Below are 144179 nucleotides of genomic sequence, written 5' to 3' on the forward strand. Positions count from 1 at the left end.
AAGCTCTGGGGCCTTACCCAGACCTAGAGAATCAGAAACCCTGGGGACGGGGCTCAGCACTCTCTGCTTTCAGGAATCCTGGTACCGCTCATTCAAGTTTAAGAACCATGGCTCTACTGTGACTAGAATGGGAAATACTAAGTCCCTCGTGGTTATTTACATAAAAAGTGCCTATCTCATAGTTCATGCTCAGTAAATAAGAACGATTATTATTACTGTCATTAGCATTAACATCACAATGCTTTCACGTACAGGGCTTGGGAGGATAAGTCAGGGATACCTCTTTGCAGGATCCTTGGCGTTATTTGTGAAAAAGCAATGATTCTTTGACGTGGCAAGTAGCCTCATAGGCATTGATTAAACGCTTTACATAAAATCATACATTTGTATGTACTACTCGGCATATTTATTTCTTAAAGAGCACCGCAGGAAGGGTTTGTTTGTTTTTTTTTGCCATGCCGAGTGCCATGCAGGATCTTTGTTGCCTGACCAGAGATTGAAGCCGAGCCCTCTGCACTAGAAGCGCAGAGTCCTAACCACTGGACCACCATGGAAGTCCAGGACGGCTTCTTAAACTACAGGTAGGCATGATGCCCAAAGAGTTGCATCATTACAAATAAAGCCACATGATTCAGATCTTCAGAACATCAGGACTAACTGTCCTCAGGTCTAACTGGAGTGGAGCTGATATGGTTTCATGTTTGTGACATAAGATGACATGTCATCTAGTTCACAGTAACTGGGGCCTCCCTCTCCCTCTCCTGTCCTCCCCTTGACCTTCAGGACAGGTAGACCCAGGTACAAATATGTGATCAGGAGATGGCCCAGCTTGAAGCTTAGAGGTTTTTCAGGTCATCAGGTCCTGTCCTCATCAAAACACCATCAACCCATCTCCTGAACCTACAGTACGCAATGGAGCACTAAATCCTGGGGAGGTGTGAAATCTAGAACCACTGAGGAGATTCCCAGAATGGTGCACAAATGCAAGAACAGTTAAGACACACATTCACAATCAATTCTGCCTGTATTCAACTGGCCATGTCTCATTCACATGGTCCCAAAGTTAACTGTAAAGAAAGCGGAAAAAAAAAAAAAAAGAAAGCGGAGACACGCTGTCCTCCCAGGCATCCAGAAAGAGAAAATTGGGGTTGTTAATCATCTAGTCAGTTTATGTCACAATCCATCAACCTGGTCACCAGATACATATTATTTCTCCTATGCATTCTACACTGTCATCCTTTTATTATTCCAACAACTCAAAACCCCATCTAATGACTAAGCCCATCTCACCGTTACAATTTCTAGGGTGTGTTGTTCTTTGTATCAGGTTCAAGTACTGTTCCTTAACACCAGGAAACTATCAACACAAAATAAATCGTCTCCACTCACACCTAACATATAGTGGGGTCAGGGACATAATGGAAGGACATGTGAAGGTGCTGAAGAAATAACCGCCAACACAGATTTCTATACTCAACAAAAGTGTTTTTCAAAACAGAGCACGAAATATGAGAATCATAATAGAAAACTAACCCACACAAAATGAATCCTAAGGTTAAATTTAAGGCCAGAGGAAAGTGATCCCAGGTGAAAAGTCTGCAGTGACAGAAGGAATGAAGATCCAAGAGAAGGATGCACGTGTGAATCAATACAATTGATTCATTATCTGTGTAAAACATGAAAAACATCTCCTTGTTGAGAACAATAAAACTACCATGCAGGGGCTTCCCTGGTGGTGCAGTGGTTGAGAGTCCGCCTGCCGATGCAGGGGACACGGGTTCGTGCCCCTGTCCAGGAAGATCCCTATATGCCGCGGAGCGGCTGGCCCCGTGAGCCATGGCCGCTAAGCCTGTGTGTCCAGAGCCTGTGCTCCACAACGGGAGAGGCCACAACAGAGAGAGGCCCGCGTACCGCAAAAAAACAAAACAAAACAAAAAAACCTACCATGCAATCCTCAATAATATCCCTTACATCGTGCAAAAGGAGGGTAATGGTATTAACTCTATACTTTTTTGTGTTAAAGACATTATAATTTTTAGCTTAAGCAATAATAAAATAGGAGTATATACATTCCCAACTAAAAGCGAAGTTTAGAATGTAAATAATCTACACAAAATTTTAAAAGAATGTATATAAGACACAGAACTGAAGTAAAGATAAGCACACAACAGGAAGATGCATCACACAGGAAATGTATATGGAATAAATGTTTGAATTAGTAGTCAGTAGTTTTCAGTGGGTTGAAAAATATACAGCAATATTCAGTTTATAAGTCACAGTTCGAAGATATGTTACAGAAATGAAGCAAATAAAAATTTGGAAAATATATACAATTATTAAACAAAAACATAAAAATGTGTATTTGTATCTGAAAAATAGATACAAGGAAGAAAATAGCAGGAAGACATTATACTTTAAAATTTGTACACAATTTTAAACATCAATTCAATTTACAGAAAACAATTTTACTATAAGAATAAAGAGTTAAATCTATAAACAAATTAGAATATTTTAATGTTATCTCAGTAATTAATTTTTATAAGGCAGGAATAACGTTGGTTATGTTCTGTTAGGTTCATACATCAAAATGCATAAATCTGACCTAACAGATACATATAGAACTGCATACACCAACTGCAGGATGTTTGCTTTTTAGCACAAACTGAATATAGGTAAAACTGACAATATATAGGACCATAAAAAAAAAATCTCTAACTTGCATAGAATGTAATAAAACAGACTGTAATAAAACAGAGACTGAAATAAAACAGGACAGAGAATAGAAACAGAAGATGTGATTGAAAACATTTAAAGATATAGGACCACAAAAAAATTCTTTAACTTGCATAGAATGAAACAAAACGGAGAATGAAATAAAACAGGACAGACGTTAGTAACAGAAGGTGTGAATGAAAACATTTAAAGATGTGCTTGGAAATTAAGTTATGAAATACGAAATAATCCATGCCTGAAGGAAGCAAAGATAATCAAAACTGGAGAACATGTTTTTTGAAAATAATGACATCCCCAATGCCAATTTGATGGGCTTTTTGGGGTTGTTTTCTTTGTTTGTTTGTTTTTGCGGTACACGGGCCTCTCACTGCTGTGACCTCTCCCGTTCCGGAGTGCTCTGGACGCGCAGGCCCAGCAGCCATGGCTCACGGGCGCAGCCGCTCCGCGGCATGTGGGATCTTCCCAGACTGGGGCACGAACCCGTGTCCCCTGCATCAGCAGGCGGACTCTCAACCACTGCGCCACCAGGGAAGACCTGATAGGGTTTTTATAAGCAGTATAATGGACAGCAGTCCAGTAAGTTAGGAGAAATAGATGGGATCTGCCTTTGTCTGGAGAATATGGGCTTGGGCTGGTCACCTGGCTTCTCTGCACCTCAGTTTTCTAATCATTAAATTGAAGGGGTCTCTATGGTCCTTTAAAGTGTTCAAGCCCTATTATTCAAAGCATAATCTTGTTTTTAAATTATTATAGGATATTCAACTTGAGACTTCACTTTACAATGTTTGAGAACTAATGACATCCCTATATATTCTCATGAGATGCAATTAATAAATTACATTAAAAGGAATCTCCAGGCCCAAATGGTTTCACCAGAGAATTCTACCAAACATTTAGAGAAGAAATAAAACCAATTCCTCAAAATCTCATCCAGGTTGGGGGGGACGGGGTGGGGGTGGGGGAACACTTCTTAGTTCATTTTGGGAGGCCAATATTACTCAGATACCAATAACAGTATAAAAATAAATAAATAAAATATAGACCAATATGCTCATGATTTTACACATAAAATTTCTCAACAAAACACTGGCAAAAGGAATGTGTGTATATATACACACACACATACATATCATTATGTTCCATGTTCCATGACTGCAGGTATTACTGCAGAAATGCAAAGCTGGTTCAACATTCAAATCCAGTCAATCCATCATATCAACAGGCTACAGAAGAAAAGACATATGATCACATCAACTGAAGGAGAAAAGGCATCTGACAAAATTCAACACCTATTCATAATGAAAGCTCTTAGCAAATGAAGGAAACCTTCCAAACTAAAAAACATCTATATAAAAACCCACACTATCATCTTATTTAATGGTCAAGCAACACTGAATGCTTTCCCCTTAAAATTAAGAACATGACAAGTGGGCTTCGCTGGTGGCACACTAGTTGAGAATCTTCCTGCTAATGCAGGAGACATGGGTTTGAGCCCTGGTCTGGGAAGATCCCACATGCCACAGAGCAACTAAGCCCATGTGCCACAACAACTGAGCCCGCCTGCCACAGCTACTGAAACCTGCATGCCTAGAGCCCATGCTCCACAACAAGAGAAGCCACTACAATGAGAACCCCGTGTACTGCAACGAAGAATAGCCCCCACTCGCCAGAACTAGGAAGAAGTCTGCATGCAGCAATGAAGACCCAATGCAGCCAAAAATAAATAAATTTATTTTAAAAAAAAAGAATAAGACAAGTGTGTGCTCTTTCACCATTTCTATTCAACATTGGACAGGAAATTCTAGCTAGTAGAATAAAGACAGGAAAAGGAAATAAAACTGATACACATAAGGAAGAAGTAAGATGTTCACTATTCACTGATAACATTATTGCTTATGAAGAAAATCCTGATGAATCTACCAAAAAAAAAAAAAACCCTGCTAGAACTAATAACTGAGTCCAGCAAGGGCACAGGATACAAGGTCAACATATAAAAATTAATATTTCCCTATAACAGTAATGATAATGAGCAAACTGAAATTAAAATCTCAATACCACATATAAAGACTCCAAGAAAAGGTGTATGGATGAAGATCTAACAAAATATGTTCAGAATCTGTAAGGTGAAAATTATAAAACACTAATGAAATAAATCAGAGAATCTAAATAAATGGAGAGACATACCACGTTCATGGAATGGAAGACTCAACATAATAAAGATGCCAAATCTCACCAAAATGATCCACAATGTATCATCTATAAAAAATCCCACAAGATGTTTTTAAAATATAGACAAACACATGATAAAATTTATATAGAAAACCAAAGGAAAAATTGACATGGAAAGCTAAATCAATTTTTAAAAACAATAAAGAAGATGGAATCACTTTACCCAATTTTAAGATTTAATGATAGCTACAGTATTCAAGATAATGTGGTATTAGCAGAGGTTTAAATACCCAGATCAATGGGATAATATAAAGAACTCAGAAATAGACCAAAATGAATATGCCCAACTTATTTTTTACTAAGTTCACTTCAATAGAGGCAGGGCAGTCTTTTCCACGAATGGTACCAGAACAACTGAACATCCTGAGGCAAAAAACACAACCTAAACTTCACATGGTAATAGAAAAATTAATTCAACATGGACTAGAGATTTAAATATAAAAGGTAAGGGCTTCCCTGGTGGCGCAGTGGTTGAGAGTCCGCCTGCCGATGCAGGAGACACAGGTTCGTGCCCCGGTCCGGGAAGATCCCACATGCCACGGAGCAGCTGGGCCTGTGAGCCACGGCCGCTGAGCCTGCGCATCTGGAGCCTGTGCCCCGCAATGGGAGAGGCCACAACAGTGAGAGGCCCGCGTACCAAAAAAAAAAAAAAAAAAAAAAAAAAAAAAAAAAAATATATATATATATATATATATATATATATATATATATATATATAAGGTAAAACTATAAGACTTTTAGGAGAAAATATTCAGGACCTAGAGCTTGCTGAAGACTTCTTAGACAAGACATGAAAAGCATGAAGAAGGGGCCTTCACAATAATGCCATGGATTAACATAACAAAAATGACTTGGCCTTCAATGGGAATACAAAACTAGACATGCAGTCATTTGAAAGGCCCTGAGGAGGGTTCAGAGTGAATGCATGATTATTTTTATGTCTTTCTGTACAGTATATTTCTTAACATGAAGGAATACTATCACGTTGCTCAAAAAAAAAAAAAACCAAAAAACAAAACAAAAACAAAAAAAAACAAAACTCCAAAGAAGTAATTTCAAAATACCCTGACAAAAGATACTAGTCATTTAGTCATTATACTGGGACTAAGCCAATGGCAACAACTGTGGAACACACATGTACCTGCACCCACACATGCTCATATCATCTGTTAAAATTCTAGTCACTTTCCTTGACAGTGACTCTTCACACAATCTTTTGTAAGATTAAAAATGAGACTACCTCTCTGCATGTATCATTATCCTTTAGCTTAATTTAGCTATGTGTTTTATTTTGTTCTGGCTCTAATTCGACCTCTAGAAAGTCACTGAGGTGGACCTGAAGAAACCTCTATAAGGAGGAATCAGAGGGAAGAACTGGGATTCATCTGGAAAGGTCGCACAGCTACACTGTCATTGTCACCCCACAGAAAAAAAAAGAATGAACAAGTAGATTAAGTATGAGTGTTGGGTGGTTAAAGACACATGACAGAGTATGTTCTCAAAAAATCAGTCTTAAATATGCAGTAAAATGGGCCCACTCATACATACATCTTTATCTCCTTAAATATGAAAGTATTTCATAAGTCAAGCCTTCATATTTCTCATAAAGACATATGCTACTCAAGGATAAAGACGATGTTGTAGAACAAAGTTGGCTTGCAGTAAATATTTTCAGACATATTCTCAACTAACTCTCCTGACACTGGACAGCAGGTGCATGTATATTCAAGACAAATAAAAGGAACAAGGCCCTCTGATCTCTGCAACAACACTCCCCTTGCCTCAACTAAACTAAGGAAGGGATGACAAATTGCCACAGGCTCATCACTGAAATCTGAAAACTGTTTGCATTTTTCTCTTTTCTCGTCTCCTCCTCTTTTGTTTACAAATATCCCTGAGATAATTTTGTAGCGTAAGCTAAGGAGAAAGATGTGGCTGAGGGTTTTGCTAAGTGCACAATAAAGATTGGATTACTCTCCTGTGTGAATTTTCAGATACAGAATAAGTTTCTAGGCTGAGGCCATTTCTAAGATGACTCTTTAGATGACAACTGATATCCTGCAATAGCTTTTCTCATGGGGAAGAAAAATGAGAGGTTTCTCTTTGGTATGAATGATCAGATTCTGAGTAAGATGCTACCTCTGGCAAAAGATTTTCCTCAGTCGTTACATGCAAAAAGTCTTTCCCCAGTAGGAGTTCTTGAAGACTGACTGAGGACTGCCCACTTGTGAAGGTTCTTCCCACATCTGTCACACTGACAGGGTTTCTCCCAGTATGAACCCTCTGATGCTGAGTGAGGGATGAGTTGCGACTGAAGGCCTTTCCACACTCACTGCACTCATAGGGCTTCTCTCCTGTGTGGATGACGGAGTGTCGAATGAGGTTTGTGCTCCAGCAGAAGGTTTTCCCACACTCGAGGCATTCATAGGGCTTCTCTCCACTGTGAATCCGCTGGTGCCTGGTGAGGCCTGACCTGCGGTTAAAGGCCTTCCCGCACTCCATGCACTCATAGGGCTTCTCTCCAGCATGGATGCTAATGTGTCGAATGAGGTCTTTCCTAGTGCTAAAAGCTTTCCCACATTCTTTGCACTCAAAAGGTTTTTCTCCAATATGGGCCCTTTTATGCAAGATAAAAGTATAGCAGTAGGTAAAGGCCTTTCCGCATTCAGTGCACACATAGGGCTTCTCTCCAGTGTGGATGATGGCATGTCGAATGAGGTTTGCCCTTTGGCAAAAGGCTTTGCCACATTCCATGCATTCATAGGGCTTCTCTCCACTGTGAATCCGCTGGTGTCTGGTGAGGTATGACCTACGGTTAAAGGCTTTCCCACACTCCATGCACTCATAAGGCTTCTCTTCAGTGTGGATGCTGAAGTGTCGAATGAGGTCTGACCGATTACTAAAGGCTTTCCCACATTCTTTGCATTCATAGGGTTTTTCTCCAGTGTGGGCTCTTTTATGTAAGATAAAAGTGGAACAGTGGGTAAAGGCCTTTCCACATTCACCGCACACATAGGGCTTCTCCCCGGTATGACTCCGCTGGTGCTGCTTGAGGTGTGACCTGCGGTAGAAGGCCTTCCCGCACTCAAGGCACTTGTATGGCTTCTCTCCAGTGTGGATGACATAGTGTTGGATGAGGTCTGTGCTGTCACAAAAGCCTTTCCCACATTCGTTGCATTCAAAGGGTCTCACTCCACTATGAATCTGCTGGTGCCAGGTGAGATGTGATCTGCGGTTGAAGGATTTCCCACACTCCACACACTCAAAGGGCTTCTCTCCAGTGTGGATGATGTAGTGTCGAAGGAAACCTGTCTTATCTCGAAAGGCTTTCCCACATTCTTTGCACACAAAGGGTTTTTCACCAGTGTGGCTTCTGTTATGTAAGACTAAATTGGAGCGGTGGGTGAAGGTCTTTCCACACTCACTGCACTTGTAAGGCTTCTCTCCAGTGTGAATCCGCTGGTGCCTCGTGAGGTGTGACCTGCGGTTGAAGGCCTTCCCGCACTCTGTGCACTCATAGGGCCTCTCCCTGGTGTGGATCATGTAGTGCTGGAGGAGGTGTGTGCTCTTAATAAAGGTTTTCCCACACTCTGTGCATTCATAGGGCTTCACGCCAGAGTGAATCTGCTCGTGTCGAACAAGGAAGCAATTCTTGTTAAAAACTTTCCCACATTCCTCACACTTATAGAGGTGTTTCCCTTCATGTATCAAGGGTCCTTTCACTGGTCCACGTGAGTCACATTCATAAAGAATATCTCCTGGAAAGACTCGCTGCTGAACAATCCTTGAGTGAAGACCATCATGTGTCCCTAAACCACCATGTTCAGGGCTCATTTTCCCAGAGAGCTTCTCCCTCTGGGGGTCCATCCCTGGTCTCAAGTGGACTTCATGCATTTCCAGTGGCCCATCCTGATCCTTGGTTTGTCCCAACAGGGAGTCCCCTGAGGCTCGCTGAGTCAGTTGTTCCTGGGGTGAGACTTCCTCAGACAACGCCCGGTGAGAAGGGGTAGGCTCTGTGGTATCAGCTTTTGTGTTGCCACCTGAAGGGAATACAATACACAAAAGGCATATAAGTGATGGCAACACAGAAGAAACTAAATCACCATGTCAGTGAGAAGATGAAAATAGTGGCTCTGTACCTGCTGCGTTTTCAAATCTCTGAAACCCAGGTGTGCAATTTCTTTCTTTTTGGTTCTTAGATTCTTGAAAATTTTAGAGGGAAAACCCAAAGGGACAGCATGGGCAGGGGACAGAATGTCTGGAGATGAGGGGCAGGTAGACAGAGGAATGAAGACACTGTGTGTGGTGAGTGCTCGAAGCCAGAACATCTCAAGGTGCTACAGGAAGCCAGCAAAGGGGCACCTAGTGCAATAGGTGGGAGACAGGAAGAGGTCATGCAGGCTTCCCAGATGCAGCCAGACCTTCTGACGTATAGAGAAAATGGGAAGGCCCTTTCAGCCTTTGGAAATACAACGAACAAAGGCACAGAATCTTCCAGAATCAGGGAACTGCCATGCATGAGAGGATAAGCTCCCAAGATGGGATTGGTGTCCTTACCAGAAAAGATACTAAGGAGCTTGCTTCTTTTCTCTGCCATGTGAGGACAGAATGAGAAGCCTGTCATCTGCACACCAAGGAGCAGGCCCTCATCAGATGCCAGATCTGCCAGCCCCTTGATCCTGGATTTCCCAGACTCCCGAACTGCGAGAAATAAACGTTTGTTACTTGAGCTGCCCACTCCGTGGCATTCTTGTTACAGCAGCCAGACTAAGACAGGACGGTATGAGTAATGTTCTCATTCTGGAGTTTGGTGATGTTAAGAATATTATTTTCAAAAAGAAACAAAGGAGCAAATAATTTAATTAATACATCAATTAATCAAGGTCATTGATTAATCAGTGATGACAATGTCCCCATAAAACCAAGGTTTATGATTAACTGAAACCCGTACCTGAGGTCCACTAAACAAAAGTTAGAGGTCACATGAGTATTATGGTTAAGAACATGGTCTCTGACCACAAAAACCCTAGGCCCAAATTCCAAAAGAACACAATATTAGCTTTGTAGCATCTGGTAAGGCACTCAAATTCCATAGGCCTTCATTTTCCTCTTCTGAAAAATAAAGCTAAAAATAGAGCCCACCTTGTAGTACTGCTATGAGGATGAAGTGAAACACTACATATACCATGTTCTGGAGGGTGCCAGACACAGGGCAAAAAAGTCAATCAATTAGCTTTAATTTTTTATTATGCGTTAGTCCAATAATGTACACCTGGGACCTAACTAGGCAGCATGTAAATTGGAGGTGTGAGAATGAGAATGTGTGGATTAACCTTGGAGAGCATTTAAGAGTAAAGAGAATGAGCCATGAGATGCCCGATGAGCCAACATTCAAGTGATGACCAGAGAAGGAGAATGAAGGTCCAGTGAGAAGAGGGGCAAAGAATCCAAGAGGGTCAAATGCTCAAACACGACACAGTCTGGAAAGTCTGTCTTGCGTCCTGAGCTCATTTGGCGTGGCGGTCAAGAGTGCTCGCTCTGGAGCAGAACAACTCGACTCAAATTCTGCCTGTACCCAGCCAGCTAATGTTGGACAAATTCTTAGCTGTTTCCTGTCTAAGCTTCCTTCTCTGAAAAACTGAGAGGCTCTCAGTTTCTGCCTCATAGGCTGTTGTGAAAGCTAAATGAGAAAATGTCTGTAAAGCACTGGGCACAGTTCCAGGTGTGTTCAGTAAATTGTGGTCCATTACTCATGATCGTTTATGGTTGTGCTGTATTTGAAGATTAGGAGCAAAGCAGTGACCGTGTAAGGAAGAGTTTCAGTGCTGTGGTGCAGAGGAACCTCCCCCAGACCTCAAAGAGCAAAGAGAACATTACCAAGAGCTGCCAAGGATAGGGACAGATGGAGTCTTTCATAGATGAATGGTGGGGATGTTAAAGGGGGCAGACACTCTGCAGAACTGTCTGGCAGTTTCTATCAAAGCTGAGCATACAGCTACTCCATGACCTGACCTGCACACATACCAGAATGTATTCCTAACGGAAATCAGTGCTTACATGCACCAAAAAACATAACATGAATATTCTCAGCAGCATTAAGTTGAAAACAACAGGAGTGCCCATCAGGAGGTGAATGGATCAATGAAGGGCAATTTTTCAAGCAATGAGCTATTACACCGTATTAAGAGTAAACAAATTCCAACCCCAGGTAACCACATGAAAAGAATCTCAGACATGATGATCAAAAGAAGACACATATGACAGACAGCATGCTATGGGGTTCAACAGTCAAAACGAATCGGTGCCGACAGTCTAAATAGGGGTTACCAAGCACAAGGGGCTATCGAGGGCGTGAGATCCCAATGAGATGCTGGAAATATTCTACATATTGAGGTGGTGCTTACATGGGTTAAACATACCCAAGCATTCATGAAGTTAACCTCTTAAGATTTTTACACAACACAGGGTGTGAGTTACACCTCATTTAAAACATGCAAGAAAATTTTAGTAAATGTGATGGACAGGACTCAAGTGTAGACATCTCTTGCAAGAATGAGACAGCTTCTCCAAGAAGATGGATTTTATAGGGAAAGTAGAGTCAATGTCAGTGTGAAGCCATTAGAGAGGCAGAAGCATTTTCTATTTACTTTCCCCGAATGTGAGGCAACTGAGCATATCTTTGTTACAAAAGAGGCAGAAAAGGTGAGAAGCAGCAGTTCCCTGAAAAGGTTTGGCCTAGACTCTGGTACATGAATTGGCCTTGGTCAGGGGTGAGATCTCCTCTAGGGAGGTGAGGAGGTAAGCTACACATACGAGAGATTTAGATGAATGTAGAAGGGTTTAAGGATCAAGCAACACTAGGATACAGGCTCTATTTTCTTTTTAAGATTTTTTTGATGTGGACCATTTTTTAAATCTTCATTGAATGTGTTACAATATCGCTTCTGCTTTATGTTTTGGTGTTTTGGCTGCGAGACATGCAGGATCTTATCTCCTCGACCAGGTATCGAACCTGCACCCTCTGCATTGGTAGACAAAGTCCCAACCACTGGACCGCCAGGGAAGTCCCACAAGCTCTACCTTCGACATGAAAACGTGCTGAGGGCTCTGTGGCTGGGGGAGTGCTGAAGGTTGGGAACAAGATCTTGGTGGCTGCAGGGGCCACCGTGGGAGACAGGGCTGACTAGAGGCACAGAGGAGGTGTGGGGAGACCAGCCAGGAGTGTGCTGGCATCACCCAGGCAAAAGCTGAAAACCTGGACCGAGGTTGAGGGGGGGACATCTTCTCCTGGTGGTGGAGGTGACAGACTCAGGAGGCGTGCATGCAAAACGGACAGCATTTGGAGGGTTTGGTGGAGACGGGGGTGTTGAGGAGTTATCTGAGGCTGAACCCAGCCTTCTAACATGCACAGGAGGTGGGAGGAACGGGCAAGGTCAAAAGCCCCCTCTTAGGCATGTTGAGCATGAGGTGCCTTGAGGTTTAAGCAAACAGGAGGGATAGGAAGACTAGGGCGGAGGAGTGCTTCTGGGTGTCTGACTGACGCTCAGAGTGTGGGTGGATGGAGAAGGTGGGAAAGGGTAAGATAGAGAGCATAGTTGGAAAGGCCCTGTTTACTTGCAGTTCAGAAGGAAATATGAGATACTATCATTACTCACTAGCACTAATCCCACGATGTTAATAATACTAATAGCTTACTTTTGCTGAGCCACTCACTATGGGTCAGACCAAGTGAGAAGCAGTTTCATACGTAATCTATTGCATCCTCCAACCACCCAATGAGACAGAAACGATTATGACTACAATTTCTCAGGAACAGACTGAGTGTAACAGACCACACTAATCAAACAATTTCATTCCTTTCCTTGAAAACACTCAGCCTCCTATCCCAGCCCCAGGCACCAAATGACAAAGTCGAGTATCTTATCAGTGGAATGTGAGTGGAAACAATGTGTTGGAAGTGGGTGTGACATTTTCCCTTCTCTGTTTTCCCTCTGCCAGATGGAGGATGCCAGGAACCCTGAAGGTCCCACGCTGATGACAGAAGGTAGCTGAGTCCCTGAATAACTGTGTGATCAGAGCTTCCTACTGATCCGCATCACCCTTGGTTCAAGAAAAACACTTTTCGTGTGCTGAGCCATGGAGATTTTGGAATACACCTGTTAGAACAGCTAGGTTTACCTTGGCCAAACTTATATACAAAGGCACAACAGGATCATGGAACTTCCCCAGGGCCACAAGGCTGTGTGGTGTGTCACACCTAGTTTTTAAGCCCAAGTACATGGAGCCGAGAGCCTGAACTTACCTGATACGCCCCACACCTCCCCAGGAGCAGTGGAGAGTGTTATGGGGTAGAAGGACCACAGGTTAAAAGGTTCCACAGATCCCATGCCTCCAGAGAGGCCATGACAAGAAAATTCTCACAAATTTTATAGGCAATGGTTCTCCTGCTGTCTGCAACCTGCTGTGATGCCCGCTTGGCCAGCTGTTGGCACTTACCTGGGCAGGAGCTTGGGGAGAGGCCTCTCTTCCACGTCTGTAACTCTGGGCTGTGCTCCAGTGGGTGGATCAGCTCTGGCTTGGGCAAAGGACATCCTGTTCACAGAGAAAAAAAGAGAACATGAGGATTTTGGTGAGAAGAAAGAAACCTCTCAACCCAGATTGAGACTGCAGGATTTGGGAGAGACCTCGGAATGCAGCTGCTCCCATCTAGGCAAACAAAATGCTGCAACTAGGAAACAAACTGTAAAAACACCATCCTTTGTCCCTGAAGACTGTAGACATTAGTGCTGGCTGCACAGACAGCACCAACTCCCTTTGATCTCCATCCCACAGAACCCAGCACCGTTCAGACGTACCTCCTGAAGACGTTTTCTAATTCATTCAAGTCAGGGACCTCAACCTCCTGTGCATCAGCAACACCTGGGGTGCCCAGCTACCACCACACAGCAGTTTAAACAAAATCTCTGGGAAGGGCCTGGGCATCAGATTTTAAATGCTCCCCAGGTGATAGTAGCCAACCTGGCAGGCTAAGAAGCCCTGGTCTCCATCATCCCACAAACGGCATCATCCGTATCTAAGGTAGGCAGGTGACCTACGACAGCTGCTCTGAGTAAAAAGAAAGCTTTATTTCAGGAAGGGCTGAGTGAGGCCCCTGCAGCTCCTGCCATCCAGAAGCATCTTGCGACTCCTGTGAGGGAACCAGCCTGAGCATCAGAACCAAGGAAGCAAAGAAACAGATACCTGGGTTGGCACCCCCAACCTGGAAGCCAGCATCACCTCTGAGCTGCTTCTTTCAGGGTGTAGACTGTTTGAGCTGGTCTGTCATGTGTACCCAAACATATATCAACCGATGTGGGGGTAAAGACTGTAGATAAATCAATGGCAAAGGTACCAGGACCCGCACAGAAAGCGCATCTGCTGATCCTGAACCAAAGCTCAGGATTCGTTTGTCATCACTAAGCAAATGTTCACTCCTGTCTGCTACATGCTCAGCACGGGGCTCAGGGACAGGGCAGTGGAAAGCGAAGGAGTCTTTCTTCAGCTGTCAGGAGTCATGCTCCCTGCAACCACAGGGCCTTTGCACGTGCTGTCCCTTCTAACTGGAAGGCTGTTTTTTTCCCTACTTTGCTCGTTCTAGATTACTCTAATTCTTTGGGTCTCAGCTCAAATGTCACTTTCTGAGATTTCACTGAACTGTGGCTCCTGAGCCCAGGTGCTTCATCAATCTGCCATGTTGCCATGGAATTTTTAAATCCTAACAGTTAAGTCAAAACTAATATTTAGTCGACTTCTTGTTTCCAGTTCTGCCTGTAAGGAGATTCCAGGTCGCCACTCCATCCTAACAACAAGTGGCAAAATGAACAGACTGAAAAGTCAACAAGTCTTCTTGGATCAATAACAGAGGGGAGGAAACAAGGTAAACTGCTATCCCCAGGACTGGAGACACCGGGAATACAGTGAGTCACACCTTACAAGAGCAGAGACTCATGAGCAGAAACTGCCACAGGAACCAGCGCCAGGATAGAAAACCTGAACGATAATGAATGGATTGGTGGAGGTTCAGTGCAGACAACCCTGACAGTAAAAAAACACCTCCAGGGATACAGTCACTATGAAATTTCTCTCCAGAAGCTCAACCAAGTTCCCACAAAAAATAGAAGAGAAAAATCCCCTTGGGCTTCTGGCAGGGGGGAAGGAAAAAGAACCAATTATGAAATATACCAGAGCACTGTCTTTAACCAGGCCTGTCCTCAGAAGAAACTAGTTAACCAGATCCTAAACTGCTGGGGTTTTATCAGAGCCTAAATGTCCTGGAAGAAGGGAAATACCCAACTCCAGTCAACTTTGGCCATCCTGTCCTACCTTAGTGGAGGAGATAAACACTTGTGACATTCACAGTCCAGAGGGATAGGCCCACTAAAAGACTGAGACCAAATCATAGAACTATAAGAACACTCTTTCCCTCCTGCCCTGCCACTACATTTTTTTTTTAATTTATTTTATTTTTGGCTGTGTTGGGTCTTTGTTGCTGCACGTGGGCTTTCTCTAGTTGTGGTGAGCGGGGGCTACTCTTCACGGCAGTGCACGGGCTTCTCATTGCGGTGGCTTCTCTTGTTGTGGAGCATGGGTTCTAGGTGCACAGGCTTCAGTAGTTGTGGCTTGTGGGTTCTAGAACACAGGCTCAGTAGTGGTGGCACACGGGCTCAGTAGTTGTGGCGCATGGGCTTAGTTGCTCCACGGCATGTGGGCTCTTCCCAGATCAGGGCTCAAACCCATGTCCCCTGCATTGGTAGGCAGATTCTTAACCACTGCACCACCAGGGGTGTCCCGCCCACCACATTCCTAAAGGCCTATTTACAGCAGTTACTTTTGCCTAATACATCATGGCCTATTTACAGCAGTTACTTTTGCACAGTATATCATGTGCAGCTATCAAAAAAAATTATGAGTCATGCTAAAAGTCAAAGAACACAATTTGAAGAGACAGAGCAAGCATCAGAACCTGACATGTCAGGGATGCTGGAATTATCAGATCAGGGATTTTAAATGACACTGATTAATATGCTAAGGGCTTAATGAACAAAGTAGACAGCATGCAAAAACAGAGGGGGAATGTAAGCACATCGAAGGAAATCCTAATTAAGAACCAAAAAAAAATTGCTACAGATCAAATAACACTGAAGAATGCCTCTGGTGGACTTATCAGTAGACTGGACACAGCTAAAGAAAGAATCTCTGAGTTTGAGAATATATCAATAGTAACCTTCAAAACTGAAAGCAAAGAGGACAAAGACTGAAAAAAACAGAATATCCAAGGACCATAGAACTATAAAAGGTGTAATATAAAGTAATGCGAATTTAAAAAGGAGAAAAAATGAGAAAAAGAAACAGAAGAAATACAGGAAACAATAATGACTGGGAATTTCCCAAAATTAATGTCAAACACCAAACCACAGATCCAGAAAGCCAAGAGAACACCAAGCATGATAAATGCCCACTACCCCCACCCCTGTCCCCCAACAAAAAAACCAAACAACCACACCTAGGCATACCATTTTAAAACTACAGAAAATTGAAGATAAAGAAAAAATCCAGAAAGAAGACGAAGGTCAAAACAAAACAAAACATCTTACCTATACAGGAACAAAGACAAGAATTACATATGATTTCTCCTCAGAAATCACATAAGAGAGTTGAAAGATTTAAAGTGTTCAGAGAAAAACCTCATCAATCTTAAATTCCACACCCTGTGAAATTATCCTTCAAAACTGAAAGAGAAATAAAGAATTTCTCAAAGAAACAAAAATTGAGGGAATCTGTTGCCAGTAGACCTATCTTATAAGAAATGTTAAAATAACTTCTGTAGAGAGAAGGAAAATGATATAGGTCAGAAACTCAGATCTAAATATAGAAAGGAGGAATACTGCAGGAGGAATAAAAGAAGGTAAAGTTAAAACTTTTAGTTGTCTAACCAATCTAACAGGTAACATTGTGTTCAGAATAATAATAGTAATAATGTATTCAATTATGCTTATGTACATAGCTTACACACACTTATACATATACATACATACATATAAATGCTTATTTTTATATATGTATAAAATATATATTCCCATTATATATGCACTTACATAGTGAAACAAATGGCAGCAATAATATGAAGGATGGGAGGACAGAATTAAGATTATTTTGTTATAAGGTCTCATGTTACCAGTGAAGTGATATAGTGTTATTTGAAAGCAGACTTAGATTAGTTGCCCTTTGGCACATTATCATTTACATTAGCACTCCTACAAAATGAAATACTTAGGTATAAATCTAAGAAAATATGTACAAGATTTTTTTTTTTTGTGGTACACGGGCCTCTCACTGTTGTGGCCTCTCCCGTTGCGGATCACAGGCTCCGGACGTGCAGGCTCAGCGGCCATGGCTCACGGGCCTAGCCGCTCCGCGCCATGTGGGATCTTCCCGGACCGCGGCACGAACCTGTGTCCCCTGCATCGGCAGGCGGACTCTCAACCACTGCGCCACCAGGGAAGCCCATATGTACAAGATTTATATGAGGAACTCCACAAAGCTCTGATGAATGAAATCAAAGAACAAAATAAATGGAGAGAGATTTTATGTTCATGGATAAGAAAACTCAGTACTGTCAAGATGTCAGTTCTTCCCAATTTGATCTATAGATTCAATGCAATACCAATCAAAATCTCAGCAAATCATTTTGTGGATATCCAAAACTGATTAAGTTTATATGGAGAGGCAAAAGACCCAGAAGAGCCAACACAATATTGAAGAAGAACAAAGTGGGAGGACTGACGCTAACCCAACCTCAAGACTTACAATAAAGTTATAGTAATGAAGACAGTGTGATGTTTGTGAAAGATCAATGGAACAGAATTGAAAGCCCAGAAATAGACCCACATAATACAGTCAACTGATCTTTGACAAAGGTACAAAAGCAATACAATAGCTAGCAAAGCTAGTTTTTTTAACAAACGGTGCTAGAACAACAGGATATCCACATATTAAAAAAAATTACCTAGACAGACCTTATACCCTTCACAAAAATTTACTCAAAATGGATCACAGATCTAAATGTAAAACACAAAACCATAAAATTCCTAGAAGATATTATAGGAGAAAACCTAGATGAGTATGGGTATGTGATAACTTTCTAGATACAACACCAAAGGCGTAATCCATGAAAGAAATGATTGATAAGCTGGACTTCATAAAAATTAAAAACTTCTGCTCTGCCAAAGGATGAGAAGACAAGCCACACAGTAGGAGAAAATATTTGCAAAAGACGTATCTGATAAAGGACAGTTATCCAAAATACACAAATATCTCTTAAAATTAGAAAGTAAGAAAACAAAAACGACCCAATTTTAAAATGAGCCAAATACCTTAACAGACACCTCACCAAAGACCTTAAAACACATCTCACCAAAGACAATATACACACAGCAAACAGGCATATGAAAAGATGCTCCACAGAATATATCATCAGAGAAATGCAAATTAAAACAAGATACTACTACATACCTATTAGAATGGTCAAAGGACTTCCCTGGTGGTGCAATGGTGAAGAATCCACCTGCCAATGCAGGGGACACAGGTTCGAGCCCTGGTCTGGGAAGATCCCACATGCCGCAGAGCAACTAAGCCCGTGAGCCACAACTACTGAGCCTGCACTCTAGAGCCCACATGCCACAACTACTGAGCCTGAGTGTCACAGCGACTGAAGCCTGCGGGCCTAGAGCCCATGCTCCGCAACAGGAGAAGCCACCACAACGAGAAGGCAGCACACCACAACAAGAGTAATCCACGCACCGCAACAAAGAGTAGCCCTTGCTCGCTGCAACTAGAGAAATCCCACACGCAGCAATGAAGATGCAAAGCAGTCATAAATAAATAAATATAAATGAAAGAAAAGAAGGGAGGGAGGGAGGGAGGGAGGAAGGAAGGTCAAAACGTGGAACACTGACAACACCAAATGCTAGCAAGGATGCGGAGCAGCAGGAACTCTCATTTAATGCTGGTGGGGATGCAAAATGATACCACCATTTTGAAGACAGTTTGGTGGGTTCTTAAAAAACTAAATATACCTTCACCATAGGATCCATCAATCACAGTTCTCGCTATTTACCCAAAGGTGCTGAACACTTATGTCCACATAAAAACCTGCACACGGATGTTTACAGCAGCTTTATTCATAATTGCCAAAACTTGGAAGCAACCAAGATGTTCTTCAGTAGGTAAATGGATAAACGATGGTAAATCTAGACAGTAAAATATTATTCAGCAGTAAAAAGAAACATGCTATCAAGCCATGAAATGAGAAACAAATGCATATTACTAAGTGAAAGAAGCCAATCAAAAAGGTTACATACTCTATGATTCCAGCTATATGACATTCTGGAAAACACAAATGGAGACTGTAAAAAAGATCAGTGGTTGGTGAGGGGGCAAGGATGAATAGAGAGGACTCTTAGGGCAACAAAAAAATTCTGTATGATACTATGATGGATACATGTCATTATACATTTGTCCAAACCCATGGAGTGTACAACACCAAGAGTGAACCCTAATGTCAATTATGGACTTTGGGTGATCATGATGTGTCAGTGTAGATGAATTAACTGTAACAAATGTACCATTCTGGTGAGAATATTGAGAATGAGGGAGGGTATGCTCGTGTGGGGGGAGAGGGTATATGGGAAATCTCTATACTTACCTCTCAATTTTGCTGTGAACCTAAAACTGCTGAAAAAAAAACAAGTCTTAAAAAAATAATAACTATTTATAGGTATAACCATATTCCAGGGACTGTGCCGAGCAATTTAAATGCATAAAAAAAACTGAATTAAGTTTATGAACTAATTTAGAAATGAAATGACATACATATTTAAAATATTGAGAGTCTTTTCATTTAGGAACAAGGTAAATGTCTTCATGGATCTAAGTCTTTTTTAGGTTCTAAGCAAAGCGTTATATTGACCTTCCTGTGGGCCTTGCATGAAAAATTCTATTTTAGGATTTCCTTATAGCACCCACATGAAGTACATATTGCAATAAGCACCATTTTATAGATGAAGAAACAGAGGCTCAGGCAGATAAAATGATTTGCTGAAACCATGGACACGATGAATGGCTGAGCCAAGATGAAAACCAAAGTCTAGTCATCTCTGGCATCTGGCATCTGTATTTAACTACAAAGCTACACAACACTGTTCCAGAAAATGCTGAGTCCAAGTGTAGGGTGATGACCATGACAACAAGGACGACGATGATATCACTAACAGTAGTGACAGCAGCAGGAGTCACAATTGCTAACCCTGCACACAGCCAGGCATCACCACGCACTATTCTGAGCCATTCATCCTCACGCCAGACGTGTGAAGCAGGTACTATATTACTTCATGAGATACTACCTATGAGATAACTGACATACAGAAGCGTTCAGTAACCTGCCCAGGAACACACAGCTCATAAGCAGCAGAGCAGGGATTAGACACCAGGGGTCTAGCACCAGACCCTGGACTCCCAAGTGCTACACGAAGAAGGAAACAGCAAACACTTCCCTGTGGGAGTCAGCAGCCTCAGACCAAGTGGGCTGTGGTGGTGAGAGGGGGACATGAGCAGAGGAGTCAATCCTCAGGAAACAGGGCCAGAGGAAGGAGCAGACGTGGAGATGCCAGAATTCAGCATTTCATGAACTACTAAAAATAAAAACTTGGGTTTGGAATCCCACACAGTGATTTGGTCAAATAGAGACATTTGCACGAACATCATATATCATTTATTCTAATCAACATTTCACAAAAGGATGGATAAAAAATGCAAAGCAGAGCTGTTGACAACCAAGTTGTGCCTTTTAAGTTGAATGGATTAAGCTTTAGGAAGGACTCACAACAATGGCCCTATTTCCCTTACTTGTTGAGTACAGTGTGCTGGGAGAATTAACTGAGTACAGCATGAACAGAGAAACAAGATAAACATACAGCAAGAAACAGAGATGAGGAGTGAGTGGGCCTCAGAGAGCAAGGACTTAGTGACTACCTCCTTCTGCAAAATAGCTGCAGCAGAAAAAACCACTGTGAAAACAAAGTGACATGAGCAGGCCCACGAGAGAAGGCAGAACAAGAGACCCAGAAGCCAGGGCATAATCATGCTTCTCTAAGTCGCTATATCAGTCTCTCAAGGAGTTCAGCAGAAATTCCTACCTTTGGGTTCTGTGAGACACCTCCATTTCCTCCCAACACATCCTTCTCCTTTGGCTGTGACCAAAGGCAAACTATGTTTCTTGTCCAACCCTCCCTAAGTGAGATACAAGGAGACCAGGCAGCAAGAGGTGAGTCCAGAAAATAACTGAAGCTGTGCAGAGGAGGGTAGATGGGCTACAGAGGGCTTCTCAACCACCAGGCCTGGAGCCAGAGGGTGGAATGAAGCAAGTGACAGGTCCCACATGGATTGGGAAGGCCTTACCCAGAGAGACCAGGAGCCCGCAGGTCTCCAGCATCACCTCCTGGTACAGGGTCCTCTGGGCAGGGTCCAGCTGCCCCCACTCCTCCTGGGTAAAAGTCACGGCCACGTCCTCATAAGTAACAATCATCTGGAAAGTCAAGCAGACGCAGTTGTGTTGGTCTTGGGGCTATTGATCGAATCAGAGCCGATCTCTCTCCATGGCAAAGATGCAGAGACCAAACAGCCCCTGAAGGCCGAGCTCTGTGCTGGATTCCAGGAGGCAGACACTGCTCTAGACTGATCACAGCAGTGTAGCCGACAGAAGCCTCCTAGGCAGGAGGCGACGGAGAATGACACGAGGTCGGAACCCTCCCACATGGACTGTGAGGCACAGAATGGTAAGGGTGCTAAGGTGTCAGACAAATCGGAAAGAATAATGACAACAAAACAATACCAATAATAATTACAGCAACAGTACCCCAGACCCACTGGTCCTCATTGTGTGCCTGCCTCGTGCTGAGGTATTTACATGTCTTGTTAAAGTGTCTGAAAGTTCCCAGCTCTTAAGTCCCACCCACTCTTGAGGCTTGAATCCTAAGTCCTAAAGTCAGCACTTGCCTGCTGTGTGAACTTGGGGGCCTCGCTTAATTTCTCTGAACGTTGATTTCTGAATCAATACAATGATTCTCACTGAGCAATAATAGTTTTGAGAATTAAAGAAAAAAGAAACACTGGGTGACTGGCCACAGCCGGTGAGGTCAATGTCATTATCATCTTCATGTCAGTCAGGAGACCTGAGGTCCAGGGAGCTCTACCAGTTCACCCAAAGTTTACATGGGTTGTGATCAGAGGCAGGATTTAAAAGCAGGTTCCTCTGGTCTGAGGTCTAACAGCATAACCATGACCCACTGGCAAAGTAAAACCACAGTTAATGAAGATGTGAAGCATTTAAAATAAATTTCCCAGTTATATTCATTTCAGCCACTGCTGAAAATAATTCTGCAGACGTCGGCAGAGGAGAAGATTCATCATCACCCACCTCACAGGAGAGTCACCTGAGGTGGTGGTACCTGCTTGGGAAGTGGCAGGGCCTGGACCAGCTCCTGCTGCCATGTGAACCCTGGAGACTCCCAGGGAGAATCCACAATGAGCCATCACTTCTTTTTTCTACCTGAGACCTGACAGCATGTATCCCGGAGGAAAGAATACTTCAGGGACCAGGGAATAGGAATTGCTGAGGACACTGGAGGCTGTAGCCAGGAGAACAACAGCCTTTGATTGGCCATGATGTCTGTCCTGGCTGAGCAGGATGGAACATTCAGCCAACGGCCACAACGTCTGGCCCTCCCAGGACACGTCTCAGCAGATGGGGGAGTAGGGAGGATTCTGGCAATCGCAAAGACCCTCTGGGGGTTCCTTAAACAACCAATATACCTTTTATTTGGTCCACACTCTTCCGCATGCTGAAATGCCATGTCCTTGGTTCATGCCAAGACTGCCTACCGGAAGGAAGCCTGCTTGGCTTGCAAAGTTTACTTTAGGTGTCACCTCCAGGCAACCCTCTCCACTGTTCGTAGAGAAGAGGGTAAAAATACAGGCTGTGGTGGCAACATACAGGTTGTTAGTTTCTGCTACTAAAGAACTGCAGTGAACTTGGGCAGGAAACTGAACTTCACTGAGTCTCAAGTTGTTCTTGTACAAAACAGTGATAATAAGAGAACTTAACTCTGAAAAGGTGAGGATTACATGAGGTGATATATTATGCCTGTCGACCTGCTAACAGCAAGGACTCAATCGAGGCCGGCCGGCTATTACGGTTCTTTTCTCATTGTTTTCTCTTTGCTCCCACAGCATCCTGGACAAATTCAACCAGGAATTTTGCCAGGTTCCCTACACAAAAATGCCAGAACACAGGCAACAGGAAGGGGCCATTTTAAGCTAACTGCTAGAAAAGTCCTCTCCAAATAGGAGACATCTGCGCAGAGGCCAGAAGGATGTGAGAGGGAAGTCCTGCAAAGATACAGGAACAGTGGGACTTCCCTGGCGGTCCAATGGTTGGGGCTCCATGCTTCCACTGCAGGGGGCGCAGGTTCGATTCCTGGTTGAAGAACTAAGATCCCCCAAGCCCTGCAGCATGGTCAAAAAAAAAAAAGATACAGGAACAGTACTCCAGGCAAAGGCCAGTGCAAATATAAAGATTGGGGGCGGGGCGGGGCGCGGGGATAGAGAACTTATGGTCAGGTTGGTGTGTCTGCAGAACAGTGAGCCAGGGAAGAACGGAAGGTCAGAGGAGGTCGGCCGGGAGGATGGGGAAGCTGGAATTCTAGAATTTTAAGTGTGACGGGAAGGAAGGAAGCATCATTCATCCTTCACGCACTGATGAAACACCTGTCGGAGACCCGAAACTGTGGTAAGACCGCGGATAAAATAACGAGTCAGCGCCACTTGTTGTAAGTAAACGACGAGGACAAAGAGAAACCCAATGGCTTACTTAGCCTCCAGCCTGCCCAGGAGCCCTCTCCGAACCAGCGGAGAAGCAGCAATGCCAGCAATATGGCCCACTCACCCGTGCCGGGTCCAACCACCCCGCCGCCATCACGGGACCGTGAGGAGAGAGCGGGGCCAGAGAGGTGGCTCCAGGATTCAGCCGCCCGCCTCCTGCCCAGAGCAGAGGGGTGAGGGGGTTGGGGTTGGGAGGGGTCACCTCGGCCGACGGTCGCACTCTGAGCCTCAGTTTCCCAGGCGCAAAATGCGCACGAGGCCCAGGCCGTCGCGTCAGACCTCCCGGGACGGGGTCGGGGCCCCGGCAGGCGCTCACGGGACACTCCAGTTACGGAGGACCCGGGGCGAGTGTTGGGCTAGTACACCGACACGGAGGTAAGACACACCCTCCTCACTGGCCTGCCCAGCTCGGGGCTGGGAAACGCACCCGGCCCATCGCCACAGGACCCACAGCCCCGGAGGACCCAGCCGGCACAGATAGATGACGCAGCTCTCCAAATGGTCGGAGGTCCCGCCCCCGCCGGCGCGGGCCGCAGGAAACCACCCCCGTCCTGAGCCATCACTGGCCCAGCATCGGCGCAAACACGCGGCGCTCAGCCTTCTGGGTAACGTAGTATTTTTTTCCCCTGCAAACCACCAGGTGTGTGGAGCAACTTGCCTCAGAGCATCAGTGAAAGCAGTATTTCTGCACTCTCTCCTCAAACACCATGAATGGTCTCTATCGGTGGAAAAAGACTCCCAGACTTCCAGATTTTTTCTAGCAAGGAATGTGAAAATGTGTCCTGACCCTGGAATTCTGTCACCTGCTCCTTCCTGTTCATCCCTAGTATCACTTTAAAGCTCCCTGTGTAGAGCCCTGTAGGCCACTGTAAAGAAGTCATAATATGTTCCCTGTGTGTTCTAGAATATACCCAGGAATTAATTTGATATGTTAATATACACAGAAATGGGAATGATTGTCATGAAGGAAGTAGTTTATGCTCACACATTCCTAGAAACAGGAGACAGGGCACATAACAAAGGGCCACGAGGGGAAGACCAGGATGGGTCAGGTCAGGAGGTAAGAGAGGTGAAAAAAGCATGGTCCACAGCTTTTATTGTGTTTTCAACAGGAAAGATAAGACAGGGTAGGATAAACAGTTTGGTATTGGCTAGTTTGAATACTGTCAACAGGCTTTGGAACATACGGGCTGACTTATTTGCCCGGCACAGGCCCTTAGATGATGAGAAATATAGTCTCCTATCTCCTAAGTGTAAGAGTCAGAAAGAGGAGGGTTTCCGACTAGGGGCTTTGGGTTGCTTAATTTACACATGAAAGAAACAGCCCCTAAGAGTAGTTTGTTACCTCTAAGAATTGGCTAGTCCTGAAAGGGGCATTCTTGGGAATTTCCTGGCAGTCCAGTGGTTAGGACTTCATGATCTCACTGCTGAGGGCCCAGGTTCAATTCCTGGTTGGGAAACTAAGAGCCCACAAGCCACGCTGTGTATTTGGGGACCTCAATTATTTGTCTTTCGCCATTTTCAGAGGTGTGGGTCTATGAGAAGGGCATGTGGAACAATCTCTCTAAAATACCAATCCCACGGGAGATAACTGGGATCTTACTAACACCATCATCCCTTGAATACCTGCTTTCTACTTGCTCACCTGGACAGCCCCTCCTTGGAATTGCTCCTTACTCTGTCCATGACTCTCTACCTTGTTGCAAGTCAAAGATCACATCTGGCTTGACGCACTGACACCCTGTTCTTTGGAAGTGACATAAAAATGGCCAATTTGGGGCTTCCCTGATGGCATAGTGGTTAAGAATCCACCTGCCAATGCAGGGGACACGAGTTCGAGCCCTGGTCTGGGAAGACCCAACATGTCGCAGAGCAACTAAGCTTGCACTGTAGAGCCCGCCACAACTACTGAGCTTGCACTGTAGAGCCCGCGTGCCGCAACTACTGAGCCCGAGTGCCACAACTACTGAAGCCCGTGTGCCTAGAGCCCGTGCTCTGCAACAGAGAAGCCACCGCAATGAGAAGCCCGTGCACCTCAACAAAGAGTAGCCCCCGCTCGCCGCAACTAGAGAAAGCCCACGTGCAGCAACGAGGACCCAAAGCAGCCATAAATAAATAAATGTATATTTTTAAAAAAAGACTAAAAAGGGGGGTGGGGCACAACAACAAAAAATATATGCTTAATACACGGATCTCCAAATTAAAAATCACAGCAGAGAGAAATTTCCTTCAAGTCATCCAGCTGGTTAGAACAAGGCCAGGAAGTGTAACCAGGTGGTCTGACTAGAGGGTCCATGCTCTTGACACTGCTCCAAGGAAGGGAAAATAGTGCCCATTTACAATTTAGCTTAGACCACTCAATTGTCAGGTGTGTAACATACCTGTGAACAGATCACAAATCTTTAACCCTCAAAACTCAAGGATGACGTCTTTGAGCATTCCAGAGGCACCTCAGCATCCGATAACTAAGACAGGAAAGGCAGTCTGCGGGCCAGAGTATGAGTACAAAGGGGAGAGGCAAATACTCCCCGAGACCAGATTCCTACAGATCTCCAGCATCACGTCTCTGTAGAGGGCCCTCCCAGCTGGACCAAATGCTCCCATACCATCTCAGTAAAACTCACAGACAGGTCCATGAACTTGACCAAGCCTGTAACAAACCCTTTAATCTCGTTATGCACATTTAATGATGTAGGAATTATTATGACCCCATGTTCTTTAATTTTTTTTGTTGAAGTCAAAGGCTACAAGTTTCAACAGTGGGAACCAACAGTAAATGAGAAACTGTTGACACATGTGCAATGGAAATATACAGCATTGACCTGGTCGTTACATCTTTGTACAAATAAAAACAAATAAAGGGATATTTGCAAGTCAAACCACTGACGACATACCTAAATAGACACAGATTTATTGAGAGGCAAGATTCTTTCTCACAAGACAGTCTCTATATTTTGTCATCACTAAATTAAGTCTTGACCACTATGTAAGAATTTCCACTCTGACATAACTGATTGTTTTCGTTACAGTGATTTACATGTATATAAGCCTTCACCTCAAAGCTATGACTTATTTCTCGTTGTAGCAAACTGTATTTGTTAAAGAAATTTGAACTTCCTCAACATTTAGGTATCATTTAAGTCACTGTGAAGAAGAGTTAATATGGCATGCTATCATTTGAGCTTCAAAGTTTGCCCTTGGCTAAAGTTTGAGGCCTTAGATTTCGGGAGGCTTCCTATCATTCCCAGAAATGATGAATGGCTCAGTGCACCTATTGTTTGTGTAAACAAGGTGGCTTATGCTGCTAACCTGTTATGCTTCTGGAGGTCTAGAATTCTGTTATGCTCTAGACAGAGTGCCCAATAAAAATCATAGGCACTGAGGTTCTAATAAGTTTCCCTAGTAGACATTTCACACATGCAGTCATAATTCATTGACAGAACTTAAATTAAGCACTCAGGATTCCTAAAGCTTGTCCCTGGTTTCCTCTGGACTCCAGTCCTTGTATCTTTTCCCTTGACTGAGATTGCTTTGTATTCTTGTGCTGTCATAAACCTTCGATGTTCAGTATAATATGCTGAGTCCTTTGATGCTTCCTAGTAAGTCATAACCCTGGGTAGTCTTGAGGACTTTCAACACAGTCATTCCTTATGACTTTTAAAGTCTTATAGATCTGTCCATAAAAGCCCATATAGTTTCTCTTTGTGGTCAACATAAGTCATATACTGTGCCAACTATACACACAGCTTTGTGTAAACTCTGTGAGGGAGGCAAACATAAAAATACACTACTGTGTGGCCATTCACTAACACACATATATTGAGTGTCTACTGAGGAAAATAAAAACGTAAAGTGAACAGAATCAGACAGTGGCTGGATGTGAGAATGATAAAAGAAAAATGGCTGTGAGGTGTCTGGCTTTGTCAACAAGACAGAAGATAGTGGAATTCACTGAGATTGTTTTTTCAGGCACCTCAAACACAATGTCTAAAACCAAATGCCAACCTTAGCCCTTTTCTACCTCCCTGCTTCCTCAGAGATTATCTATATTTCCTACAAAGTTACAAGAGATGATGCAACCATTGAAGACTGAGTTTGGTTTCTCACTCAAACTGAAAGGATGGCCAAGATGTACTATAAAATGAGAAAGGGGGTTACAGATCAAATGAGTATTATTTGATCCGTTTTAGTAAAAATGAATAGTGATCAGGAAAACAAAGATTCATACTACAAGAAGGAATCTAGGAAAGTGATAAGGGTATGGACTCCGCAGCCAGCCTAAATGGCCTCCAATCCCTAATCTCATACGTTGTAATGACTGTACAATTTTGGGCAAACTCCTTAATCTTTCTGTTCCTCAGTTTCCTGATTTGTAAAATGATGATAATGTTACCTATCACATAGACTTGTTGCAAAGGTTAAGAGTTGATGTATTTAAACATTCAAAACAATGGCTGATATACAGTAATACCACGTTTGCTTGCTCTTAGAATTATTATGGGTGCATCCTTATGGTGATGGTCTTGGCCAAATGACACATGCATAAACTCAGTGTATATGAATACACAGAAGGTGTGGAAGTATGAACAGAGGGTAACAGACATGAGAAATATTCAACCTGGAGACACAGATTTGGGGGAACTCTGTAGATCACTGAGTATAAAATGCATTGAGTGGGAATTAACTCACTCATGGAACACATCACAAGTGAGAAAGCAATGGCCTTGGATGGACCCTGGGAAGCACATTGTTTAATACATGGGCTAAAGACACAGACTCTCTGAAGAAGGGTAAGAATTCACAGAAACCAGGAAAGGACCTTCAAGTCAGAGAGGTGGGCAGCAGTCCAACAGTGATGGGAGGGCGGGAGGAGGAGAGAGGACAAAAGGGAACTTTGTGAGACCTGCTTAAGCCAGGCAACCATGGTGGAGGTCATTCTTTAGTTGTCAGTGGAGCGAAAGGGACATGATGGGGTGAGGACAGGCAGTGGACAGAACAGTCACGCAGGGTGTATCTGTGAGAGAAAAGAGAAGGGCAGAGCTCAATACACATGTAGGGCAGAAAGTGCTTGGGGGTGAGGAACACAGGTATAGATTGTGAGGACAGAAGGGGATTCAGAGGGAGAATTTAAAGACCAAGAAGTAGAGGCACAAAAGAAAGACAGTGGCCCTATACAAGTTAGGGAATATGGGAGAATGTGTTCAACAACAATGAGGAAGACTGAACCTGGAAGACGAGTAGCCCATTCTCCTTTGAGGCTATAACAAGCCTTAGAGAGCTCAGAAATTTTACACACAAATCTTCCCTGGAGAACACAACTCTGAACAATCTGCAGGTTGCCCAGTTTTATTTTCTTGAGAAATATTTCTGGATAACAACACAGAAGATGGCAGGTCTTCCATTCCTCCAGATACTTCAGGATTTCTATTCCAGTATCAAGATAAACCACCAGAGAACCACTGACTTTGGACTACACAGTTTTGCTTGTTTTCTCAGAGTCCTTCTTTGGCATCATAAACTAGGCAAAGAAATAGAAGATGTGTAAAAGAACCAAACGGAAATCAGACAATTGAAAAATTCAAAAATCAAAACGAAAATTCACTGGATAAGCTCAATAGTAGATTATATATGAGAGAGAAGGAATCAGTGAGCTCAAAGAGAAATCAATGGAAATTAATCAATGTGAGCAACAGAGAAAAGCAGACTGGGGGAAACAAAAAGATGGGAGCCTGAGAATCCTATGGAACAAGAACAAGAGAACAAAGGGCTGAAAAAACTATTTGAAGAATAACTAAAAAGTTCCCAAATTTGCCAAGTGGCATACACCACAAAATGTGAAAAGCTGAGCAAACACCAAACAGGAAAAGCCCTCCAAATTTTATGGCAGGTTATGTCATAATCAAACTTCTGAACTCTATATACAAGGAAAAAACACTTTCAAAGCACTTGACATAAAGGATACATTACAGATAGGGAAATAATGAGTCAAATGGCAGCAGATTTCTCAACTGAAACAGATCAGATTTCCCATCTGGAAGACAGAAGGAAATTACTTACTTGCCTTTCAAGTACTAAAAGAAAAGAACTGCTGACCCTGAATCTTATATCCCACAAAAATATCCTTTGGGAATGAAGGAGACATAAAGACATTTTTAGATGAAGGAAAACAAAAACATTTTTTACCAGAAAATCTGCAACAAAAGACAGGCTATAGATTTTCATGGGGCAAAAAATTTAAAAAGAAACTGTTAATGGAAGAAACTTGAGATTTCAAGAAGGAAGAAAGAACAATGTAATGAGTAAAAGTAGAAGTAAACAGACTGTGCTTCTTCTGAGTTTTGTAAAAATTGTTTGACAGTTGAAGCAAAAAGAACATCATCCAATATGGTGTTCAGTATATGAAAAGGAAATACTTAAGACAATTATATTAAAAGAATGGGGAATGTAAAGGTACCCAATGGAAGTACGGTTTCTACGTGTCAAAGTGCTAAAGTGTTGATACCGTAGGCTGTGATAAGTTATGTATGTACAATACAATACCTAGAGTAACCACTAAAATACAAGAGATATACTCAAAAACATCATAGATATATCAAGTGGAGTTCCTAACATTAAAGTAACCCACAAGAAGGCAAAACAAACAACAAAAAGTACCCCCTCAAAACCAAACAACAGAGCAACAAAAACATCATAAAATGGTAGTTGTAAGCCCTAAAAATATCAATAATTATTTTAAACTTAAATGGCCTAAATATACCAATTTTAAAACAGAAATCAGTAAGATGGATATAAGAAAATGAGCCAAGTATATGCTATTCACAATATTCACATATTACATTACTTCAAATGTAACAATATAGATAAGGTTGAAAATAAAATTATGGAAAAATATAAACCATGCAAACATTAACCAAAAAACTCAATAGTAGCTATATTAATATCAGATAAAGTATACTTCAAAGCAAAAAATTTTAGAGGAGCAAAAAGAAAGCATAATGATAAAAGGGTTATTACACCAAGATGACACAGCAATCCTAAATGTGTATGCACCAAACAACAGAGCTTTGAAATACATGAAGTGAACACTGACAGAACTTAAAGGAGGAAGAGACAATTCTAGAATTAAACTGCAGGACTTCAACACCCCTTTCTCAGCTGTTGATAAAAATACGAGGCAGGAAATCAGCAGATATAGAAAATCTGAAAAACACCCTCAATGAACAGTATCTGGTACATACATATACAAACTCCACTCAATGACAGTAGGATACACACTCTTTTCAAGCAGCCTTACTGAACATTCATCAAATATCCTGGGTCATAAAACAAACCTCAAAAAATTTAAATAGCCAAATCAAACGTAAAAGAAATCAGAAGAAAGCACAAAATACTCCAAACACTGGGAAATTAAACAACATCCTTCTAAATAATCCATGGGTTAGACAGTCTCGAATAAAGAAATATTTAGAACTGAATGAAATGTAATTAGAACATAAGACAAAAAGCTAAAACAGTACTGTGAGGGAAATTTATAGAACTTAATGCTTACATTAGTAAAGTGAAAAAAAAACCCTCAAATCAATAACCTAAGCACCCACCTCAAGAAACTGCAAAGGAAACTACTATCAAAGCAAGTAGAAGAAAGGATATAATAAAGACCAGAAAAAAATAATAATTCAGTGAAATTAGGAAAAGATAGAGGAAAAAATGATATAAAGTGCTGGTTCCTTGAAATAAAAAAATTGATAAATGTCTAAGAAGATTGACAAAGATAAAAGAGAGTTAACACATTTCCAATAATAGGAATAAAACAGGGACTATAAGTACAGATTCTGCTGCCATCAAAAGGATGATATAGGAATACTTTAAACAAATAAGAAAATTTAGATGAAATGGGACAATTCCTAGAAAAAGATAAACTATAAAAACTTATCCAATATGAAATAGATACTCTGAATAGTTCTATACATATTAAATAAAATAAATACATAATTAAAAAGCATCCAAAAGAAAAATCTCCAGGACTAAATGGTTCACTGGAGAATGCTACCAAACATTAAAAGAACAAATAAAACCAATTCTATACAACACACTGTCTTGTGAATAATACAACACCTGTTAACACATGTTAGGAGGCCAGAATCACCTAGACACCAAAACCAAACAATGACAATTGAAAAAAATATATAGAAAGAAAACTACATATCACTGTCACTCATGAAATTAGAGGAAAACTTCCTCAACAAAATACTAGCATATTTAATACTGTAATATAATATATAAAAATAATTATACTCCATGACCAAGTGGGGCTTATTCCAAGGATACAAGGCTGGTTCGACATTCAAATCTCGAACGTAATACATCATATCAACAGGCTACAGAAGAAAAAACACAGGATTCTATCAATTGATTACAAAAAAAACATTTGACAAAGTTCAACACTCATTCACAACAACAAAAAAACACAGTAAATTAGGAACATGGGAAACTTTCTAAACTTGATAAAGAAAACTCTATGAAGAAAACCTTACAACTAACACCATAGTTAATGATGAAAATCGGAATGTTTTTCCCCTAATATCAAGACCCAGGCAAGAACATGTTTTCTCACTACTAGTATTTAACATCATATTGGAAATCTTAGCTAGTGCAGTAGGACAAGAAAAGGAAATAACAGGTATACAGATGGGAAGAAGTAAAACTGTCTCTAATTGCAGATGATACTTCTATGTAGAAAATCCCAAGCATTCTATCAAAAGAAACAGCAAGGTTGCAGGATAACAAAATAATATGAAAAATATACACATTTCTGTATACTACCAAAGACTGTGTGGAAATTCAAAGTTTAAAAATCAATGCCATTTATAATTACTCAAAAAACAAAAACACCTGTATATAAATCTTAAAAACATTGTACAGGACCTATTACTGAAACTTATAAAATAGTAATGAAGTAAATCAAGCCATATCAAATAAATGTACAGACATAATGTTTTCATGAATTGCAAGACTCAAAACAACAAAGATGCCAACTCTCAACAAATAAATCTACCAATTTAACTTAATTTCTATCAAAATTCAATACAGCTTTTTTTTCTGGTAAAAACAGACAAGCTTATCCAAAATTTTACATGGAAATTCAAAGTAACGAGGAATGTTAATCAGTTTTAAATAAGAAGACTGAAGACAGAGGACTCACTTTACCCGATTAAAAGATTTACCACATAACTAGAGCAATTAGTAAACCAATAATAGTACAGGACCAAGAAAAAGTCTGAGTATTAGGTCTTTAAAACCACATGAAGAAAAGGTTTGTTTTTAAAGAATCAAAGCCTAAATAGTCTAAAATGGTTCAACAGAACGTGCCCATTCATATGTGTATTCTTATCTCCTTAAATATAAAGGCATTTGATGGCTCAAACCAAAAAAATAAGGTCCTTAAGAATAGAGACAATGTTTTAGAACAAAGGAGATGTTCAATGAAAGTTTTCAGACCTGTCTAACTCTCTTTAAACTGGATAGCAATGAATGTATATACAAGACACATAGAGTCTAGGTTCTTTACCATGGAAACAAAACTATCCTCCTGCCAATTAACTAAGGAATCAATGACAAAGTGCCATAGCTTGGCAAGGAAGTCTGAAAGAAACATTTTGTAGTTCATTTTCTATTTTAAGTCTCTCCCTTCTTTTTTAAAAAAATTCCTGAGATAACACTGAAGTGTAAACTAAGAAGAAAGATGTAGCTGAAGGTTTTCCTAAGTGCATAATAACCACTGGGTCTCTCTCTTTGATGAATTCTCAGATGTAGAGTAAGGCTCTAGGTTGGGTCAATTTCCAATATGACTCTTTAGATGACAACTGATATCCTGCAATAGGTATTTTCACAGGGAAGAAAATTGTGGTGTTTCTCTTTGGTATGAATGATCAGATTCTGAGTAAGATGTTTCCTCTGGCAAAAGATTTTCCTCAGTGGTTACATGCAAAAAGTCTTTCCCCAATAGGAGTTCTTGAAGATTGACTGAGGATTGCCCACTTGTGAAGGTTCTTCCCACATCTGTCACACTGACAGGGTTTCTCCCAGTATGAACCCTCTGATGCTGAGTGAGGGATGAGCTGCGACTGAAGGCCTTTCCACACTCACTGCACTCATAGGGCTTCTCTCCAGTGTGGATGATGGAGTGTCGAATGAGGTTTGTGCTCCAGCAGAAGGTTTTCCCACACTCGAGGCATTCATAGGGCTTCTCTCCACTGTGAATCCGCTGGTGCCTGGTGAGGCCTGACCTGCGGTTAAAGGCCTTCCCACACTCCATGCACTCGTAGGGCTTCTCTCCAGTGTGGATGCTGAAGTGCCGAATGAGGTCTGCCCGATTGCTAAAGGCTTTCCCACATTCTTTGCACTCAAAAGGTTTCTCTCCAGTGTGGGCCCGTTTATGCAAGATAAAAGTGGAGCAGTGGGTGAAGGCCTTTCCACATTCAGTGCACACATAGGGCTTCTCCCCAGTGTGAATCCGCTGGTGCCTCTTGAGGTATGACCTGTGGTTGAAGGCCTTCCCACACTCGAGGCACTCAAAGGGCTTCTCCCCAGTGTGGATGACATAGTGGTGAATGAGGGCTGCGCTCTCACAGAAGGCTTTCCCACATTCACTGCATTCGTAGGGCTTCTCCCCAGTGTGAATCTGCTGGTGCCACATGAGGTATGACCTGTGTTTAAAGACCTTGCCACATTCAAAGCACTCATACGGATTCTCACCACTGTGGATAATGTAGTGTCGAATGAAACCTGGCCTATCTCGGAAGGCTTTTCCACATTCTTTGCACACAAAGGGTTTTTCTCCAGTGTGGCTCCTGTTATGCAAAACAAAAGTGGAGCGGTGGGTGAAGGCCTTTCCACATTCATTGCATTTATAAGGCTTTTCTCCACTGTGAATCCGCTGGTGTTGTGTAAGGTGTGACTTGCGGTTGAAGGCCTTGCCACACTCCATGCACTTATAGGGCTTCTCCCCGGTGTGGACCATGTGGTGTTGAAGGAGATAAGTGCTCTTACTAAAGGTTTTCCCACACTCTGTGCATTCATAGGGCTTCACTCCAGAGTGAATCCTCTCATGTCGAGCAAGGAGGCGTTTCTTATTAAAAATTTTCCCACATTCGTTGCATTTAAAAATACTTTCCTCTTCCTGAATCATGAGATCATTACCAGATCCACATGAGTCATGGTCATGGACAGCACTTCCTGGAGGGACTGGCTCCTCTACAATCTTTGAACACACACCACCAGGTGTCCCTAAGCTGCCATATTCAGAGCTTGGTTTCCCAGGGAGCTTGCCCTTCTGGGGTTCTATCTCTGGTCTCAAGTGTCCTTCTTGCATTTCCAGTGATCCTTCCTGATCATTGATTTGGCCCAACTGGGAGTCCTCTGAAACTCTTTGTATTAGTTGTTGCTGGAATAAGACTCCCTCAGACAGGGCTGGCTCACAAGTGGTAGGTTCTGTGGTCTTGGGCTTTCCTTTGTCACCTGAAAGAAATTCAATACACAAAAAGATCTGTTAATAATGCCAACATGGAAGAAAGAAAATCAGTATTTCAGTGAAAAAAATGAAGATGGAAATAGTGTCTCTGTGTCTGCCACGTTTCCCGACCTCTGAATCCCAGGATAACAATTTCTTTCTTTCCTGATCCTCGGACTGTTGACACCTTGAAAGGGAGACCCAGAGAACTAGCTGGGTGAGAGGACGGGGGCTGGAAAAAGACATGGTCAATTCCAGACTGGATAGTTACGCAAATAAGTAACTCATCTGGGCTCACAGAGAGTTCATGGTGAAGAGATGACTCAGTGCAAAGCCTGAAAGCCCAACTATGTGATCAGAAGGTTGGGGTTTTAAGCCATAAGATAACAACTAGACCTCCAGAAACAGAAGGAGGGCAGGAGACTGAGTCATACAGGCACTGATTTAATCAGTTGTGCTTATGTAATGAGACTTGGTGAAATTCTTAGGTTGGCAATATTTCATGCATATATTGCCATACATCAATGCCAGGAGGCTAACAAGTCTGAGGACATAGTAGCTTATGTTTGGAACCTCTCCAAAATCTGTTCCTAAAAAACATCTGATGCAAACCTATTGGACAAAGAATTTACAACAACCATCTTAAAAAAGCTCAAGGAGCTAAAGGAAGATACAGAGAAAGTCAAGAAAACTAGGTAAAAACAAAATGGAACCATCAATACAAAAAAAGAAAACCTAAAAAGAAATGAAAAAGAGGGAATTCCCTGGTGGTCCAGTGGTTAGGAGTCCATGCTCTCACTGTAGGGGGCCCAGGTTCGATCCCTGGTCAGGGAACTAAGATCCCGCAAGCCATGTGGCGCGGCAAACAAAAAAAGAGAAAAGAAATGAAAAAGAAATTCAGGAGCAACAAGTTCAGTAACTAAAATGAAAAACTCATTAGAGGGATTCAAAGAAAAATTTGAGCAGGAAGAAGAAATAATCTGCAAATTTGAAGACAGGACAATGGAAAATATTGAGTCTAAGAAACAGAAAAAAAGAAAAGACTGAAAAATAGTGAGTAGAGCCTAAGGAACCTGTGATACACCCAATGAATCAACATACTCATTAGGGAAGTCCCAGAAAGAGGAGAGAGAAAGGGTCAGAGAGAATATTTGAAGAAATAGCAGAAAACTTCCCAAATTTGATGAAACATCCAAGAAGCTCAATGAATTCCAAGAAAAATAAAGAGACTCACACTGAGAAAATTACAATCAAACTTTTGAAAGCCCAAGATAGAGTATAGCAAGCATGAAGCAACTTGTTACATACAAGGGGCACTCAATAAGATTATCAGCAGACTTCTCATCAGAAACTTGGGAGGCCAGAAAGCAGTGGTTGAATATATTCAAGTGTAAAACGAACAAAAAGTGTCAAGTAAGAATCCTGTATCTAGCAAAGCTGTCCTTCAAGAGGGGGGAAGAGGGACTTCCCTGGTGGTCGAGTGGTTAAGACTCCATGCTTCCAGGGCAGGGGGTGCGGGTTTGTCAGGGAATTAAAATCTCACATGCAGCTCAGCACGGCCAAAAAAAAAAAGTGAGGAAGAAATTAAGACATTCCCATATATGAAGGCTAAAGGAGTTTGTTACCACTAGATCTGCTCTGTAAGAAATTCTTAAGGGAAAATTCTTCCAGGGTGAAATGTAAGGACACTAGACAGTAATTCAAAGCTATACCAAGAAATAGAGATCCTGATAAAGGTAAATACATGGGCAATTATAAAAGCTAGTATTACTTTGTAACTCCACTTTTTAAAAAAAAAAAAAAAATATATATGTGTGTGTATATATATATATATTTATTTATTTATGGCTGTGTTGGGTCTTTGTTGCACACGGGCTTTCTCTAGTGACAAGGGGGGGCTACTCTTTGTTGCGGTGCATGGGCTTCTCATTTTAGTGGCTCCTCTTGTTGTGGAGCAGGGGCTCTAGGCACGCAGGCTTCAGTAGTTGTGGCACGCGGGCTCAGTAGCTGTGGCACACGGGCTTAATGGCTCCGCAGCATGTGGGATCCTCCCGGATCAGGGCTCGAACCCTTGTCCCCTGCATTGGCAGGTGGATTCTTAACCACTGTGCCACCAGGGAAGTCCCGTGTAACTCCACTTTTTGTTTTTAAATGATTTAGAAGACTTTTTAAAATTGTTAATCTAAAGGCTACTATTATTGTAACTTTAGTTTATAACTCCATGTGTAGTTTCCTACATAATTTAAGAGACTAATGCATTCAAAAGAATTAGTAGTTTAAGTTTCTAGGCATACAATATATAAAGATGTAACTTTGTGACACGAACAATTGAAAGGGGAGATGACAAGAGTTGTAAAGGATTTTTGTTTGTTACTGAAGTTAAGCTGGTATAAAATCAAATTAGTGTTAAAACTTTAATATGTTAGATGTCATTCCCATGGTAACCACAAATAGCTATAGAATTTAAAGTAATTCCAAAAAGGAATTTAAATGTTTCACTACAAAATATCAACTAAACACAAGACTATAACACAGGAAATGAGAAAGAAAAAAGCTATAATGCATATAGAAATCAAATATCAAAATGACAGAAGTCTCTCCATATCAGCAATTACTTTAAATGTAAATGGATTAAACTCTTCAATTAAAAGACAGAGATTATCAGAATTGATAAAAACACATGATCCAGAGACTTCCTTGGTGATCCAGTGGTTAAGAATCTGCCTTCCAATGTAGGCAACACGGGTTCGATCCTTGGTCTAAGGAACTAAGATCCCACATGCCTTGGGGCAACTAAGCCCTGGCACCGCAACTACTGAGCCTGCACACCAGAACTAGAGAGCCCACATGTCGCAACTACACAGCCCATGCACTCTACTACAGAGCCCATGTGCTACAACTACTGAGCCCGCGAGCTCTGGAACCCACGTACCACAACTAGAGAGAAGCCCACACATTGCAACAAAGAGCCCACGTGCTACAGCAAAAGATCCCATGTGCCACAACTAAGACCCCACGTAGCCATAAATAAATAAATAAGTATTAATTTCTTACAAAAACCCACATGATCCAACTATATGCTTTCCAAAAGAGACTCACTTTAGATCCAAAGACACAAACAGATTGAAAGTCAGAGGATGGAAAAAGATATTCCATGCAAATACTAACCAAAAGAGAGCAGAGGTTTCTATATTAAAATCAGACAAGATAGGCTTTAAATCAAAAAAGATTACAAGTGACAATGAAGGACATTATATAACTAAAAGGTATAATACAGCAAGAAGATATTACAATTGTAAACATTTACATAATGACAGAAGATCAAAATACATGAAGCAAAGAATGACAGAATGGAAGGGAGAAAGAGCACTACAACAACAGATGGAAACTTCAACGTCCCATTCTCAATAATGGAGAGAACAACCAGACAAAAGATAAGTAAAGAAATAGATGACTTAAATAACATAATAAACCAACTAGATCTAACAGATACATACAGAACATTTTACCCAACAACAATAGCATACACATTCTTCTCAAGTGTACATGGGACATTTTCCAGGGCAGACCATAGGTTAGGCCACAAATTAAGTCTCAACAGATTTAAAAAGATATCATACAGGGCTTCCCTGGTGGCGCAGTGGTTGAGAGTCCACCTGCCGATGCAGGGGACACGGGTTCGTGTCCTGGTCCAGGACGATCCCACATGCCGCAGAGCGGCTGGGCCCGTGGGCCATGACCACTGGGCCTGTGCGTCTGGAGCCTGTGCTCTGCAGCGGGAGAGGCCACAACAGTGAGAGGCCCGCATACCACAAAAAAAAAAAAAAAAGATATCATACAAAGTATGATTTGTGTCTAATGAAAACAAAAACTTAACATACCAAAACTTACAGGATGCAGAGAAAGCAGTGTTAAGAGGGAGAGTTGTAGCTATAGATGCTTCCAGTAAAAAAAAAAAGACCTCAAATCAACAACCTAACAACATAATTAAGTAGGAAAAGAAAAGCAAACTAAACCCATACCTAGCAGTAGGGAATATGAAAGATTAAAGATAAATAATACAGGGGACTTCCCTGGCAGTCCAGTGGTTAAGACTCTGCGCCCCCAATGCAGGGGGCACGGGTTTGATCCCTGGTCGGGGAACTAAGATCTTGCATTCTGTGGCCAGTTTAATAAACAAACAAATATTTTTAAAAAGGTAAATAGTGCAGAGAAAATAGAGAAAAATCAGTGAAACAAAAAGTTAGTTATTTGAAAAGATCAACAAAATTGACAAACCTTTAGCTAGATGGACCAAGAAAAAGAAAAGATTCAAAATACTAAAATCCGAGATGAAAGTGGGGATATTACTTTTGATTCTATAGATATCAAAACAGAGTATAAGAGAATACTGTGAAGAACTATACACCAACAAATTGGAAAACCTAGATAAAATGAACATATTCCTAGAAACACAAAACCTGTGAAGACTAAATCATGGAGAAATAGAAAATCTGAATAGACCTATAACTAAAAAGGGATTGAATTAATAATCAAATTCTCCCAACAAAGAAAAATCTTGGACTTGATGGCTTCACTGGTGAGTTCTAACCAAACATTTTTTAAGAAGAACTAAGACCAATCCTCAAACTCTTCCAGAAAACTAAAGTGGACAAAACACTTTTAAACTCATTCTGAGACAAGCATTACCCTAATAGCAAAGCCAAGTACACTACAAGAAAACTACAGAGCAATATCCTTTATGAACACTGATGCAAAAATCTTGAACAAAATATGAGCAAAACGAATTCAGCAACATATCGAAAGGAATATACACCATGACCAAATGCAGTTTATTCCTGTAACGTAAGGACAGTTCAACATATGAAAATTGATCAGCGTTAACACATCACATTAACAGAATGAAGGAAAAAGTCCACATGATAATCTCAAATGATGCAGTAAAAGTCTTTGACAAAATTCATGATAAAAAAAAAATCAATGATGAAAGTCTGAAAGCTTTTCCTCTAAGATCTGAAACAAGTTAAGGACATCTATTTTCACCACTTCTATTCAACATAATACTGGAAGTTCTAGACAGAGCAATTGGCAAGAAAGAGAAATCAAAAGCATCCAAACTGGAAAGGAAGCGGTAAAATTATCTTTGCTTGCAGATGGTAGTTTATTACATGTAAAAACCACAAAAACGTCACAAAATAACTGCTGAATAAATGAGTTCAGCAAAGTAGCAGGATACAAAGTCAACACACAAAAATCAGTTGCATTTATATACATGAATAATGAACAATCTGAAAATGAAATTACAAAACAGTTCTATTTACAATAGCATGAGAAAGAATACTTAGGAATTAATCAACGAAGTGAAACACTTGCACAATGAAAACTACAAAACATTGCTAAAAGAGTTAAAGATGATGTAAATAAACAGAAACACATACCATGTTCCCAATTTGTAAACCTAATATTGTTAAGATATCAATACTACCCAAAGTGATCTACAGATTCAATGCAATCCCTATCAAAATCCCAGCAACATTTTTTTTTTAATCTTTTGGCTGTGCTGCATGGCATGGGGGATCTTAGTTCCCCGATGACCGGGGATCAAACCTGCACCCCCTGCATTGGAAGCCCAGAGACTTAACCACTGGACTGCCAGGGAAGTCCTCCAGCAAATTTTTTTGCAGAAATAAAAAAAAATCCCCCCTAAAATCTATAGTGCATCTGAAGAGACCCTGAATAGCCAAAACACTCTTGAAAAAGAAGAACAAAGTTGAAGAACAGAAAATTCCCGATTTCAAAACTTACTACAAAACTACAATGATCAAATACAGTGTGCTACTGGCATAAAATCAAATAGACCAAGGGAACAGAATCGACAGCCCAGAAATAAACCCTCACATACATCATGAAATGATTTTTGACAAGGGTGCCAAAACCATTAAACGGGGGAAAAGACAGTGTTCACAACAAATGGTGCCGGGAAAACTGAATACCTACATGCAAAAGAATGAAATTGGACCCTTATCTAACATCATATACAAAACTTAACGCAAAATGGAGAGAAGGGACTTCCCTGGTGGTGCAGTGGTTGGGAGTCCGCCTGCCAGTGCAGGGGACATGGGTTCGAGCCCTGGTCCGGGAGGATCCAACATGCCGCGGAGCGGCTGGGCCCCCATGCGCCACAACTGCTGAGCCTGCGCTCTAGAGCCCGTGAGACACAACTACTGAGCCGGCATGCCTAGAGCCCGTGCTCCGCAACGAGGAGTAGCCCCCGCTCACCGCAACTAGAGAAAAGCCCATGAACAGTAACAAAGACCCAACGCAGCCAAAAATAAAATAAATAAATTTATTTTTTAAAAAAATGGAGAGAAGAAAACATAGGGCAAATGTGGCATGGCACTGGATTTGGCAAACATTTCTCAGATATGACACCAAAGGCACAGGCAACACAAGAAAAAATAGAAAAATTGTAGTTCATGAAAATTAGGAAAATTTGTGATCAAGACACTACCAACGGAGTAAAAAGATAATCCAAAGAATGTGACAAAATATTTGCAAATCATGTATCTGAAAAGGGATTAATAATCAGAATATACAGAGAACTCAAACTTAACAAAACAAAAAAACAGCCTGATACAAAAATGGGCAAAGGACTTGAATAGACATTTCTTCAAAGATATACAAATGGCTAACAAGCACAAGAAAAGATGTTCAACATCACTAATCATTAGGGAAATGAAAATCAAAACTATAATGAGATACCATCTCACAACCATTAGGACAGCTATTATCGGAAAAAACAGAATAACAAATGTTGGTGAAGATGTGGAGAAACTGAAACTCTTGTGCACTGTTGGTAGGAATGCAAATTGGCACAGACTGTGGAAAACAGTATGGCAGTTCCTCAAAAAATTAAAAATGGAAATATTTATACTACATGATTCAGTAATTCCATTTCTTGTTATATGAATTCTTTCAATTCAAAAGAATTGAAATCAGGGTCTCAAAGACATTTGTACACCCATGTTCACAGCAGCATCATTCACAATAGCTAAAACATAGAAGCAACCCAAGTTTCCACCAAGGGATGAATGGATAAGTAAAATGTGAGACTGAGACACACACACACACACACACACACAAAAGAATATTACTGAGCCTTAAAAGGGAATGACATTTTAACACATGCTACAACATGGATAAACCTTGAGGACGTTATGTTGAGTGAAATAAGCCAGTCACACACACAAAATAGTGTGTGACTCCATTTACATGAGGTACGTAGAGTAGTCAAAAATCACGGACACAGAAAGATTGTGGTTGCCAGGGGCAGGGCATGGTAGGGACATAGGGGGATTACTGTATAATGGGCACAGAGTTTCAAATGATGAAGAGTTATGGAGAAGGCTGGTGGTGATAGCTGCACGACATTATGACTCTATTTAATACCATTCAATGTATACTTAAAAATGGCTAAGATGATATATTTTACACTATCTGCATTTTACCATACCCACAAAAAAAGATAACATGAGTAATGCACAAAGAATCCCTACAAATCAGAAAGAAAATGCAGGGCTTCCCTGGTGGCACAGTCTGCCTGCCAATGCAGGGGACACGGGTTCAAGCCCTGGTCTGGGAAGATCCCACATGCCACGTAGCCACTAAGCCTGTGTGCCACAACTATTGAGCCTGTACTCTAGAGGCCACAAGCCATAACTACTGAGCCTGCGTGCCTCAACTACTGAAGCCCACACACCTAGAACTTGTGCTCCACAACAAGAGAAGCCACCGCAATCAGAAGGCCACACACCACAACGAAGAGTAGCCCCCGCTCGCCGCAACTAGAGAAAGCCTGCACACAGCAACAAAGACCCAACGCAGCCAAAAATAAATAAATAAATTTGTTAAAACACAAGAAAATGCAAACAAGTCAATAGAATAAAATAGACGTTTATCATGAAATGACATTTCAAAGAAGAAAACTTAATTCATAGATTGACTCACAATCATACGATAAGGTGCTAAAGTTCCTTATGAACGAAGGAAAAGCAAATCAAAACCATGTGGGATACAATTCTGTATTCACTTGATTGTCAAAAATTGAGGAGCCTTATAATACCAGGTATTGGTCAAGGTATGGGTTGAAGAAACCTCCATTCTTTCCTGGTGGAAGTGTAATTGGTTTAGCCCCTTTAGAACATAACAGGAATTATCTTGTAAACTTGAGAATTTGCACAGCCTATAATCCAACAATTTCACTCTAAGAAACATTAAAAGACAGCCTAAACATGAGCAAGATGACCAATATATACAAATGTTCTTGGCAGCACTGTGAGAGTGAAAAAATGTGAACAATTAAATGCTGCAGACAATGGATGAATACAATGTGAGACAGGAATATTTTTAATTTATTTTCTTCACTGTAAGGAACTTCAGCATATTTTTACTTTGAGCAGAGAAAAGGATAAAGTTATAAAACAAGCAGAATATAAGTGATGAAGGCACTTTCATGAAAAGCTATTTTCCAGATTCTGATGTCGGAACTGGCCATGCCCAGGGGCAAGACCTCTTCAACTAGGTGAAAAGAGAAGCTACAGATAGGAGAGTCCAAATGAGTGTGGAAGGGCTGAAGATCAAGCAATATGAGGCAGACTTTACTTTCCACATGAAAACTTGCTGACACATTAGTGGTCACATGCTGAGGCATCTATGGCTACACCTGGGGTAGCTCATGCAGGACAGAGAGCTGACCAGAGGCATAAAGCAGATGTAGAGACCAGTTAGGGGAACTACTAGCATCCCGCAAGGAAAAGATGATGAGAGCTTGGACTCAGAATGTGGGGACAGATCTGATGGGAGGTGGTAGAAGTGACAGATTCAGGAGATGTACATGATGTAAAATGGACGGGATGTGGGAGGTAGCCGGATATAGGGGCCGATAGAGGTGGAGGGGTGAGGATACAGTCTCTGGGGCTGTATCTAGTCTCCAACCTGCCTAGATGGCAGGACCATGCGCTCTAACTTGCGAGAGGAAGGAGTGAGCATCGTAACGGGTTCCTTGCCAGGCATGTTGACTGGGTGCCTCTGAGATATTCAGGTGGAGAAGGGCAGAGAGCAGAGGGCAGAGGCTCGGAACTGCCTCTCTGAGGGGCTGTCGACGGGCTGCACACAGACACTCGCAGGCTGGTGGGGCCGCCCGAGGGACTAGGAGGGAAAGAGCACGACTCTGCAGGGGCCCCATCACCACACACGGCGGCCCCAGTGCCCTCAGCAGCCCAGATGTGGGGCACAGCAGGACAAATGTCACCGTCAGGTTTTACCAAACAGGAGGAGTAGGGAGACATGCAACAAGGGAAGGCTTCTTGAGTATCTGGACAGGGTGGGAAAGGGGAGGCAGAAGAGAGCTGGAGAGGAGCTGGGAGAGGAAGGAAGGCCCTTTTCCTCAGAGGTCAGAGGGAAAAGTGAGATGCATTACTCATTACAATACAGGGACAAGAATGACACCAACGGCTTACTTCCCACGAGCCACTGACTGCGGTGCAGACGCTGTGCTAAGCAGTTTTATGCTTTAATGCGTTATATGACCACGTCCCCAACAACCCGGGGACGGAGCAACTATCAGGAACAGACTGAGCGCAGCAGACCACACTCGCCAAACCATCTGCTCCTCCACTTGGACACATGGCTCAGCCCCATCTCCCAGCCCCGTCCCCCGAGTGTGGCCAAGTGCCTAGTGCCTATCAGTGGAAGCGGGGGGGGGGGGGCTGGTGTTTGTGCGAGTCTTCCTTGCCCTCTCACTCTCCTCTGCCTGCTGCAGGAGGTCAGGACAACCTTCAAGCCACATGCTGATGGCAGAGTGGACCCGGGTTCCTGAACAGCTGTGTGATGCACAGTCACACGGACCGGGTGTGCCTCAGAAAAAGTGCTTCCAGGGACATCCCTGGTGGTCCAGTGGTTAAGACTCCAAACTTCCACTGCAGGGGTCACGGGTTCGATCCCTGGTCGGGGAACTAAGATCCTGCACGCTGCGAGTCGTGGCAAAAGAAAGAAAGAAATACAAAAAAAGAACAAGTGCTTCCATATGCTGAGCACCAAGATGCTGGAGTCTGTCTGACATGGCAGCTAAGATTTAACTTAGTCAAACTTATATATACAAAGACACAAGGAGATCCCGAAGTTCACCAGGGCCACAAAGCTGGTGATCGGTGAAGCCCAGGCAGCTGGAGCCCAAGACACATCTCAGCTCATGCACCTCTATCCTCCAGGACAGAGGGACCTGGGGTCAAAGGGCTCCGTGGCCTCCAGACCACCAGAGGCCCGAACAAGACACTTCCCCAAGGAACCAGGGCCAGCGACCTTCCCCTGCAGGGTCTCCCAGCTGCCCAAACCTTGGCTCCTACCTGGACAGGTGCTTCGGGAGAGGTCTTTCTTCACTGTCCACAACTCCTGCCCCTGCTCCAGTTGGTAGATCAGCTCAGATCTGGGAACAGGACACCCTGTTCATGGAGAAAGGAAGAAGACACTAGGATTTCTGTGAAAACAAAGAAAACCTCTCGATCTAGTGTGGGACTTCAGGATGTGGACAAGACCTCAGAATGAAGCTGCTCCCATGCATATACAAAATGCTGTACTGTGAACTGGAAACCAAAGACATGCCACGCTGCCATGGAGTTTTTATTCCTAAGTCAAAAACTAACATATAGTGTATAATCGTAGTAAAAGGACTGTGTTCAAGCAACTTAAATGCATTACATCATTTCAAAATTGAAATAAATTTATGGAGTAATTTAAACAACTAACATATTTAAAATATTGACTCTTGGGAATTCCCTGGCGGTCCAGTGATTAGGACTCTGTGCTTCCACTGCAGGGGACAATGGGTTCAATCCCTGCTGGGGAACTAAGATCCCGCAAGCTGCATCGTGCAGCCAAAAAAAAAAGAAAATTGACTCTTTTCATTCAAAACAAGTTATGTTTCTTCATTGATCCAGTTCTTTTTTTAGAACCCAAGAAAAGTTTTGTATTGTTCTTCCTATAGGCCACAGAGGATTCTATCCTAGGGTTTCCTCACAGCATTCCCAGCAAGTACATATTGTGATCAGCACCATTTTTTAAAAAATTATAGTTCATTTACAATGTCAGATTAGTTTCAGGTGTACAGCAAAGTGATTCAGTGTATTTATATACACACACACACACACACACATATATATTCTTTTTCAGATTCTTTTCCGTTATAGATTATTATAATATATTGAATATATATAGTTCCTTGTGCTATACGGTAGAACCTTGTTGTTTATCTATTTTATATATGGTAGTATCTGTTGATCCCAAACTCCTAATTTATCCCTCACACCCCACCCCCCAACTTTGCTTACCATAAGTTTGTGTTCTATGTCTGTGAGTAGCCCTATTTTATAGATAAAAACCATACAGAAACCATGCTCAGGCAGATAATGTGATTTGCCAAAGAGGCCAGAATTGGTGAATGGCTGAGCCAATATGGAGCCCAGGTCTAGCCATCTCTGCTCTGTGTGCTGTTTTACCACAAGGCTATACAACACTGTTCCAGAAGGTGCTGGATCCAGGCATGGGGATAATGAGACTCCTGAGGAGTAACAACGGTAGTGACGGCAGCGAGCTTCTCAACTGCTAACCTGCACGTAACCTGGTCACACGAGGCACAGTTCTGACCCCTTCCCATAAGTTAGCCATGTACCCTTGCTATGGCCCTGGCAAGTAGATACCATCTTACCCCATTTTACCAACGAGCACCCCAAGGCACAGACAGCTTCAGTAATTTGCCCAGGACCACAAGGTTTTAAGGAGCAGAGTGGGGACTGAACATAAGAGTCTGGCTCTGGAGCCTGGGCTCCCCAGCACTACACTAAGGAGGAAACAGGCCAGCATCCTGAGACCGAGTGCAGGGCAGTTGTGAGGCAGGGATGTGAGCACGAAGATTCACCTGTTGGGAACAGGGGCCGGGGTGGGTGGGGCAGACTCAGTGACCCTAGATTTCAACGTTTCATGAACTACTAGAAAATAACAAAATTGAGAATCCTACACAGTGGTGTATGGTCACATTGGACATTTATAGAAACATCAAATAACATCTACTTTCATCAGTATTTCATAAAAGGATTGTTGCTTAAAATAAACCCACAGAGGAAGCTTCATCAATGAAAGTGTATGTTCTTTACTGGGTAAGTTCAGCTGTATGAGACTCAGTGCAGTAGCTGAGTTTTCCTGACTTTGCTAAGGACCAGGAGAGCATGAGAATCAAATGGGTGCCTGGAACAGGCCTGATATGCAGTCAGTCCTCCAATGACCAGAGTGAGCTGTGACTAGCATTAACATTAATATTTTCTTAAAAGTGACCCACTTTTTATTTTTCTTACATTCGTTCAAAAAGGGAATCCTCATTGTAAAAACAAAACAAAGCAAAAGGGAATCCTGGGCTTCCCTGGTGGCGTAGTGGTTGAGAGTCCGCCTGCCGATGCAGGGGTCACGGGTTCGTGCCCCGGCCCGGGAAAATCCCACATGCCGCGGAGCAGCTGGGCCCGTAAGCCATGGCCGCTGAGCCTGCGCATCTGGAGCCTGTGCTCCGCAACGGGAGAGGCCACAACAATGAGAGGCCCGCGTACCGCAAAAACAACAACAATAAAAACAAAAAGGGAATCCTGTTTAGCTCTGATAAACGGGAAACAGAAACCCAGAGTCACTTGAGTCGATGGCAGGTCAACCTGAAAAGGCAGCAATAAAATCCAAAGGATGGGGCTTCCCTGGTGGCGCAGTGGTTGAGAGTCCGCCTGCCGACGCAGGGGACACGGGTTCGTGCCCCAGTCTGGGAAGATCCCACATGACGCGGAGCGGCTGGGCCCGTAAGCCATGGCCTCTGAGCCTGTGCGTCCGGAGCCTGTGCTCCGCAACGGGAGAGGCCACAACAGTGAGACGCCCGCGTACCAAAAAAAAAAAACAAAACAACAACAACAACAAAAAACTCCAAAGGGTGAGGTTAAGTGCCAGCGAGCTCATGCTGCTGCTCAGGGACGGGGCTCCCTCTGTTGAAAATGGGAAATTAGCAACAGTGGGGGTGGGGGGAGGTGTTCAGTACTGAACCCGGATTTTCACTACATAATCAGGGAGGACACAGAATAAAGGAATGGCCTCCTCGGGGTGTCTCTCAGTGTCCCTGGTGAAGTGTCCGTGAGCCTTCAGAAACAGGGTTTCTCAGCCTCTGTTCAACTGACATTTAGATCCAGGCAATTCTTTGTTGAGGAGAAGGGGAGGGAGTACGTATGTCCTGTGTAGCATAAAGATGTGTAGAAGCGTTCCAGGTCTCCACTCAATAGATGCCTGTAGCATCTACATCCCAGTTGGGACAACCCAAATGTCTCCAGACATTGTCATGTGTCCTCTGGGGGACAACATCATCCTTGGATGAGAACCACTGGCTTACAAGGATATAAATAGGGTGACGGGAAAAAGCGACTGTGACAGGGGAGGGGCCTCCAAGAGATTTCGTGATCAGGAAACAGCTGGTGAGGAGGTGGTGACTGTGCTGAGAAGGGGTAGCCATGTGAAAAGCCCAAGCACACCCACACCCACCAGGCATAGAGAACAGCAACTGCAGAGGCCCGAGGCAAGTACGTTAAGTATGTGCACAGGAAATAGCAAGACACCAGCGTGACCAGAGCAGACTGAGCTCAGGGAAAGCATGGGGAAGAGAGTGAAGGGTCAGCAGGGCCAGATAGTGGACCTTCTTATTTTTAAAATTTTGTTATAAAATATCTAAATATGTCAAACGTTTCCTAATTTTGTGTAACCTCTTCTCATTAACACAGAATACAATCCCAATTCTCTAAAAACAGGCATGTCTTACCCTATGCCCTGGATTTACAGCTCTCCTTTCCCTCAAACTGAGAGGTCTAAAGTGATTATCCTCAGGCTGCTGTTTCTCCACCTTGATTCTCTTGCCCTTGTGGGCTGGATCATCGTTTGTTGAATGGGGCTGTCTTGTCCATCCTCAGGTACTAAGCAGCATCTCTGGACTCTAACCTGCTAGATGCCGGGACCACCCACACCCCAGGTGTGACAGTCAAATGTGGCTGCAGACTTCCAAATGTCTCCTGGGGACAAAACCGCCAAGTACTGAGAAGCACTACTCTCTCAGCTTCTCTCTCTTGGACTAGCAGAGGATCTTGGCCAGGACTCAGGGAACAAGAGACACTCATGAAGGCACAGGAGAACAGAAAAGCCCCATAACTGAGATCCTGTGGTTTAGAACAATACCTGTTGGCACTGAAGGCAAAAACCTCCCGAGGCCCCACCTGCCTCACCCTCTTCCTGGAGACCATCCCATCACTCACAGCCCTGTGGACTGGGCTGCAGGGGATACGTGAGCCAACCAGTCCCACCCAGTCAGCTCCCTGTCTGGAATGTGAAACAAGAACCTCAGACAGAGGCCAGTCTGTGCTGGGCACTGGGGTAGAGGCTCAGGGAAGTATGGGCTCAGGTGGCCACTCCTGCACTGCCTCCATCCCTGGAGCCCAGCAGCAGAGAAAGAAAAAAAGAGAAACAATATAAGTATGCAAAGAAGTAGAAACAAGGTATCTTGGGGCCCCAGAGAGCAGGGACTGGGGTGGCCACTCCTGTCACAAACTTGCTGAGGCACAAAAGCCATTTTGAAAAGACAGAGACGTGAACAAAGCCAGAGGGAAAACCAGGACAGGAGATCCAGAAGTCAGGGCATAATCCTGGTGGTTCCCAGTTCCTACATCAGTCCATCATATGGCCCAACAAGAAATTCTGCCTTTGGGCTCTGCAGAACACCCCTGTTTCCTTCCATCATTTTCTAGGAGCCAAAAAGGAACTTTATTCAAAGAGACACAGGGATAGCAGGCAGGAAGAGATGAATCTCAAAAATGACTGAAGTTGTGAGGAAAAGGGAGGAAGGGCTCCTGAGGCCGTCCTGACCAGCCAAGACAGAGCCAGAGTTTGGGATAAAGGAGGTGGCAGGTCCTCTGCACGGCAAAGTGGCAAGGCCTTACCCAGAGACACCAGAAGCCCACAGTTTTCCAGCATCACCTCCTGGTACAGGGTCCTCTGATCCAGGTCCAGCTGCCCCCACTCCTCCTGGGTAAAAGTCACAGCCACATCATCGAAGGTCACAGACACCTGGAATGTCAAACAGAGATAGTAGCATTAGCCTTGGGATGGTTGGATGGGATCAGAGCCCGTCTCTGCATCGCTGGTAAAGGTGCAGCAAGATCAAGGCCCTAATCACTGGGTACTTCCTCTGCACTGGGCTGAAGGGGAGGTGGACAATGCTTTGGACATAATACAATACAGCTATACTTTGGAGATATTGGGGGTTTGGTTCCAGACCACTCCAATAAAGCCAGTCACATGATTTTTTTGGTTTCCAGGAGCATATAAAAGTTATATTTACACTATACTGCAGTCTATTAAGTGTACGATAGCGTTATGTCTAAAAAAATAATGTAGACACCTTAATTAAAAATTACTTTAGGGACTTCCCTGGTGGCGCAGTGGTTAAGAATCCACCTGCCAAAGCAGGGGACACAGGTTTGATCCCTGGTCTGGGAAGATCCCACATGCCGCGGAGCAACTAAGCCCATGTGCCACAACTACTGAGTCTGCACTCTAGAGCCTGAGAGCCACAACTACTGAAGCCCGCACGCCTAGAGCCCATGCTCCACAACAAGAGAAGCCACCGCAGTGAGGAGCCCGCGCACTGCAACAAAGAGTAGCCCCCGCTTGCCACAACTAAAGAAAGCTCGTGCGCAGCAATGAACACCCAACGGAGCCAAAAAATTAAAAATTAAAAAAAAAAAAGTACTTTATTGCCACCTACTGTATAGCACAGGGAACTCTACTCAATGCTCTGTGGTGACCTAAATGAGAAGGAAATCCAAAAAAGAGGGGATATATGTATACGTATAGCTGAATCACTTTGCTGTACAGTATAAACTAACACAATATTGTAAAGCAACTATACTCCAATAAAAATAAAATTTTAAAAAAGGAATAAACTGAAAAGCAAGCAGGAAAAAAAAATTTTTTTAAGTACTTTATTGCTAAAAAATGCTACCCATCATCTTGAGCCTTCAGTGAGCTGTAATCTTTTTGTGGGTGGAGGGTCTGAACTATTGTGAGAACTACCAAAATGTGACACAGAGACATGAGGTAAGTGAATGCTGAAACGCTTGCTGGACGCAGGGTTGCCAAACTTCAATCGTAAAAACACAGTATCTACGAAGTACAATACAGCGAGGTACGCCTATAGTGTAAGAGAGAGGAGCCTACTATGCAGGAGCCATTGGAAAATGACACAAGTCAATGGAAATGACATTGGAACTATGAGATGCAGACAGAAAGGACTCTAGGATGTCAGAGGACTGAGTAAGTGATGATAATATCAATAACGTTAACAACAGCAGTTCCTGAGCTTCACTGGTCCTACTACCTGCTGGTCCCCATGCTGAGTGCTTTATGTTGTCTCAAAGCAACTAAGTCCCTAGCTCTTAAGCCATCGTTTTCACCAGTATCTCCTGATTAAACACACTCCATACAGAGTTTTCCTTGTTAATGTTACTTCCACCACCATATTCTATACATTCTCCTCCATGTGAAATGTCCACCAGATGCAGGACCACATCCCTATGTGACCAGAACCACTAAGTAAATATAAAAAATCCAGCCACTCCACTCTCAGATGAACAGCCCCACCAATGCAGATCTATCATTTAAATGCTCCAAGACATCGTCTCATGGTTTTTCACCTGCACTTTCAGTGCTCACATCTCTCTGTTTTTTAGCTTCATCCTAACAGCTTTCTTGAGTTAATATTTCAATTAAAGACCTAGAAATTCCTAATAAATTGACTGGTTCATACCTAGGAACCCTGCAATATTACTCATTTCTGGTACTGGATAAACTCATATTACTGGGCACATTTTGGGCAGGTAGGTAAGGACAGAAAAATTAACTAGGGCTTCAACATTGACTACCAGATGATATACGTTTAATTAATCAAAACTCTCTGGCAAGTAATCCTACAGCATCCTCTATGATTGTTTAAGGGCGCACATATGGATGGCTTTCTCTGGTTGGTTTTAAGTTGGAAGTGGGGACAAGGATTAGGGAAAGGGTCAATTATTAATCAAGTCCTGGCCATTTGGGGCCGATGTTACATAAGTCACTGTTTCTCTTCCTGGACTGTCTCTAGAGATAGGAATCTGGCTTCTGGCAAGTCTTAGGCCGGGCTAGACTCCTGGGTTGTTGATTGTAGATAAGGGACTGGATTACGGGTCAGGTTGTTTGTCAAAGTTCTATTTTTATACGCGGTCTATTTTCCATTTGCATATTCAGTCTCGCATGTTCTAAGACTGGAAATAAAGTCAGTGACGAGCCAGCTCCACTGGTCGTACACAAACACAACTGCAAAGAGAAATCTAGCGCCTCTCTTGACTTCCACCCTGCTCAGGAGCCCTCTCCGAACCAGAAGAGAAGCAGCAAGGCCAGAAACATGGTCCACTCACCCGCGTCGGGTCCATCCACGCCGACGCCATCATGGGACCCTGAGGCGAGAGCGGGGCCCGTAGAGGCGGCGACAGAGGCGGGTACCGCGGGCTCAGCCGACCACCACCCGTTCCCTGCCCTGGGCTGGGTGGCCGATCGAGCGGAAGCTCACCGCTCGCTCAAATGCGCGGAGGGGAGCCCTAGCCTCCTTTTTGCTCATTTGCGAAGAGCCGCACTAGAAGCGGCCACTGAACTGCTATCCCCTCCCCACAGCTGGCGTGGACGGAACAGTCGCGCGCTAATGACATCTACAGCCAATGGGGTCGGAAGTCCCTCCCCTGCGCAGGAAATACCCCCGCCCTGGGCCGTCATTGGTCCAGCGCCTGCTACAGACGCGCGGTGCACCGCCTTCTGGGTAATGTAGTTTTTTCTTAACAAACAACCGGCCTCGGAGCGCGTTCCAGAGCCGTTATTCCTCCTTGTAAACGACTTAGGAGGCCCAGGGGTACTTCCCTGGCACTCCAGTGATTAGGACTCCGCGCTTCCACTGCCCGGGACCTGGGTTCGATCCCTGGTGGGGGAATTAAGATCCCACAAGCTGCAAGGCACGGCAAAAAGAAAAAAAGAAAAAAGACATAAGAGACCCAGAGCCCTGAAACAGACCCGCCTCTTCACAGGGGACACAACTTTGGGGAACAAAGGAGCACTGAAGGTGCAGGTGAAAAAACTATGAGCCAATGTCTTGGAGCATTTTTTTTTTTTTTTTTTTTTGGTTGCACACAGTGAAAGCACGGAGTTTCAACCACTGGCCCGCCAGGGAATTCCCTTGGAGCATTTAAATGATGGATCTGCAATGGTAGGGCTGTTCATCTTAGAGTGGAGTGGCTGAATAGCTTGTATTTACTTAGTGGTTCTGGTCATATAGGAATGTGGTCCTGCATCTGCTGGACATTTCACATTGAGGAGAATGTATAGGATATGGTGGTGGAAGTAACATTAACAGGGTAAACTCTAAATGGAGTGTTTTTAGTCAGGAGACACAGTGGTGAAAAAGATGCCCAAAATGATCAGAAAACATGTTTGAGCTCCTCGCTGAGTAGTCTGGATGTTTACTCTGGTGCAGTCAAGCTTATTGTAAATGAAGGGAAAAAACTGCAACAAAAAACTGCAACAGGAGGTTGTAGGGGAATGTTGGAAGAAAACTCCCAAAATTGCTGCAAGCAGAGCACATGATTTCAGAAGAGGTTGAAGATACATTTATTATCAGGGATGATTTATCCTGACGCAATAATATGACAACACCGCGTAAGTGCTAGTGAATTCATTTGAGAATTGGATGGCATTGATGTGCAGTGAAACATTTTATCTTGAAGATGGCACCATGTTGGATGTCAGTATAAAGAGAATGGACCTCTGGATTGATTAGTGTCCTGTTTTACAAATGACATACTCCTGAAAATATGGGGAAAGTGAGTTGAGTCTAGGAGCCACTGGGATAGGTGGTAGGTTATGCACCACCAGGGTGGTTATTTGCATAAAGTAGTAACTTGTTTTCAAGAAGAGTCGTTAAGTCACAAAACCTGCGGCCCAGGAAGGGCATCATTTTGGGCTGCTCTCATGGGAAAGTTTCTACAGAAATAAAGATTCTAGGGACTTCCCTGGTAAGACTCTGTGCTGCCACTGCAGGGGGCGTGGGTTCAATCCCTGGTTGGGGAACTAAGATCCCGCATGCTGTGTGGTGCGACCAAAAATAAATAAATAAATAAAATAAAGATTCTACTCAATCACACACCAACTCATGCAACTATAAAGACCTGGTACAAAATGATTCAGCTTTTATTAATTAGCAAGATGCATCTTAAAAGAGAAGAAACAAAAGACAGAGTAGATACCAGAGCCAAGGGGGCTCCATGAGCAATCACAAAGGATTAGGGGTATACAGGGCTCAGGAAACCATTTGAGCAGATGGGGGAAGCACCCTCCGAGAGTGGGCCCGGACCCATGGGTGCTCCAAGATCTGGACCAAGGGCAACCGCTCCGAGGGCTGGTATCTGAGAAGCTTGGAGATCAAGTCCTGAGCCCCCAAAGGCATTGATGGGGGAAACCTTACATCTACCTGATGAGGCCACAGAAGAAAGGGAAGTATGGTTAATTTCCTTGGTCCATTCAAGGCACTGTTCGGGATCTTAGCAGACAATCTGTGTGTGTGCCCTGGGCTACGCAGGCCCACCAGCCCCCACTGACTAGCTCCCACATGAATGCCCAGAGTGTGGCCTTCCCACCTGGAGGATGCGTCTGTAGGTCTCATTATGGGAGGGGCTCTCAAAGGGCGGATTTCCCACCAGCAGCTCGTAGCAGAGCACTCCAATGCACCATAGATCCACCTTCTCATTGTATGTTCTCCCCTCAATCATTTCTGGGGGCAAGTAGTCCAGTGTCCCACACATTGTCCTTCTCCTAGAGGGCAGAGAAAGGAGCACTAAGCAGAGGATCAGTATAAGGGAAACTCCTTCCCCAGCTTTCAATGAGACAGGAGACCCTAGGAAATCCTGGCAGCCCTCTCCCAGGCACAGGAATTTGGAAACACCAAATTTCAATACAGATCAAGGTTTGAAGAAGGCAAGTACTGGGATCCACCAACTCCATATTTTAGAACTTTTTTTTTTTTTTTGGAGGTGCTGCACGTCATGCAGGATCTTAGTTCTCCAACCAGGGATCAAACCCGTGCCCCCCTGCAGTGGAAGCACAGAGTCTTAACCACTGGACCACCAGGGAAGTCCCTCCATATTTTAGAATTCTTCATACAATTATTTAGCTCACGATCCAGGATATTTTCACAAGGAAGATTTGGAACAAACTGATGGTACACCAAGAGGGACGAAGTAAATTAATTATGGTTTATTTATACAGTAAAATTCTGGAATTATGGAGCAATGGTTCTTAATTTATTTACATGGAAAGTTATTGGTAAAGTTATATGTCAACAGAGATTAATCTCTGTTAAATGGTTGAACCACATTCTTTCAGTCTACAAATACACATTAAATATAGGCATTTGAAAAAGGTAGTATTTAAATACGAACCTAGGCTTGTATCTGGATCTTACGTGTGAAATAAATCAAACTGGATCATTCTTAACCGGCACCCAGGGTGCCACCACCTGACCTACCTTAGAGAGGGGGTGTGCACAGACCAGCCAAAGTCTGCAATCTTCACCTCACCCCTGAACCCCAGCAGCAGGTTCTCCGGCTTAATATCCCTATGAATCACCTTCTTTTCATGGCAGTAGGTCAGAGCATCTGCCAACTCCTCCATTACCTGTGTGAGCAAAGAAAAAGCAGTCTGGAAATGGAGCTGGCCATGGGATGATTATTGCTGTGATTTCCCATCTGGAGCCCCCCAAAAATCTCTTGCTTCCTATTTCTAAGTCAGTTCCACTCATTTATTCAGTGAACTGCCATAGAGCCTTTCATGTTTCTTTCCATAAGGTAGCACACTTAGATTCTGTTGCTTACAACCAAAGAATCCAAACTTACACACACAATTTATTAATATTCTGGGGGTAATTAGGGTATCCAAATGTGAAGTTGTAGGATATAAGAGTCATTATATAAAATTTATAGACTGAAATTCAGAAATAAAGAAAAAAGCAATCTGGATACTCATGACCACCACAAGCAGTGACCCCCATCAGCCCATAGGAAACTCATGAACCCAAGCCCTCAGCCTCCCACCTCACCGTGGCTGTACGCTGTTCATCTAATGTGTGGCTCTTTTGCAGCTCCTTGTAGAGCTCACCCCTTGGAGCATATTCTAGAATCAGGTACATCCGGCGTGCATCATGGAAGTAGTTGTACAGGCGTAGGATATTGGGGTGTCTGCGCAACAGAAGGAGGAAGTGTCAAGACTCCTCCCTGAGGCCCAATTCATGATGCTATTACAAGTGACTGGTCACACAAGGGGCAAATTGTGCTGGGACCAGAATAGTAACAGCATGATCTGGAAGTTTGTGAGGGGAAAATGAAACAAGCATCAAGATTCTGATGTCTGACACAGGGAGCTTTACATGGTGTAACTGGAATGAACTGCAGAGAAAAAAATCTTCATAAAGCAATTATACTCCAATAAGGATGTTAAAAAAAAAATCTTCAAGGTGAAAGCAAAGGGCCTATTTGGGGGTAGTATTGGGGGAAATGATGAGTTCAGATGTCGGAGATGGAAGAGGAAACAGGAACAAGTGAAAAAAAGAACCTGTAACAGGAATCTCATACAGAGACTGTCCTTACTGTAGATGTGCCTGGATTTCAATTTCTCTGCGCAGCTGGTGTTCCAGTCCTTCCTTCTCTATCTGGGACTTGAAGAGGACTTTCAGGGCCACAATGAAACGGCTTTCCTTGAGCCGAGCCAGGTACACATTCCCAAATTTTCCCTTGCCGAGAGGACGCCCGATTTCAAAATCATCAATTGTGAGGCGCCGCCTGATAGGAGAGAAGGAAAAGAGTCTCCGTTTCGGAGGTGGGTGGAGAGTCAGGGAAACTTCATGCTCGCCTTCCTCTTTCACTTTACCCTCCCTGGGCCCCTTTCCCTTCTCAAGGGCCCTGTCAGGGTGTTTGGTCAATAACTGTCAGTCCCATGAGGCAACCTTCACACGTGGAGCTTGCTCTTCATCCCTCGGTCCCACTCCCCTTCCTTTTTCAGATACAAAACAAAAGCGCTCACATGGTTGGGATGCTGGGCATCGTTTGACCTGCTACAGCTACGGAAAAAAGAAAAGAGACGTCAACACTTTCTTCTGTGCACACCCACCCCCAACAACTGACACCAGGGCTTTCTTCTAAACCCTCTTTCTCTGGTCCTGGTACTTATCCCTTTCACCTGCGGGCTGCGCACTGCCCGACTTCATCAGTTTTCGGGAGGCTCACTAGACAAGATGGTGGTGAGGAGGACGCCTTCCTGAGCCCTGAGGAGCTGGGTGTCCAGGAAGGAGGTAACCCTCCTGAGGCTGAGGCTCTTCCAGTCCCGACCCGCTCCCACGCAGCCTCGGGACAGTCACTGGGCGGGCACCGCCTGCGGGCTCCCCTGAGGCTCACCTGCGCACAGACCCACTACTGAATTAGATAAGATCCTGGACAACATGGGCCAGGCCCTTTATACTAAGTGCTCTGGCCCCATTGGCTGAGCGGGTAGTTCCTGGTTGACTCCCACTGGTTGAAATGTCTGAGGCTTAGGCAGCGTGCCCAATAGAAGAGACAGGAATGAGAGCTCCCGCCCATGGTTGCGGGGCGGGACTTAAGGCGCTGGGCCAATGAGAGGGCAGGGCGCAGAGACAGGAAGGCGGGAGCCGGGGCAGAAAGACACGAGAGGAGGGAGCGCCAGAAACCGGAAGGGGAGAGAGGGTGGAGGGGTGTGGAGAGTCTGTAATGCAAGAAGCCTGAATGAATGAGCAAACATATAAATCCGTGACTGAGTGACTGCTTTAACGAACTCAGTGACGTGACGGAGGTGTGACTGAATATAAACCAACCGTAGGAAGCTGCCGGGGTACGTTATGCAGTTGGCAAACTCCAGAACCACGTGCAGCCCAACTGGCCCCAGCTTGAAGGGCGTGTCCTATTCAGGCCGCTCCCCAGGGTCCTCCTCAGTCACTCGCTTATGTGAGGGTCACCACTGTGGAGCTCCCCGAAATTTGTGCCTCTGTCCCCCAGTATCCTGTGGCTTGTGTGCCCTCCCCCAATACACCTGCCTCCCCCAGCCCAGGACTGCCCGGGCCACTTGAAGTGGGGGCACGGACCACAGCTGCATTCAGCCCTCCTGTCTCATGTACTTACTACAGCACAGCTGATCCTTGAACAAGCGGGATGGGGCGGGGGTGGTATTTAAGGGTGCTGACCTTCAGCATATAACTTATGGTTGGCTCTCAGTGTTACCACCAGGGTTCTTGGACTCCCTAATTAATAGAAATTGATATGAGGCCTGAGGAGAAATTCAGGTAAGGCTTTATTGGGACTCCTGCAGCAGGAGGGAGAAAACAAGTAGCAGGTTCGCTGGCTCGCTCCCTGAAGCGGGGCAGGCTGGGCCCTTAACCGAGGTGAGCCCAGGGGTGGGGCTGGAGGGGTGGCTTAGGTAATCTGCCCACCTCCTTGGTGGTGCTGTGTGCAGGGGGCATGCACAGTACCGTTTTTGCTCCCAGTACCTTGTTTTTGCTCCTGGTACCCTGCTTCTGTTCCCAGCTCCTCAGAAGTGACAGTTCGGTTTTTGGTCTTTTTGTATCTTGTTGCTCATAATTTGCCCCAATTGCACATGCACGCAGTTATTTTTAGTCCCTTATAGTTTCTTTGTATTTTGTTGCTGGAGGAGATGTTTGTCCAGGTGCAAGCACTGCAGCAAATGGTCCCACGTCCCAGCTTGTCTTATCAGTATTTGAGATTCCTCCATATCGGCGGGTCTGCATCCAGGGAGGGGTTCAAACAACCCCAAGTGGTGCAGTGCTATAGCATTTACTATTGAAAAAAACCTGCCTTAAGTGGACCTAGGCAGTTCAACCCCTTTTGTTCAAGGGTCAAGTGTATTTGTTGGACCCTGTAATCAGTTTGCATTCTGGGTCTCAAATAGTAAAATCATCCCCCATATTTATTTGTTTGGCATACACAGAAATTTCAAAAACATTTGCAATTGAATTCTTTTAGACAGGTAATAGTGTGAATTGGTGGGGAAATTTAAAAAGGAAAAAATCTCCTCCAACTCAGAAAAACCTCTCCGAAAAGATAGTAGAGAAATAAAATAGTTTAATATTGTATAAGCATTAAACCAGAATGTGATGCACAGCACAGTTGCTAAGAGATTGCAAAGAATAAAACTCACCCTTTCATATAGCCAAACAGACACAACCCATTACATACATTTTCAAACAATAATTAGTTCTCAAGTATTGACAGCACCATTTGTTACACATAGTTCATCCTAAATTTACCTGGTAATTGGGGTGACTATCTGCTGTTACATTGGCTTTCTAGAAGGGAAAACTAACTTCTCAATTCTTTATGACAGAGGTAGTTTTGCTACTTGGAGCAAGGTGCCTGTCAAAGTTAGGCTCCTACCCTCCCACAGAAGCTGTGATGTAGGGATGCTATCTCCTTTGATGTCTTCATTTCAAAGAGATGGATTCCTAGTCTTTGAGAAAGACATTCCTGGGTTCGGAGTGTATTGCGGTGTTTGCAGAAAAGCAAGGCTAGTGTGGCTTAGAGCTGCATCTTCAGGGGTTAGAGTGGTATGAGGTAAGTTGGAGAGATAAAGGGAGGCAAATTGTGTAAACTTTGTCAGCCATAGTAACGAGGTTCTAATATGCACCTGAACGTGTTCTAAAATGTACCTGTGGGGGACTTCCCTGGTGGTCCAGTGGTTAGGACTCTACACTTTCATTGCTGAGGGCCTGGGTTCAATCCCTGGCTGGGGAACTAAGATCCCACAAGCCGTGCAGTGTGGCAAAAAGAAAGAAAAAAATAAGGACTTGCCCTTGACCAGCTCCAGGAAGACCACTTCTGAGTCCTTGAAATATCTTGACTAGTGAGAGTGATTTTTATGCTTACGCCTGTAGGTCCCACTGTATCATTATGACCAGATAATTTATGCTAACAATGTGACTCATGATGAAGGGTGGGCTTTGTATTGCCTGAGGCAGCACTACATCTTTGCCTTCTGCGGATCCCGAGTATCCATGGTAGGTCACTTAGGCGCTGCGAGCCTCGGTAAAGGAATCTGTGGACTCTGAAGCTTGGGTGACCTTCCTTTGTTGGCGATAACTGAACATGTTGTCACACATCTTTGCTGAAATTTGAGTCCCTGTGAACTGCACAGGGAGGGATCACCTGGAAGGGGTGCTTGGTTTCTCCCGGACTTTATTACACGTGCCTTCTCCGTTTGGTGATCTTGGTCTGTGTCTTTTTATTGTAATAAACTGTCATCATGAGTATCACAGCTCTTCTGAGTCTAGTGAATCCTCCTAGCAAACCACCAAGCCTGAAGGTGGTCTTAGGCAGCAAAGAACCATGAAAGTTTCCCTGAAAAAGAAAAGTTATGACCTAGGTGGGTATTCTGGTAAAGGCTTCCCTAGGGAAGTGCTATTTGAGGTGAGATGTGAAGGATAAGCACTCACTCACTAGCCAAAGTGGGTAAGGAAGAGCCCTAGAGAAGGGGAGAAAATGAAAAGAAACGGAAACAGGAAGTGGAGAGAGAAGAGCAGTCAGACACATGCAAGAGAAAAGGCAGTAAATTAGGCACATCCCTTACCAGGTAAGACCCCATGGACGGGCTATGTTAAGGATTCGGTTTTTATCCCAAGAGTTAAGGAAAGTCATGAAACACTTTAACGGTGTGTGTGTTGGGCAGGTAGCAGGGAGTGAGATGCATCATCTAATCTGAGTTTCATCTGTGGTTACACTGTGGAGAAAGGATTGAAGAGGAAACGGGTAAAACAAGACCTAATTACTAAACAGAATTAGAGGTGATAAATGATGGTATTATGGTCTAGGAAGGAAGTGGTGGATTACAGAGAAGAGGATAGACTTGAGAGGCATTAAAGAGGCAAAACTGGCAACTTTGCATGTGGGGGATGAGGAAACAGAGGTAACCAGGCTGAGTAAGGGATTTTTTTGTTTTGGCCGTGCTGCGTGGCATGTGGAATCTTAGTTCCTCAACCAGGGATCAAACCTGTGCCCTCTGCAGTGGAAACCTGGAGTCTTAACTACTGGCCCGCCAGGGAAGTCCCCTGGGATTTCTATCCTTGGTAACCAAACAGTGCCATGTAGTGTAGAGGCAAGACTAAAAGTGGATCAGGGGCTTCCCTGGTGATGCAGTGGTTAAGAATCCGCTTGCCAATGCAGGGGACACGGGTTCGAGCCCTGGTCCGGGAAGATCCCACATGCCACTGAGCAACTAAGCCCGTGTGCCACAACTACTGAGCCTGCGCTCTAGAGTCCACGAGCCACAACTACTGAGCCCGCATGCCGAGAGCCCATGCTCCACAGCAAGAGAAGCCACCGCAATGAGAAGCCCGTGCACTGCACTGAAGAGTAGCCCCCATTCACTGCAACTAGAGAAAGCCTATGCGCAGCAACAAAGACCCAACGCAGCCAAAAATAAATTTAAAAACCTTAATATTTGATTTAAAAATAAAAAAATAAAGACATGGCCTTATCTCATTCTTTAAGAAAAATAAAAGTAGATCAGAATCAGGGAGAAGTGGAAGCCACTTTAGGAATCTTTAAAAAGTCAAGTGGAGAATGAGACATCTTTGAAACATCCAAGTGGGGACAGTAAGAAGAAAATCAGGGGTTCAGGTCTAGAGCTCCAATAAGTCAGGACTGGGAAAATAAATTTCAATTTGTTCAAAGTAAAGAAGATAACTGAAGCCAAGGGTGCAGATGAAGCCTTGGGAGAGACCACAGAGTGAGAAAAAGGCCTATGAAAAGTATTTAGAAATTTCAAAACTGAATGGGTGACTAGAAGTGGATGAGTTAGCAAGTTAGAAAAAAAGAAAGAGGGAGAGAGAAACCCAGGAGACTGATGTTACAGAACCAAAGAAAAAGAGTATTTCAAGAATGGAGGGGTCAACAGGGTCAAGTTCAGTCTCAAGAAAGACAAGGGCTTAAATTTTTTTTCTTTTTTTCGGTATGCGGGCCTCTCACTGTTGTGGCCTCTCCCGTTGCGGAGCACACGCTCCGGACGCGCAGGCTCAGCGGCCATGGCTCACAAGCTTAGCTGCTCCGCGGCATGTGGGATCTTCCCGGACCGGGACGCGAACCCGCGTCCCCTGCGTGAGCAGGCGGACTCTCAACCATCGTGCCACCAGGGAAACCCCAAGGGCTTAAATTTTATAAACATGGGAGTCACCACCAACCTTGCCCAGAGTGGTGTAGAGGGTGGGACTGTACCAAGGAGGTTCACAATGTAGGGAGGCTTGGGAAGTGGAGAAAAATAGAAAAGGTAATGGTGAAGTGCAATAATCGCAAGGAAAGGAAAATAGGCCCAAGGGGACTCCTCAGTTAAAGGGAGAGGGAGGAATAAAGAAGTGAGATGTGGGATAGAGAGTGGTGCCTGACACTCAAGGCCATGTGGGAGGACGAATCAGAAAGAGTGAAGGACAAAAGAACATGCAGATGAGAAGGAGGCTTTAGGCAGCTGAGATCACAGGCACAGCAAACATTGGGCAGACTACGATGGGGAAAATGTTGACGATTGCTTAAGTGATTTCAGGTTTCAAGGAGAGAGAAAGTGAGGAGAGCACATCAAATGTGTATGAAGATTTATACCTAAAATCAAGAGCATGAAATGGAACTAGAATGAGCAATAATAAGCAGAAAGGTTGAAAGACCACGTGGCTACAGATGCCATAAGGGACAAGGGAAGAAAGTGATGAGGATGCCTGTTAACCAGGAGGTGAACAAGAAAACAAATGATGTAGCAGGACTCAGGAGACAGCACACAGAAAGCCGTTTCTTCCTTCACCTCTCAGAAAGTTGGAATCATACAGGGAGACTATCTGAAGTTGTCATTAATGAATTTGTGGTCCCCAGTTAGCCACACTTGGTCATTGTCTGAAGTGTGTGACTTTAAGGGAATCTGGAACCATCTTTCTAAAAGACAAACACCTGGGGGTGGAGGTAAGTGGCATCTTACTAACACCTTGGCCTGTCAAATACCTGCTATTTGCTCACCTGGACAGCCTCTCCTTGGCATTGTTCTTTCCTCTGTCCAGGACTCTCCACACCGTTCCAATTTAAAGATTGCATCTGGCTGGGTGCACTGACACCCTGGTTTCTGGAAATGCCTGATTTGCTCTGTTATATTCCTAGTATTTATCCTCTCATTAACGCTTTCAGGCAGTTTTAAAATGTAGGATTTAGTATCCTGATATGAGGCCAACAGATGATTGCCGTTGAAGAAATACAGTTCTGTAAGATGAGGTCACGCCATGCTCCACAGGGTCACATGGGGACGCACTAGTGTGGAGTCAGCGGCAAAAGGATGGAGGCGGAAGTGTAGGCAAAGACTGTGTTGTCATTTTCACTGGGAGCAGTGGGCCAGGGGAAGCAAGCAGGCTAAGTAGGTTTAGGATTAGCTAGCTGGGATAATTTCAGCACAGTTCAGAGTGCAGGGGCTGTGCTTAGTTTCCTGGGATCTAGGGAAGGGTCTTGAAGCATGAGAACTTGATAAAGGCAGTAGTAGTGGGGTCTGGACTCTGGAATGGCTGGTTTGCATTTAAAAGGCACACCCAGTGGGGAAACTTATCTGGAGGAATCAGCTAGCTCTAGGAGGAGCAGTCTCTACAGGATCAGCAAGGTCCCAAATGTTAGAACTTCAGAATAAAAGCACATACTTTAACACATGGATATCCAAAACAAAGGGAAGGAGGAGTGGCCAGGAATTTTCTAAGTCTTCCAGCAGGTAAGAACCAGGTCAGGAAGTACCAACAGGAAGTCAGACCACAGGGCCCATGGCACTGACACTGCTCTGAGGGAGGCAAAGTTGCCCATCTACCATTTAGACCTTTAACTGTGAGGTGTGTAACCTACCTGTGAGCAGATTACAAATCTTTAACCCTCAACTCTCAAGGATGACATCATTGAGCATTCCAGAGCCGCACCCCCCCCCATCCCACTGAGACAGGAAAGGTCATCTGCAGGGCAGAGTGTGAGTACAAAGGGGAGAGGCACATACTCCCAGAGACCAGATTCCTGTAGGGGTCCAGCACCATGTCTCCAGCAAGGGCCCTCCCCGCTGGAGCCACCAGCTCCCACTCTCTCCAAGTGAAACTCACACATAGATCATGAAGGCGACTAAGCCTGAAACGAAGTCTTTAATTAAATCTTGTCAGGGGCACTGAATGATGCACATGTTCCTTATTTCTCTCTTTGTAGAAGACAGAGGCAAACAGCATCAATAGCAGGAACAAAGAGACAAGAAATTGTTGACTTACGTGCTATAGGAACACACAGCATTGATCTGGCATTTACATCTTTATAGATAAGGGTAAGCAAGCAGTGGGTGTATTTGCAAGTCAGACCACTTGAAGCCATGTATCTGTATATATATACACACACAGAAATACATATATATTAGGTCTATACACATTTATATACATATATATGGCCTCAAGTGGTGTACATACATACACATACATATACATACATATATTAATATTGGGAAGAGATAAGGAACTTTGTCACCAGACTGCCTCTGTACTTTGTCATCACTAAATTAAATCCTGGCTAGTTTGTTAAGTTCTACTTTGGCTTACTGATTTTTTTTTTTTTACAACAATTTCACCTCAGAGTTATGACTCACTTTTTGTTGTAGGAAACTGTATTTGCTTAATGTTTGTTACAGAAGTCTGAATTAATCGGCATCTTAGTACCATTTAAGTCACTATGAAGACGTAACACAGCAGGCCTGAGACTGCTATTCTCTTGAGCTTGCAAGGTTCACCTCTGCAAGGCCTGGGGTTTGGGACCTTAGATTTTGGGAGATTTCCCATCATTCCCACAAATGACGAGTGGCTCAGTGTGCCCAAGTTTTCTGTTTAATTGTGTGGCTTAATGCCAAAGATCTATCTATCCTTCTAGAGGTCTAGAATTTGGTATGTGCTAGAGTGTCCCAAGAAACCCCGGGCACTGGGTCTCTAATTAGCTTCCCCAGTAGACATTTCAATCTATTGCTGTTAACTCCTTGATGGAGCTTAAATTAGGCCCGTCCTGTGTGACTTCCCTGAGACAGGACCACTGCAGATTGTCCCTGGTTTCCTCTGGACTTCAGTCCTTGTGCCTTTTCCCTTGGCTGAGTTTGCTTTGCACTGTTTTGGTGTAATAAAGCACAGCTGTTGACTGTAAAAATACGCAGAGTACCGTGAATCAGCAAATTATTGCAACTGAGGGTGGTCTTTGATGACCCAAAACAATCATTCATTATGACTATGATCTGGCCATAAAAGCTTGTGTAGATTTTCTTCAAGGTCAACATATGTTCTATACGGTGCCAACTATATACACAGCTTTGTGTAAACACTGTGAGGGAGCCAAACATTATAATATAAATCCCCTGCTGCATGTAGCCATTCACTAGAACACACATATACTGAGTGTCTACTAGGAAAAAAAGAACAGAATGGGACAGTGGCTGGATGTGGGTGATGATGAAAAAATGGCTGCAAAGTGTGTCTGGCTTGGGCAACAAGGCAGAAGACAGTAGGATTCACGGAGAATCCAGGCACCTTAAACACAACTCTGAACAATCTACAGGTCTCAGTTGTAAGATCTGTTCTCAGAAATTCTTGTGGATACCAGGCTTTTCATTTCTCCAGTTAATCTAGGATTTCTATCCCAACATCAAGATAAACCACCAGAGAACCATGACCTTGGACTATACAGTTTTGCCTGTTTTCTCAGAGTCCTTCTTTGGCATTATAAGCTAGGCAAAAATACAGAAGATGTATAAAAGAACCAAATGGAAATCAAACAACTGGGAAATTCAAAAACCAAAATGAAAACTCACTGGGTGAGCTCAATAGTAGATTATATACGAGACAGAAAGAAACCAGTGAGCTCAAAGGGAGATCAATGAAAGTTAATCAATGTGCGGAACAGAGAAAAACAGACTGGTGGAAACAAAAAGATGGGAGCCTGAGGGTCCTATGGAACAAGAATGTGAGAATTATCATTCACGTTACTGGAGTCCCTGAGAGGAGAAAAAGTGTGGGGTTGAAAAAATATTTGAAAAATAACTAAAAATCTCCCAAATTTGGCAAAGAGCATACACCACATGATTCAAAAAGCTGAGAAAACACCAAACAGGATAAACCCTAAAAATGCTATGCCAGGACACATCATAAACTGAATATTATAATAAAAAACATTTTGAAAGCACCTGACGGAAAGGATGCCTTTCAAATAGAGGAACAATGGGTTGAAAGGCAGGTTTCTCATCTGAAACCATGCTGGACAAAAGGAGATGGACAGAAGAAAAAACAGACATGTTTTCTTTTGTCCTAGAAGAACTGTGGACCCCAAGTCTTATGTCGCACAAAAATATCCTTCAGGAATGCAGTGAACATAAAGACATTTTTAGATGAAAAAAGAAAAAACATTTGTTAACAGCAGACATACCCTAGAAAAAAGGCCACAGGAAATTTGCCAAACAGAATGGAAATGTTAACAGAAGACTTGGGACTTCAAGAATGGAGAAACAACAATGGAATGGTAAAAGTAGAGGTAAACAGACTATGCTTCTCACGAATTTTGTGTGGGGGGGAATAAAAAACTAAGTTGAGGCAAAAATTACAATATCCAATATAGTTCTCAGTATACAACGAGAAAATACAATTATATTAAGAATAGGGAATGTAGGTGAACCTAATGGAATCAAGGTTTCTATACATCAAAGTGCTAAAATGCTGGTACAGTCTGTGATAAGTTATGTATACATAATACAATACGTAAAGAAAATTAAGATATATACTCAAAAACATTACAGACGTATCAAATGGAATTCTAAAAAATATTAAAATAACCCACAGGAAATGGGGTGGGGGAACCCAAATAATAAAAACTGGAAAACAAGAGAAATAATACAAAGGGAACACACACAAAAAAAAGATTAATAAAATGGTACAGTTAAGCTCTAACATATCAATAATTATTTTAAATTTAGATGATCTAAACCTACGAATTAAAAGTGGCATAATGGATTAAAAAAAAAAGTATGACCCCAACTACATGCTGTCACAAGAAACTTACTTCAAATATAATGATATAGATGTTAAAAATAAAATTATGGAAAAATATAGACTACAAACATTAATAAAAAAATGCAGTAGTGGGCTTCCCTGGTGGCACAGTGGTTGAGAGTCCGCCTGCCAATGCAGGGGACACGGGTTCATGCCCCGGTCCGGGAAGATCCCACATGCCGCGAAGCGGCTGGGCCCGTGAGCCATGGCTGCTGAGCCTGCCCGTCTGGAGCCCGTGCTCTGCAACGGGAGAGGCCACAACAGTGAGAAGCTCATGTACCACAAAAAAAAAAAATAAAAATAAAAATGCAGTAGTGACTATACTATTATCAGATAAAGTATGCTTCAAAGGCAAGAAAATGAACCCCTTTATTATGATTAAAGGGTCAATACACCAAGATGACATAGCAATCCTATATGTGTATGCACCAAACAACAGAACTTTGAAATACATGAAGCAGAAACTTACAGAACTTGTAAGGAATAGACAATTTCTCAATTATACTTCAGGACTTCATCATCCCTCTCTCTGTAACGGACAGAAATACTACACAGAAAGTCAGCAAGGATGTAAAAAATCTGAGCAATAATCCCAACCAAGAGGATTGTGCAGACATTTATAGAAACTTCACCCAGTAACAGCAGAATACACATTCATTTCGAGAAGCCTTACAGAACAAGATATACCACACCCTGGGTCATAAAACAAACTTCAACAAATTTAAACAAACCAAACATGAAACAAGTAATAAATCAGTAACAAAAGATACCAGAAAATGCTCCAAACAGTAGGAAATGAAACAATATACTTCTGAATAATACATGGGTGTCAGAGGAAGTCTCTAAGGGAATCAAGGGATATTTAGAACTGAATAAATTGTAATGAAAACTTGTGGGATAAGGCTGGAACAGTGCTGAAGGAACTTTATAATACTTAATGATCCATTAGAAAAGAAAAAAAAAGTTTCAAATCAGTAATCTTAGCATCCCTCAAAAAATAAAAAGAGCAAAATACAACCAAAGCAAAGTAGAAGATATGATATCATAAAGACCTGAACAGAAATCAGTGAAATTAAGGACAGAAAGGTAAAGGGACTTCCCTGGCAGGCCAGTGGTTAAGACTCTGTGCTCTCAATGCAGGGGGCATAGGTTCGATCCCTGTGGGGAACTAAGATCCCACATGCTGCGTGGTGTGATAAAAAAAAATAAATAAATAAAACAAAAAAAAACACCCAGAAAGGCAATAGAGAAAAATCAATAAAATAAAGTGCTGGTTCTTCAAAATGATCAGTAAAATTGGTATATGTCTAAGACTGACAATGATTAAAAAGAGAGGTGACATATTTCCAAAATCAGGAATAAAATGCGATGTAAGTACAGACCCTGTTGCCATTAAAAAGATAATAAGGGAATACTCCCAACAAGTCTCCAAATAAGAAAAGTTAGATGAAATGAAACATTTCCTTGAAGAGGACCAACTATCCAATTTATCCAGTATGAAAACAGATACTCTGAATAGTTCCATACTTATCAAATAATATGTAACTAAAAAGTATCCAGAAAATCTCCAGGCTCAAATGGTTCACTGGAGGATGTTATGAAACATTAAAACAACAATTAAAAACAATTACATAGTCTTCCTAAAAAACAGAACTTGGGAAGCCACTATCACCTTGACACCAAAACCAGACAATGACAGTAGTTAAAAACAAGCAAAGAATGACAACTACATATCATCAATCAAGAGATTATAGGAAAACCTGCTCAAAAAAATATAATCAAATGGAATGCCTTAATATATATTAAAAAATTTATACTCCACAACCAAGTGAGGTTTATTCCAAGGATGCAAGGCTGGTTTAATATTCAAAACTCAATGTAATACACTATATCAACAGGCTAAAGAATAAAAACCAGATGATCACATTAACTGATGGAGCTAAAGTATCTGCCAAAATCCAACATTCATTCATGACAACAAAAATCTCAGCACATTAACAGAGGGAAACTTTCTAGACTTGACAGGAAAACTCTATGGAAAAAAAACAACCTTACAACTAACATTGTACTTGATGAAAAACTGACCATTTTCCCCCTAATATCAGAAACCAGTCAAGGATGTCCTCTCTTACTACTCTTACTCAACATCATACTGAGAGTCCTAGCTAAGTGCATAAGAAAAAAAAATAATACGTATACAAATAGGAAGAAAGAAAACTATTTGCAGTTGACATTTCTATGCAGAAAATACCAAGGATTCTATCCAAAGAAATGGCTAGAAATAACTGAGTTCAGCCAAGGCTGCAAGATACTAAAATATCACCCCCCAGAACAATTATCTTTCTGTATGCTACTAAAGATTATGTGGAAATGAAAGTTTAAAACAATGCCAATAGGGAATTCCCTGGCAGTCCAGTGGTTAGGACTCCTCGCTTTCACTGTAGGGGGCCTGGGTTTTATCCCTGGTGGGAGAACTAAGATCCCACAAGCCTCGAGGCCAAAAAAAAAAAAAGCCATTTACAAATCACTAAAAAAAAAACACCCCAACAACCTAGACATAAACCCTAAAAAAAATGTACAGAACCTGTATTGTTCAATATTACAAAATGGTAATGAAATATCAAGAATTACTTAGATACATGAAACACCATACCATGTACTGTGTTCATGGTGCTGCTTTTAAACAAACTGCTCTACAGGTTTAAATCAATTTCTATAAACACATGAGCAAGGTTTTTTTGCATCCTAAGATTTATATGGCAAGTCCAAGGAACTAGAAAGCGGAGTTAATTTAAATAATAAAAGTATTCACTTTACCCAATTTTAAGATTTACCGTATAGCTACAGAAATTAAAGAACAGATTGAATCAATAAAAAGTCTGAATGTTTGGTGTTTAAAACCACCAAAAGAACCGTTTGTTTTTTAAAAAAACCAAAGCCTGAAACAGTCTTAACTGGTGCAATAAAACGTGCCTGTGTGTCATATGTGTATCTTTATCTACTTAAATACCTGGCTTCAAGTGTCTAACTCTCCCAATACTGGACAGCAACGAATGTATATATAAGACACATAAAGGGTCAAGGCCCTTTGCCTGTGAAATAACATTCCCTTCACCCCAAGTAAACTAAGGGATCCATGACAAAGTGCCATAACCTTGACAGAGAAGTCTCAAACTATGTTTGCATTTCATTTTTTCATCTAAGTTTCCACCTTTGTTTTATAAAAATTCCTGAGATAACACTACAGTGTAAACTAAGGGAAAAACGTAGCTAAAGTTTTCCTTAGTGCACAATAAACACTGGTCTCTCCCTCACAGATGAACTCTCAGATGTAGAGTAAGGCTCTAGGCTGGGTCAATTCCTACAATGCGTCTTTACACAACTACTGATGATCCGTGACAGGTTTTCTCACAGAGAAGATACTTGTGGGGTTTCTCTTTGGTATGTACGATCAGATGTCATGGTAGGTGTTTTCTCCTGCAAAAGATTTTCCTCAGTGTTTACATTCAAAAACTCTTTCCCCAACAGGAGTTCTCGGAGGGTGACTGAGGTTTGCCCACTGGTGAAGGTTCTTCCTACATCTGTCACACTGACAGGGTTTCTCCCAGTATGAATCCTTTGATGCTGAGTGAGGGATGAGCTACGACTGAAGGCCTTTCCACATTCACTGCACTTATAAGGCTTCTCTCCCGTGTGGATGATGGCATGTCGAATGAGGTTTGTGCTCCAGCAAAAGGACTTCCCACACTCCATGCATTCATAGGGCTTCTCTCCACTGTGAATCCGCTGGTGCCTGGTGAGGCCTGACCTGCGGTTGAAGGCCTTCCCACACTCCGTGCACTCAAAGGGCTTCTCCCCAGTGTGGATGCTGAAGTGCCGAATGAGGTCTTTCCTAGTGCTAAAGGCTTTCCCACATTCTTTGCACTCAAAAGGTTTCTCTCCAGTGTGGGCCCGTTTATGCAAGATAAAAGTGGAGCAGTGGGTGAAGGCCCTTCCACATTCAGTGCACACAAAAGGCTTCTCCCCAGTGTGAATCCGCTGGTGCCTCTTGAGGTATGATCTGTGGTTGAAGGCCTTCCCACACTCGAGGCATTCAAAGGGTTTCTCCCCAGTGTGGATGACATAGTGGTGAATGAGGGCTGCGCTCTCACAGAAGGCTTTACCGCATTCACCGCACTCGTAGGGCTTCTCCCCAGTGTGAGTCTGCTGGTGCCACACGAGGTATGACTTGTGTTTAAAGACCTTGCCACATTCAAAGCACTCATACGGATTCTCACCACTGTGAATGATGTGATGTCGAAGGAATCCTGGCCTATGTCGGAAGACTTGCCCACATTCTTTGCACACAAAGGGTTTTTCCCCGGTGTGTCTCCTCTTATGTAAGACAAAGTTGGAGCGGTGGGTGAAGGCCTTTCCACATTCATTGCACTTGTAAGGCTTCTCTCCAGTGTGAATCCGCTGGTGTTGTGTAAGGTAGGACCTGCGGTTGAAGGCCTTCCCGCACTCTGTGCACTCATAGGGCCTCTCCCCGGTGTGGATCATGTGGTGCTGGAGGAGGTGTGTGCTCTTAATAAAGGTTTTCCCACACTCTGTGCATTCATAGGGCTTCACACCAGAGTGAATCTTTTCATGTCCAGCAAGAAGGTGTTTCTTGTTAAAAACTTTCCCACATTCACTGCATTTAAAGATACTTTCCTCTTCCTGAATCATGTGGTCATTACCAGATCCACATGAGTCATGGTCATGGACAGCACCTCCTGCAGGGACCAGCTCCTCTACAATCCTTGAACACACACCACCAGCTGTCCCTAAGCTGCCATGTTCAGGACTCATTTTCTCAGGAAGCTTCTCCCTCTGGGGGTCCATCCCTGGTCCCAAGTGTCCTTCCTGCATTTCCAACAGCCCATCCTGATCCTTGGTTTGTCCGAACTGGGAGTCCCCTGGGCCTCCTTGTATTAGTTCCTGGATAGAGGCTCCCTCATATAGGGTTGGCTCACAAGTGGTAGGTTCTGTGGTCTTGGGTTTTCCTTTGTCAACTGAAAGAAACCCAATAAACAAGGCCCATTAGTAATACCAACAAGGAAGAAACAAAATCGGCATTTCAGTGAAAAAGATAAAGATGAAAACAGTGCCTCTGTGTCTGTTTTGCTACCTCTGAATCTCAACATTGTAACTTCTTTCTTTCTTGGTCATTAGACTGCTGACACCTTGAAAGCTGGACCCAGTAAGAGAGTCTGCAATGGACATAACGCCACAATTTCACAGGCTTGGCTGGACAGAGTAATAATGCCTCTGTGGGCTTTCAGTTTCCTTTAATCGAAGACATCCCATGTTGCTGTAAGAACACGAGGAAAAGGGAATTCCATAATGGTACAGTGGTTAGGACTCTGTGCTTTCACTGCCTGCCAGGCCCAGGTTCAATCCCTGGTGGGGGAACTACAATCCCGCAAGCCAAGTGGCACGGCTGAAAAAAAAAACAAAACAAAAAACCCACTAGGAAAAGGCATCTAATGCAGCCCTGATAAAGGACAGGAAGTGTATAATGCCAATTCAACTATCTCCAAAGAGAAGTATGGTCCTTGCCCCAGCTCTAAGGAAGTAACCTGTAAACTGGGTATCTCCAGAGAGACAGGCAAGTCTTTGTTGTTCATGGTGAGTCCCTAGGGATGTACATGATACTTTATGACAACAGATGACTCACTATGGGCCCCTAGATAGTTTATGCTGAAGAGATGACATTAGGTCTGGGTAAGGTCTGGGCACAGCAGAAAGACCAAACGTGTAATTAGAAAGCTGGGGCTTTGAACCACGAGTTATCAGCTGGATCTCTGGAAAGGGAAAAAGGGTGGAGACTGAGTCCCATGTACCATGACTCAATCAATCATGCTTCTGTAATGAAAACTCAACAAAAATCTGGATACCGAGGCTCTGGTGAGTTTCCTGGGTTGGCAACACTCCGTGCACATACTGCCAGATATCGATTCCAGGAGGTAACGAGACGCCGAAGACACGGAAGCTTCGTGTCTGGAACACCTCCGGCCCCTCTTCTACTCTGCATCTTTTGCCTGTAACAAACACGATTTGTGAGCATAACAGGTTTTAGGGAGTTTTGTGAGTCTCCTAGCAAATCACTGAACCTGAGGGTGGACTGGGAAACCCCTCAACTTGCAGATGGTTCACAACACCTGGGCAGACTTGGCAGTCCTGGAGTTCTGTATTTCTAACCTTGAGTTTGGCTAACTGTGTGCAGGAAGAGACCAGGGGGGTCCTACTGGCACCACTGGAGTTGCCACAGAGAGGAGGTGGGAAGGACACTATAGCCTTAGGACACAGAATGTACAAAGGCCCCCCAGGCCATGAGGATGGTATTGACAAGAATCCAGGGAAACTGATTCCCATGGTTTTGACTTGGGTTACAGTGAGGACTCCCAGGACAGGGCTCATAAGGCAGGAGGTGAGCAGGACTGGGATGGACACATTGGGTCTGTTATGCCCGAACAGTCTGGTGAAAAGACTAGAAAAATACACATGATCTAGATGGAGAAAATATTAATAGTTTACTTGAAAACATTAAAGAGGAGCTATACCAATGAAGAATTTAACGTGGGGGAGGTGAAATTGGAGAAAGATGGTCAAAAGGTACAAAATTCCAGTTTTAAGATAAACAAGTCCTAGGGATGCAGTGTACAACTCAATAACTAGCTAACACTGCTGTATGCTATAAAGAAGCACTGTTAAGAGAGTAATCCTAAGAGTCCTCATTACAAGGAGAAATTTTTTTTTCCTTTTCTCTTTTCCTCTTTACTTTTTTTTCTATCTATATGGGTGTCAGCTGAACCTACTGTGGTAATCATTTCACAATATATGTAAATCAAACCATCAGGCTGTATGACTTAAAACTTATACAGAGGACTTCCCTGGTGGCACAGTGGTTAAGAACCCACCTGCCAATGCAAGGGACATGGGTTCGATCCCTGGTCCGGGAAAATCCCACATGCTGTGGAACAACTAAGCCCGTGCGCCACAACTACTGAGCCCGTTTGCCACAACTACTGAAGCCTGCGCGCCTAGAGCCCATGCTCTGCAACGAGAAGCCACCGCAATGAGAAGCCCGCACACTGCAACAAAGAGTAGCCCCAACTCGCCACAACTAGAGAAAGCCCGCACGCAGCAACGAAGACCCAACACAGCCAAAAAAATAAAATAAATAAAAATAAATAAATTAGACAAGCCTCTTAGATAGCCTCATCCACCAGAGGGCAGACAGCAGAAGAACTACAATCCTGCAGCCTGTGGAACAAAACCCACATTCACAGAAAGACACACAAGATGAAAAGGCAGAGGGCTATGTACCAGATGAAGGAACACGATAAAACCCCAGAAAAACAACAAAATGAAGTGGAGATAGGCAACCTTCCAGAAAAAGAATTCAGAATACTGATAGTGAAGATGATCCAGGACCTTAAAAAAAGAATGGAGGCAAAGATCGAAAAGGTGCAAGAAATGTTTAACGAAGACCTAGAAGAATTAAAGAACAAACAAACAGAGATGAACAATACAATAACTGAAATGAAAAATACACTAGAAGGAATTAACAGCAGGATAACTGAGGCAAAAGAACGGATAAGTGACCTGGAAGACAGAATGGTGGAATTCACTGCTGCAGAACAGAAGAAAGAAAAAAGAATGAAAAGAGATGAAGACAGCCTAAGAGACCTCTGGGACAACATTAAATGCAACAACATTTGCATTATAGGGGTCCCAGAAGGAGACGAGAGAGAGAAAGGACCAGAGAAAATATTTGAAGAGATTATAGTCAAAAACTTCCCTAACATGGGAAAGGAAATAGCCACCCAAGTCCAGGAAGCGCAGAGAGCCCCATACAGGATAAACCCAAGGAGAAACACATCAAGACACATAGCAATCAAATTGTCAAAAATTAAAGACAAAGAAAAATTATTGAAAGCAGCAAGGGAAAAACAACAAATAACATACAAGGGAACTCCCATAAGGTTAACAGCTGACTTCTCAGCAGAAACTCTACAAGCCAGAAGGGAGTGGAATGATATACTTAAAGTGATGAAAGGGAAGAACCTACAACCAAGATTACTCTACCTGGCAAAGATCTCATTCAGATTCGATGGAGAAATCAAAAGCTTTACAGACAAGCAAAAGCTAAGAGAATTCAGCACCACCAAAGCGGCTCTACAACAAATGCTAAAGGAACTTCTCTAAGTGGGAAACACAAAAGAAAAGGACCTACAAAAACAATTAAGAAAATGGTCATAGGAACATACATATTGAAAATTACCTTAAATGTGAATGGATTAAATGCTCCAACCAAAAGACACAGGCTTGCTGAATGGATACAAAAACAAGACCTGTATATATGCTGTCTACAAGAGACTCACTTCAGACCTAAGGACACATACAGAGTGAAAGTGAGGGGATGGAAAAAGATATTCCATGCAAATGGAAATCAAAAGACAGCTAGAGTAGCAATACTCATATCAGATAAAATAGGCTTTAAAATAAATGTTAGAAGAGACAAGGAAGGACACTACATAATGAAAAGGGATCAATCCAAGAAGAAAATATAACAATTATAAATACATATGCACCCAACATAGGAGCACCTTAATACATAAGGCATCTGCTAACAGCTATAAAAGAGGAAATCAACAGTAACACAATAATAGTGTGGGACTTTAACACCTCACTTACACCAATGGACAGATCATCCAAACAGAAAATTAATAAGGAAACACAAGCTTTAAATGACACAATAGACCAGATAGATTTGATATTTATAGGACATTCTATCCAAAAATAGCAGATTACACTTTCTTCTCAAGTGCACATGGAACATTCTCCAGGATAGATCACATCTTGGGTCACAAATCAAGCCTCGGTAAATTTAAGAAAACTGAAATCGTATCAAGCATCTTTTCTGACCACAATGCTATGAGATTAGAAATCAGTTATAGAGAAAAAAACGTAAAAAACACAAACACATGGAAGCTAAACAGTATGTTACTAAATAACCAAGAGATCACTGAAGAAATCAAAGAGGAAATCAAAAAATACCTAGAGACAAATGACAATGAAAACACGAAGATCCAAAACCTATGCGATGCAGCAAAAGCAGTTCTAAGAAGGAGGTTTATAGCAATAAAAGCCTTCCTCAAGAAACAAGAAAAATCTCAAACAATCTAACCTTACACCTAAAGGAACTAGAGAAAGAAGAACAAACAAACCCCCCCAAAAAAAAGTTTGCAGAAGGAAAGAAATCATAAAGATCAGAGCAGAAATAAATGAAACAAAAACAAAGAAAACATTAGCAAAGATCAATGAAACTAAAACCTGGTTCTTTGAGAAGATAAACAAAATTGATAAACCATTAGCCAGACTCATCAAAAAGAGGGAAAGGACTCAAATCAATAAAATTAGAAATGAAAAAGGATAAGTTACAACAAACACCGTAGAAATGCAAAGCATCCTAAGAGACTACCTACAAGCAACTGTATGCCAATAAAATGGACAACCTGGAAGAAATGGACAAACTCTTAGAAAGGTATAACCTTCCAAGACTGAACCAGGAAGAAATAGAAAATATGAACATACCAATCACAAGTAATGAAATTGAAACTGTGATTAAAAATCTTCCAACAAACAAAAGTCCAGGACCACATGGCTTCACAGGTGAATTCTATCAGTTAGAGAAGAGCTAACACCTATCCTTCTCAAACTCTTCCAAAAAATTGCAGAGGAAGGAACACTCCCAAACTCATTCTATGAGGCCACCACCACCCTGATACCAAAACCAGACAAAGATACCAAAAAAAAAAGAAAATTACAGACCAATATCACTGATGAATATAGATGCAAAAATCCTCAACAAAATACTAGCAAACAGAGACTCTGGGATGGCTCACACCAAGGAGTACTTCCCTAAACTTCTGCTGTCAGTGTCCTTGTCCCCACGGTGAGCCACAGCCTCTCCCTGCCTCTGCAGGAGACCCTCCAACACTAGAAGGATGGACCCCAACCTCCAAACTTGATTCATATGTTGAACCTGAAGACAGTTCACACACCAAGAGAATCTGACAGAACGTCATCACATGAGGGACTCCTGGTGAAATCAGTTTGTGGAAACAGACTAAATTTTCCGTATTGGATCAAGGATGGCAACACGTTATAAGAGCTGAACAAGGAAAGAACACATGAGAGGAGGCTACAAAAGACAGACACTACTGGGATCACAATGAATCTGAGGTCACAAAACTCTACCCCATGCTGCTTCTGGGCCTTGGAGCTCCATGTTATTTTTCCAGCACACTACCTTCCATTTGTGATGAAGAATGCTACCCATCAGTATAAAGAAAAAAGGAGATGAGGGAACCGCATGGCCACCTAATGATGGTGGTCCTGAACCGAACATGCATCTCTCTCAAGTATGCCTGTTATCCCACCAATAAAAGAAGCCAGCATGACAGAAGTGGAAGCAAAAGAGATGTGAAAGTACAACCTTCAGAAATTATCTTGGGGAGAGAATTAACACTGAACACAGTAACTATAATTATGACGCACTGCAAAGTTTGACACTAGTAACCACCTAAACTTATCTCCCTCTCTTGATTTCTGCTCTTCCCCCAGCTCTTTAGTATTCTTTGTGTACTTCTTTTTTCATCTCCTTCAAGGTTTTACTAAGGGAACTTATAAACTGTCTCATTCGACCTCAAAAACAAAACAAAACACTAGCAAACACAATCCAACAACACATTAAAAGGATCATAAAAAAATTAATTTAAAAAAGTAAAAAAACCCCAAAACACTGTATTCCTATCTCACACTATACTCAAATTCTACCTCAGACCAAAAAGAGTTAAATGTCAAGTGCCAAGCTTAGAACATCTTAGAATAAAACAAGAATATCTTTTTGATATTGGGGATAGAGCAGCATCTATAACTGATAAAAGTATCAAGAATGTACAAAAAAAATCCCTACAAACAAAAGGGAAACAAGGTAACAGAAACACAGGCATTTTCCATGAAATGACATTTCAAAGAAGTTGTTTCTCAGTATCCACAGCAGATTAACTGGTTCCAGAAACCCCCTGCTCAATACTAAAATCTGCAGATGCTCAAGTCCTTTATATAAAATGGTGGAGTATTTGCATATAACCTACACACATCCTCCTGTGTACCTTAAATCATCTCTAGATTGCTTATAATATCTAATACAATGTAAATACTATATATTGATAAATAGTTGCCAGCACAAGGCAAATTCAAGTTTTTTTTTTTTTAATTTTTTTGGCTGCATTGGGCCTTTGTTGCTGCATGTGGGCTTTCTCTAGGTACGGCGTGCAGGCTTCTCATTGCAGTGGCTTCTCTTGTTGCAGAGCACAGGCTCTAGGTACACGGGCTTCAGTAGTTGTGGCACACGGGCTCAGTAGTTGTGGCTCACAGACTCTAGAGCGCAGGCTCAGTAGTTGTGGCACACGGGCTCAGCTGCTCGGTGGCATGGGGGATCTTCCCGGACCAGGGCTCGAACCCACGTCCCCTACAGTGGCAGGCAGATTCTTAACCACTGTGTCACCAGGGAAGCCCCAAATTCAAGTTTTGTTTTTTTGAACTTTCTGGTATTTTCTCTTCCCCCCAATGTTTTCAATCTGCGCTCAGTTGAATCTGCAGAGGCAGAACCTGCGGATACGAGGGGACAATTGTACAAATGGGCCTATAATCACATGATAAGGTGCTAAAGGTTGTGAATGAGGGAAATGCAAAGCAAGCTCACCTAAGATATAATTTTGTGTCAGTCTGTTAAGCAAAAATTGAGGAGCCTTACAGCATCAAGGACTGAACAGGACATAACTGGTGGAATCTGGAGAATTATAAATAGGTACATCTCTTTTAGAAAACATTATCACCTAAACTTGAAAATTTGCATAACCTATAATCCAACAATTTTACTCCGAGAAATAACAAAAGACAAGCCTAACCGTGTGCAAGATGACCAATATATATGAATGTTCTTGGCAGCACTGTTTGTGAGGGTGAAAAAATGTAAAAAATTAAATGCCTCAGAGAGTGGATGAATACAATATGAAACAGGAGCATTTTTTACTTGCTTCAAGTGTAAGAAACACGGGCACATTTTTACCTTGAGCAGAGCAAGAATGAAATTGCTGAACAAGCAGAAAGTAAGTGAAGAAATAATTTCCCTAAAAGGTGTACTCTAGACTATGGTTCAACAACTGGCCATGGCCTGGGCCAAGACCTCTTCCACTAGGTGAAAGGAAAACTATAGACTGAGAGTCTGAATGAGTGTGGAAGGGTAGAAGACCAAGCAAGACAAGGGGATAGATTTTTAACATGAAAACTTGCTGACACATGAGAGGTCACAGGCTGAGACACCTGTCCTGGGGAAGTGGTCACTGCGAGGATGGCCGGATGTAGGGGCCGATGGAGGTGGAGGGGTGAGGATACAGTCTCTGGGGCTGTATCCAGTCTCTAATCTGCTTGGATGGCAGGACCATGCGCTCTAACTTGGGAGAGGAAGGAGTGAGCATCGTAACGGGTTCCTTGCCAGGCATGCTGACTGGGTGCCTCTGAGATATTCAGGTGGAGAAGGGCAGAGAGCAGAGGGCAGAGGCTCGGAACTGCCCCTCTGAGGGGCTGTCGACAGGCTGCACACAGGAACTGCCCCTGAGGGGCTGTCGACGGGCTGCACACAGACACTCGCAGGCTGGTGGGGCCGCCCGAGGGACTAGGAGGGAAAGAGCACGACTCTGCAGGGGCCCCATCACCACACATGGCGGCCCCAGTGCCCTCAACAGCCCAGATGTGGGGCACAGCAGGACAAATGTCACCGTCAGGTTTTACCAAACAGGAGGAGTAGGGAGACATGCAACAAGGGAAGGATTCTTGAGTGTCTGGACGGACAGGGTGGGAAAGGGGAGGCAGAAGAGAGCTGGAGAGGAGCTGGGAGAGGAAGGAAGGCCCTTTTCCTCAGAGGTCAGAGGGAAAAGTGAGATGCATTACTCATTACAATACAGGGACATGAATGACACCAACGGCTTAATTCCCACGAGCCACTGACTGCGGCGCAGACGCTTGTGCTAAGCGGTTTTATGCTTTAACGCGTTATATGACCACGTCCCCAACAACCCGGGGACGGAGCAACTATCAGGAACAGACTGAGCGCAGCAGACCACACTCGCCAAACCATCTGCTCCTCCACTTGGACACATGGCTCAGCCCCATCTCCCAGCCCCGTCCCCCGAGTGTGGCCAAGCGCCTAGTGCCTATCAATGGAAGCGGGGGGCTGGTGTTTGTGCGAGTCTTCCTTGCCCTCTCACTCTCCTCTGCCTGCTGCAGGAGGTCAGGACAACCTTCAAGCCACATGCTGATGGCAGAGTGGACCCGGGTTCCTGAACAGCTGTGTGATGCACAGTCACACGGACCGGGTGTGCCTCAGAAAAAGTGCTTCCAGGGACATCCCTGGTGGTCCAGTGGTTAAGACTCCGAGCTTCCACTGCAGGGGTCACGGGTTCGATCCCTGGTCGGGGAACTAAGATCCTGCACGCTGCGAGTCGTGGCAAAAGAAAGAAAGAAATACAAAAAAAGAACAAGTGCTTCCATATGCTGAGCACCAAGATGCTGGAGTCTGTCTGACATGGCCGCTAAGGTTTAACTTAGTCATACTTATATATACAAAGACACAAGGAGATCCCGAAGTTCACTAGGGCCACAGAGCTGGTGATCGGTGAAGCCCAGGCAGCTGGAGCCCAAGACACATCTCAGCTCATGCACCTCTATCCTCCAGGAGGACAGAGGGACCTGGGGTCAAAGGGCTCCGTGGCCTCCAGACCACCACAGAGGCCCGAACAAGACACTTCCCCAAGGAACCAGGGCCAGCGACCTCCCCCTGCAGGGTCTCCCAGCTGCCCAAATCTTGGCTCCTACCTGGACAGGTGCTTCGAGAGAGGTCTTTCTTCACAGTCCACAGCTTCTGTCCCTGCTCCAGCTGGAAGATCAGCTCAAGTCTGGGAACAGGACACCCTGTTCATGGAGAAAGGAAGAAGACACTAGGATTTCTGTGAAAACAAAGAAAACCCCTCGATCTAGTGTGGGACTTCAGGATGTGGACAAGACCTCAGAATGAAGCTGATTCCACCCACAGAAATCCTGACCTAGAACCTGGAAACCAAGGTCAAAAACACCAATGTTGCAGCTTCCCTGGTGGCGCAGTGGTTAAAAATCCACCTGCCAATGCAGGAGACACATGTTCAAGCCCTGGTCCGGGAAGATCCCACATGCCACGGAGCAACTAAGCCCCTGTGCCACAACTACTGAGCCTGCGAGCCACAACTACTGAGCCCGTGTGCTGCAACTACTGAAGCCCACACGCCTAGAACCCGCGCTCCCAACAAGAGAAGCCCACAATGAGAAGCCTGGACACCAGAACGAAGAATAGCCCCCGCTCACTGCAACCAGAGAAAAGCCCGCATGCAACAACGAAGACCCAATGAAGCCAAAAAAAAAAAAAAGAAAAAAAAAACACACCACCAATGTTGGGATCCAAAGACTTTAGACTGCAGTGTTGGTTGTGTAGACAACACCTATTCCCTTTGACCTCCACTGCACAGAGTTCCAACTCTATTCAGCTGCAGCCAAGAGACACAGAGAATATGACCGCCTCCTTCCAGAAGGTGTTTGCTAATTAACCCAAGTGAATTTCAACCACCTGTGCATTAAAATCTCCTGAGATGTCTGGTTCACATCCAACTGAAACCAAATAGGGACTTCCCTGGTGGCACAGTGGTTAAAGAATCCGCCTGCCAATGCAGGGGACACAGGCTCAAGCCCTGGTCTGGGAAGATCCCACATGCCACGGAGCAACTAAGCCCGTGCACCACAACTACTGAGCCCGTGTGCCACAACTACTGAAGCCCACGCACCTAGAGCCCATGCTCCACAACAAGAGAAGCCACCACAGTGAGAAGCCTGCACACCACAACTAAGATTAGCCCCCACTCACTGCAACTAAAAAAAAGTCTGTGAGTAACAACGACCCAACGCAGCCAAAAATAAATAAATTTATTAAAAAAAAAAAAAGAGAGAAAGAAACCAAATCTCTGCAGATGAGGCCTGGATACCTACAGATTTAAAAAAACCACCCCAGATTCTGGCATCAAGGGAGGGCTGAAAACTCTGGTTTCCACCAACTTGCAGGTGACCTACACCAGCCCTCTGGAGGAGAGAGCTCTAGTCCAGGATGGCTGAGTGAGGGGACCGGCCAGTGCTGTAGTCCTGCAGCAGCCTGGGTCGCCTGTGAGGGAACCTGCCCGAGGCCCTAGACCAGGAAGAAGCAGACAACTGGGCTGGCACCCACCAACCCGGTAGCCAGCCCCACCTCTGAGCTTCCTACTGGTGAGAGAATAAATTTCCTCCAGGGTGAAGACTGAGCCGGTCTGTCACATACAGCCAAACACAGATGCAGGGGAAAGACACACAGACTCGGCAGGAAGTCGACGGCAGAGGTGCCAGGACTCGCCGACAGCTTCTCTGTCAGGTCCAGGGTTCATCAGTCATCACTAAGCAATGTGCTCTCCTGTGTGCTCCGTGCTCAGCACGGGGCTCAGCGACAGCGACCAAGACCTCCCTTCAGCTATCAGGAGTCACGTTCCCTAGGACCTCAGGGCCTTTGCACATGCAGGCCCTTCTCCCTGGAAGGCTGTTCTCTACCCACCTTGCTTCTTCCAGCTACTTCTCTTTGGGGCTCAGCTCAAGTGTCACTCCCTGAGAAGAGTCTGCTGAACAGTGGCTGAGTGCACATGCTTAACCAATCCACCACGTCACTATGAACTTTTAACCTTAATAATAATTGAAAAGTTAACATTTATAGGGTGTTACCATATCCCAGGGACTGTACCAAGCAATTTAAATGCATTATGTTGTTTAAAATGGATGGAATAATTTAAAGAACTCACATATTTAAAATAATGACTCTTTTCAGTCAAAGTAAAGTATGTTTCCATTGAGCTAAGTCTTTTTTTAGATACCCAGCAAAATTCTGAAGAGCGCTCCTCCTGTCTAGGTCCGCAAGGGCTGTGAGTCCCTAGCTGCCACCTGATCTGGGAAGAGACGGAGCACTTAGTCTGTCTCGCCATTGTCAACACACCAAGTTTCTGGGCTGGTGACCCCGGGGCAACCAGGTAACTGGCTACTGCCTAACGCTGAGGCCCCCCCATAGACGGTTGGGATTCAAGTGTGATCAACTGAGCCAACAACACTGAAGTCCGTGGGGGGCTGCTCAACTGAGCTGCCCACCACCCTATGAGAGACTGATGGCACTGCCTGCCCTCTGAGGGCACACCTGGCCAGAGTCCAGGCACTGGTCCCTGGAGCCATACAGGGATGCGAGTGGCATAGGGCACCCCCCTCGCACATGCCATGGCACAGAAGAGGCTTAGACTGCTTCACAGGCAAACCTTGCCATGGCTGCTTGCCTTACTGTTGTTGCAGTTTGTCCCAACCACGTATCGGATAAGAGATCCCATCTCTGGAGACTGCTAGTTCAACGTATAATGGGGGGGGAGAAACAAAGGAATAAGGAATATTGTTTTTGCTGCCCTTTGAGACACCTGAGGATGTTTCTCAACCTACTCCAGATTGTGTAAGCCCGGCCAGTGTGTCCGGCACTCGTGAGTGCTGCTGCAGACCAGCACGTGGAGAGCTCTTCCTCAACACCAAACTGTCACCCCGTCAGGACACTGCCACCACCACTGCTGTCCTGAGGCATGAGCCCCAGCCCCTCCCTAGAAAGGCAGGCTGCCACTCACAGTGGTTGCCACTTGGGACTGCTAGGAGCCTACCAGGTAAATACCCAAATAAAAGAAAGAAAAATGGTGGTGGTGGGGGCAGAAAGGTGACCACCCCACCCCCCAAAAAAGATTTTGTTTGGAGGCAGAAAAAAAAGGAGTGGGGAGGAAGGGGCTCGTTAAGCTGTGGACCAGGGCCATCCAGGGAAGAGGCTGCATCTTGGAGGCCCCAGGCCCCTCCGCCCTTTCCTCTCCTCAGCAGGAGACAAACTAAAACTAAAAACCAGGGTTTTAAATGGCTGAAAAGCTCAAAAGGAAGAAAGAAGGGAAGGGGGCACATTATTAACCTTACATATCAAGCAAACGCCAGGTCTAGCAAACATAATACTGGTTCTAGACTACTTATTGATTTATAAGCAGTAACAACAATAAAAAACCTTAGATAACAGAGAGAGAGAATAAAAATTTAAATAACATACAACATATAACTAAGTTAGAACTCTGTCTATACTGACCCAATTGGAAATCCGAAATTTATATACTAAAATTTATATAATTATTATATAATAACTACATATGGTATAACAAAATTTATATATTAAAAAAATTTTATCACCAAAACAAAACAGAGCACTGATTGGTTTGTCTGACTCCACAACACAGGTTTTAAATTATCTTTAGAATTTGCTAAAATGCACCAACTGACAAAACTTCATGAATTTAATACTGGGGCTCAAATCATAGTTATACCTGGGGATCCCACTAAAATGAAACACTCTACTCCACCACTGTAAAAAGTACCTAAATATTAAAGAGAAAAAATAGGTATATCTCACTTTGACTGTAGTTTTACCTGAATTTCCTATAGCCCTAGTACTCACTGTCCTAAAGTATCCCATATTGGGCATAGATGCTCTGACACAATACACAATTAAAATAATTTTTTGGCACTTACAAATTAATTGGCTTGATAAAATGGGACCCTACAGACCCGAGTTAAAATAATAATTCAGCCCAATGTAAGTTGAAAAGGGGCCTTTGGGGAATAAAACTTTTATATAAGACCTAATTAATCAAGGGGTGGTGATCCCCACTGCTTCTCCACGTTGACAGCCCAGCTGTGCGTGTTCTTAAACGTAAAAAAACACAGGGCACCTCGCTGTGAGTTACTGCAATCTTAATGCCATGGTCCCATCTGTTAGGGTTCCTGTTACTGACTGAATTGTGTCTCCCTAAACTGCATGTGTTAAACCCTAATCCCCAGTGTGATCCTATATGGACTTAGGGCCTTTAAGGAGGTAGTTAAGGTTAAATGAGGTCACGGGGTGGGGCCCTGATCTGGTAGGACCCATATCCTTTTAAGAGGAAGAGAAGGCCTCTCCAAGCCAGATGAAAAGTCAGGTAAGGACACAGCAAGAAGGTGGCCAGCAAGAGATCCTTATCAGCAACTGAACTGGGACTTCCAGCCTCCAGAACTGTGCGAAAATAAAGCTGCTGTTTAACCACACAGTAATGGCAGCCTGAGCTGACTAACAAGATCCACACACCCAATACCCAGTATTATTAGAACCCGGTAATTACTCTTCAATTACAGATCTGGCTAACGTGTTCTGCTGGTGTGTATTTTGACAGCCTCTCAACCTCGGTTTGCCTTCGCTCTGAAGGCAAATAGGACTCCTCCCCAGGCTGCCCCGTGGGGTGGCTCAACAGCTCTGCCAACACCCACACCCTCTGCAGCCAAGACCTCAGCTGCACCCACCCACCTCTCTCCAGGAGCACAGGCGATGTTACATCAATGACAACCTCGTCTAAGGAGATTCATTTGACACGCTTGTGACAGTGAGTCCAACACCTTTTAATCCTTTGGGGACTAGTTTTAGATAAAAATACTATTTAGTATTACTTTGGGTCTGGTGGCCACATATTCCTCATTTATAAATTTTATTTACTCTCCCTGATGCTGATACTTGCAAATCAGCCCAACTTAAATGGAACTCCCTCCAACAAAAGCTCTAAAATCTGCTCAAAATACTGTTAAATAGCCAGTCCCATCAGTGTCCTCAGAGACTCTTCACCAAAGAGGCTTTGACAACCTCTTCTCACACCTCCTCGAGTTTCTGAATCACCTACCAGGGCCACAGATGCCCAAGGGCTTCTGATGTAACAGACTGTCCCCTCAGCCTGGTACTATATGCTACTAAAACAACAACTAACTATACACAAGGCTCTCCGGATAATGAAAGCTGTTGCAGACCCCAAGCCACTGACTGCCACACCCAGCTGCCCATCAAGCTTTGGATCATGGCAACAGCACATCACAAGTTCAGCACAGCTCCTGAGGCCCCAGGACAGGATGGAACCCAACCTGGGCCCTCTGACATATTCCTCTTGTAGGACAAGGTGGGTCCTTGCCAGATGCTGTGGTGCTGGAGGAGGGCACCTCTCCCCACAGCCCTTGGCTACCTGGGGAGCACCTTGGGATTAAGCGAGTGAACAGTTGTGGATCTCTTACATCCACAGCACATGATGGAGCTCAGTAGACTGATGCTGCTTTCTATCCTGTAGCCAGAATGTCCAAATAAAAAATGGGATCTAAGAAACATTTCTTGGTCTATTCAGGGGGTCATCTTAGTACTAGATGCCCTGATCAACAAACGGCCTCCTCTTCACATTCATTATAAACTGTTGGGCCATTGCTTAAAAACTGCCTCCTTCAGGGTAAAGAAACTCTTGTCTCACCAACACCCCAAAAGTAAGTCAGTCAAAATCACATGTCCTTACATTTATAAGGGCCACAACGATAGGCCTTGCCAGAAAGCTCCTTACTCCCTTTGGAATTACAGACATTACTGACAATAACCAAGATACACATTTCACTTCTCAAATTACACAATGCTGGGCTCTGGAGAGAGGTAGTCAATAGAGCTTCATGGCCCCAACAGGCCCCAAATAGCTGGTTTAACTGAAAAACATAATGATTTCCTTAAACAGCTCCTTTTCAAACTCCAGTCTGACAAACAAACCCCTCATTGGGCCTCTATCTCACCCCTTAGCCTTAATTCAAGGCTCCTTGAATCACATACCTTTAAAAATGTCCCACTGCCCTTTCCTACTCTGGAAGGGAATGTGCCTCACCTCCATGTACACAAAGACTCGTTCTACAGGAGGCCATTCACACTGTCTCCCCTGCAGTTACACACAGAGCTTCCCATCATCCCATGACGCTGGAGACCAGAAGGAGGGAGCACACGCTCCCAGCACCCATTAGCCACAGACTGCCCCACAGGCCAGGCAGCTGGTCACCTGATATGGAATCCATTTGCCCTGAACTTCAAAACAAAACAAAACAAACAAACCAAACCTTGAAGAACAGCCATATGCCATTCTGGTAACTGTTGCTCTTACTATAACTGGTCTGGGTACTTTCATTTGTTTATAAGTCAGAGGCCTGAATCCTCTGAGGAAGCCACTGTTTCAACCAAGCACGGCAAATACTGAGGCCCACGTGTGTACGTACCCACTTGCAAAGGATACCCTGCCCCACGTCCCAGACCAAGACCTCACTGATGAAGATGACTTCACCTGGGGACACGAAAACCTTCACCCCAGCAGATACCCATGGACTTCCTCTCCTAAGACAGAAATCAGACCTGGGACCTTTTTGCTTTCTTCTATTAGGGATTCTATCATGTTCCTGAGCTGCTGTCTGTGACCCTGGTATATGCCTCAATCTGCCAAAAGGGAAATCTCCAATTTATAGCTGGTTGGTCAGGACAGGTTGTGAGGACTTGTGACTGACATCTGAAGTGGGTGGGTGGGAGGTGGAGGGGTTGTCTATGGGACTGAATCCTTAATAACCTGTGGAGTCTGTGCTAACTCCAGGTAGTTAGGGTCAGAATTGCCTGGTATGGAAAACCCAGACGTTTGATATCAGAAGTGTTATGAGGAAAAAGGATTTTGTTGGTTTGTTTTTAATTAATTAACTAATTAATTAATTAATTAGTGGCTGCATTGGGTCTTCATTGCACATGGGCTTTCTCTAGTTGCAGCGAGTGGGGGCTACTCTCCGTGGCGGTGCGTGGGCTTCTCATTGCAGTGGCTTCTCTTGTTACAGAGCATGGGCGCTAGGCACGCACGTTACAGTAGCTGTGGCACATGGGCTCAGCAGTTGTGGCTCGCGGGCTCTAGAGCACAGGCTCAGTAGTCGTGGTGCATGGGCTTAGCTGGTCCTCAGCATGTGGGATCTTCCCGGACCAGGCTCGAACCTGTGTTTCCTGCATTGGCAGGCAGGTTCTTAACCACTGCACCACCAGGAAGTCCCATGTTTGTTTATTTTTTACAAATACCACACTAACATGCACACACATGTATATATACAAAGCCATATTTTTAGCACACCTTATAACTCCTGAAAGATTCTCTTAAACACTCCCCAAATTACATATTGATTTTCTTGGCTAATGCTACATAAATGGGAAACTTAGTTATGAGCCTGCCTGCAAGGACTTCCTATATCTCTACTTATATTCTTCTTTTTCATTCTCAAAACGGTTTTCTATACTCTACAAGACAACTTATGCCATACCTTCTAAAACTCTCCACTATTATCCCCCAAAGTTTCCTTAATATGATGTGAAGTATCAGAGCACACCCTTCATGTGCAAACCAAACAATCCAAAACTACACCCTTGCCCACCTCTTTAAACCTCGCACACCAGGCCACTATTCCTCCTGCCTTAACTCAAGCAGATCCAGGTTCCAGACAATTAGGGACACCCCTAGTGCCCCAAAGCCTGTTGGAAATACTCAAATCTCACAGATACTAATTAATACAGTGGGGACCCTGTGACAATTTCAATGAGTGGAGCATGAATAGTGCCTGAACAGTCCTGACACCTGGTCAGGGCTCAGGGTACCTGCACAGTGACAGTTATCAATTGCTTATTAAAAGTGACCCACTTAATAAATGTTTTCTTAGATTTCTTCAAAAAGGGAATCCCGCATTACTCTGATAAATGGGAAACCCAGGGTCACTTCCGTTGATGGCAGGTCACCATGAAAAAAATGCAGAAGTGAAATCAAAACAGTGTTCTTAAGTTCCAGAGAGCTCAGCTGCCTGCTGCTCAGGGCTCCTGGCCTAAGGCTACTGCCTCTGTTGACAAGGGGAAAGTAGCAACAGTTGCAGGGGTAGGGAGTGTGGGGAAGGCAGAGAAGCTATATTAGGAGGGAGCACTAAACCCAGACTTCCCGTCAAACACAGTCAGGAGGCAGGAAGAGAAGAAATGATGGAATGGTTACATCAGGCTGTATCGCAATGCCAGCTGAACAAGTGTCCCTGCACTCTCAGAAACAGGGTTTCTCAAGCTGACATGATAATTTAGGTCAAGATAATTCTTTGTTGGAAAGGTGGGGAGGAGCCCATCCTGCGAATTATAAGGATGGTGTAGGATCCACGTGCAGATTGTAATAACCAAAACTATCTCCAGATGTTGCTGAGTTTCCTCTGGGGAGCAACATCATCTCTGGTTGAGAACCACTTTTATGGTTATAAATAGGATGATGAGAGAAAGTGAGAGGGATGGGTGGACACTCCATGAAGTCTGGTGGTCAGAACACAGCTGGTGAGGAGGTGGCAACTGGGCTGAGAAGGGGCAGCCATGTAAAAAGCCAAAATGGAGACGGCAGACAGCAGAAGCAAGAAGAAATACAATTCTGCACCCTGTGGAAGGAAAACCACATTCACAGAAAGATAAAATGAAAAAGCAGAGGACTTTGTACCAGATGAAGGAAGAAGATAAAACCCCAGAAAAATAACTAAATGAAGTGGAGATAGGCAACCTTCCAGAAAAAGAATTCAGAATAATGACAGTGAACATGATGCAGGACCTCGGAAAAAGAATGGAGGCAAAGTTCGAAAAGATGCAAGAAATATTTAACAAAGACCTAGAAGAATTAAAGAACAAACAAACAGAGATGAACAATAAAATAACTAAAATACAGAATACACTAGAAGGAGTCAATAGCAGAATAACTGAGGCAGGAGAACGGATAAGTGACCTGGAAGACAGAATGGTGGAATTCACTGCTGCGGAACAGAAGAAAGAAAAAAGATGAAAGGAAATGACGACAGCTTAAGAGACCTCTGGGACAACATTAAATGCAACAACATTCATATTATAGGGGTCCCAGAAGGAGAAGAGAGGGAAAAAGGACCCGAGAAAATATTTGAAGAGATTATAGTCGAAACCTTCCCTAACCTAGGAAAGGAAATAGCCACCCAAGTCCAAGAAGTGCAGAGAGTCCCAGGCAGGATAAACCCAAGGAGAAAAACGCCAAGACCCATAGTAATCAAACTGACAAAAATTAAAGACAAAGAAAAATTATTGAAAGCAACAAAAGAAAAACAACAAATAACATACAAGGGAACTCCCATAAGGTTAACAGCTGACTTCTCAGCAGAAACTCTACAAGCCAAAGGGAGTGGCATAATATATTTAAAGTGATAAAAGAGAAGAACCTACAACCAAGGTTACTTTACCTGGCAAGGATCTCATTCAGATTCCAAGGAGAAATCAAAAGCTTTACAGACAAGCAAAAGCTAGGAGAATTCAGCACCACCAAACCAGCTATACAACAAATGCTAAAGGAACTTCGCTCAGTGGGAAACACAAGAGAAGAAAAGGACCTACAAAAACAAACCCATAACAATTAAGAAAATGGTAACAGGAACATACACATCAATAATTACCTTAAATGTGAATGGGTTAAATGCTCCAACCAAGACAGAGGCTCACTGAATGGATACAAAAACAAGACCCATATATATGCTGTCTATGAGACCCACTTCAGACCTAGGGACACATAAGACTGAAGAGGGGATGGAAAAAGATATTACAAGCAAATGGAAATGAAAAGACAGCTGGAGTAGCAATACTCATATCAAATAAAATAGACTCTAAAATAAAGAATGTTACAAGAGAAAAGGAAGAACACTACATAATGACCAAGAAATCAATCCAAGAAGGAGATGTAACAATTATAAATATATACGCACCCAACGTAGGAGCACCTCAATACGTAAGAGCACCTCAATACGTAAGGCAAATGCTAAGAGCTATAAAAGAGGAATTAGACAGGAACACAATAATAGTGGGGCCTTTAACACCTCATTTACACCAACGGACAGACCACCCAAACAGAAAATAAGGAAACACAAGCTTTAAATGACACAGTAGACCAGACAGATTTAATTGATATTCATAGGACATTCCATCCCAAAACAGCAGATTACTTTCTTCTCAAGTGCACACGGAACATTCTCCAGGATAGATCACATCTTGGGTGACAAATCAAGCCTCAGTAAATTCAAGAAAATTTAAATCATATCAAGCATCTTTTCTGACCACAACGCTATGAGATTTTCAATTACAGGGGAAAAAACGTAAAAAAAAAACCAAAAACATGGAGGCTAAACAACACGTTACTAAATAACAAAGATCACTGAAGAAATTGAAGAAATTGAAGAAATTGAAATTGAAGAAATTGAAGAAGAACTCAAAAAATACCTAGAGACAAATTACAACGAAAACACGACAATCCAAAACCTATGGGATGCAGCAAAAGCAGTTCTAAGAGAGAAGTTTATAGCAATACAAGCCTACCTCAGGAACAAGAAAAATTTCAAATAAACAATCTAAACTTCACCTAAAGGAACTAGAGAATGAAGAACAAAACCCAAAGTTAGTAGAAGGAAAGAAATCATAAAGATCAGAGCAGAATAAAATGAAAAAGAAAACAATAGCAAAGATCAATAAAACTAAAAGCTGGTTCTTTGAGAAGATAAACAAAATTGATAAACCATTAGCCAGACTCATCAAGAAAAAGAGGGAGAGGACTCAAATCAATAAAACTAGAAATGAAAAAGAAGTTACAACAGACACCACAGAAATACAAAGCATCCTAAGAGACTACCTACAAGCAACTGTATGCCAATAAAATGGACAACCTGGAAGAAATGGACAAACTCTTCGAAAGGTATAACCTTCCAAGACTGAACCAGGAAGAAATAGAAAATATGAACAGACCAATCACAGTAATGAAATTGAAACTGTGATTAAAAATCTTCCAACAAACAAAAGTCCAGGACCACATGGCTTCACAGGTAAATTCTATCAAACATTTAGAGAAGAGCTAACACCTATCCTTCTCAAACTCTTCCAAAAACTTGCAGAGGAAGGAACACTCCCAAACTCATTCTATGAGGCCACCATCACCCTGATACCAAAACCAGACAAACATACCACAAAAAAAGAAAATTACAGACCAATATCACTGATTAATATAGATGTAAAAATCCTCAACAAAATACTAGCAAACAGAATCTAACAATACATTAAAAGGATCATACACCATGATCAAGTGGGATTTATCCCAGGGATGCAAGGATTCTTCAACATACGCAAAACAATCAATGTGATACACCATGTTAACAAGTTGAAGATTAAAAACCATATGATCATCTCAATAGATGCAGAAAAAGCTTCTGACAAAATTCAACATCCATTTATGATAAAAGCTCTCCAGAAGTGGGTATAGAGGGAACCTACCTCAATAAAATCCATATACAACAAACAGCAAACAGCAAACATCATTCTCAACGGTGAAAAACTGAAAGCATTTCCTCTAAGATCAGGAACAAGACAAGGATGTCCACTCTCGCCACTACTATTCAATATAATTTTGGAAGTCCTAGCCACGGCAATCAGAGAAGAAAAACAAAAGGAATACAACTTGGAAAAAAAGAAGTAAAACTGTCACTGTCTGCAGATGACATGATACTATACATAGAGAATCCTAAAGATGCCACCAGAAAACTACTAGAGCTAATCAATGAATTTGGTAAAGTTGCAGGATACAAAATTAATGCACAGAAATCTCTTGCATTCCTATACATTAATGATGAAAAATCTGAAAGAGAAATTAAGGAAACACTCCCATTTACCACTACAACAAAAAGAATAAAATACCTAGGAATAAACCTACCTAGGTAGACAAAAGACCTGTATGCAGAAAACTATAAGACACTGATGAAGGAAATTAAAGATTACACAAACAGATGGAGAGATACACCATGTTCTTGGATTGGAAAAATCAATATTGTGAAAATGACAATACTACCCAAAGCAATCCACAGATTAAATGCAATCCCTATCAAATTACCAATGGCATTTTTTACAGAACTAGAACAAAAAAATCTTAAAAGTTGTATGGAGGCACAAAAGACCCTGAATAGCCAAAGCAGTCTTGAGGGGAAAAAAAACGGAGCTGGAGGAATCAGACTCCAGACTATACTGGACCTCAGACTATACTACAAAGCTACAGTGATCAAGACAATATGGTACTGGTACAAAAACAGAACAATAGATCAATGGAACAGGATAGAAAGGCCCAGAGATAAACCCACCTATGGTCAACTAATCTATGACAAAGGAGGCAAGGATATACAATGGAGAAAAGACAGTGTCTTCAGTAAGTGGTGCTGGGAAAACTGGACAGCTACATGTAGAAGAATGAAACTAGAACACTCCCTAACACCACACACAAAAATAAACTCAAAATGGATTAGAGACCTAAATGTAAGACTGGACACTATAAAACTCTTAGAGAAAAACATAGGAAGAACATTCTTTGACATAAATCACAGCAAGATCTTTTTTGATCCACCTTCTAGAGTAATGGAAATAAAAACAAAAATAAACAAATGGGACCTAATGAAACTTAAAAGCTTTTGCAAAGCAAAGGCAACTTACAAACAGACGAAAAGACAACCCTCAGAATGGGAGAAAATACTTGCAAACAAATCAATGGACAAAGGATTAATCTCCAAAATATATAAACAGTTCATGCAGCTCAATATTAAAAAAACAAACAACACAATCAAAAAATGGGCAGAAGACCTAAACAGACATTTCTCCAAAGAAGACATACAGATGGCCAAGAAGCACATGAAAAGCTACTCAACGTCACTAATTATCAGAGAAATGCAAGCCAAAACTACAAGGAGGTATCACTTCATACCAGTTAGAATGCTCATCATAAGAAAATCTACAAACAAGTGCTGGAGAGGGTGTGGAGAAAAGGGAACCCTCTTGCACTGTTGGTGGGAATGTAAATTGATACAGCCACTATGGAGAACGGTACGGAGGTTCCTTAAAAAACTAGAAACAGAATTACCATATGACCCAGCAATCCCACTACTGGGCATATACCCAGAGAAAACCATAATTCAGAAAGACACATGCACCCCAATGTTCATTGCAGCACTGTTTACAATAGCCAGGTCATGGAAGTAACCTAAATGCCCATCGACAGACTAATGGATAAAGAAGATGTGGTACATATATACAATGGAATACTACTCAGCCATAGAAAGGAACGAAATTGGGTCATTTGCAAAGACACAGAGGGATCTAGAGACTGTCATACTGAGTGAAGTAAGTCAGAAAGAGAAAAACAAATATCGTATATTAACGTATACATGTGGAACCTAGAAAAATGGTACAGATGAACTGGTTTGCAGGGCAGAAACTGAGACACAGGTGTAGAGAACAAACGTATGGACACCAAGGGGGGAAAGCGGCGGGGGGAGGGAGGGGGCAGGGGCGTTGGTGGTGGTGTGATGAATTGGGAGATTGAGATTGACATATATACATTAATATGTATAAAATGGATAACTAATAAGAACCTGCTGTATAAAAAATATATAGAGAATTAAATTTTAAAATTCAGAAAAAAGGGGCTTCCCTGGTGGCACAGTGGTTGGGAGTCCACCTGCCGATGCAGGGGACTCAGGTTCGTACCCTGGTCCGGGAGGATCCCATGTGCCGCGGAGCAGCTGGGCCCGTAAGCCATGGCCGCTGAGCCTGCACATCGGGAGCCTGTGCTCCGCAACGGGAAAGGCCACAACAGTGAGAAGCCCGCGTACCGCAAAAAAAAAAAAAAAAACAGAAAAAAGAAAAGCCAAAATGCCCAAGCACACTCACCAGGCACAGAGAACAGCAAGTGGAGAGGCCCAAGGCAACTATGTTAAGTATGTGCACAGGAAACAGCAAGACGCTGGCATGACCAGAGCAGACTGAGCTCAGGGAAAAGTGTGAGGAGGTGAGTGAAGGGTCAGCAGGGTCAGATAATGGGCCTTCTTATTTTTAAAATTTTGTTATAAAATATCTAAATATGTCAAACGTTTCCTAATTTTGTGTAACCTCTTCTCATTAACACAGAATACAATCCCAATTCTCTAAAAACAGGCATGTCTTACCCTATGCCCTGGATTTACAGCTCTCCTTTCCCTCAAACTGAGAGGTCTAAAGTGATTATCCTCAGGCTGCTGTTTCTCCACCTTGGCTCTCTTGCCCTTGTGGGCTGGATCAACCTTTGTTGAATGGGGCTGTCTTGTCCATCCTCAGGTACTAAGCAGCATCTCTGGACTCTAACCTGCTAGATGCCGGGACCACCCACACCCCAGGTGTGACAGTCAAATGTGGCTGCAGACTTCCAAATGTCACCTGGGGATAAAACCGCCAAGTACTGAGAAGCACTACTCTCTCAGCTTCTCTCTCTTGGACTAGCAGAGGATCTTGGCCAGGACTCAGGGAACAAGAGACAATCATGAAGGCACAGGAGAACAGAAAAGCCCCATAACCGAGATCCTGTGGTTTAGAACAATACCTGTTGGCACTGAAGGCAAAAACCTCCCGAGGCCCCACCTGCCTCACCCTCTTCCTGGAGACCATCCCATCACTCACAGCCCTGTGGACTGGGTTGCAGGGGATACATGAGCCAACCAGTCCCACCCAGTCAGCTCCCTGTCTGGAATGTGAAACAAGAACCTCAGACAGAGGCCAGTCTGTGCTGGGCACTGGGGTAGAGGCTCAGGGAAGTATGGGCTCAGGTGGCCACTCCTGCCTCAGGGACAACCCCCTAGAGCCCAGCAGTAGAAAAAGAAAAAAGAAACAATGTTAAGTATGCAAAGAAGTAAAAACAAGGCATCTGGGGGCCACAGAGAGCAGGGACTGGGGTGGCCACTCCTGCCACAAACTTGCTGAGACACAAAAGCCATTATGAAAAAACAGACATGAGCAAAGCTAGAGGGAGAAGTCAGGACAAGAGATCCAGAAGCTGGCATACTCCTGGTGGTTCCCAGTCCTTATTTCAGTCCCATGTGGCCCAACTGGAAATTCTGCCTTTGGGTTCTGAAGAACACCCCCATTTCCTTCCACCACATTTTAGGAGCCAAAGGGGAACTGTTTCTTGCTCAAAGAAACACAGAGATAGCAGGCAGGAAAAGATGAATCTCAAAAATGACTGAAGCTGTAGGGGAGAGGGTAAGCTTCTTGATCAGCCGGGCATGGAGCCAGAGCATGTCTGACAAGGAGATAGCAGGTCCTCTGCATGGCAGAGTGGCAAGGCCTTACCCAGAGACACCAAGAGCCTGCAGTTTTCCAGCATCACCTCCTGGTACAGGGTCCTCTGAGCTGGGTCCAGCTGCCTCCACTCCTCCTGGGTAAAAGTCACGGCCACATCATCGAAAGTCACAGACACCTGTCAAACAGAGGTAGTAGTGCTGACCCTGGGGCTGTTGGATGGGATCAGAGCTTGTTTCTGGAAGGCTGTTAAAGGTGCAGAGAGATCAAGACCCTAACCACTTAGCACCTCCTGAGGGCCAAGCTCTAGGCTGGGCTGAAGTGGAAGTGGACAATGTTTTGGACATAATACAGTAGTGTAAGAAAGAATGTCACACAAGACAATGGAAAGTCACACAAGACAATGGAAGTGATGTGTGGGCTGTCAGATGCAAACAGGAGAGGCTGTAGGACCTCAGAGGAACGAATAAATAATGATAATAACAGTATCAATAATGGTAACAACAACAGTACCTGAGCCTCCCTGGTCCTGCTAGCTGCCTGCCCCATGGTGAGGGCTTCACTTCCTGGTTAAAGTGACTAAAAGTCCCCAGTTCTTTCTTCACTCTCTTGTTAACATCCAAACTCTTGAACCCAACACTTACCAGCTGTGTTACCTCGGAGACATCACTTCATCTCTCTGAGCCTTGGTTTCTGGATCAATACAACAATAGTTCCCACTTCACTAATATCAGTTGTAAGATTTAGACAGAAATTATTCAATGTTCGGTGTGCTTGGGGATTTTCATGAATTGTCCCACAGCCCCTGAGGTAAACATCTCCATGCCAGCCGATGACCCAAGACTAAGGGAGCTCCACCAAATCCACCAAGAGTCTTGTGTCTTACAAACGAGGAGCAAGATTTTAACACAGTTAACCCTGATACACGGTCTAATAAAGTAACCCGACACGCTTCCATCATCAAAATGAATACCTAATGACGAAGTTGTGAAGCATTTACACCAATTTCTGCTGTTAAGTCCATTTCATCACGCCTGAAAATATTCCTGTGAACATGCACAGAGAAGCAGAGCCTTCATCATTGACCTCCCTGGAGAGACCCCTGAAGGGGTGGAACTACCTGGGTAACGGCAGGGCCCGGACCAGCTTCCCACACCCTCCTGGGTCTCCCAGACTCCGGGGAGGTTCCACAATGAACCATTAGCCGCTTCCTTCCTGAACCCTGACAGCACTTAGCCCTACGCCAGGAATACTTCAGGACCAGAGAGCACAAATGGCTAAAGATAACACTGGCTTTGGCCATGAAACTGGCCACAACGTCTGACCTGGCTGAAAGTGAGTGGAACATTCGACAACAGACTACAGGACCTCGCCCTCCCAAGACACGTCTTAACATCTAGGAGGCACCATGGCAACCTCACAGGCCCTCATGGGCCTTGTGAAACAACCAATATACCTTGGCTTTGTCCATGCGCTTATCTCTCCCTCCATTTCCCAAGGCCACCGGTTGGAGAAAGGCGGGGGCGGGGTGGGGGCAGGGTACATCCCTGCAGCACATGGCGGAGTTCGGGATTTACTATGATGGAAACCCCTGAAGGATACATCACTCATTTTTCCACAACTTACTGAGCATGTGTCAGAGACCCAACAGCTTTTAGGACCAAGGATAAATTAAGTAGCAAAGCAGCTCCACACGCCAGAGCACACGACCGCGAAGACAAACCCAGGGGATGCCTCCCTTCCGGAACCGTCTCCGCCCTCGGAGAGAAGCAGCTTCGCAACCAGCGTCCACTCACCTGTGTCTTGTGGGTCGGCGCCGCCGCCATGATGGGGCCCTGCGTTCCAGCTACGCTGGGAGAGGCGAGCACCGGGCGGCCTGCTGCTCCTCGCCTCCGCCCCGCCTTGGCCGGGCGACCTCGGCTGACAGCCGCTCTCCGAGAAAAAGGCGCACCAGACCTGGCGCCGCCCTCGGGAACTGCGGGGACGAAGGGCGGGTGCTGAAGGCCCGGAGAGGCCATGGCCCGGCGGGCGACCAGTGCACACGCCCGTTTAGGGAGTCACGGCCCGTTCCAAGGCACGAAAGGAAGTCCCATCCCCCTTTCCTGCTCAGTCCCCACGAAATGCCCTAGTAGCCACGCAGGCCAGCTCTCGGCACCTATAAGCCAGCCAGAAACGAAAGGCTGAGGCAAATGGCGTCCTCTGAGAGAAACCGGAAGTCCCGCCCACGTACGTGCGCCGCAGGAAACGCCTCTACGACTGGCCGTCATTGGCCAGCGACCTCCTCAGACGCACAATGCACACCTCTGGGTAATGTAGTCTCCCCTAGATTCGCAGAAGTGAGGAGCGCCTTAACTGGGGGGAGGGAGTGGGGCGGAGGGAGGAGAGGGAGTGGGGCGGAGTGGGGGGAGGGAGTGGGGCGGAGGGAGGGGTAAGGGGAGGGTCTTCCTCCACCTAAGAGCCACAGGAGGAGCTGAGCGCCGGCCCAGACCTGTTTCTTAACGGTGGGTTCAAGTGGAGAGGACTAGGCAGTGGGGGCGAGAGCGTCCATGCTGTGCCTCAGGGAAACTGAGGCTTGGAATGCTGGGACAGTCGCCCAGGGCGGTGCAAAGGGTGTAGGGCTGTGACTAAGCTCGCAGCCCGCATAGTGATTTTCCCCCCTTCCCCTCCTTACACCTTCCCAGATCCTCTTCTTTTTTTTAGGTCCCCAAACAGGGACCCAACCGGGATCCACAGAAGTGAAAGCACGGAGTCCTAACCACTGGACTGCCAGGGAATCCCCAAGAGCCTCTTCTTGAAACCTAGCAGGGCCCTGTGGAGCCTCCTCCCACCCCTACCCCCCAAGCCTCTCTGCGTCCCCTACTTCTTGTCTGTGGAAAAAGCTTTAGCGGACTAGGCCTCCCTCAGTTCCAAAGAGTGGGCTCAAACAGTTAATTATCTAAGGGGCAGCAATGGGAACAAAGAAGAGGCATTCAAGGAGGGAAGGGGATAATAACTAAAGCAATAAGTCAACCTTTGGGATGGGGTCACAAGACCATAGTTCTCCTTAAGGAAAACAGTTAACAATGTCTGATGCATGTTCTTAAGTTGTTTTTATAGAACCCAGACTCCCACCAGGTGGAAACTGCTGACCTCAAACATCAGAAGCTAGGCTGGTTGGAATCAGAAGACTGATGGTGAGATTCCTGAAACACCACCCTGCTACCTCACCACCAACCGATCAGAAAATTGTGCATGAGCTGATCTTGCATCCTAGGACCCTCTCCCCTAACAGTCTTTAAAAACCCTTTCCTGAAGCCATTAGGGTGTTCAGATCTTTTTGAGCATGAACTGCCTGTTCTCCTTGCTTGGCACCCTGCAATAAATGCTATACTTTCCTTCACCACAACCCAGTGTCAATAGATTGGCTTTGTTATGCATGGAGTGAATGAACCCGAGTTTGGTTTTGTAGCATTCTAGGGGAACAGATTTTTAAAAAGTAGCTTCCCTGGTGGTCCAGTGAGTAAGACTGGGCCCACTTACCCAGTGGGTAAGACTCCGTGCTCCCAATGCAGGGGACCTGGGTTTAGTCCCTGGTCAGGGAACTAGATCTTACATGCATGCTGCAACTAAGAGTCTACATGCTGCAACTAAGACCTGGCGCAGCCAAAATAAAATAAATAAATATTTTTAAAAGTCTTTTAAAAAAAAAAGGTAGCTTAAAAATTCTCCTGAGGAGGAAACCAGAAGTCCCATCTTGATACACAGCACACTTGTCTACTGCACCCTCCTGAGTCTTCTTTGGCCCAGAGCCTCCTTCATATGTAGTTGGCCTAGATTACCTGAGGAATGGATTTTCCATCCCCTGGGATGGGGAAGCCACATGTGGAGGAGACTTGGAGGGAAACTCAAGACTCCAGTTTTAAGCATGGTCAATTTGAAATGTTTATGAGACTACAAAGTATGTGTCACTTAATCATTTCAACCTATGACTGAACATTAGGAGAGAGTTCAAGCTTGGATATATAAATTTGAGAGTTGTTAGTTTACACTGTTATTTCAAGTCATGACTAGATGAGACTGTCAAGGGAATGAGTGTAGTCTGGAGAAGAAAATGATCAGAGCATGAACACTGGACCAGCCTGACTTCATTAAGTGGCTGATGACAGGAAACGAACAAACTCATGTCAGAGCTTCTAATGTCCACGCAGAGATATATTAGGGAATTTTAGAAGTCCCCATTGATGATTTTTTTTCATAAGTGTGGAGCTGAAAGAGTAAAACGCACTTTTTTTTTTTTTTTTTGCGGTACGCGGGCCTCTCACTGTTGTGGCCTCTCCCGTTGCGGAGCACAGGCTCCAGACACGCAGGCCCAGCGGCCATGGCTCACGGGCCCAGCTGCTCCGCGGCATGTGGGATCTTCCCGGACCGGGGCACGAACCCACGTCCCCTGCATCGGCAGGCGGACTCTCAACCACTGCGCCGCCAGGGAAGCCCGTAAAACGCACTTTTCATGATTTCAGTGTGCATACACATTGAGAAATGGAATCAGAGAGTGCAGAAAATGCCCTTAAGGGATTTAATTTTTTTTAAGATGAGAGAGAAGTATAGTGACAAGATGTTAATTAGGTCAAAGGAATGAAGAGTGTATGATATGAGTCAGTTCTGCAGAGAACTAGTAGGATTTACATATTTATAAACATTTATGTGTGTATATATATGTACATGCAATATATAAATAAAATATATTTTATATATATATATGAGATTTATTTCAAGGAATTGACTTATGCAGTTGTGGGGCCTGGCAAGTCCAAAATCCATAGGGTAGAGGACAGGCTGGAAACTCTGTAGCCAGAACTAATGCTGCAGTCTTGAGGCTGAATTTCTTCCTCAGGGAAACCTTACTTTTCCTCTTAAGGCCTTTCAACTGATTGGATAAGGCCCAACCACTTAATCAAAATAGAATCCTTTGCTTAAAGTCAACGGATTGTAGATGTTGAGCACATCTACAAAATACCTTCACAGCAACACCCTAGATTAGTGTTTGATCCAATAACTGAGTAGTATAGCCTAGTCCAGTTTACACATAAAACAAGCCATCACATTCCACTCCTTGTCAACTTGGCACCCATACATACTACCTAAAGCCAGACTTAATCTCCAGATGAAGACATGCTTCTGCCTAATCAGATCAAATCCAGTATTGATCCATTGTTATGATGGATCCTATTACATATGGTGGATTACATATGATGAATGTAATGTGAATCATATGTATCTATTGATTTAATGCTAAATTCTCTGATATTGGAAATTTCTTCTGGTTATGTAAGATAATGTCTTTCTTCTCAGAAAATACAAATATTTAGGAAGAAAGAGACATTAAGTGTAAAGCTCTCAAAAGGTTCAGAAAAATATAAATTGATGGATAATGGGAAGGAGAAAGAGAATGAGAACGATAAAGCAAATGTGACAAAATGTTAGTTGATAAATCTATTTTAAGGGTATACAGAGTCTCTTTGTGCTTTTCTTAAAATTTTCCTGTAATTTTGAGATCATTTACAAACAAAAAGTATGGTGGGGTGTGGCAGAGCGAAGTGAGGTGGGAGTTTTCTCCACCTTCTCACTCCACTACAGTCTGTTCTTGCAGTAACCTGAGTGAGCCTCTTAAAAATGTGTGGAAGATAGACTCTAGGATGACCAGTGTGGGCCTCATAATTGCTGCCTATTGGTGTTCTAGCCTTTGTATGATCTCTCTCCTTGATTGTGGGCCAGACCTGTAACTTGCTTCTAGACATATAGAATATACCAAAGGTGATAGGTTATGCATGATTATGTGTACAGGGTAAGGCCCATCTTGCTGGATTCTCTCTATCCCTTGCAGTCTTGATGAAGCAAGCAACCATGATGGCAGGCTCACATAGTAAGGAACTGCAGGCAGTTTTTAGAAGCTGAGGGTGACCTTCATCGACAGACAACAAGAGACTAAAGCCTTCGGTCCTACAACCACAAGAAAGTAAATTCTAGCAATAACCTGAATGAGTTTTGAAGCATCTTGTTCCTCAGTAGAGTCTCTGTTGAGACTTCAGTCCTGACTGAAGACTTGAGCACAACTTTGTAAGATCTTGAGGCAGGCAACTCAGTTAAGCCATGACCAAACTCCTAATCCACTAAAAATGTGAAATAATTGGTGTGTGTTTTTTTAAGCCATACATTTATGATAGCTTTTACATAGCAGTAGAAAAGTAATACACACATAACTTTGGAGTATGTCTTCTTCTATACAAAATCCAACTGCAATGGCCTCATCGTCCGAGAGTCAAAGTCAAAGTCCTCACAGTCTTTTACACCTTTCTTCTTCACTCCACATTAGTTTCCTGCTCCATGCACTGGCTGGATACACACTTGCTTTAAATCCTATGCCAGGACAGTCCCTGTCCCCTCCCATCTCCACATGGCTCACACTTTCACCTTCTTATTGACTTTGGTCATGTATCACCTTCTCCATAAGCTCTTCCCTGATTATCCTAATAAAAATTGCAAACCGATACCCCCAACTCTGGCACCCACGTCCACCTTGCTGTTCTCTTCCTTATCATTTTCTTTGTCATAGCACCGATTAACTTCTGATATATCCTTTGCTTGTTTATTATAATTATTGTTTATTTTCTGTTTCCCTCTCTTGATGTTCGTGAGGTCAAGGCTCTTTGTTTTTTTCACTACTGTATACCAAAAATTTAAAACAATGTCTAGTACAAAGCAGACACACTATAGACTGCTGTAGACACATTATAGACACTAAGGTACAGTGGAACCCTGGTTCACAATCTTGAAAAATTATGTGTACAATTTTAAGCACTGCAATTGAGTTTTTGAACTGAAAAAAGATTTTTTTGTGCTTATGGCACAAAACCAAAATGATGGGACATCCGTGGTGGCACAGTGGTTGAGAATCCACCTGCCAATGCAGGGGACACGGGTTCGAGCCCTGGTACGGGAAGATCCCACATGCCATGGAGCAACTAGGCCCGTGCACCACAACTACTGAGCCTGCACTCTAGAGCCTGCGAGCCACAACTACTGAGCCCACGTGCCACAACTACTGAAGCCCACGCACCTAGAGTCCGTGCTCCCAACAAGAGAAGCCATCACAACGAGAAGCACACGCACCACAACGAAGACTAGCCCCTGCTCGCCGCAACTAGAGAAAGCCCGTGCACAGCAACGAAGACCCAACACAGCCAAAAATAAATTAAAAAAAAAACCCAAAATGATATGACTCATTTATTTTGTAACTGGAAGTTTATACCTCCTAACCTCCCTCACCTATTTCACTCATTTCCCCCACCCCATCCCTCTATGTTCTGGCAACCAAGTGTTTGTTCTCTGTATCTATGACTTTGTTTCTGTTTAGTTATGTTTGTTCACTTGGTTTTTTTTTAAAAAATAAATTTATTTATTTATTTATGGCTCGTTGGGTCTTTGTTGCTGCGTGTGGGCTTTCTCTAGTTGCAGAGAGCAAGGACTACTCTTCATTGTGGTGCGTGGGCTTCTCATTGCGGTGGCTTCTCTTGTTGCAGAGCACGGGCTGTAGGCGTGCGGGCTTCAGTAGTTGTGGCTCACGGGCTCTAGAGCACAGGTTCAGTAGTTGTGGTTCACGGGCTTCCTTGCTCCACGGTATGTGGGATCTTCCCAGACCAGGGCTTGAACCCGTGTCCCCTGCATTGGCAGGCAGATTCCCAACCACTGTGCCACCAGGGAAGTCCCTTGTTTTGGTTTTTTAGATTCCACATATAGGAGATGTGTACATTTGTTCAAGCAATGAAACCATATCTGGTACAGCAGGTGCAGTTGGAGTCACCACCTGGTGAAGCTTATGCTAATCCACTGACATTTTCCAAGATCCATCTGTCTTCTTCACAGGCTAAATAGGAGAGCTGAATAGGGATGTGGTGGGAATCACCACCCCTGTATCTTTCAAGTCCTTGATGATGTCACTCTCTGAAATCTCTCCAGGAAAGTAGTATGTCTTTTAACTAGTTTCCTAGGTAGAGGTAGTCCTAATGGCTTCCACTTGGCCTTTCCCACCATAAAAGCCCTTACTCCACAGGTCAGGAATGTAGGAATTCTGCCATCTGCTAAGTACGTCTATTCTAATTATGCATTCTGGAACTGTGGGAATAACCACAGGATATGTTTGAGGATCCACTGGACCCCACTATAAGATGGATCTGAGATAATACTCCATGGATCACCTGAACTCCATAACTAGTAGATTAGGGACATTTTGGGTCTCCTGGAATTAGGGTCAGTTCAGAGCCAGAGTCCAGTAGTCCTTAAAAGGTCTGATTCTTTCCTTTTCCATAATGGACATTTACCCTAGTAAAAGGTCGCTTTGGAGAAGACCAGGAGAAAGAGTAACAATATAAATTTTCTGTGATGTACTGTGGTTCTTCCTCAAGGGGACCCTCCCTCCCCTTCATCCAAGATGTTCTGAGCTTACAAACTGGCTCAAGTCTTGGAATTGATTGAGGGGCATTTCTTGATTGGACTATTTCATAACCTCTAGGAAAATATATCTTCTCATAGCATAATTTCTTTCCTCAATGTGGTACAAGACATGTCTAATAAATTCAAACATCTTTAGTTTCCCTCATGTAAGGAGACAAAAATAGGTAAATTTACACCTGTTTAGCAATTAACGTTCCAGTATTTTATCTTATTTGAAATGACCTGGATATTCATTGAAATCCCATCATTTAACTTAACTTATCAAAACTCAAGCTACCAAAAATCTGGAGAAACTATTTTAGATAGACATACCCAAAGCATAATTATTCCTAAAAAGATCACCTGAAAACTCTTATCTCACTTACTTTTATTTTATAACTTGTGAAAGTATCACCGCACCAAGTTAACTTTTTGTTGCTGACAAACTGCAACAGAAATAACACGAGCTTATTGACCTTTAGTTAACCTAGGTACAATAAAAGTAAGACATCTATATTGATTAAACCAACAAGCTTAAGTTAGCTTTAATACCAGGTATTAATTTAATATTGAATATTTCCTAGATCACACAAACCTGAAATTTATTCTGGCCAGTTTCTTTTACATTTAGAAATATTGGATTTGTAAGCATTTACCATTAAGTCAATTAAATACATCTTTTTTAAAAATTAAATTTTGGTAACATTTTACAGAGGTAGAGACATATCAAATGTATGATGTGTACACAGACATACAAACAGGCAAAATTAGAGTTCTCATAGCTTCACTTTAACACTTAGCTATGCATCAGGTATTACAATGTAAACTTACTAGCTTATAAATAACAGTTGGAATAAGTTAAATTTGCTTGCTCAGATGACTAAGGCCTTATTATTTGTGGAAAAGACTTTTAAGATTTGTATTTTTCCTTGATAAACCCTTAAAGAGATGATGAATTAGATTTTAGGTTAGGGAGACTTTCCAGCAAATTCTTCCCAGCCTTTCAACTTAAGATAACCTATTCAGTGTCTAAACTGAACAAAATCATCCCAGCCTTTCAACTTAGGATAACCCACTCAATATCTACACTGAGCAAAAATCTTCCCAGTCTTTCAACTTAGGATAACCCAGGTACCTCTTTTTGAAACTAAGCTTCAAGGATAATCTACTCCAGCGAGGAGTTTAACACACCCCAACAAAACTTAGCTTCATCAGTCAAGAAGGGGAGACCTGAGAACCAGGAAAGATGTCTGCTGTGGGTCACTTCATTGGTAGTCAAAACTGTCGACTGAAAAAAAAAAGTACAACTTAAAAGTTGGGAATTGCAAAAAGACACATGCACCCCAATGTTCATTGCAGCACTATTTACAATAGCCAGGTCATGGAAGCAACCTAAATGCCCAGCGACAGACTGATGGATAAAGAAGATGTGGTACATATATACAATGGAAGATTACTCAGCCATAAAAAGGAATGAAATTGGGTCATTTGTAGAGATGTGGATGGATCTAGAGACTGTCATACCAAATGAAGTAAGTCAGAAAGAGAAAAACAAATATCGTATATTAATGCATATATGAGGAACCTAGAAAAATGGTACAGATGAACCGGTTTGCAGGGCAGAAATTGAAACACAGATGTAGAGAACAAAAGTATGGACACCAAGGGGGGAAAGCGGCAGGGGGTGGGGTGGTGGTGTGATGAATTGGGCGATTGGGATTGACATGTATACACTGATGTGTATAAAATGGATGACTAATAAGAACATGCTGTTTAAAAAAATAAATTAAATTAAATTAAAAAAAAGTTGGGAATTGTATTTTATTCTGAGAATTTACTGAGGACTTATGTCAGGGATACAGCCTCTCAGCGCTGACATACTGTTCTGAGAGGTAACTGAGGAGACAGGATATGTAGAATTTTTTGCGAAAAACAAAACAAAACAAAAATCCAGGTAGTTGAACCTCAAAAGATTACTGTTAATTAAAGAATACCAGAGGGGGCTTCCCTGGTGGCGCAGTGGTTAAGAATCCGCCTGCCAGTGCAGGGGACACGGGTTCAAGCCCTGGTTCGGGAAGATCCCACATGCTGTGGAGCAACGAAGCCTGCATGCTCTGGAGCCCTCACTACAACTAGTGAAGAGCCTGAGCGCTGCAACTAACACCCGATACAGCCAAATAAATAAATAAGTAAATAATTAAAAAAAAATACCAGACATCTCAGGTTAATGAACTTAGTGCATTCTTACATATGGGAAGACACAGGAGTCTGGGCTTCTTGAAATTATTCCTTTGATATACACCTGAACTATCTAGGGCCAGTATACTGTTCTCGTCTATCCTGAATCCCCTCAGAGATACTTTGTGTATCTCTATAAACACCCCACACCATGTATTTACTCTCAGTGCTCTCTTTACTACTAGAAAGAGAGCCATCATCATCTTTAAATCTAATGTGATTAGAGAGCCAATTCTAGAAACCCAAGAACCAATTCAGAAAACTCATCCTTAAATTCTCTTCCTGTAGAACCACTCTTGGTTCCCAAATCTGTGTTAATCAGGGGTCTTCAGAGAAACAGAACAAACAGAAAAGATATATAGATAGAAAGAGATTTATTATGAGGAATTGGCTTACATTCTTATGGAGGCATCTTGAGGAGGAGTTTTTGCCTGAGTGGGTCCTCAATGCTGCATACTTGTAAACGACAGTTAGTTAAGAGGAAATTTATGGGAAAATATTCATGGCAGAGTCTCATGCCTAGAAGCAGTTATTAGCTTACACCACTCAAGGAGATTGCTTTAGCTCTCTAAGTGGTTTTCTCTACTTACTAGTGCCGGTCCGGGAGGATCCCACATGCCGCAGAGCGGCTGGGCCCGTGAGCCATGGCCGCTGAGCCTGCGCGTCCGGAGCCTGTGCTCCGCAACGGGAGAGGCCACAACAGTGAGAGGCCCGCGTACCGCAAAAAAAAAAAAAAAAAAGTGAAGACCATGAAAAAGCAATTTCAAAACGAATATGTATGTATATAATAAACATTGGAAAAACAAGACGTGTAAATGCAATAGTGCTCAAAAGTGTGCTTGTTCAGGTGTAGAGGTTGGTATAAATGATTAAATCTCTATCAAGGGAAGAAAAGAAAATCCTATCTAGTCCTTCCTAGATTAAGTGGGTGTATGCCTAAGTAAGCGGGAGGGGCCATCCCAGCTCATCATATAAAGCCAGCCTCGCCAAGGCTGTTTATCTCTCTTTTGGTGGAACCAGGCTTCGGAGCTCCCTTCCAAGATGGCTGAAGACAATTCTCCATACAGTAAGTTCCTCACACATCAGATTGCAGTTGTGGTTTCCTTGGTTTGGGGCGGTGGGTTGGGCTGAAAACATAATGGGCTTGTTAGAAGTTGTGGGAGTCCCATTTTTCAAACTTTTAAATAACTGTGCTAGGGTAAGGGAAAATCAGTTTCTTTCATGTAATATGAAAATATGCTGTTTTCTGTGCATCTGAGCATTGGGAATTTCAGAAAGATGCAGCCATGTAAGAACTAAACAATACAAATTATTGTTTAGGGGAGGGAGATGGGAGGAAAAAATAGATGGGAAGAAGAAAAAGGAGAGAAACACACTAAAAGAAACTAAGGGAGGCATCAAAAAGTCCTGAGACCAGAATGTCTTTGGAATCAAAGTAGCTTCCTGATTTCTCTCTCCAGACTGAACTTTTCTCCTGAACTTCCAGCTTTGTCTACATAACCGCTTACTCGTCTGTAACAGGCATCTCAAACTCAACATGTCCCAAACTGAACTCCCAATGTTCAGACCCAAACTCTTCCTCCTACTGTTTTCCTTGCACAAGAAATGTCAATTGTTCATGCCAAAAACCTAGGAAACATCCTTGACCTTGTCTTCCTCTCATAACCTATATCTAATCAGGCTGAAAATTCTATTGGCTTTAACGAAATATTTTAGGGATCTTCTGACTATTTCTTGGACTGTTTCCACCATCGTCACTGGATTACTTTTTTAATAAATCTATTTATTTTATTTACCTTTTTATTTTATTTTTTTAAATTTTCGGCTGCATTGGGTCTTTGTTGCTGCACGCGGGCTTTCTCTAGTTGCAGTGAGTGGGGGCTACTCTTAGGTGCGTGTACAGGCTTCTCATTGTGGTGGCTTCTCTTGTTGCCGGAGCACAGGCTCTAGGCGCGCTGGCTTCAGTAGTTGTGGCTTGTGGACTCTAGAGCTCAGGCTCAGTAGTTGTGGTGCAGAGGCTTAGTTGTTCCGTGGCATGTGGGATCTTCCCAGACCAGGGCTCGAACCCGTGTCCCCTGCACTGGCAGGCGGATTCTTAACCACTGCGCCATGAGGGAAGCCCTCGTCACTGGATTATTGCAAGAATTGATCTCTCTGCTTCCATTCTGGCCCTGATTTAATCTGTTCTCAACCCTGTAGCCCGTGTGATCTTATCAAACTGTCAGATCAAGTCTTTTATCTACTCCAAACCCCTCGGTGACTTCCCAACATACTAAGAGTCAAAGGCACATGGTTGGAAGAGGTCCTATATAATCTGCCCTGTCTGGGAGGTCTAGGACCTCATCTGTTTCTGCTTCGTTTTCTCTTCTCCAGGCTTATAGCCTTCTTGCTCTTCCTATCTATCTTATTTCTCTGTCATTTTTTCCTCATTACTTTGGTCTTATGCATAAAATTCTATCACGGGAATATACCATATTTTACTTATCCATTCTCCTAGCAATGGGCATTCAGTTGCTTCAGCTGTTAGCTGTTACTACAAACAGCATTCTGAAAAATGTCATGCAGATGTAGTCAAGAAATGGATTGCAGGGTTACAATTACTTACTATACATAATTTAAACAAGCATACCCTGATTGCCCTACAGATTATCTTAAATAAATTACATTCTACCCAGCTCTCAAGAAGGGTTCTGATCTCCCCACCTTACCCCTATCATTGCAAGCTGCTGACTTTTATCTGGTTTTCTACCTTTTTGAACTGAAGGTTTCAATTACGATATCATTAGTTCCAGCAATTTTTCCCATTATGCATTTTGGTATCTTCTTTAGTATATAACTTTTTCTATCTCAGTGTAACATAGGTTTTCTTGTACATTATCTATTTTTAGCTTTCATATGTATTTAATTTTTTGGCATTTATTTTTATATACTGTATATTGTGTGACACAACTTAATTTTTCTTCATATAGTAAGTCATTTTCTGTATCCAACACTACCCTTTCACATTGATTTTGGAGACTATAGCTATCCCAATTCTAAGTGTGGACTTTAGTTACTAATAATGTATCAATATTGATTCATTAGTTGTGACAAATGTACAGTACTGATATAAGATGTTAATAATAGGGGAAGGGCTTCCCTGGTGGCGCAGTGGTTGAGATTCCGCCTGCCGATGCAGGGGACACGGGTTCGTGCCCCGGTCCGGGAAGATCCCACATGCCGCGGAGCGGCTAGGCCCGTGAGCCATAGCCACTGAGCCTGCGTGTCCAGAGCCTGTGCTCCGCAACGGGAGAGGCCACAACAGTGAGAGGCCCGCATACCGCAAAATAATAATAATAATAATAATAATAATAGGGGAAACTGGGTGTGCAATATATGGGAACTCCCCATACTATGTTTTATTTGTTAAATGATATTCATTCATTTATTTATTTAAATTAATTAATTCATTTATTATTTTATTTTTGGCTGCGTTGGGTCTTCGTTGCTGTGCGCGGGCTTTCTCTAGTTGCGGCGAGCAGGGGCTACTCTTCATTGCGGTGTGCAGGCTTCTCATTGCAGTGGCTTCTCTTGTTGTGGAGCACAGGTTCTAGGCGCGCAGGCTTCAGTAGTTGTGGCTCGTGGGCTCTAGAGCGCAGGCTCAGTAGTTGTGGCACACGGGCTTAGTTGCTCTGTGGCATGTGGGATCTTCCCGGACCAGGGATCTAACCTGTGTCCCCTGCATTGGCAGGCGGGTTCTTAACCACGGAGCCACCAGGGAAGCCCCTCGCCTGAATTTTCTTGACTCATATTGTTCTTGATCCATATGAACAGAATATATCAATTTTTCATGTTGTTTGAAAACAGAAGACCTTGACTTCCTAGTCATGGCATTCAGATCAGCTGAAGAAGTTCAAGAATCACCCTTGTGTTCTTAAGGGCTTTATAATTGAGAGTTCTTTCCTCCTGGGTTCTCACGGATTCAAAATGAAAAGAAGAAATGAGAGACAAGCTCGAACCTGAAGTTGGAATACATAAAATGGCCTATTTAATGCTTCTCTCCTAATCTTTCCACAGAGGCCGTGGCAACAAAGTGTAGACGCAGCCGCACCAAATTCACAGAAGAGCAATTGAAAATCCTCATTGATGCATTCAACAAAAAACCTTACCCGGGTTATGCCATCAAACAAAGACTTGCTTTGGAAGTCAACACTGAAGAGTCTAGGATCCAGGTAGGTTACAAGTTCTGTATCTCCAAGACGAGAAATAGAAAGGGAGGGGGGAACCATTCAGTGAGCACATGTCATGTGCCCGTGTGACAAGGGCTTTTTTTAAAACAACATTTATTATTTATTAATTTGGTTGCACCAGGTCTTCGTTGTGGCACATGGGCTCCTTAGTTGCAGCAGGCAGGCTCCTTAATTGTGGATCGCGGGCTCCTTAGTTGTGGAATGCGAACACTTCGTTGCAGTATGTGTGCAGGATCTAGTTCCCTGACCAGGGATTGAACCTGGGCCCCTTGCGTTGGGAGCACGGAGTCCTAACCACTGTGCTACCAGGGAAGTCCCGTGAAAAGGGCTTTGAGTAGCATGTCCTACTTGACACTCAGAATGAACTCCCAAGAATGTTTCTCTTAATCTCACTTCATGAATGTGGATACTGAGGGTGAAGGAGCTCCCAGGAGTGTGCAAGAAATATGTAGGTACACGTCCAGAAAAGAGGAAGTATGTGGTGTGGTGGCACACTTATTCCAGGCTGTAAATCCAAGCAAGTCATTATAAGCAATGTGGTCACAGATAGGCAAGTGTCTGATGACATGGTAAGATTCCAGAGGAGTTGTGGGTGATGTGAGGGTTAACCTTCCCCTTTCAATGAAATACAATAGACCGGAGAGTAGTGGACTGGTGTGCCGTTGCAGATTTAGGCTGGAGGGGGTTCTTAAATACATAATAATTGCAGCATTTACTTATTAACTTAAAAAATTATTAGAGTAGGTCATGTTGGAACCAGGTCATGAAGATGCTAAATGCCAAGCCTTGATCTAAGTCTTAGTCGAATGTGACAGGGATCAGTAATAGTAATCCTGAGCTTAGGGCTCATAAGAATCCTTCACAACCCCCTTTCTTTTTGGCCACGTCGAGGCATATGGGATCTTAGTTCCCCAACCAAGGATTGAACCCTTGCCCCCTGCAGTGGAAGCACAAAGTTCTAACCACTGGACTGCCAGGGACTTCCCAGAATCACTCCCTTTGGAGAAAGGCAGCAATGGGGCTGAGATGACATAAATATGCTTAATTCTCTCATTTTCTTTTCCTCTTGTAGATATGGTTTCAGAATCGAAGAGCTAGGCACAGGTTCCTGAAAAGACCTGAGAAGAGCTTAGACTTAAGACAAGGCCGAGCTTACCCTGAAGAGAACATTCAAGGTGAATAGCCTGCTCCAGTCCTGCTACCCAGCAGAGCCTCTTGGGTACCCAAGTGCCTTTTTATAGTGAAGCCAACTACTGCTCTGAGTGGGAAAAGAATGTTTTCTCCTTCAGGGCCTCCTGTTCAGGGTCTTTGGTAGCAAAGGGCTCAACATGGCCCCTGGAAATTCTTCCCCACAAGGTCCAGGGACCTTCTGAGGCTTACCTGATTTGCACCGGAGTCCAGCAACTCAGCCAAATATTGCCTCTCCTCTAGAACCTTCTGTCTTGAATAGGCTGGGACAAGGCCCTCCCAAGGAGAGGCAACATGTTCCAAGTTAGATGGTGGGACGTGTTTGGGTTCCTTGTTTGAACATGTAAACTGATCTCAAATGTTCCTCTGCCTTCCATCTTTCACCTCCTCCAGGTGTGAGAGACAGACGATGTCGTACCAGCTATACTTCTTCCCAATTACAAACTCTTATGAATGCGTTCATGGAAAACCCTTATCCTGGGATTGATTCCAGACAGCAACTTGCTGAAGATATTGGGGTTCCAGAGTCAAGAGTCCAGGTAAATGATAAGGAATTTGATGTTGGTAGGAACATATATAGTGAGACATCTCGGAATGACTTCTCCAACAGGGATTAATTCTCATAGATATCATAAGCAGGACAGATGGGAAAATGGGATTTCTGGTTTGGATAGGTGCAGCTCTTCCAAAACAATCAATCATTTATCTGTAGAGTGGTATCAATATATGCCTTCAGGAAGGAGGTCAAAGTTCAGTGCTATTAGGTGACTTTTCTAAAGTCTGGTGTTGGGGCTCCTACAATAGACCTGTGTTTATTCTACTTGGAACCTCTGAAAACCAAAAGTAGTAGCTGTGAAACATGAGGGGTGTGTGTGTGAGGGGGGGCACAAGCAAGGGGTAGCAATTAATGACATCTTATGGAAAGAAAAGTGTCTTCCTTGGGACATCCCTGGCGGTTCGGTGGTTAAATGTCTGCGTTTCCACTGCAGGGGGCGCAGGTTCGATCCCTGGTCGGGGAACTAAGATCCTTCAAGCCATGCGGTGCAGACAAAAAAAAAAAAAAAAGTCTTCCTAGAAGATATTACTCTATCCTGCATCATGGAATAAAAATAGGTGTTTTAGGAAGGAAGAAAAGAAGTGGAAAGAGAATTCTAGGCAGAGGAGAGAGTTGCAATATAGGCATGGCACTTTAGGGAAAGACTAATACTTGTAATGAGGGGATCGTGGGGACTTTCAGGATATGAAACCCATCACTAGACCATAAAGGGACTTGGTACAAGATTCAGGATCTTGAGCTTTATCTTGAGACATGATAGGCTTTCCCAGACATCATATGGAATGTCAATGATTTGGGAATTCGGCCTAAAAGAAGCCACCTCTTCCTCCCCTTTGCCTTATGAGAAGAGCAATGGTGAGGCTCGCATGACATCGTTTTCATTAAATCTCTTTGTTTTACCCACTTAGATTTGGTTTCAAAACCGAAGATCTAGACTCCGTATCCAGAAGAAAAGAGAACCCGAAGAAGGTTCAGCCCAAAGACAAAACCAGGGACAAGATCTCTGAGATGGGAGCGTTCAAGGTACCAGCCTGTGGTTCCCAATTTGGCTCACAAGTGGAGTGTCCTGAGTGCTCAGTCTTTCCACATGGTGTAGTCAACTCCAGCTTCCTCTCAGGAGGTGGACGACGTTTCCACACATGTGCCTCCAGAGAGTCAGGGGCTTGATTGGTCACAGCCCCTGAAGGCTTTTCCCAAGTCTGTGGTCCTGCCAAGGAATTCCACGGCCCACTTTTCAAGCTCTGAACTGGAACCCAGACAAACCATTAGTATGTGAACTTTGTTCACTGATGTTTTCCAGTGCCTGGCACATAGTAGACAATCCATAAACTTTTGTGGCAGGTATGACCGAGTGAATGGAGGAATGAATCCTCAGGCGTGTTCTGCCGGGGGCCGGCTAAGGCATGGCTTTCCCAAGAGGTAGGAGGTTCCATATTTGAGTGGAAAGGTGGGAAAGAGCTGACCTCCCTTTCTGTATGTGTAAATTGGCTTCTTCGACTTTTCTTTCCCTTTCCTCTTTAGGTTTACAGAATGGCACTCCCTAGTGACTGTTTTATTTCCCTGGAGCCAGAACAAGGTGAATAGAGAGACAAATTCAGTGTATTTGATGTCATCAGCCTGGACTCCAGATCAGTTCTCTGCCTGGCAACATACCCTTCCAAACATACTTTCGCCTTCTTCTCCGTCTTCTGGAAATGGTAACCAGGACTTCAGGACTCAGAGGCAGATGATACAAAGTACCACACAGCCCTAGTGACTGAACCTAGATTTAGAGTTCAACAGATCTCGAGAACAATGAAAGTAAACTTATTAACACCATTTTTATGGTCATACAAATAAATGACCGATTCAAGTAAAAATCATCAAAACTTATGTAGTACTGTGACTTTGATCAACTGTGCTGATGTACTGAAGCCTCCATAAAAACCCAGAAGGATGGGGTTCAGAGCTTCTGGGTTAGTGAACGCATGGCGGAGAGGAGAGCGATGTACTTGAAGAGGGCATGGAAGCTCGAGCCCCCCTTCTCACATACCTCGCCCTAAGTATCCATCTGGCTGTTGACTCATATCCTTTAATATCTTTTGTAATAAATCTGTAATCTAGTGAGTTTCCTGAGTTCTGTGAGCCACTGTAGCAAATTAATCAGACCCGAGGAGAGGGGTTCGTGGGAAACTCTGATTTATAGCCTGGTGGTCAGAAGTACAGGTAATAACCTGAACTTGAGATTGGCGTCTGAAGTCGGAGGAGTTGTAACGGAGCAGGAGCTTATGGTGATTTCCCAGGACAGATCCCCCCACCTCCATATCCTCTGCCTGCTTTTTGTCTGTAGAAAAACTTTAGCTGAAGAATAAATTTAATCAGAGAAATGAGAAAAATGCAGAAATGAAGGAAAACAGTCCAACAAGATGAAATAATAGTTCAGCTATTAAACAAAGTCAAGGATCTTTAGTTCCTTCTCAAGGCTATAGATCATATTCTGAGCCATATCCTTTAAGCTGTTTTGTAGGTACTGAAACCCCACCAGAAGCAAGACGTTAACTACATGATGACCAGACTGCAGCCACAACATAAGCTTCTCCATCTTACACAATTCTGAGAACTCAACCTCAAGGAAGTGGGAACAAACTGACCCTGGAACTGAAGATTAACTGTACTTAAAACAATCAAGACGATGCTGATCAGACCACCACGTGAACAGTTTCAAGATGATTGTCACAGATGACTGCTGCTCTTCACGCAGCCACCCCCCCAGGCCTGTGCATTCCTGAGATTCCCCTTTAAAATCCCTTGCCCTTGATTATCAGTGGGGATTTGTTTTTTTGGAACGTGAGTCTAGCTTCTCCCCAGGATGGTCGGCTTCCTCAATAAAGCTATCTTTTTTTTCACTCAACACTTGTCTCTCTGTATTGGATTCTTGAGTGATGAGCAGCAGAACCTGAGTTCAGCAACACAGTGTCTTAGGATGGAGCCCCTAATCTGTGGAAGATGATACTATCCCTAAGTAGATAAGAGTCAGAATTGGGTTGAATTGTAGGATACCCAGCTGGTGTCCCCAGCATTGCTTGGTAGTGTCAGGGGAACGCCCCCCCCCCACCTCCACACATTGGAATTGTGACCAGAAGCCAAATAGGATGCCCAATATTAGTAGCCACAAAAAAACAAAAATCAAAACAATATAGTAGCCACAAGCCACAATGGACTTCTGGGCACTAGAAATGTGCTAATGTGACAGGAACTGAATTTTTAATTCAATTAATTTTTAATTAAAATTTATTTAGCTACATGTGGCTAGTGGCTATCCTATTGATCAGTGCAGATCTGGAAAGCGTTTTAGTAACCATTTCATTCAAGAATACATGAACAGGGCTTCCCTGGTGGCACAGTGGTTGAGAGTCCGCCTGCCAATGTTCGTGTGCCGGTCCGGGAAGATCCCACATGCCACAGAGCGGCTGGGCCCGTGAGCCATGGCCGCTGAGCCTGCGCGTCCGGAGCCTGTGCTCCGCAACGGGAGAGGCCACAACAGTGAGAGGCCCATGAACCGCAAAAAAAAAAAAAAAAAAAAAAAGATGGTCAAAGATTCTTTTTCTTTTTTACTTTAATATGTGTAGATCTGCCTTATTTCAATGCATTTTTTAAAATTCTTCTGCTAGATACCTCCTCTTCCCCTCCTTTTGTCATAAAATTGTGCAGATTAACATTTCATGCCTTAGTTCCTTTTCCCTCCATTGACTTCAGTCTCATATCCCCCTGCATCTACCAAAATATTCATTTGAAAGTCACCATGTTCGGGATTTCCCTGGTGGTCCAGTGGTAAAGAATGCACTTTGCAATGCAGGGGACACTGGTTCAATCCCTGGTTGGGGAACTAAGAGCCCACACGCCGTAGGCAACTAAGCCTGCGTGCTACAACTACTGAGCCGCGTGAAGCAAACTACAGAGCCCATGCGCTCTGGAGCCCTGTGCGCCACAACTAGACAGAAGCCCGCATGCCGCAACTAAGAGCCAGCACAGTCAAAATATTAATTAATTATTTAAAAAGACACCATTTTCTTTCTCCTGGCTAAGTTGTTCTTGACTTTATCAAACCCAGGGGTCACTTTTTATAACAGATATTTTATACCTCTCCATGTACCATACTGAGAGAAACTCCTATTTAATTTTGCCTTTATAGGGAATTCCCTGGCGGTCCAGTGGTTAGGACTCCGTGCTTTCACTGGTGGGACCCCAGGGACAATCCCTGGTCGGGGAACTAAGATCTTGCAAGCAAAGAAAACAAAACAAAATGAAAACAAACAAACCCAAAAAACTGCCTTTCTAGATGCATAATATTAAAACATCAACGTAATGTTCTGACTATTGATGGAAAAATAAAAACAAAGTCGCTTATAATAAAAAAGAATGTGTACTTCACTGTGTAAGTGTTCAGGCATGATTCTGCTTGAGGTCAAACACAAGTAGCTAAATTACCTGCTCAGCTGTAGATTGACCTTGACACAACAACAGATGCAGCGTATGTATTGGCAACTCAGATGACCTGAGTGGCATTGCTTGGAGGTGTTATGATTTTTGAAATGATGTCCCCCACTTGGCAACATCTCAACTAAAGCAGTGTTCCCTCATATCTTGATCATCATATCTCTTAGGAGTTTCAGCATAAATTAAAGCATGGAAAAATGCTCAGTGTTTATATGTAAAATAAGGTTCAGTTTCAGTTACTTATCAACAGGATTTCCACCCATCATATCTACCTGCATGAATGTCCAACAGAACATTCAAAGGTTATGTGTTTGTTCCTTCATTTTCTCTTCACCTTCATCTTTATCCCATCACCTTCTCTGCCTCCACAACTTTTTTGGGGGGAAGTGGGGGCCGTGCTGAGCGGCTTGCAGGATCTTAGTTCCCCGATCAAGGATAGAACCCATGCCCCCTGCAGTGCAAGCGCAGAGTCTTAACCACTGGACCACCAGGGAAGTCCCAACACAACTTTTCTCCATTGATTAGTTCCTCTTCCTTTTGGCTGTTTTCCTCCCTCCCCTCTTCCCTCAGCCTTAAGTCTCAGCTCCTCAAGCAACAACAAAAAATTCTCTCTACTCCTCCACTTTCTGAGACCTGGCTGCTCCCATCCCATTCTGCTCTCTTGCGTTTCTCCTTCCCAGGCAAGCATTGCCTCTGTTCTTTCTGTACTCCCTCACCTCCCACGATCCACTGCCATCAGACCTCTACCAACACCTCCCCACTGAAACTGTTCCCAAAACGTCACCAGTGTTCCTCCCTTCGACCAAATCTAAGGGAAGTTTTCGACCCTTAGTTTACTGGATTTCTGCTATATTTTATAGGGCTGACTACTGCTTCTTTCTTAAACTGCTCCTGTCCTTATTCATCTGGTCCTCAGACCTTTCTGGCTGATCCATCTTTTTTTTTTTTTAATTGGGGTATAGTTGTTTTACAATGTTGTGTTAGTTTCTACTGTACAACGAAGTGGAGTTCCCTGTACTATACAGCAGGTTCTTGTTAGTTATCTATTTTATACATATTAGTGTGTATATGTCAATTCCAATCTCCCAATTCATCCCACCCTCCATCTGGCTGTTCCATCTTGATTATTTCAAGCATGCCTCTTCCTCTCTGTAAGCACTGTGAATCCCTGGGGCTTCATCTTTGCAATAGTCTGATTTCCTCTCTGCAGGCTCTCCCGGAGAGAGTTTATCCATTCCCTTCTTTTCCTAACTACTGCTTTTTGTAGATAGATAGATAGATAGTTACAGATAGATCTCTCTCTCTCTCTCTCTCTTTTTACTAGAATGATTTCGAGCAACACAGGATTTGCTCCCTCTGAATATATTGGGGAAACTTTCTATAGCAACAAATAGTTCTATCCCTTATCCTTAGTTGTGGATACACATCATTCCCTTGTACTTTGTACAAAAAGAACTTATTGAGTCAGTTTCTTAAAGATGGATAAACTGTTTCTGCTTTTTTACCCATGAGAAACAGTGCTGTGATATGTGTGTTAATGAATTTTGCATGCTCTCTAACATATAAATTGCTGAAAGTGTAACTTGACCGGTAAGAGTAGGCTTTACTGGAAGATTCTCAATAGATATTGCCAAGTTGCCTTCAAAAAAAGATGATAACACATTACAGCCCACCACCTCTGTTTTCACAAGAACAGTTTCAGGGAGCCCTGAAAAGGTCCTCCAGCATCTTTACTCTTCCTGTTTACGATGATAAAGTGTGTATGGTGTGAATACTTTCATTTTTTTTACTCCTAGTGAATGCAAACTTTCTTTAATGCTTATCTACCCCTCCCCTCCCTTTTTTGTGGGGAGGGGTGTACTGCACAGCTTCTGGGAACTTATTTCCCCAACCAGGGATTGAACCTGGGCCCATGGCAGTGACAGCGCTGAGTCTTAACCACTTAACAAGCCAAGGAATTCCTTCCCCTCCCTTTTTTGGTTCTTTTGTGAACTGTGTTTATATCCATTGTCAACCCTTGCATTGGAGTACTTAGGGTTTTTTGGGGTTTTTAATGAGCACTCTTTCAGTGTGACTGTATTTGGAGATGAGGCCTTTATGGAGGGAATTAAGGTTAAATGAGATTATAAGGGTGGGGCTCTGATAGGATTAATTTCCCTATAAGAGACAGCAGAGGCCCTCTCACTCTCCCCCTCCCTTTTTCTCTGTTTCTCTCTCTCTCTTTTGCTATTATCTTGTATTTATTGCACCTGCTGCAGTGTTCCATTGAAAATGATGTACCTTTTAACATGTGTTTTTGTTACAAGTAGATATTATCATACTAAGTGAAGTAAGTCAGAAAGAGAAAGATAAATACCACATGATATCACTCATATGTGGAATCTAAAATATGACACAAATGAACCTATCTATGAAACAGAATCACGGACATAGAAAACAGACTGGTGGTTGCCAAGGGGGAGGGGTTGGGGGAGGGATGGAGTGGGAGTATGGGATGAGCAGATGTAAGCTATTATACATAGGATGGATAAACAACAAGGTCCTACTGTGTAGCACAGGGAATTATATTCAATATCCAGTGATAAACGATAATGGAAAAGAATATAAAAAAAGAATGTATATCTATGTATAGCTGAATCACTTCACTGAACAGCAGAAATTAACACATTGTAAATCAACTATACATCAATAAAAAAATAAAATGCGTTTGTAAAGTGCACCTATTTAAAGAAAAACTGTTAGGCAGAATCGGATGACATGGAAAACTGTGGTGATGGTGTTGAAGTGTCTAACTTGTGGGGCTTCATGATTTAACGGGGCGGGGCGGGGGCCCAAACAAGAGTGTAAATTTCTTGCTGGAGACAAAACTAAAAGATCACTTTATTACTGGTCTTCTATCACCACCTAGTGGTAACACATAGCAACTGCCACAGAAATTCACGGACCCAGGCTCACACATGTAGACAAATAAAATAAAATACAATGAAATAAAATAAATCGAAGGAGGCATTTGTGTGCTCAGGAATGCTGAGTTATTGCTCTCTCACAAACTGCATGCACATTAAAGGCTTAGCAAAATGCAAACGTCCCACTGGGCTCTTAACTAGCCCCATGTGTTGATGATTTAAATACTTCCCTGCACAATGAAAGAAACTTTTATTTTAAAAAAAGAAGAAAAGGAAAGAAATCCTGATTGTTTAGAGTAGGGACTTCTCAAGGTAAGGTTCCCAGACTTCCTGAACCAGGATCTCTAGTTTTGGGGCTCAGCCCTGTGTTTATTCTCCCCACCCTGTGGGATCCGCTGATTTAGAGCAGTGGTCCTCAACCAGGGGCGATTCTGCCTCCTAGTGGACATTCGGGGATGTCTGGAGACATTTCGGTTGTCACAAGAGGCATGAGTTGGGGGCCGGAGGCCAGGACACAGGACGTCCTCCTGGGACAAAGAATCATCTGACTTCAAATGTCAATAGTGCCAGGTTGAGAAAGCCCACCGATAGTACGGAATTTCCTCCACGCCCCAGCCACTGCCCCACCCTACTTTCTTACCTCTGCCAACTTTACTTATCCACCTGATGTTCATCCGTGTGCTCGACCCTGATAGGCAAGGAAGATATTCAAAATGTATAACCACTGTGTGAGCATTAATCCACCCTCGTGGGGCCCTGACTAACTGTACGAGCCCCTGCTTCTCCTTTCATCAGTCCTGCCTGCGGGTATTTGCCTTTTTAACCTTTGCTTAATCGTAAGTATGTTTCAGATTTATAATTTAGAAGAACCAGGGGGATTCCTTTTTGGCGCAGTGGTTGAGAATCCTCCTGCCAATGCAGGGGACACGGGTTTGAGCCCTGATCTGGGAAGATCCCACATGCCACGGAGCAACTAAGCCCATGCGCCACAACTACTGAGCCTGCGCTCTAGAGCCCGCGAGCCACAACTACTGAAGCCCGCGTGCCTAGAGCCCATGCTCCGCAACAAGAGAAGCCACTGCAATGAAAAGCCTGCGCACCGCAATGAAGACCCAATGCAGCCATAAATAAATAAATAAATAAAGTTTAAAAAAATAACATAAAAGAACTAGGGGCACAGCATAACCACAGTTGAGGGGAACACATGTACATGATGGGGAGGAAGCCAAGACGGTGAGAAATTTTCTCCTATTGAGGTATGGGGAAGTCATTCTGGCTTACACATGATTTAATTTACCACCAGCCATTCTCAAAACAATATCTACTGATAGCTGCCAGCGGCAACCTTATCGTCTCAAGGTCTCCCCTGGTAACTAGGCAACCATTTCAGACCCCAGCCAATCCTTGTTTCACAAGCACACATTTTTCTTGCCAGATCCAATGATAATTCTGGACAAACAACCTGTAACATTGTGGGTTTTGCCTTCATAAGGCTCCCCCATTTTGTAGTCCAGTGGAATACAAGTCAAGTGCTTCCTGAATCTGTATCTCCTGGGCTATAGTCTTCAGTTTGGCTCAAATAAAACTCTTTTCTATTCCTACTATAGATTGTGTGTGTGTGTGTGTGTGTGTGTGTGTGTGTGTGTGTGTGTGGCCTGCGGGCATGCGGGATCTTAATTTCCCGAGCAGGGATCGAACCCGTGGCCCCTGCAGTGGAAGCCCGGAGTCCTAACCACTGGACCGCCAGGAAAGTCCCTTCAGTTCTTTTCTGTTTGTTTGTTCCCTGGACAATGGTAACATCCACACCTGTGCACACTCAGCATCGCCCCTTAATGAGACTGGAGAAGATGCCTCTGTTTTCCTTACCTGTTAAATGCCAGTAATGATGGTAACCTCCTGCTAGAAAACAAAAGTGAGCAAGATGACTTACAATTGTGATCAATGCTCTGAAGGCTAGACAACGATTGGGTGAGAGAGACAGCGCGCGCCTGGCAAGGTTACTCTGCTTGGGGTGTCCACGGAAGGCTTCTCGGAGGAGGTGACATTTGACATGAGGCTTGAGTGATGTAAGGGAATCAGGTCTGTGAGAACCTGGGGTAAGAACCTGAGTCACGAAAGATTGACCCCAGCCCTAGTGAAGGAATAAATTCTGATGGGTCTAATCCAGTCATGGAGGCCCCCACCTCCTTGCTAAGGATTGGATTGGAGTGGTTACCATGACCCAGATCTGGCCAACGGGACAGGAGATTGTGTCTGCTGAGAGAGGTGTTCAGAGAAAGTTTTCCTTACTCCTGAAATGGCTTCCTTTAGACTCTGGATGTTTCTGTGGCTGGAGAGGGTCCTTGAAACCACAGCTGCCATCGTGCAACCACCCTGAGCGTGTGGCTCCCTCTGAGGTCCGTGAGTTGCCTGCAGTTCACGGAAAAGACCACGTTTTCCTCAGACCCCTGCAGTCTGCTGCTTCTGGGGTTTCTGCTAGAAAGAACGAGGCAGAGAGGGAGAGAGAGGGTGGAGACAGAGAGAGCAAGATACACGCAGAGAGGAGAGAGGCAGACATGGAGAAAAACATAAATGGGAAGAAAAAGAAAGTTCAATTTTTTGTTTTTGTTTTGGTTCTATTTTCCCTTAAGGGGGAGTGGAGGGAAACAAATAGAGGCCAGAGGAAAATAATTTGAAGAAAGGGAAAGGGCAGAGCAGGGCAGGTGAGATTGAAATGCTAAGCTGAGCCCTCCCCCCACTACACACACACACACACACACACACACACACACACACACACACACACGCATTGAGGCATCCCATGCCATGTCTGTGTATTATACGGACATAAAAAATGAACAAGAGTATATCACAGCGTACCAAATTTTACTTATGCAGATGTGGGACCACCACTAGCAGGGACCCCTTGCTACACTGGAAAAACAAAAGGACCTTTCCACAGCCCAGCCCGCGCCTCGGGAAGGCAGTGCCTTTGTTTGTTTGCATTTACTTATCCATTTATCTCATAAATATTTATTTTATTTTTAAAATTGGTGTCCAGGGACTTCCTTGGCAGTCCAGTGGTTAAGACTCCGTGCTTCCAATGCAGGGGGGACCGGTTCCATCCCTGATTGGGGAACTAAGATCCCACATGCAGTACGGTGTGGGGAAAAAAAAAATTTTTGGTGTCCAGTTTGGTTTTATCTGAGTAATTGTGTGTGTGTGTGTGTGAACTCTCTTAGCAAATCTCAAGTATATGACACAGTATTAACTACAGTCACCATGCTGTACATTACTGTACGTTAGAGCCCCAGAGCTCATTCACCTTGTAACTGAAGGCTTCTACACCTCGGCCAGCATCTCCCATTCCCCCGACCCCCACCCCAGCCCCTGGCAACCACCTTTCTACTCTTTCCATGAGTTCGATTTCTTTTTTTTTTTAAAATAAGATTCCACATATGTATAAGTGAGATCATACAGCATTTGTCTTTTCTGTCTGGCTAACTTCACTTAGCGTAACGCCCTGACGTTTCATCCATGTTGTCACAAATTGCAGGACTTTCTTCTCAGGGCTGAATAATATCCCATTGTATGCTTTATGTTTAATTATTTAAATAAGTATACTTTAAGCCACTGGCACTTTCGGCCTCTGCCGACTAGAACCTGGGATTTCTTTAGCATCTGCAAAAGACTACAAAGCCATTTTATTTTATTTTTGGCCATGCCAGGCGGCTTGCGGGATCTTAGTTCCCCGACCAGGGACTGAATCCAGGCCCCAGCAGTGAAAGCGTGGAGTCCTCACCACTGGACCGCTAGGAAACTCCCAAAGCCATTTTATTTTCTATCCTTTTGTAAAGACTATAAGTTTTCATTTTAATAGCAGCAAAAACATACATGATCTACTTCTTAGGGCAACTGGAGGTTTGAGCCTTTGCTCAGCCCTTCCTTTTCCAGCCATGCTGGTCTGGCATCCACCTCTGCTATGGACTCAATGTGTTTGTGTCCCCCAAATTCATATGCTGAGTCCTAACCGTCAGTGTGGTGGTGTCAGGAGGTGGAGCCTTTGGTGAGTGATTAGGTCACAAGGGTGGAGCCCTCATGATGGGATTAGTGCCCCTGAGAGCTCCCTCTGGAGGACACAGAAAGAAGATGGCCATTTATGATCTAGGAAGTCGGTTCCTCACCAGACGCGGAATCTGCTGGCGCCTTGATCTTGGACTTCCAGCCTCCGGAACTGTGAGAAATAAACGTCTGTTGTTCATGAACCACCTAATCTATGGGTATTCTGTTATAATGGCCCGAAGGGACTAAGACAGCGCCTCTACCCTCTTCAGGTCACAGAAGCTCCCTCCCACCTGGGTGAGGCGAGAGGCTGTTGCCATGGAAACCAAGGCTGGCAGCCCAGGAGGAGGGGTCGGGGAAGGGACAGAAGGAGCCCCAGAGACTGAGATTTCCCGGGCTTTGCAGACTTTGTGCGATCCCAATCACAACCTATCCACGCAGGAGGTGCGCAAGGTATGAATACAAAATAGAGAAACTCTGCAAGCGGCTTTGCCTCTCCAAGCCCCAGCTTCCTCTTCTAGGGCACAAACTACAAGCATTCCTTGATCATGAGGTTGGTGTGAGCATAAAACAAATCATCTTATACAGTGCTCAGCACCAGATCTGACTCCTTTTAGCCTGTGTTCCTCCAAGTGGAGCCCAGAGACCACGTGCCTCAAGGCACTTGGCTGGAGGGGGGCTGTTGTTAAAAATGGAGAATCCTGGGGTCCCTAAAACTAAGGAAGCAAAAGCTTTTCCTCTTCACTTGTTTAAATGTTTTAAGAAGTTAATTTATTTTATTTATTCTTTTTTTTGGGCTGCATTGGGTCTCCATTGCTGTGTGCAGGCTTTCTCTAGTTGCCGGGAGCGGGGGCTACTCATTGCGGTGGCTTCTAGGCGCACGGACTCAGTAGTTGTGGCACACAGGCTCAGTACTTGTGGCTCGTGGGCTCTATAGCGCAGGCTCAGTAGTTGTGGCGCACGGGCTTAGTTGCTCTGCAGCATGTGGGATCTTCCCGGACCAGGGCTGGAACCCATGTTCCCTGAATTGGCAGGTGGATTATTAACCACTGTGCCACCAGGGAAGCCCCGTATTCATTTTTAAAATATAACCCTCCTTCATTTTCTTCAAAGCATGTGCCCATATCCAGAATGAGTTTTGAAAATTGGTTCATCTGCTAATGATCTGTCTTCCTGCACTATGGTGTGAGCTCCAATACAGCATAGAGCCTGTCCTGTTCCCCAGGGTACACCCCCACCCCCGATCCTCCCACCTAGAGCGGGTCTTACAGCTTAGCTAATCTTCAGTGTATTCTTTTTTTTTTCAGTGTCCATAATTAAAGTTTTATTGGAACACAGACACACCAAGTAATTTCCATATTGTCTGTGCCTGCTTTCCCCTTACAATAATGAGAGAACTATGGGCCACAAAGCCTAAAAAATGTACAACCTGGCCCTTTTCAGAAAGTGTTTGCTGATCCCTAAAAACAGAGAATAACAGAGTCAGACATGCTTTACAGGGGGTAATCTGAGAGGACTTCTCCACGGAGGTGAGGTTGAAGTGGCAAAGAGTCAGGAGGCATTTGGGACAGTCTGAATGTGGGTGAACCGATCAAACCAATGTTAAATATCCTGAGTGTAAATTTAACTACTCTAGGTACCCCATATAGGTGGACTCCTACAGTATTTGTCCTTTTGTGACTGGTTTATTCCATTTAGCATAACGACCTCAAGGTTCAGTCATGTTGTACATATGTCAAAATCTCCCTCCTTTTTAAGACTGAATAATATCTTATTATATGGATACATTACATTTTGTTTACCCATTTATTAGTCGATGGACACTTGGGTCACTTCCATGGGTCAGCTTTTGTGAATAATGATGCTATGAGTATGGGTGTACAAATCTTCAATGTATTCTTGTTGAAAGGGTGGAAATACCAGAAACTTATTTTGAAAGAGGGCAGATCTATGGGATCCTAAATTCATAGGGAAGAGTCCCTGCCCAAGGTGGTAAAGGAGAGGGACAGAGCGAACTGCAGAGTAGCCAGGAGTGAGGTGGTCATGGCTGGGATGGAGACATCAGGTGAGAGAATGCCTCCATCTAAACCTGGACCAGCCAGAAGAATGACAAGTGGGTAGAGGGGCAGTCGGAGGTGCCCCTCCCCCGGTGGAATCAGCTCACATATTCTCAGCTACTTCTGACCTGAGGGACAGGGCAGGGACTACATCTCAAACGAGCCAGGACCAGGCCAGAAACGCAAGAACAAAACTCCCCCTATTCCCGCCCCTTGGTTCAGTCGCTTCTGGTTAAGGCATTGCGCTTTGGCGCCAAGTATTCACCAGTGATTGAGGTCAACTGTCAAAAGAGGGTGCAGATTTATTTCCACATTTATTTCAATCCATTTTTTTTTTCCCCAAAAGAGGGAAATCTGTCCCCAGAGGGGAAACACATAAACTTAGAGAAGAAGGCAGGGGAGCAAATTCCACCCACTGCCTACGTGTCATGGCGCCAACACAGCAGCAGGGCCCAGGAGCAAGAGCTCCCAAGGTTACATTTACAACCTGGCTCCACTACTTAAGGAACGTGGGCCGTTGCCCAAATGCACTGCTGCCTCTGAACTTCAATTTCCTCAGGGATATTTCTTTCAAAAATTCGTGGAGCCCTTGCTCTGCCAGTCAAAGAGTCCTCAAGGAGCTTATGTTCTAATGAGGAGACAGAGAGTAAATATGATAAAATGAAATATACAGGCTGTTAGTGTTGGATGTTAAGGAGTGTCAGTGCCCCAAGCCAGAGATCACCAGGAAGACACCTATAGTTGAATACGTTGGTTATTGTTAAAATGAGGGAAAAAGCACACAATAGGAAACTGTGAGTAAGATGGTGTTAATAAAACTATTATAGGATTTGGATTTGAGTTGGGGATTTTGAGGAGAGCTTACGGAAGCTGGGCTTTGTTCTAGATTGTGTGCCATCAGGAAGTGAGGTTATTTCTATGACTGAGTTTCTTAATAAATCTTCTGGAGAAGGAGGGTCCGCCAGAGCAAGGCTAAAGTTGTAATTGGTTAAGACGCAGCATCAGCCGGGAGAGAGGACTGTTTGGTCATTTTCGTGGCTTAGATGATGTTCATGTCTTGTCTGTGTTCAGACATGATTACAGAGTGGTTGTGTTCTGTCTTGATCTATAACGATTACTGAGTGGCCTTTTCTGAGGTTGATGTTCCGTGAGAACACTTTTTTTTTTTAATTGAAGTATAGTTTTGTTTGTTTGTTTGTTTTTGTTTTTGCTGTGTTGACAATAGACTCAGGAGGACAGGATAGAGGTTGGGAAAACAGATTGGGGGTGGAGGGTTCTTGAAATCATTCAGCTAAGAGCTGTTGGTGTCATGGACCAGGGCAGTGACATTGGTCATGGTGAGGAGTTGTTGAATTTTTAGATATATTTTTAGATGAGGATTGGACCTGATTTTTCTGATGGACTGGCTATGGGATGTGAAAGAAGGAATTGAAGATGGATCCCAGCTTCTAGGGCCTGGGCAACTGGAGAAATGAGATACCATTATAGGAACAATGCAGGAGTTGTTGGTTGAGTGGGTGAGGGTGGACATCAGTGGCTTAGTTTTTTTTTTTTTTTTTTCGGTACGCGGGCCTCTCACTGTTGTGGCCTCTCCCGTTGCGGAGCACAGGCTCCGGACGTGCAGGCTCAGCGGCCATGGCTCATGGGCCCAGCTGCTCCGTGGCATGTGGGATCCTCCCAGACCGGGGCACGAACCCGTGTCCTCTGCATCGGCAGGCGGACTCTCAACTACTGCGCCACCAGGGAAGTCCAGTGGCTTAGATTTGAATTTATTATTTATTTATTTATAAATTTATTTATTTAATTTATTTATTCTCAACCACTGCGCCACCAGGGAAGCCCAGGATTTGTTATTTATTTATTTTTCTTTTTTGGCTGCACCCTGTGGCTTGTGGGATCTCAGTTCCCCGACCAGGGATCGAATCCGGGCCCTCAGCAGTGAGAGCATGGAGTCCTAACCACTGGACCACTAGGGAATTCCCTGGATTTGTTATTTTGAGACGCCTGTTAGATGCTCAAGTGAAGATGTAAAAAATGCAGATAGAGGGCTCCCCTGGTGTTGCAGTGGTTAAGAATCTGCCTGCCAATGCAGGGGACACAGGTTTGAGCCCTGGTCCGGGAAGATCCCACATGCTGCCAAGCAACTAAGCCCGTGCGCCACAACTACTGAGCCCGCATGTCACAACTACTGAGCCCGCTTGCCTAGAGCCTGCGCTCAGCAACAAGAGAAGCCACTGCAATGAGAAGCACACACACTGCAATGAAGAGTAGCCCCCGCTCACCGCAACTAGAGAAAGCCCGCGCGCAGCAACGCAGACCCAATGCAGCCAAAAATAAATAAGTTTTAAGTATAAGTATGTGTCAATATTGCATGAGACATACACTGAAAAAAATTACTTTTTGTGGGGAGAACAAATTTCTTGTACACAAAAATTCCAAATAATTTATGTAGATACTCCACCCCCAAGGAGGTGGAGCATAGCTCTTTACTTTTTAAGAGCAGGTGACTTCCTTTGAAAGAGTATAATATGGAAAGGGAGAAAAAAAGAATAACTTTACAGTAGAGAAACCTACCTCATCCTGGTAGTAACCAAGGTTACCAAGAGTAAACTTGATCACAGTATGTACTCATGATACGGTGTGATAAAAGTGGTAACCTTCTTCCACAAAACCCATAACCCTAGTCTAATCATGAGAAAAATATCAGACAGCCCTAAATGAAGAATATTCTACAAAATACCTGACCAGTCCTGAAAACTGTCGAGGTCATCAAATACAAGGAGAGTTTGAGAAACTGTCACAGCCGAGAGGAGCCCAAGGAAACATGATGACAAAAGGCAGGGACTTCCCTGGCGGTCCAGTGGTTAAGACTCCACGCTCCCAATGTAGGGGGCAAGGGTTCGATCCCTGGTCAGGGAACTAAGATCCTACATGCCGTGTGGTGTGGCAAAAAAAAAAAAAAAAGTACTGTAGGGTCCTGGATGGGACCCTAGAACAGAAAAAGGGCATTAGGTAAAAACAAAGGAAATCTGCATAAAGCATGGACTTTTGTTGATAATATTAGTTCATTAATTGTGATAAGCCATATTAATGTAAGATGCTAATCAGAGGGAAACCAGGTGCAGCCTCTACGGGAGCTCTGTCTACTGTCTTTGCAGCTTTCCTCCAAAGTGAAATCTATCTTAAAATTAAAAGTTTATTCAAAATTAGTAGTTGTTTATCTGAAATTCATATTTAACTGGGCACCCTGTATTTTCACAACTCTATTCTGAGTTATCTAACTCAGTTATGCATTTTGGAGCCATCAGTGTGCTTGTGATCAAAGCCAGGAGCCTGCATGTGGGTCACCAAGGGAGTGAGTGTGATTAAAGGATACAGTGTCAGATGTTGGTGGGAATGAAAACGGGTGCAGCCACTGTGGAAGACAGTATGGAGGGTCCTCAGAAAACTAAAGATAGAGCTGCCATAGGACCCAGCAATCCCAGTCTGGGGCATATATCCAGACAAAATTATAGTTCAAAAAGATACATGCAAAAAAAAAAAAGATACATGCATACAGCCCTATGTTCATAGCAGCACTAGTCAAAATAGCCAAGACATGGAAACAACCTAAATGTCCATCAACAGATGAATGGATAAAGAAGATGTGGTACATATATAAAATGGAATATTACTCAGCCATAAAAAAGAACGAAATAATGCCATTTGCAGCAACATGGATGGAACTATGATCATACTAAGTGAAGTAAGTCAGAAAGAGAAAGACAAATATCATATGATATTGCTTATATGTGGAATCTGAAAAAAATAGTACAAATGAACTTATCTGTGAAACAGATTCGCGGTCATAGAGAACAGACTTGTGGTTGCCAAGGGGGAGGAGAGCGGGCAAGGGATGGACTGGGAGTTGAGGATTAGCAGTTGCAAACTATTATATATATGGGATGGATAAACAACAAGGTCCTACTGTATAGCACAGGGAACTATAGTCAACATCCTGGGATAAACCATAATGGAAGAAAACATGAAAAATAATATATATATATATGTATAACTGAATCACTTTGCTGTACAGCAGAAATTAACCCAATATTGTAAATCAACTATACTTCAATAAAATAAATTTTTTAAAAATTGAAAAAAAAAATAGTGCCAGGAGGTGGAAACACAGCTAGAGGAGGTGTTAGGTGTGGTGTTAGGTGTTTGAGCAAAGTGTTTAAGGGCGTCCATTCACTGCTGTGTGACTCACTCTTTCTAAGCCTCAGTTTCCTCACCTGTAACATGCAGTTTAGAATTGTGCCTGCCTTTTGGGCTCCTCTGGAGGAGAAAAGGAGATGACCTTGATAACATTTAGTATCCCATCCGGTGCACAAAACCCAAACAATGGAAGTTAACGTTTACCCTCATTTATCAACCCAATCTTCTTTACGGATATGCCTCTACATATGCACGTACATACATGTACTTAGGTAATATGAAATAGATGTTTATTTATTTTAAACATTTTACTAGTCCTATTTGTTTATTTTTGGCTGCATTTTTGGTCTTTGTTGCTGCATGCGGGCTTTCTCTAGTTGCGGCGAGGAGGGGCTACTCTTTGTTGTGGAACATAGGCTCTAGGCACCCGGGCTTCAGTAGTTGTGGCACGCGGGCTCTAGAGCGCAGGCTCAGTAGTTGTGGAGCACGGGCTTAGTTGTCCCGCGACATGTGGGATCTTCCCAGACCAGGGATCGAACCCATGTCCCTTGCATTGGCGGGCAGATTCTTAACCGCTGCACCAACAGGGAAGTACTGAAATAGATGTTTATATTTTCAAAAACAGGGTACACATTAGGTAACGTGAAATGTTTCACTCCTGTTGACTACATTAGGGAAATTGATTCCAGAAGCATTCCATTGTGCATTTATTGTGTGCCAGGCACCATGATTAACACTTCCAAATAAATAAAGCCTGCAGATTACAAAATTCAATGTTGTCAGTTCCCAAAATTTGGATGAAAACTGGTGGAGGATTGAATCCAGGGATAATTTGCTAAACAGGTGGGCATTCAGACAAATGAATGATTTTAAACAGATGTCTGCAGAATACTGTCCGCATTGTCTTGTGTCTTAGAGAAACCTTCCCTATTCTTAATTACACCGGTATGTATATCATTCTTGGAATCCAGCCTGGCCTTTAGCTCAGTGGAAAATTCCGCTGGTGATTTATGAGCTGTTTCATCGGGCCATTGGAGAGTCAGTAAACATCCTTGCTGCCTTTCCTCACTGAGTACACACTCTCTGTGCTTTTATTCTTTTCACGTTGTCTCTCAGTAATATCCCTCCAATTCTTTCTCCATTTCCACCGCCCCTGGCCTAACCACACCCCCTACATATATTCCCTGGGTAATTCTTGTAGCAACCTCCACCTCTCCCTCTTGTGTCGCAGGCTGGCCCATGTCAGTAAATGTTGTCGTGATCCACCAGGTTGCTCGAAATGAAAACCCAGAAGTGATGCCTTATTTATCCTCTTCTTTGGAACCCCTGCATCCAATCCATCTGCAGATCCCACTGAATCAACTTCATCTTCTCCCACTGTCTACGTATGTCTCAAAGATATTGTGTACAGAAAAAAAAATTAACCAAAAAAAAAAAAAAGGAAAAGACTATTGTGTACATATTTCTCTCCTCTAGACCAGATCACCATCAACTTAGGCCTGTGGATTAGTCTGGGTTCTCCAGAGAGACAGAACCAACAGGAATGATAAATAATTATAAAAATGTAAATTTATGGGAATTCCCTGGCGGTCCAGTGGTTAGGACTCGGCTGGGGCCCCGGGTTCGGTCCCTGGTCGGGGAACTAAGATTCCCGCAAGCTGCAGGGTGCGGTTGAAAAAAAAAAGTAAATTTATATTATAATATAAATATTATAATATAGGTATATAGTCCTATGTAATATGTCATAGATAATATATTTCTGTGTAATATATTATAAAATATAATGTATTTTATATTACAATATGTTGTAGATGTGATTAAATAATCAATTGACTTAAAGCCATTTACCCTCCACCATGTGGGTGGATCTCATCTAATCGGTTGAAGGACTTTTATTCTGCATTATCATGTTTATAAAATTACATTGGTAGTGAAGCAAAGGGGGCAAAATGTTAATAAGTAGCCAATTTGGGTAAAGGTGTGTAGGAATTTTTTGTTCTGCTTTTGCGACTTTTCTGTAAGTTTGAAATTATGTTAAAATTTTAAAGTTATATAAATTGCATTGACAACTTGGAAAAAAAAATAATGAGAGTGCAAGATTGGTCAGCCTCTCCCTCCTGGCTTCCAACTTAGGGAAAAGCAGGTTTATAAGATAATCTAGGGATAATAATTTTGCAAAAACAATTACCATTGCTTGGGTGTGGAAATGGGCACCTGCACACTCTTATTCCATTTTTTAGGATATTGATGGATATGCTGCCTGGAATCAGGCCTGGCATTTAGCTCAATGGAAATTCCGTGGAATTCTGGGGAGCTGAGTGTCCATCAGCCACTGGAACTTGTGTGAAAATTCTAATGGCTTCTTCTTCCTGGCCGGTCACGCTCACTCAGAAGTGCATTTCTTTTTTATTTTTGATCTGTCAGAGGTTTTATTAGAGTGGAAAATGGCAGGTCCGTCTCACAGTAAATAGACATGTAAAAATTCTAAACAGAACGTTGCCACATTTATAACCAATGGTATATAAAAGAGTAACACATCATGAACTAGTTGACTCATCAGGAATGCAAAAAAAAAAAAAGAGTTTATTAAATCCGTCATCCATTATCGATGAGGACATTTAGGAAACTAGCAATAAATTACAGCAAACACAGAACAGTGAATATTGAAAATATTTCTTAGGAGATTGGGAGTAAAATAATGATGCTTCCCTAACTGCTTCTGCTAAATGTTGAACTTGTCCCTCAATCTTGCCAACTTGTCTGATTATTGTATTGTATTGTATTGTACTGTATTGTATTGTATTGTATTTAGGCCGTGCCACACAGCTTGCAGGATCTCAGTACCCCAACCAGGGACTGAACCTGGGCCACGGCAGTGAAAGCCCAGAATCCTAACCACTAGGCAACCAGGGAACTCCGTGATCAATTTTAATAATTTTTATGTAGATCTTTTGGGTTCAGAAGTGGATTTCTTTATTTTCTTTCTTTATTTATTTAATAAATACTCCGGGTCTTAGTTGCAGATCACGGGCTCCTTAGTTGTGGCATGCGAACTCTTAGTTGAGGCATGCATGTGGGATCTAGTTCCTTGACCAGGGATCGAACGCGGGCCTCCAGGCCCCCTGCATTGGGAGCACAGAGTCTTAACCACTGTGCCACCAGGGAAGTCTCCAGAAGTGGACTTCTAATTGTTCTCCCTTTATCAACCTCGCATCACCCCTTATTATCTCCCTCTGCTAAAAAAAACCCCTACTCAGTCCGTTCTCCAAGCCCTCTGCCTTCATCTTGGTCCAGCCCACCATTAAATGTCCCTGGTGACAATGACAAACTCCCAGGAGCCCACCTCCAGCTCCCCCATCTTGCCTATCTCTAATGGTCACCACCGGTCACCACCACCCACCATGTGACTCAAGCCCCACACCTCCTGACTCAGCCCCTTTCCCTAAATCCCCAATCCCAAGTCCTGCTGACTCTTATCCACTCTCTGCAGCTCTCTCCCAAAGCTCCAGTTTTCTTTTCTCCCACACTCGACTGAAATACTGCTCAGGATTTGTAACACATCTCCTCGCCTCTTTTCAATCCCCTGACCGATGTTTGCCTATCATGTGACATGCCCCCACTGATGTTCTCTAGAGATTAAATAAAATGCTAGAGAGTTCCTTGGCGGTCCAGTGGTTAGGACTCGGTGCTTTCTTTGCCAGGGCCCAGGTTCAATCCATGATTGGGGAACTAAGATCCTGCAAGCCATGTGGTGTGGCCAACCCCCCACCCAAAAAAAAAAAAAAACCCCAAAGCAAAACAAAACAAAAACAAAGCTAGACACATGACATTAAATAATGTTTGAATCAGAAGAAGAAAAAAATTCCCTTTGCAGTATCTTTGGGGCCATCATATCACATAAAGGATAGTATCTTAGTTTTGTTTGAATGTCTTTAACAATATTATTCACCAACATCTCCTTTGAACAAACAGGCAAACAAAAACAGGTCTTAGGCTCAAAACCCTGGCTGGCAATTGCATCTACTAATGTTAACCAACATTCTTTGTGTGTATGTTTCCTTGTATATCTATTTTTATTTTCCACAGTAAGAGAAAATGGTGTTTCCATTCACAGTCATGATTTAAAATTTCCTTTAAAGGGAATTTACAGTTCAGGTATAACAGAGAGCAATTTAAAAGGAAAAAAAGTATTGTCTAATAATACAGCAAAGACACCCATATGGCAAAATTCATGAAGGTGGTACATAAAGGGCTATATATTTGGAAACACTGCTCACCAGTCCATCTTCCACCCGCGTAGCGGAAGTGGCCTCTCTAGAATGTAAATCTGACCATATCACTCCTCAGGATAAAACATACTTTCCCCAGGGAATCCTCCTACACTGTTGGTGGGAATGTAAATTGGTGCCACCACTATGGAAAACAGTATGAAGTTTCCTTAAAAAACTAAAAATAGAGCTACCATACGATCCTGCAATCCCACTCCTGGGCGTATATGTGGATGAAACTATAATTTGAAAAGATACATGCATCCCTGTGTCATTGCAGCGCTATTTACAATAGCCAGGTCATGGAAGCAACTTAAATGCCCATTGACAGACAAATGGATAAAGAAGATGTGGTACATATATACAATGGAATACTACTCAGCCATAAAAAAGAAGGAAATAATGCCATTTATAGCAACATGGATGGACCTAGAGATTATCGTACTAAGTGAAGTAAATCAGAAAGAGAAAGACAAATACCACATGATATCACTTATATGTGGAATCTAAAATATGACACAAATGGACTTATCTATGAAACAGAAACAGACTCACAGACATAGAGATCAGACTTGTTGTTGCCAAGGGGGAGGGGTGTGTGGGAAGGATGGATTGAGAGTTTGGTATCAGCAGATGCAATCTATTATCTATAGGATGGATAAACAACAAGGTCCTACTGTAGAGCACAGGGAACTGTATTCAATACCCTGTGATAAACCATAATGGAAAAGAAAATGAAAAAGAACATTATATACACACACACACACACACACACACATAAAACTGAATCACTTAGCTGTACACCAGAAACTAACACAACATTGCAAATCAACTATACCTCAATTAAAAAAAAAATCTCCTTTCTCAAACATAACTTATGTTTGCCCTCACATCCTGGTTTCCAAATACCATTCTCCACGCAAGGGGAGCCAGGGCTCCTTGAAGAAATGGCTGATTCCAGAGCTGGGCAAGAAAAGCACAAGATGAGCCTGGAATATCTTGTGTCTGAAAGTAAGGAAAGACTAAAAAAAATAGTCAAAATGACCCAGATGTCAGCTTGAAGGGATTCTCACTATCAAAACTGGAATAATTCCAGGAAAAAATAAATACAAATGATAACTCATAAGCCAAAGTTAGAATCCATAAATCAGCACTGAATCAGGGACTTCCCTGGTGGTGCAGTGGTTAAGACTCCACGTTCCCAATGCAGGGTCCCAGGTTCGATCCCTGGTCAGGGAACTAGATCCCACATGCCTGCCACAGCTAAGAATTCACATGCCACAACTAAGGAGCCCGCGAGCCACAATTAAGGAGTCCGCCTGCCACAACTATGACCCAGCGCAACCAAGTAAATAATAAAATAAATAAAATTAAAAAAAAGATAATTGGAGAATATTGGAAACAATTTTAAAAAGACACTGAATCAATAAATATGGGAGAAAGGAAAGCACAGTGTTGGTGGCTAGTGAGGGTCCACTTCCTGGTTCACTGATGTCCATTTTCTCGGTATAACCTCACATGGCAGAAGGGGTGGAGGAGCTCTCTGGGGCCTCTTTTATAAGGACACTAAATCGATCATGAAGGCTCCACCCTCATGACCTAATCACCTCCCAAAGGCCCTACCTCCTAATACCATCACATTGAGGACTGGGTCTTAACATATGAATTTTGGGGAGACACAAACAGTCTGTAGCATTGACCTGAGACATCACCCCAGTCCACCAGCCACCCAACACCTTCCACATGATGTGACAGAGGTAGCCTATGTATACACATATTATTTATATATTTTGTATATTGTATATCTTATAATTATTGTATAATGTAATATATTGCATTAAATTATATATATTTATATATATATAAAATATGTTCCTTCCCCCCTCTTTTACACAATGGTAGCAACCCTTCATATCATTATACACCTTGCTTTCACTTCACTGTATATTTTGCTTTTTCAGTTCCTGAAGGATGTCCCGAGAATTTTGCACAGCAGCCTCAAATTCCATCGAATGCTCTCATCAGAATTTATGCACTCATCAGCCCCCTCTTGAAGACTACTGAGTTTGCTTCGAGCTATGGTATAATAAGAACTAGAGTTGGTAAAAATTTAAGTTTTCGTATGACCAGGCAGAGGGATGCCAGCAGGAATAATTCATGTGTTTCAATGTTCCTGGCTGATTACGACTCCCCAGTACTCTGGGTATTTCAAAATATTTACCTGTGTGGGTGTTTGTCATAATCCCTGAATCCTTTCTTGTCTGTCCATTCTGTTTAGGATTGTGGCATAAATTCTGTCTGAGGATAAGCACTTCAAGTTCATTCCCCACCAAAACCTCTACACAAACTCTCCTCTGTAAACTGCCATCGGAGCTTCCCTGGCAGTCCAGTGGTTAGGACTGTGTGTTTTCACGGCTGGCTCGGGTTCAATCCCTGGTCCGGGAATTAAGATCCTGCAAGGTGCAAGGCCAAAAAAACCCACAAAAAACAAAAAATAAAAAACTGCTACCATCTATTTAGGACCACATTTTAGAGCCAGAATGGCCATGCTTTTGAAAAAAAACAAAAAAACAAAATATAACAAACCCCAATCTGTGAAAAGGCCCATAGTCCTTAGAAGAAAACACTGACAGTTTATACAGTTTCATGGAAAAAAAGCCAAAAACAGAACAACAACAACAACAACAACAAAACAAACATTTGCTCAAGCACATGTTCAACCCTTTGTCCCCCATACCATCTGCTTCCCTTCCTGAGGCACCGCGTTACAGTGAATTTCCCCAGTCATCAAAAGTTCCATCGGGAGGCACCTGTCCTGAGATTCTGCATTGTGATGAATAACTGCAGAGTCTCAAAATAAACAATCACTTTCTGAAGGCACGGACAAAGACCGTCTCCCTTTTACTATCCCCACCCCGATCCTGTAAATAATGTAATTTCAGTCATGAGATGTGGTTGAGTCTTTGGTTTCATTCAAATTATTGTTAGCTTTGTGGGGGTACTTGGGTGATGATGGGGACCGGAAAACATGTGCCCAGCACCTTCTGGAAGAAGGCTGAATGGAACCCTCCCACTTGTGTTTGTTGGGGGTAAAGATGCTTGAAGCTTTTGAAGCCCAGCTTGCCTTCCTTATAGTCAGGGGTGTCTCATAATTACATTCAGGCGCCCACAATGTCCCAGGCACTCAATCATCTTGTGTCGCAGGAAGAATGGGATACGGTTGAATGGTCAGGATAGACAAGGGCTCTGTCACCAGCACCTACAGCAGCTGCTTAATGGCGAACCTAAGATTTCTTTAAGTCAGCAGCAGCTTGCACGCCCAATTTCATGTTTGTCCTTCTGCAAAAACCCCATTCGAGGAGACCTTTTAACGAGCACGAAGGCTGGAGTGACCGGTAACATGGGTCGGGGAGGGATTGCAGGATAACCAACCCTCCCGGCACCCCCCCCACCCCCACCCCACGCCCCGTCACACCATCCCCAAGTCCAGGCTATTCTGATGTTGACTAGATTAACCCTCGGTCCCGTCAAGGGTACTTAACTGACATTAGCGACTGAAACTGTTGCCATGGAAACTATAGCTGGGGCGGGCGACAGGGGTGATGAGGGTGCAGCCGGAGGCTTGGAGACTGGAATTTTCCAGGCCCTTGCATCATACAATGTGTGGATGCAAAATCCCAGTCTAGACACAGAGCAGCTGGTCAATACATATCTGTATCTATTATTTGCGAATGAGTGAAAATACGGGGTCTTTGGTGCTTGGTGTCCGAGCTCTCTGAAACCTCACCTTACTTTTCTCAAATGGGTCTAATCATCACTCCTGGCTAATAGGGCTGCTGGGAGGATTAAATTACTCTGGGTCTACCCAGGCCTTACTACCCAGGTGTACCTTGGGGATCAACTGGGCAGGTGGAGGCTTGTTGAAAGGCACATTCCAAGGCTACTCTCTAGACTTTCTGAAGCAAAATACCTTGTCTGAGTATTCATCCACCTTCCTGATCGTCATTCATTTCCTCTTACCCTGATAATTTTCTTCGCAGCAGTTTTTAGAGCTGTGCTTTCCAATATGGTAGCTGCAAGCCATTTTGTGGCTATCTGAGTGCCTGGAATGCGGCTAGTGCCTGTTGAGATACGCTGTAATTGTGAACTATACACCAGCTTTCAAAAACCTAGAAGCAAACAAACAAAAAATTAAAATATTTCATTGATTTTTTTTTTAACATTGGTATCATTGGTTCGAATGGCAATATTTTGCAATCAGTCTTGGATTCAATAAAGCCTATTGTTAAGATGAATTCCACCTGTGTCTTTTTACCTTTTTAAACGTGGCAACTGGAAAATTTGACACATGTGGCATGCATTTGTGGCTTGCATCGTATTTCTACTGCTTGGTTTTATTTTATTTTTTAAAGCAAATATTTCTCTCTCTCTTTTTTTTTTCTGTCTTAATTCTTTTATTGATTTTATTTATTTGGCCGTGCCGTGCAGCATGCGGGATTTAAGTCCCTGACCAGGGATGGAACTCGTGCCCCCTGTATTGGGAGCGTAGAGCCCCAACCACTGGACCTCCAGGGAAGTTCCCACTGCTCGGTTTTGGAGTCTGAAGTAATCGTGTTAATTTTTTTTTTTTTTTTTTGCGGTACGCGGGCCTCTCACTGTTGTGGCCTCTCCCGTTGCGGAGCACAGGCTCCGGACGCGCAGGCTCAGCGGCCATGGCTCACAGGCCCGGCCGCTCCGCGGCATGTGGGATCTTCCCAGACCGGGGCACGAACCCGTATCCCCTGCATCGGCAGGCGGACTCTTAACCACTGTGCCACCAGGGAAGTCCCAATCGTGTTAATTTCTTATTTGCTTTCTGCGTTCCTGCATGCCGGTGAACATTCAATGAAAGTACAGACCTTGTCTGTCTTGTTTATCCTGTATTAAATACACAATCTGGCCCTTAGTATATATATATTTTAATGACTACTTGAAATATTAAGTAGCTATTTGGGAAGAGGGCAGATCCTTGAAAGTCAGAAAGCCACAGAGCAAAATTCTCTCTGTCAATGATCAATTGGGGAGTGTCATCCTCTATCACAAGAAGCCTCTTTTCTTCCATCTTTCATGGGTACTGTCCTCTTTTCAGCTAAACCTGGATCTCAACTGATTTGTTAACTTTGGGTACTGGAGAAACTAGGAATTTTTTTTTTTCTTTTTGGCTATGTTGGGTCTTCGTTGCTGCGTGCCGGGATTTCTCTAGTTGCCGCGAGCCGGGGCTACTCTTCGATGCGGTGCATGGGCTTCTCATTGCGGTGGCTTCTCTTGTTGTGGAGCACGGGCTGTAGGCGCGCGGGCGTCAGTAGTTGTGGCGCACGGGCTTAGTTGCTCCGCAGCATGTAGGATCTTCCCAGACCAGCATTGGAACCCGTGTCCCCTGCATTGACAGGTGGATTATTAACCACTGTGCCACCAGGGAAGTCCCAGGAATTTTTAATATTAGCAGGGCGGTGGGGAGGAGTGGTCCAAAATTGTCCCAGGAGAATAGCTTGGATTTGGGGTTTGGAGGAAAATGCAGGTGCAGAATCTATCAACCTGTGCACAGAGATATCTGATCTACCTATTCTTGTAAATTCCCCGATCCCACCCCCACCTAAAAGAGTCCCTGACCTGTCACTCTCTGTGCCTTATCCCAATATTTTATTCTCCAGAGAATGTAATACTATCATAGATTTTAACATACAGATACACATATGTGTGTCATATATATGTATATATACTTATTATATATTATATTTACATATATTATTTATATATAAATATGTGCTTGTATTTACATATATATTTGTATTTACTATGTCTTCAAATAAGATGCCAACTCTCATGAGAACGAAGACTATATCTGTTTTAGATGCCCACCACTTAGGACAGTGTTTGGAAAACAGTAATCACTCTATAAACATCTGTTGAATGAATGAATCAGTCAAATAACTGATTATTGGCGAGAACAAAGGCTGTTTACGTCATCGGTGCCGGAGGCTGTTGCGCAACAGACAACTCTGATTTCTGCTGGTGTCTGCAGGTTTCCCCACCTCTTTTGCAAAGACATCATTTAAAAGGTGCTCATTTAAAATTGTGATGTTACCAAAAGATGTGCCCAAATCCCACGTAGGGGTTCAGAAGACCTGTGCCCTCCCCCAGACCTCGCCCTTCTCCAGCTCGACAGTTCTGGTATCCATTACTCTGCCCTGGTCCTTAAGAGCATTCACGGGGTCTCAGTGATGCAGGCAGGCCCTGTTGCCATGGAAACTGCAGATGGCGAGGCGATGCGGAGGACGCTGAGAGCCCCTTAGAGGATGGAACTTTCCAGACTGTGTGTGTGTTACAATCTCAGCCTGCCATGAGAATTTGTTCTCAATAAATATTTGCGGGGGGGAGTTGAATAAAAATATGGGACCATGGGAAAGTGATGTCACCTTTCTGAGACAGTTTTCTCTTCTGAAGTGGGAAAATACATATATTTTTTCTGGATCCTTGGATTGTGGTGTGGATTATAATAGATGCTGCTTGTAAATCGCTTGGCACCGTGCCTCTCATGGTGTAGCCAGGATTTTTTAAAACTCTGTTCCAGAATTCACCTGCATCAGAAAGGGGAGGGGGGGTGGAGAGAAATAATTAAATATACAGAGTTCTGGGCTGCCCTCCAGACCGATGAAAGCAAAAGAACTCACCTCCCTGCTCCCTGCACCCACCTTCTAGTCACTATCCTGCTTTACTTTATGCAGGTCATCTCAGCACCCAAAATTACCTTCTTCATTTCTTCCCCCCCAACAGCTTTATTGAGGTATAATTACTTTACATGATGTTTTGATATATGTATACGTTGGGAAATGATTACCACAATCAAGTTGTTGACACATCCATTACCTCACAGTTACAACTCTGTGTGTATCCGTGGTGAGGACATTTAGGATCACTCTTAGCAAAAGTCAAGTATACAATTTGCGTACTTATATGGTAGTATTAACTATAGTCTCCATGCTGTACATTAGATCTCCAGGACTTAACTCATCCTGCATAACTGAAACTTTCAAACCTTTGGCCAACATCTCCCCATCCCCCCCAACCCTTCTTTCTTTTTTTAATTATCTTTCCCCGCTCACTACAGAGTGAGTTCCATTCTGTGGGAATGGAAACTGTCTTTCTTGGTCTCCTCCTGCACCCCCAGCCCATCACAGTGCCTGCACGTACAAGGTGCTTCATGTATCAATATTTATGAGTGTATGGAAGCATCAATGCATTGTGTGGAGGGAGGAAAGACTTCTGAAAGGCAGAATGACCTAGGAAGTGGAGAGGAAGACAGAGGATGCTTTTGTGGAGGGCTAAACCGTTAAGGAAGGTGGGCTGGGGGACACTGGCAAGGCTGGCATTAGTGTTCAGGCAGGAGGAGACCTCGCTGTCTGATCCTAGAACTGAGAGAAGGGAGAGGTAGAATGGCAGAGCAGCCTTTGGGGGCATCACTTATCAGGAAGAGGAGTCCACTCCCAAGCCCCCAGACAATTCTGAAATCCAAAGTTCCCCAACTTGAACTCTCACGAGGGTGACACAGGTCATGGAAGGGAAGAAGATGGGCTGGGGCTTGTGCATATTATACAATTCAGACTATTTTTCATTTCTGTAAAGATACATCCTCCCCTCTTCCACTCCTTTATTTTATTTTTAAAATATATTTTATTTATTTATTTTTGGTTGCGCTGGGTCTTGGTTGTGGCAGGTGGGCTTCTCTCTAGTTGTGGCACGCAGGCTCCAGAGTGCGTGGGCTCTGTAGTTTGCGGCATACAGGCTCTCTAGTTGAGGTGAGCGGGCTCAGTTGCCCTGCGGCATGTGGGATCTTAGTTCCCAGACCAGGGATGAAACCTGCGTCCCCTGCACTGGAAGGCAGATTCTTAACCACTGAGCCACCAGGGAAGTCCTTCCTTTATTTTAAAATAAGTGATTATCCTATCACTTATTGTATTGATACGTTGTATAAAATAGGTAACTAATGAGAACTTACTGCGTAGCACAGGGAACTCTACTTCATGCACTGTGGTGACCTGAATGGGAAGGAAATCCAAAAGGGAGGGGATATATATATATATGTATGGCTGATTCGTTTTGCTGTACAGTAGAAACTAATGCAGCATTGTAAAGCAACTATATTCCAATAAAAATTAATTTAAAAAATAAATTAAATAAGTGATTATCTGAAATAACACCATTTGCAGCAACATGGATGGTGAAGTAAGTCAGACAGGGAAAGACAAATATCATATGATATCACTTATATGTGGAATCTAAAAAAACTATACAAATGAACTTATTTACAAAACAGAAACACTCACAGACTTAGAGAACGAACTTATGGTTACCGGGGGTAAGGATGGTGGGGGAGGGATTGTTAGGGAGTTTCGGATCGACATGTACATGCTGCTATATTTTAAATGGATAACCAACAAGGACTCACTGTACGGCATTTTCTTAAAATAGGTGATTTTCTCAGTCTGGCCTCG

General features: G+C 43.4%; 4 protein-coding genes across 7 annotated transcripts; 1 reads left to right on the forward strand and 3 right to left on the reverse strand.

Annotated features, from left to right (window-relative positions):
- Positions 1-5722: 5722 nt before the first annotated feature.
- LOC132510185 (zinc finger protein 850-like) lies at positions 5723-72551 on the reverse strand. Its single transcript, XM_060131966.1, has 6 exons — positions 71367-72551; positions 33828-35110; positions 24002-24158; positions 21457-21583; positions 13459-13554; positions 5723-9002 (listed from the first exon to the last, which is right to left on the reverse strand). Exons 1-6 carry the CDS (start codon positions 72480-72482, stop codon positions 7036-7038), a joined length of 4746 nt encoding a protein of 1581 aa, XP_059987949.1. The 5' UTR covers positions 72483-72551; the 3' UTR covers positions 5723-7035.
- Positions 54815-58138, reverse strand: AURKC (aurora kinase C). 4 transcript variants are annotated; one of them, XM_060130180.1, is made up of 7 exons: positions 57872-58137; positions 57716-57752; positions 57283-57474; positions 56736-56874; positions 56166-56314; positions 55279-55453; positions 54815-55112 (listed from the first exon to the last, which is right to left on the reverse strand). In XM_060130180.1, the coding sequence occupies exons 1-7, from the start codon at positions 57897-57899 to the stop codon at positions 54942-54944; spliced, it is 891 nt and encodes a 296-aa protein (XP_059986163.1). In that variant the 5' UTR covers positions 57900-58137; the 3' UTR covers positions 54815-54941. The 4 variants fall into 4 exon arrangements, 3 of the variants coding, with proteins under 3 accessions (XP_059986163.1, XP_059986164.1, XP_059986165.1); XM_060130181.1 differs by having other exon boundaries at positions 58087-58097; XR_009536949.1 differs by having other exon boundaries at positions 54974-55112; positions 56267-56314.
- A 921-nt stretch (positions 72552-73472) lies between the features above and the next one.
- On the reverse strand, positions 73473-99208 carry LOC132510186 (zinc finger protein 354B-like). Its single transcript, XM_060131967.1, has 6 exons — positions 98820-99208; positions 97075-97201; positions 81744-81839; positions 79404-79478; positions 73694-73837; positions 73473-73600 (listed from the first exon to the last, which is right to left on the reverse strand). Exons 1-6 carry the CDS (start codon positions 99039-99041, stop codon positions 73473-73475), a joined length of 792 nt encoding a protein of 263 aa, XP_059987950.1. The 5' UTR covers positions 99042-99208.
- Positions 99209-100181: 973 nt separating this feature from the next.
- On the forward strand, positions 100182-115756 carry DUXA (double homeobox A). The gene is made up of 7 exons (XM_060130185.1): positions 100182-100196; positions 108751-108796; positions 111787-111941; positions 113032-113134; positions 113541-113686; positions 114612-114726; positions 115225-115756. The coding sequence occupies exons 1-6, from the start codon at positions 100194-100196 to the stop codon at positions 114708-114710; spliced, it is 552 nt and encodes a 183-aa protein (XP_059986168.1). The 5' UTR covers positions 100182-100193; the 3' UTR covers positions 114711-114726; positions 115225-115756.
- The last annotated feature ends 28423 nt before the right edge of the window (positions 115757-144179 follow it).

Source organism: Lagenorhynchus albirostris, chromosome 19, assembly GCF_949774975.1.
Source record: "Lagenorhynchus albirostris chromosome 19, mLagAlb1.1, whole genome shotgun sequence".
Taxonomy (NCBI): Eukaryota; Metazoa; Chordata; class Mammalia; order Artiodactyla; family Delphinidae; genus Lagenorhynchus; species Lagenorhynchus albirostris.

Excerpts from the sequence above, each read along its gene's own strand:
- AURKC (XM_060130180.1), bottom strand. The coding sequence starts at position 57,899 with ATGAAGTCGGGCAGTGCGCAGCCCGCAG. Across the intron at positions 57,475-57,715 it reads ATGCCCAGCATCCCAACCAT|GCGGCGCCTCACAATTGATG; the intron begins GTGAGCGCTTTT and ends CTCTCCTATCAG. Across the intron at positions 56,875-57,282 it reads GAAATCCAGGCACATCTACA|ACACCCCAATATCCTACGCC; the intron begins GTAAGGACAGTC and ends TCTGTTGCGCAG.
- LOC132510185 (XM_060131966.1), bottom strand. The coding sequence starts at position 72,482 with ATGATTCAGGAAGAGGAAAGTATCTTTAAATGCAGTGAATGTGGGAAA. Across the intron at positions 24,159-33,827 it reads ACACCACAATTTTCTTCCCT|AGTGCGACCGTCGGCCGAGG; the intron begins GTGAAAATACCT and ends ACTGAGGCTCAG. Across the intron at positions 9,003-13,458 it reads CTCCCCAAGCTCCTGCCCAG|GTGGCAACACAAAAGCTGAT; the intron begins GTAAGTGCCAAC and ends TATTCCCTTCAG.
- LOC132510186 (XM_060131967.1), bottom strand. The coding sequence starts at position 99,041 with ATGGCCTCTCCGGGCCTTCAGCACCCGCCCTTCGTCCCCGCAGTTCCC. Across the intron at positions 81,840-97,074 it reads CAGGCTCTTGGTGTCTCTGG|GGTGTCCTGTTCCCAGACTT; the intron begins GTAAGGCCTTGC and ends CTCCATGAACAG. Across the intron at positions 73,601-73,693 it reads GGAAACTCACCAGAGCCTCG|AGATCCAGCTGATAACTCGT; the intron begins GTATCCAGATTT and ends TTCCCTTTCCAG.
- DUXA (XM_060130185.1), top strand. Across the intron at positions 108,797-111,786 it reads TGAAGACAATTCTCCATACA|AGGCCGTGGCAACAAAGTGT; the intron begins GTAAGTTCCTCA and ends ATCTTTCCACAG. Across the intron at positions 113,135-113,540 it reads CCCTGAAGAGAACATTCAAG|GTGTGAGAGACAGACGATGT; the intron begins GTGAATAGCCTG and ends CACCTCCTCCAG.